The 144,179-nt window shown below is 44.1% G+C and overlaps 1 protein-coding gene across 3 annotated transcripts; it reads right to left on the bottom strand.

Moving 5' to 3' along the window:
- Positions 1–39,453: 39,453 nt before the first annotated feature.
- Positions 39,454–117,508, bottom strand: VPS54 (VPS54 subunit of GARP complex). Of its 3 annotated transcripts, none has more exons than XM_044289320.1 (23): positions 116,870–116,978; positions 95,282–95,435; positions 92,651–92,892; positions 91,680–91,755; positions 88,447–88,484; positions 85,925–86,056; positions 83,672–84,057; positions 80,017–80,143; positions 79,789–79,896; positions 75,775–75,830; positions 69,165–69,261; positions 67,250–67,593; positions 63,796–63,925; positions 59,719–59,900; positions 56,319–56,431; positions 54,955–55,018; positions 54,771–54,876; positions 51,080–51,167; positions 47,460–47,581; positions 46,947–47,027; positions 44,886–44,993; positions 41,062–41,156; positions 39,454–40,545 (listed from the first exon to the last, which is right to left on the bottom strand). In XM_044289320.1, the coding sequence occupies exons 2-23, from the start codon at positions 95,424–95,426 to the stop codon at positions 40,440–40,442; spliced, it is 2,946 nt and encodes a 981-aa protein (XP_044145255.1). In that variant the 5' UTR covers positions 95,427–95,435; positions 116,870–116,978; the 3' UTR covers positions 39,454–40,439. The 3 variants fall into 3 exon arrangements, with proteins under 3 accessions (XP_044145255.1, XP_044145254.1, XP_044145252.1); XM_044289319.1 differs by having other exon boundaries at positions 116,810–116,940; XM_044289317.1 differs by lacking the exon at positions 116,870–116,978 and adding an exon at positions 117,024–117,508 and having other exon boundaries at positions 39,455–40,545.
- Between the last annotated feature and the right edge of the window lie 26,671 nt (positions 117,509–144,179).

Below are 144,179 nucleotides of genomic sequence, written 5' to 3'. Positions count from 1 at the left end.
GGTTTGGCTCACAATAACTGATCGAAATAACTGAATTATGAACTCAGCTGTAGACAGTTTTACTTTTGTAGTTGCATTTACTACTGAAATTGCGCCTGCTTTGGGGGCTTTTGTGCCTTATTCAACAATTTAGATTTTTTTTGACTAATTCTGAAGTCTTCTAACTTTTGAGCCTTTTTTCCAACCTATTTAAGTAGGTGTGCCTTTATTTTGCGCTTCAATTTATACTCCACCCCGGGGCTGGCGTACTTTTCTTCGTCTGTTTTCAGTGATGAAGTGGGACATTTTTTTGCAATAAAAGTCACGCACGCACAAATAAATTAGACAAGTCTAAGTGCATATGAACCTGTCATACTGAATAAACCCCACCAGAGGTCAGACTAATAGCAATATGCCTAGTCCAGGCATGCCCAACCTGTGGCCCTCCAGCTGTTGCAAAACTACAATTCCCAGTATGTCTGGACAGCCTACAGATATCAGGCAGTGTTGGGAGTTGTAGTTTTGCAACAGCTGGAGGGCCGCAGGTTGGGCATCCCTGCATGCCTCCCAACTTTTCAAAAGAAGGAAGAGGGACAGTGCGCACATTTTTTCCGCACTAGGTCACGCCTCTAACTCCACCCAAAACATAACTAAACACCTAATCCCACCCAGTCCTCTAAATGCCCCCACATAGTAATCATACCCCCTTTATGCCACCAGACAGTAGTTATGCCAGCATTGTGCCCCCTTCACAGTAGTTATGACCAGATATGTGCCCCCTCACATTAGAGATGCCCAGATATGTACCCTCCTCACAGTAGTTATGGAATGATAGGTGCCCCCTCACAGTAGTTATGACTAGATATGTGCCCTTCACAGTAGCGATGCCCAGATATGTGCCCTCTGACAGTAGTTATGCCCAGATATGTGCCGCCTCACAGTAGTTATGCCCAGTTATGTGTCTCCTGATAGTAATATGTCCAGTAAATTGCCCCCTGATAGTAATATGCCCATTAAAGTGCACCCTGACAGAATTCATCATCTTTCCCCCATCTTGCTCAACCCCCCCCAACAGACCTATCTATCATGATCAATGGCTGCACACTCTCCACGGTCAACCAAGTCCGCTGCCTTGGAGTAACCTTGGATTCTGCCCTTTCCTTCCGACCGCACATCCAAGCCCTTTCCACCACCTGCCGCCTCCAACTCAAAAACATCTCCCACATCCGCGCTTTCCTTATCTTTGAATCTGCGAAAATGCTTGTACATGCCCCCATCATCTCCCGCCTAGACTACTGCAACATTCTCCTCTGTGGCCTTCCATCCAGCACTCTCGCACCCCTCCAATCTATCCTCAACTCTGCTGCCCGACTAATCCACCTCTTACCCTATTACTCCTCTGCCTCTCCCCTCTGCCAATCCCTTCACTGGCTCCCCATTGCCCAGCGAATTCAGTTCGAAGTACTTACAAATACATACAAGGCCGTCCATAACCTGTCCCCTCCCTACATCTCTGAGCTACTTTCCCGATACACCCCCACACACACTCTCCGATCCTCACAAGACCTCCTTCTCTCCTCTTATTGCCTCTTCCCACAATCACCTCCAAGATTTCTTCCGTGCATCCCCCATACTCTGGAACTCGCTTCCCCAACGTATCAGACTCTCACCTACAGTGGAATCCTTCAAAAGAAACCTGAAAACCAACCTCTTCAGACAAGCCTACAACCAGTGACCCTGCTGCCTCTATACCGCCATGACCAACTTTACCCTACTGTGTCCTTCTCCCATACCATGTAGATTGTAAGCCTCACGGGCAGGGCCCTCTCTCCTTCTGTACCAGTTTGTAACTCGTCTTGTTTATGATTCGTGCAATTGTCTGTATTATGTATGCGCACCGCTTATCATATGTACAGCGCTATGGAATGAATGGTGCTTTAATAATAAATAATAATAATATACCCAGTAAAGTCCCCCCTTCACAGGCAGTAAAAAAAAATATAAAACTCTGCATACTTACCTCGTTCCCCAGCAGCAGCATGACACACGGAGCTCCCGGCCGGACCCGCAGTTCGGAGCGCCAGCGGGGGGGGAATGATAAAGCAGAGAGCGGACGGACGGCTCTGGCTTTGCCATTACAGGCAACTCTCTCTGCTTCATATGGAAGCAGTGACAGCTGCCAGAAAGGGGGACATACCTCCCCCGTACCAGGACTGCAGGACAGCCACTGAAATCCAGGACTCTCCCGCAGGGTCCCGGATGGTTGGAAGGTATGATCTCTGGCCTAATCTAAATCATCAACTCCTGTGCGATTTTTATAAATACTCAGCAAAACAAAGACAGCCGAATGAAATACAAAGGTCTAGTTTTATGGCCAAAAACAATTGAGCTTGATAAATTTGCCCACCTGTGTCTCTTGTCCTTACTAGTAAGGAGGCACAGCTATTACCAATATAGACAGGAGAAACAGTGAGATTGTAATTAATGTGATGCAGTTGTGGCTAGTACGGTGCATCCCAAGCACGGTGGTATTTGTCCGGCTGATTTTCTGCATATTTGCAGGGTTGCGGCTGGATCTCGGTTGGTCCTCATTATAGTAAATAGGGCCGGATGGCAGCGCTGTGGCTTTCAGTAATGCTAGATTCAGTCACAACGCTGTGAAACTAGCCTTAGGGTACTTTCACACATGCGTCGCCGGAACTGCCTGCCAGATCCAGCAATCTGGACGCAAACGGATGGCATTTGTCAGACGGATCCGGATCCATCTGACAAATGCATTGAAATAACGGATCCTTCTCTCCGGTGTCATTCAGAAAAACTGATCCAGTATTCATTTTTTTTGAATTTTTAAAGATCTGCGCATGCGCAGACTGGAAAGCAGGATCCGTTTTGCCAGAACACTTAATGCCGGATCCAGCACTAATACACTTCAATGTAAATTGATGCCGGATCCGGCAAGTGTTCAGTATTTTTGGCCGGAGAGAAAACGGCAGCATGCTGCGGTATTTTATCCATCCAAAAAACGTAAGAGGGGCTGAACTGATGCATCCTGAACGGAATGCTCTCCCCATTCAGGATGCATTAGGATAAAACTGATCCGTTTTTTTCCGGTATTGAGCTCCTGTGACGGATTTCAATACCGGAAAACAAAAACGCTAGTGTGAAAGTACCCTTATCCTATGCACAAAAAAAAGTACCTTGGAAATCGCTTTAAAATCCCAGCACGTACTTATAAAAATCTCTCTGCTCTCTTGTCAGCAGCAATTTCACTGTGTTTTATCTCACTCTAGGAATACTCAGTCCTCTGCAGCGATTTCACCGGGTTTTATCTCTAGACATTAAATCACTCCAGCAGTACTCACATGGCTGCAGCAATTTGGAAGTGAGTTTCAAGCTACTAAATGCACTCCTTATGGAAAGCAATTGCAGAGCGATTTTTTTGTACTGTTAAAACAAGTTTAGCTCTAGCCTCAGCCTTACCTGTACACGAAATACAGCTGTAATTAGGAAAAACTGTCATTAAGTTTTCCAGGACATGTACTTTTGTACCATTATTTTCAGGTCACTGTGGTCACTAAGGCAAAGTTGGTAGAGGAATCGGTGATTTAACTCCTTCCTGCATTTGGACAGAACTGTACGTCCAGATTGCATGTCATTTAATGCAACTGGGCGTACAGTTACTCCCAAACTGTTAACGGGTGTTGAGGCCGTATAAAGGGTCACATCGGAGCCTCTGCTCTCTGTGAGAACAGAGACACCATAGAAGCAAGCAAGCGACCAATCAGAAATGCTCCTTGCGAACTATCGCTCTGCTTAGCCGTACAGACTAACCGATCAGAGCGTAGTTACTTGAAAAAAACGGTTTCAGGCTCTGATCTCCACCTTTTTATGACGGTGGACATCAGAGCCTAAATAATGGAAGTGCCCCATCAATGCTGCGATTTGTGCCCCCTCAGTGAGCTCTATGAAACTGAACCACCACCATCAGCAACAGGTGTCAGCTGTAACATACAGCTGACACTCTGCTGTAGCAGCTGACTTCGGTGCTGGCACTGACCCCGGACGTTTAGTTGCCGTGGTAAGTAGCTACAGCGGCATCCATGGGGTTAACAGAGGGATGGAGCTGCCTCTCTACCATTGGGCCCCCTTGCCATGTATCTAAGCCTGACAGGCCCTGCAAGAGGCAGGGTCTGATCACATTTAGGTGTACAGGGGAATTCACATCACAGTTATTGTATTTTAAAAAAAAAAGGATCCTGTGCATCAGTTATGCAGATTTGGCATCTGTTTGAGCGATTTCAGTCAAGAGATCCGTTATTGGAGTTGGAAAAAAGTCAGGCATGCAGGACTTTTTTCCGCCTGAAATAACAGATCTCTGATGGAAACTGCTCAAACGGATGAATGTGCATAACTGATGCACAGGATCCATTTTTTTATTTATTTCTTTTTATAGGATCCATTGTTCTGTTCTCCTAACATTACTATGCACTGCAATAGCTGACTATTGCAGTACATTTAACAGCTATCAGACTCAGACCCACTGGCTCTTCAAGAACCTAGTGGGTCTGAGAAAAAAAAAGTGTAAAAAAGTAAAAAGAAAATGAAAAAAATATCAAATATAAAAATGTCAATTAAAAAAATACATCACTTTTTCACATATCCGCTCATATATAATTGGTTAAAAAAATTACGTACCCCACACATAATTGTCATCGCCGCCTCCATAATGACCTGATCTATGAAAGAATCACGTTACTTATCCCACATGGCAAAGGTCATAAAAAACTAAAATAATAATTGACAGAATGGCTGTTTTTGTCATCTCACCTCTGAAAATATGGTTTTAAAAATCGATCAAAAAATAATATGCACCCCAACATGGTACCAATAAGATCTATAGTCCGTTAAACAAAAGAAGAATCCCTCAGACAGCTGTGTTGGAGGAAAAATAAAAATGTTATGGAAGTTAGTATATGGCAATGCAAACTATAACTGATTTATAAAAAAAATGAGGATTTTATGATGCAAAAGTAGTAGAACATTATATATATATATATATATATATATAAAAAGGTTTGGTATCACCATAGCCTTATAGACCCACAGAAAATAAGTATCATGCCATATATACCGCATGCCGAACCCCATAAAAAATAAACACTGACAGGTTTGCCCACCTCACCTCCTAAAATGTTATAAAAAGCAATCAGAAAAGTCTACTGCTTGTCCCGCAACAAACAAGTTCTCACATAGCTAAGTCAATAAAAAATTTTTAAAGTTATGTCCCCTAAAAACAACTTCAGCAAATTCCATGTTAGAAAATCCAGATGCGGCTCCTTTCCCTTCTGAGGTGCCTTTTCTCCTGTTACCCCTTGTGAAAATGAAAAATGGATCTGAAAACTTTTGCAATTTTCATGTCATTAAAAATGTATTATAGCTACTGAGTTATGCCTCATTCACACGTCAGTGTTTTCTATCAGTGATTTTAAACCAAAACCAGGTGCAGATCTTTCTCTTATACCTTATGTCTTTATAGGCTCCAATCCTGGTTTTGGCTCAAAATCACTGATGGAAATCACTGACCGAACACTGACATGTGAATGAGGCTTTAGTCAAGTAAATCTATCTGTATAGTGCCGTCTGCTGTTTGCTCTTTTTCTAAATTCTCTATCCTGTTTACTGAGAAGGACACATGTTTAGTTCCATCCTTCAGCTGCCACCAGCTGCGGCAGGAAGGACACAAAACTGAAAACTTGAAATAAGTCTAGCAGAACAGTTAGAACAATGAATATGGAGAGCTTTGGATTCAGTTCAGTTTTGTCCCCATTGACAGTGAAGCGTTTTTCTCCTGGCATCGAGATTCTATAACTGATCTTAATACCGTAAAGGAAAAACGCTTATGTGAAAGTAGCCTCAGGCCTCTGCGACGTTTTGACACTCATACCAGATTTAAAAAAAAGAGGGCGAGGTGTGGGTGGGAAAGGGGATGGGCCAGCAGGTTATAGGCATAGAAAATGGTGAAAATGTAAGCCAGCTTCCTAGCATTTAGATCGACGCTGGATACGCCAAAGTTATGGAGAGGCCAGCACCTACACATAACTTTGGCAGATCCATCGCCAGCGCAGGGGCTTATTAAGACTGGTGTCTAAAAAGTTGGTCTTAAGAAATGATCCACTTAATTCTATATCTTTTAATGCAAGAATTAACTATGATATTCATATAAACACCTCCTAGTTGTCCGAGGCTCAAAAGATCACCTATGATCATGCAGCCATAATGTAAGATTGGCATCATTCATAGGCAGCATTTTAATGTAAGTAACAAATCAAGTTAGAAAATTAAAGTCAAATACCTTAAACACAAGTTAGCAACTAAGGGCTCTTTCACACGTGCGTTCTTTTCTTCCGGCATAGCGTTCCGTCGTCGGGGCTCTATGCCGGAAGAATCCTGATCAGTTTTATCCTAATGCATTCTGAATGGAGAGAAATCCGTTCAGGATGCATCAGGATGTCTTCAGTTCCGGACCGGAAGGTTTTTTGGCCGGAGAAAATACTGCAGCATGCTGCGCTTTTTGCTCCGGACAAAAATCCTGAAGACTTGCCGCAAGGCCGGATCCGGAATTAATGCCCATTGAAAGGCATTGATCCGGATCCGGCCTTAAGCTAAACGTCGTTTCGGCGCATTGTCGGATCCGACGTTTAGCTTTTTCTGAATGGCTACCATGGCTGCCGGAAAGCTAAAGTCCTGGCAGCCATGGTAAAGTGTAGCGGGGAGTGGGGGAGCAGCATACTTACCGTCCGTGCTGCTCCCGGGGCGCTCCAGAGTGACGTCAGGGCGCCCCACGCGCATGGATCACGTGATCGCATGGGGCGCTCTGACGTCACTCTGGAGCGCCCCGGGAGCCGCGCGGACTGTAAGTATACCGCTCCCCCGCTCCCTGCTCCTACTATGGCAACCAGGACTTTAATAGTGTCCTGGCTGCCATAGTAACACTGAACGCATTTTGAAGACGGATCCGTCTTCAAATGCTTTCAGTTCACTTGCGTTTTTCCGGATCCAGCGTGTAATTCCGGCAAATGGAGTACACGCCGGATCCGGACAACGCAAGTGTGAAAGAGGCCTAAACCAACTGAATAATAATTGAAGAATGTGCTCTGCTTCATTGTCCTCCGAAACACCCACAGAGTGTCTAATTTTATATCTAGGAATCTGTAAATAGCTCCTGAGAACAGACTCTTTAAAGGAGTTGTGTCACGAAACATATTCTACATTTTTCAAACCAGCACCTCGATCTGAATACTTTTGTAATCGCATGTAATAAAAAATGTAGTATAGCCAGTAAAATGTATCTGTATAGCGCCACCTGTTGTATGTTGTTTTCCTTAGCTGCAGCAGAAAGGACACATCCCCTGAGCAGCCAGGCTGAGGATAATCTAGCAGAGCATTTGGAGCAGAGAATGTGGTGCTCTCAGAACCCATGTGTAGTACAGAGTTGGTGGTAACTTAATACCTAGAAACTCTGTGCACTTTCTGCAACTTGCAGGGGTAAAAGTGATCACGCCTGGTCGTGACAACTCCTAAACTCTCACTTCTGCCCCATGTGCTTCAGTATGTGGCACAAGCGCACTACAGAGGGAGTAATGGCAACACCCCCGTTGCTCCTAGAGGATCATTTGCATATATTAAAACATCATTTGTCTAAGCAATGTGAGCAAATATGAACATGGGACCAACACAGATGCCTTCAGCTGCCAAGTGCACATGTAACAGGTCAGCCAGTGCCATAGGTACAAATCAGCTGACAGATGCCTTTTAAAATTGCTCAGGATAGGTCATAATTTATCATCAGCGGGGGTCCTACACACACATCAGCTGTTTTAGAGTTGTTCAAGTACAGATATTCAGAGCTGCCACAAAACAGCGCCATCCACTGTGCAGTGGACAGAACTTGCAAGTGCAGCATTGCTCCCAGTCACATGAATGGGAGGAGCACTGCAGGTACCAGATCCTTCCACTACTACACAATAGTTTTGGCGCAAAAAAACAAAAACAGCCGATCGGTGGTGGTGTGGGGTGTCAGACTCCTGACAATTTGATATTGATGGTTTATCCTAAGAATAGGCCATGAATAGGGATGAGCGAACTCGAACTGTATAGTTCGGGTTCGTACCGAATTTTGGGGTGTCCGTGACACGGACCCGAACCCGGACATTTTCGTAAAAGTCCGGGTTCGGGTTCGGTGTTCGTCGCTTTCTTCGCGCTTTTGTGACGCTTTCTTGGCGCTTTTTGAAAGGCTGCAAAGCAGCCAATCAACAAGCGTCATACTACTTGCCCCAAGAGGCCATCACAGCCATGCCTACTATTGGCATGGCTGTGATTGGCCAGAGCACCATGTGACCCAGCCTCTATTTAAGCTGGAGTCACATAGCGCCGCCCGTCACTCTGCTCTGATTAGCGTAGGGAGAGGTTGCGGCTGCGACAGTAGGGCGAGATTAGGCAGATTAACTCCTCCAAAGGACTTGATTAACTGATCGATCTGCAGCTGTGGATCATTGAGCTGCTGATCCTCAATTGCTCACTGTTTTTAGGCTGCACAGACCGTTTGTCAGTCTCATTTTTCTGGGGTGATCGGCGGCCATTTTGTGTCTTGTGGTGCGCCAGCACAAGCTGCGACCAAGTGCATTTAACCCTCAATGGTGTGGTTGTTTTTTGGCTAAAGCCTACATCAGGGTGAAGCTGTCACACCAAGTGCATTTAACCAGCAATAGTCTGTTCATTTTTTGGCCATATACAAAATCAGGGGCAAGCTGCGCCTGTCACCAAGTGCATTTAACCCTCAATGGTGTGGTTGTTTTTTGGCTAAAGCCTACATCAGGGTGAAGCTGTCACACCAAGTGCATTTAACCAGCAATAGTCTGTTCATTTTTTGGCCATATACAAAATCAGGGGCAAGCTGCGCCTGTCACCAAGTGCATTTAACCCTCAATGGTGTGGTTGTTTTTTGGCTAAAGCCTACATCAGGGTGAAGCTGTCACACCAAGTGCATTTAACCAGCAATAGTCTGTTCATTTTTTGGCCATATACAAAATCAGGGGCAAGCTGCGCCTGTCACCAAGTGCATTTAACCCTCAATGGTGTGGTTGTTTTTTGGCTAAAGCCTACATCAGGGTGAAGCTGTCACACCAAGTGCATTTAACCAGCAATAGTCTGTTCATTTTTTGGCCATATCCCAGTCTAATTCTGTCACTAAATCCATACCGGTCACCCAGCGCCTAAATACTAGGCCTCAAATTTATATCCAGCTAAATCTGTCCCTAGTGCTGTAGCTGGGCGAGTTATTTAGTGTCCGTTCAAGCACATTTCTTGTTCTGGGTTGAAATACAATTCCCAATTTAGCAATTTCATAATTTAGTGGTTCCTGCTATATCAGAGCTCTTTGAAATCTATCCCAAAAAGGGTATATAATATTGAAGGTGCACATAGGGTCATTCAGAGTAACTTCACACACACCCGCTACTGTGTATTTCCAAGTCTAATTCTGTCACTAAATCCATACCGGTGACCCAGCGCCTAAATACTAGGCCTCAAATTTAATTCCCTCTAAATCTCTCGTTACCCACCGCTGTACTGTTGTTGCTGGGCAAGATATTTAGTGTCCGTCAAAGCACATTTTTTGTTCTGGGTTGAAGTACAATTCCCAATTTAGCAATTTCATAATTTAGTGGTTTCTGCTATATCAGAGCTATTTGAAATCTATCCCAAAAAGGGTATATAATATTGAAGGTGCACATAGGGTCATTCAGAATAACTTCACACACACCCGCTACTGTGTATTTCCAAGTCTAATTCTGTCACTAAACCCATACCTGTCACCCAGCGCCTAAATACTAGGCCTCAAATTTAAATCCCTCTAAATCTCTCGTTACCGTTGTCCTGTTGTAGCTGGGAAAGTTATTTAGTGCCCGTCAAAGCACATTTTTTGTTCTGGGTTGAAGTACAATTCCCAATTTAGCAATTTCATAATTTAGTGGTTCCTGCTATATCAGAGCTATTTGAAATCTATCCCAAAAAGGGTATATAATATTGAAGGTGCACATAGGGTCATTCAGAATAACTTCACACACACCCGCTACTGTGTATTTCCAAGTCTAATTCTGTCACTAAATCCATACCGGTGACCCAGCGCCTAAATACTAGGCCTCAAATTTAATTCCCTCTAAATCTCTCGTTACCCACCGCTGTACTGTTGTTGCTGGGCAAGATATTTAGTGTCCGTCAAAGCACATTTTTTGTTCTGGGTTGAAGTACAATTCCCAATTTAGCAATTTCATAATTTAGTGGTTTCTGCTATATCAGAGCTATTTGAAATCTATCCCTAAAAGGGTATATAATATTGAAGGTGCACATAGGGTCATTCAGAATAACTTCACACACACCCGCTACTGTGTATTTCCAAGTCTAATTCTGTCACTAAACCCATACCTGTCACCCAGCGCCTAAATACTAGGCCTCAAATTTAAATCCCTCTAAATCTCTCGTTACCGTTGTCCTGTTGTAGCTGGGAAAGTTATTTAGTGCCCGTCAAAGCACATTTTTTGTTCTGGGTTGAAGTACAATTCCCAATTTAGCAATTTCATAATTTAGTGGTTCCTGCTATATCAGAGCTATTTGAAATCTATCCCAAAAAGGGTATATAATATTGAAGGTGCACATAGGGTCATTCAGAATAACTTCACACACACCCGCTACTGTGTATTTCCAAGTCTAATTCTGTCACTAAATCCATACCGGTGACCCAGCGCCTAAATACTAGGCCTCAAATTTAATTCCCTCTAAATCTCTCGTTACCCACCGCTGTACTGTTGTTGCTGGGCAAGATATTTAGTGTCCGTCAAAGCACATTTTTTGTTCTGGGTTGAAGTACAATTCCCAATTTAGCAATTTCATAATTTAGTGGTTTCTGCTATATCAGAGCTATTTGAAATCTATCCCAAAAAGGGTATATAATATTGAAGGTGCACATAGGGTCATTCAGAATAACTTCACACACACCCGCTACTGTGTATTTCCAAGTCTAATTCTGTCACTAAACCCATACCTGTCACCCAGCGCCTAAATACTAGGCCTCAAATTTATATCCAGCTAAATCTGTCCCTAGTGCTGTAGCTGGGCGAGTTATTTAGTGTCCGTTCAAGCACATTTCTTGTTCTGGGTTGAAATACAATTCCCAATTTAGCAATTTCATAATTTAGTGGTTCCTGCTATATCAGAGCTCTTTGAAATCTATCCCAAAAAGGGTATATAATATTGAAGGTGCACATAGGGTCATTCAGAGTAACTTCACACACACCCGCTACTGTGTATTTCCAAGTCTAATTCTGTCACTAAATCCATACCGGTGACCCAGCGCCTAAATACTAGGCCTCAAATTTAATTCCCTCTAAATCTCTCGTTACCCACCGCTGTACTGTTGTTGCTGGGCAAGATATTTAGTGTCCGTCAAAGCACATTTTTTGTTCTGGGTTGAAGTACAATTCCCAATTTAGCAATTTCATAATTTAGTGGTTTCTGCTATATCAGAGCTATTTGAAATCTATCCCAAAAAGGGTATATAATATTGAAGGTGCACATAGGGTCATTCAGAATAACTTCACACACACCCGCTACTGTGTATTTCCAAGTCTAATTCTGTCACTAAACCCATACCTGTCACCCAGCGCCTAAATACTAGGCCTCAAATTTAAATCCCTCTAAATCTCTCGTTACCGTTGTCCTGTTGTAGCTGGGAAAGTTATTTAGTGCCCGTCAAAGCACATTTTTTGTTCTGGGTTGAAGTACAATTCCCAATTTAGCAATTTCATAATTTAGTGGTTCCTGCTATATCAGAGCTATTTGAAATCTATCCCAAAAAGGGTATATAATATTGAAGGTGCACATAGGGTCATTCAGAATAACTTCACACACACCCGCTACTGTGTATTTCCAAGTCTAATTCTGTCACTAAATCCATACCGGTGACCCAGCGCCTAAATACTAGGCCTCAAATTTAATTCCCTCTAAATCTCTCGTTACCCACCGCTGTACTGTTGTTGCTGGGCAAGATATTTAGTGTCCGTCAAAGCACATTTTTTGTTCTGGGTTGAAGTACAATTCCCAATTTAGCAATTTCATAATTTAGTGGTTTCTGCTATATCAGAGCTATTTGAAATCTATCCCTAAAAGGGTATATAATATTCAAGGTGCACATTGGGTCATTCAGAATAACTTCACACACACACGCTTCTGTGCATTTCCAAGTCTAATTCTGTCACTAAATCCATACCGGTCACCCAGCGCCTAAATACTAGGCCTCAAATTTATATCCCGCTGAATTTGAATACAATACATTGGGCCAAATAATATATTTGTTGTTGTGGTGAACCATAACAATGAGAAAAACATCTAGTAAGGGACGCGGACGTGGACATGGTCGTGGTGGTGTTAGTGGACCCTCTGGTGCTGGGAGAGGACGTGGCCGTTCTGCCACATCCACACGTCCTAGTGTACCAACTACCTCAGGTCCCAGTAGCCGCCAGAATTTACAGCGATATATGGTGGGGCCCAATGCCGTTCTAAGGATGGTAAGGCCTGAGCAGGTACAGGCATTAGTCAATTGGGTGGCCGACAGTGGATCCAGCACGTTCACATTATCTCCCACCCAGTCTTCTGCAGAAAGCGCACAGATGGCGCCTGAAAACCAACCCCATCAGTCTGTCACATCACCCCCATGCATACCAGGGAAACTGTCTCAGCCTCAAGTTATGCAGCAGTCTCTTATGCTGTTTGAAGACTCCGCTGGCAGGGTTTCCCAAGGGCATCCACCTAGCCCTTCCCCAGCGGTGAAAGACATAGAATGCACTGACGCACAACCACTTATGTTTCCTGATGATGAGGACATGGGAATACCACCTCAGCATGTCTCTGATGATGACGAAACACAGGTGCCAACTGCTGCGTCTTTCTGCAGTGTGCAGACTGAACAGGAGGTCAGGGATCAAGACTGGGTGGAAGACGATGCAGGGGACGATGAGGTCCTAGACCCCACATGGAATGAAGGTCGTGCCACTGACTTTCACAGTTCGGAGGAAGAGGCAGTGGTGAGACCGAGCCAACAGCGTAGCAAAAGAGGGAGCAGTGGGCAAAAGCAGAACACCCGCCGCCAAGAGACTCCGCCTGCTACTGACCGCCGCCATCTGGGACCGAGCACCCCAAAGGCAGCTTCAAGGAGTTCCCTGGCATGGCACTTCTTCAAACAATGTGCTGACGACAAGACCCGAGTGGTTTGCACGCTGTGCCATCAGAGCCTGAAGCGAGGCATTAACGTTCTGAACCTGAGCACAACCTGCATGACCAGGCACCTGCATGCAAAGCATGAACTGCAGTGGAGTAAACACCTTAAAACCAAGGAAGTCACTCAGGCTCCCCCTGCTACCTCTTCTGCTGCTGCCGCCTCGGCCTATTCTGCTGCTGCCGCCTCGGCCTCTTCCTCCGCCTCTGGAGGAACGTTGGCACCTGCCGCCCAGCAAACAGGGGATGTACCACCAACACCACCACCACCACCACCTCCGTCACCAAGCGTCTCAACCATGTCACACGCCAGCGTTCAGCTCTCCATCTCACAAACATTTGATAGAAAGCGTAAATTCCCACCTAGCCACCCTCGATCCCTGGCCCTGAATGCCAGCATTTCTAAACTACTGGCCTATGAAATGCTGTCATTTAGGCTGGTGGACACAGACAGCTTCAAACAGCTCATGTCGCTTGCTGTCCCACAGTATGTTGTTCCCAGCCGGCACTACTTCTCCAAGAGAGCCGTGCCTTCCCTGCACAACCAAGTATCCCATAAAATCAAGTGTGCACTGCGCAACGCCATCTGTAGCAAGGTCCACCTAACCACAGATACGTGGACCAGTAAGCACGGCCAGGGACGCTATATCTCCCTAACTGCACACTGGGTAAATGTAGTGGCAGCTGGGCCCCAGGCGGAGAGCTGTTTGGCGCACGTCCTTCCGCCGCCAAGGATCGCAGGGCAACATTCTTTGCCTCCTGTTGCCACCTCCTCCTTCTCGGCTTCCTCCTCCTCTTCTTCCACCTGCTCATCCAGTCAGCCACACACCTTCACCACCAACTTCAGCACAGCCCGGGGTAAACGTCAGCAGGCCATTCTGAAACTCATATGTTTGGGGGACAGGCCCCACACCGCACAGGAGTTGTGGCGGGGTATAGAACAACAGACCGACGAGTGGTTGCTGCCGGTGAGCCTCAAGCCCGGCCTGGTGGTGTGTGATAATGGGCGAAATCTCGTTGCAGCTCTGGGACTAGCCAATTTGACGCACATCCCTTGCTTGGCGCATGTGCTGAATTTGGTGGTGCAGAAGTTCATTCACAACTACCCCGACATGTCAGAGCTGCTGCATAAAGTGCGGGCCGTCTGTTCGCGCTTCCGGCGTTCACATCCTGCTGCTGCTCGCCTGTCTGCGCTACAGCGTAACTTCGGCCTTCCCGCTCACCGCCTCATATGCGACGTGCCCACCAGGTGGAACTCCACCTTGCACATGCTGGACAGACTGTGCGAGCAGCAGCAGGCCATAGTGGAGTTTCAGCTGCAGCACGCACGGGTCAGTCGCACTACAGAACAGCACCACTTCACCACCAATGACTGGGCCTCCATGCGAGACCTGTGTGCCCTGTTGCGCTGTTTCGAGTACTCCACCAACATGGCCAGTGGCGATGACACCGTTATCAGCGTTACAATACCACTTCTATGTCTCCTTGAGAAAACACTTAGGGCGATGATGGAAGAGGAGGTGGCCCAGGAGGAGGAGGAGGAGGAGGAGGAAGAGGGGTCATTTTTAGCACTTTCAGGCCAGTCTCTTCGAAGTGACTCAGAGGGAGGTTTTTGGCAACAGCAGAGGCCAGGTACAAATGTGGCCAGCCAGGGCCCACTACTGGAGGACGAGGAGGACGAGGATGAGGAGGAGGTGGAGGAGGATGAGGATGAAGCATGGTCACAGCGGGGTGGCACCCAACGCAGCTCGGGTCCATCACTGGTGCGTGGCTGGGGGGAAAGGCAGGACGATGACGATACGCCTCCCACAGAGGACAGCTTGTCCTTATCCCTGGGCAGCCTGGCACACATGAGCGACTACATGCTGCAGTGCCTGCGCAACGACAGCAGAGTTGCCCACATTTTAACCTGTGCGGACTACTGGGTTGCCACCCTGCTGGATCCACGCTACAAAGACAATGTGCCCACCTTACTTCCTGCACTGGAGCGTGATAGGAAGATGCGCGAGTACAAGCGCACGTTGGTAGACACGCTACTGAGAGCATTCCCAAATGTCACAGGGGAACAAGTGGAAGCCCAAGGCCAAGGCAGAGGAGGAGCAAGAGGTCGCCAAGGCAGCTGTGTCACGGCCAGCTCCTCTGAGGGCAGGGTTAGCATGGCAGAGATGTGGAAAACTTTTGTCAACACGCCACAGCTAACTGCACCACCACCTGATACGCAACGTGTTAGCAGGAGGCAACATTTCACTAACATGGTGGAACAGTACGTGTGCACACCCCTCCACGTACTGACTGATGGTTCGGCCCCATTCAACTTCTGGGTCTCTAAATTGTCCACGTGGCCAGAGCTAGCCTTTTATGCCTTGGAGGTGCTGGCCTGCCCGGCGGCCAGCGTTTTGTCTGAACGTGTATTCAGCACGGCAGGGGGCGTCATTACAGACAAACGCAGCCGCCTGTCTACAGCCAATGTGGACAAGCTGACGTTCATAAAAATGAACCAGGCATGGATCCCACAGGACCTGTCCGTCCCTTGTCCAGATTAGACATTAACTACCTCCCCATAACCATATATTATTGGACTCCAGGGCACTTCCTCATTCAATCCTATTTTTATTTTCATTTTACCATTATATTGCGAGGCTACCCAAAGTTGAATGAACCTCTCCTCTGCCTGTGTGCTAGGCCTAAATATATGCCAATGGACTGTTGCAGTGGTGGGTGACGTGAAGCCTCATTCTCTGCTATGACATGCAGACTGATTCTCTGCTGACATGAAGCCAGATCCTCTGTTACGGGAGCTCTCTCCTCTGCCTGGGTGCTGGGCCTAAATTTATGACAATTGACTGTTGCAGTGGTGGGTGACGTGAAGCCTGATTCTCTGCTATGATATGAAGACTGATTCTCTGCTGACATGAAGCCAGATTGTCTGTTACGGGACCTTTCTCCTCTGCCTGGGTTCTGGGCCTAAATTTATGAAAATTGACTGTTGCAGTGGTGGGTGACGTGAAGCCTGATTCTCTGCTATGATATGAAGACTGATTCTCTGCTGACATGAAGCCAGATTGTCTGTTACGGGACCTTTCTCCTCTGCCTGGGTTCTGGGCCTAAATTTATGAAAATTGACTCTTACAGTGGTGGGTGACGTGAAGCCTGATTCTCTGCTATGATATGAAGACTGATTCTCTGCTGACATGAAGCCAGATTGTCTGTTACGGGACCTCTCTCCTCTGCCTGGGTGCTGGGCCTAAATTTATGACAATGGACTGTTGCAGTGGTGGCTGACGTGAAGCCTGATTCTCTGCTATGACATGCAGACTGATTCTCTGCTGTCATGAAGCCAGATTGTCTGTTACGGGACCTCTCTGCTCTGCCTGTGTGCTAGGCCTAAATATATGCCAATGGACTGTTGCAGTGGTGGCTGACGTGAAGCCTCATTCTCTGCTATGACATGCAGACTAATTCTCTGCTGACATGAAGCCAGATTGTCTGTTACGGGACCTCTCTCCTCTGCCTGGGTGCTGGGCCTAAATTTATGACAATGGACTGTTGCAGTGGTGGCTGACGTGAAGCCTGATTCTCTGCTATGATATGAAGACTGATTCTCTGCTGACATGAAGCCAGATTGTCTGTTACGGGACCTTTCTCCTCTGCCTGGGTTCTGGGCCTAAATTTATGAAAATTGACTCTTACAGTGGTGGGTGACGTGAAGCCTGATTCTCTGCTATGATATGAAGACTGATTCTCTGCTGACATGAAGCCAGATTGTCTGTTACGGGACCTCTCTCCTCTGCCTGGGTGCTGGGTAGTGTTGAGCGCGAATATTCGAAAAGCAAATTTTTTTCGCGAATATCGCAACTTCGCGATTTCGCGAATATTTCGAATATAGTGCTATATATTCGTAAAAACGAATATTCGTTTTTTGTTTCCCCCCCCCCCCACAAAATTACAGTACACATATAATTGATTGTTTCCCAAAGGTCCAACAGCTCAGATCTTACTCACATTGCCTAGAAAGTGATTGAGGCGCGAATCTTCGTAAGGCGATTTTATTAGCGCACATGCGAATATCGGCACGTCCCAGAACAGAGGCAAAGGGCTTTGCATTCATACATTAGTGAATTGAGTTGCGAATCTTCGTAAGGCGATTTTATTAGCGCACATGCGAATATCTACACTTGTCCCAGAACAGAGGCAAAGGGCTTTGCATTCATACATTAGTGATTGAATTGAGCTGCGAATCTTCGTAAGGCGATTTTATTAACGCAAATGCAAATATCTACACTTGTCCCCAGAACAGAGAGGCAAAGGCCTGTGCATTCATATAGTATAGCACCATATTCGCGAATACGTAGAACTTCGTAAAATTCGATTTACGAATATTCGTATTTTTTATTTTACTTTCCACCTTACAGATTACATTGATCTGTACTCTGTCAACTACTGTCATCACCCCCCACTGTATCTCGATTGATTCCCAAAAGTCTCACATTCCCTAGAAAGTGATTGAGGTGCGAATCTTCGTAAGGCGATTTTATTAGCGCACATGCGAATATCTACACTTGTCCCAGAACAGAGGCAAAGGGCATTGCATTCATACATTAGTGATTGAATTGAGTTGCGAATCTTCGTAAGGCGATTTCATTAGCGCACATGTGAATTTTGCATAGCATATGTATTATGCGATAATTCGAATTATCGCATATGCGAAATAATAACGAATTTGAATAATCGCGAATATTTTACGAATATTCTTTCGAATATTCACAAAATTTCGCGAATTCGAATATGGGACATGCCGCTCAACACTAGTGCTGGGCCTAAATTTATGACAATGGACTGTTGCAGTGGTGGGTGACGTGAAGCCTGATTCTCTGCTATGACATGCAGACTGATTCTCTGCTGACATGAAGCCAGATTGTCTGTTACGGGACCTCTCTCCTCTGCCTGGGTGCTGGGCCTAAATATATGCCAATGGACTGTTGCAGTGGTGGCTGACGTGAAGCCTCATTCTCTGCTATGACATGCAGACTAATTCTCTGCTGACATGAAGACAGATTCTCTGTTACGGGACCTCTCTCCTCTGCCTGGGTGCCGGGGCCTAAATATCTGAGAATGGACTGTTCCAGTGGTGGCTGACGTGAAGCCTCATTCTCTGCTATGACATGCAGACTAATTCTCTGCTGACATGAAGACAGATTCTCTGTTACGGGACCTCCCTCCTCTGCCTGGGTGCTGGGCCTAAATATATGCCAATGGACTGTTGCAGTGGTGGCTGACGTGAAGCCTCATTCTCTGCTATGACATGCAGACTAATTCTCTGCTGACATGAAGACAGATTCTCTGTTACGGGACCTCCCTCCTCTGCCTGGGTGCTGGGCCTAAATATATGCCAATGGACTGTTGCAGTGGTGGCTGACGTGAAGCCTCATTCTCTGCTATGACATGCAGACTGATTCTCTGCTGACATGAAGCCAGATTCTCTGTTACGGGACCTCTCTCCTCTGCCTGTGTGTGTGCTGGGCCTAAATATATGCCAATGGACTGTTGCAGTGGTGGCTGACGTGAAGCCTCATTCTCTGCTATGACATGCAGACTGATTCTCTGCTGACATGAAGCCAGATTCTCTGTTACGGGACCTCTCTCCTCTGCCTGTGTGTGTGCTGGGCCTAAATATATGCCAATGGACTGTTGCAGTGGTGGCTGACGTGAAGCCTCATTCTCTGCTATGACATGCAGACTAATTCTCTGCTGACATGAAGACAGATTCTCTGTTACGGGACCTCCCTCCTCTGCCTGGGTGCTGGGCCTAAATATATGCCAATGGACTGTTGCAGTGGTGGCTGACGTGAAGCCTCATTCTCTGCTATGACATGCAGACTGATTCTCTGCTGACATGAAGCCAGATTCTCTGTTACGGGACCTCTCTCCTCTGCCTGTGTGTGTGCTGGGCCTAAATATATGCCAATGGACTGTTGCAGTGGTGGCTGACGTGAAGCCTCATTCTCTGCTATGACATGCAGACTGATTCTCTGCTGACATGAAGCCAGATTCTCTGTTACGGGACCTCTCTCCTCTGCCTGTGTGTGTGCTGGGCCTAAATATATGCCAATGGACTGTTGCAGTGGTGGCTGACGTGAAGCCTGATTCTCTGCTATGACATGCAGACTAATTCTCTGCTGACATGAAGACAGATTCTCTGTTACGGGACCTCCCTCCTCTGCCTGGGTGCTGGGCCTAAATATATGCCAATGGACTGTTGCAGTGGTGGCTGACGTGAAGCCTCATTCTCTGCTATGACATGCAGACTAATTCTCTGCTGACATGAAGACAGATTCTCTGTTACGGGACCTCTCTCCTCTGCCTGGGTGCCGGGGCCTAAATATCTGAGAATGGACTGTTCCAGTGGTGGGTGACGGGAAGCCAGATTCTCTGCTATGGAACCTCTCTCCAATTGATTTTGGTTAATTTTTATTTATTTAATTTTTATTTTAATTCATTTCCCTATCCACATTTGTTTGCAGGGGATTTACCTACATGTTGCTGCCTTTTGCAGCCCTCTAGCTCTTTCCTGGGCTGTTTTACAGCCTTTTTAGTGCCGAAAAGTTCGGGTCCCCATTGACTTCAATGGGGTTCGGGTTCGGGACGAAGTTCGGATCGGGTTCGGATCCCGAACCCGAACATTTCCGGGATGTTCGGCCGAACTTCTCGAACCCGAACATCCAGGTGTTCGCTCAACTCTAGCCATGAATATTAAAATCCTTGACAACCACTTTAAGTCAGTGTAAAGTATCACTCAAGAAGGAATAAGAAATTTTAGGACTTGACTCCTGCATTATTTAACTGGAGATACAGTCATCTCCCAAGGTTACTTTAGAGCGAAATATTGACCTACTAAAGGAGCCATTTTCCTCCTTCTGGAAGACAACTACATATTTTTTTTTTTTAATTGAGTGCAGGGAAATGATTGTTAGAAATGTAACGTTTCAATCAACCGTTTATATGAAATATAGTTAATAATATAATTTAGTGATTTGTTTCATTTTCCATGTCAATATCTATATGAAATTCTGCAATTTTCACTCTGGTCACTGAGCCTCTGAATGGGCAGACACTTCCTGTTCTGTAGAGATCCCTTCTCAGCAGTCACATCATTATCATCACAGGAAGGTTTACAATAAAATGCCCCTTTTATAAAGCTAGAGACAGATAACGTAGAATCAGAAATTAAAAAGCAGGTTAGAAAAAGAAAAATGTTTTATTACAGAGTTTTATAAAGAAGGTTGTACATTCCCTTGAAAATATCTGTCTTTGGCCTCATGCACACGACCGTTTTGTGCATCCGTGGCCGTTGTGCCGTTTTTTTTTTTCGCGAACCCATTGACTTTCAATGGGTCCGTGGAAAAATTGGAAAATGCACCGTTTTGCAGCCGAGACCGTGATCCGTGTATCCTGTCCGTCAAAAAAATAAGACCTGTCCTATTTTTTTGACGGACAACGGTTCACGGACCCATTCAAGTCAATGGGTCCGTGAAAGAACACGGATGCACACAAGATTGGCATCCGTGTCCGTGATCCGTGGCCGTAGGTTACTTTCATACAGACGGATTCAAAGATCCGTCTGCATAAAAGCTTTTTCAGATCTAAGTTTTCACTTCATGAAAACTCATATCCGACAGTATATTCTAACACAGAGGCGTTCCCATGGTGATGGGGACGCTTCTAGTTAGAATACACTACAAACTGTGTACAAGACTGCCCCCTGCTGCCTGGCAGCCCTGATCTCTTACAGTGGTCCGTGATCAGCACAATTAACCCCTTCAGGTGCGGCACCTGAAGGGGTTCATTGTACCATCATATCCCCCTGTAAGAGATCAGGGCTGCCAGGCAGCAGTGGGCAGACCCCTCCCCCCTCCCCAGTTTGAATATCATTGGTGGCCAGTGCGGCCCCCCCCTCCCTCTATTGTAATAATTCGTTGGTGGCACAGTGTGCGCCCCCCCCTTCCTCCCTGTATTGTAATAATTCGTAGGTGGCACAGTGTGCGCCCCCCCATGGCCCCCCCCTTCCTCCCTGTATTGTAATAATTATTCGTTGGTGGCACAGTGTGCGCCCCCCATCGGCCCCCCCTCCCTCTATAGCATTAACAACATTGGTGGCCAGTGTGCGGCCTCCCATTTCCCCCCCCCCCCCCGATCATTGGTGGCAGCGGAGTACCGATCGGCAACCAGGGCTGCAGTAGCGTCCTGGTTGCCATGGTTACCGATCGGAGCCCCAGCGATTAAACTGGGACTCTGATCGGAACTCCGCTGCCACCAATGATGGGGGGGGGGGGGGAAATGGGAGGCCGCACACTGGCCACCAATGTTGTTACTGCTATAGAGGGAGGGGGGGGCCGATGGGGGGCGCACACTGTGCCACCAACGATTTATTAAAATAGAGGGAGGAAGGTGGGGGGGGGGCGATGGGGGGCGCACACTGTGCCACCAACAAATTATTACAATAGAGGGAGGGAGGGGGGGGCAGCACTGGCCACCAATGATATTCAAAACGGGGAGGGGGGGCCACCAACGAATAATTATTACAATACAGGGAGGAGGGGGGGCCGATGGGGGGCGCACACTGTGCCACCAACGAATAATTATTACAATACAGGGAGGAAGGGGGGGCCGATGGGGGGGCGCACACTGTGCCACCAACGAATAATTATTACAAAACAGGGAGGAAGGGGGGGCCGATGGGGGGCATACACTGTGCCACCAACAAATTATTACAATAGAGGGAGGGAGGGGGGGGCCGCACTGGCCACCAATGATATTCAAAATGGGGAGGGGGGGGTCTGCCCCCTGCTGCCTGGCAGCCCTGATCTCTTACAGGGGGATATGATAGTACAATTAACCCCTTCAGGTTCGGCACCTGAGGGGTTAATTGTGCTGATCACGGCCCCCTGTAAGAGATCGGGTGCTGCCAGGCAGCAGGGGGCAGTCATGTACACAGTTTGCAGTATACTCTAACTAGAAGCGTCCCCATCACCATGGGAACGCCTCTGTGTTAGAATATACTGTCGGAAATGAGTTTTCATGATCTAACTCATATCCGACAGTATATTCTAACATAGAGGCGTTCCCATGGTGATGGGGACGCTTCAAGTTAAAATATACCATCGGATTGGAGAAAACTCCGATCAGATGGTATAAAAGAGACTCCAGACTTTACATTGAAAGTCAATGGGGACGGATCCGTTTGAAATGGCACCATATTGTGTCAACGTCAAACGGATCCGTCCCCATTGACTTGCATTGTAATTCAGGACGGATCCGTTTGGCTCCGCACGGCCAGGCGGACACCAAAACGACTTTTTTTTCATGTCCGTGGATCCTCCAAAAATCAAGGAAGACCCACGGACGAAAAAACGGTCACGGATCACGGACCTACGGACCCCGTTTTTGCGGACCGTGAAAAAATACTGTCGTGTGCATGAGGCCTTTTTCTTCTTGGTTTTCCAGTCCTTCAGATGGGAATACTGAAGCAGCAATCAACACGATTTTAGATACAGAAATGGCGTCACACAGAGAAACTACTGAAATCTTGTTGTATCTATTACATCAGTGACACATTGCTCTGCTACTGAAGTTCGGCTTCAATTTTTTTTTATTAACTAAGGCCTCTTTCACACTTGCGTTGTCCGGATCCGGCGTGTACTCCACTTGCCGGAATTACACGCCGGATCCGGAAAAACGCAAGTGTACTGAAAGCATTTGAAGACGGATCCGTCTTCAAAATGCTTTCAGTGTTACTATGGCAGCCAGGACGCTATTAAAGTCCTGGTTGCCATAGTAGGAGCGGGGAGCAGTATACTTACAGTCCGTGCGGCTCCCGGGGCGCTCCAGAATGACGTCAGAGGGCCCCATGCGCATGGATGACGTGCCATGCGATCACGTCATCCATGCGCGTGGGACGCCCTGACGTCACTCTGGAGCGCCCCGGGAGCCGCACGGATGGTAAGTATGCTGCTCCCCCGCTCCCCACTACACTTTACCATGGCTGCCAGGACTTTAGCGTCCCGGCAGCCATGGTAACCATTCAGAAAAAGCTAAACGTCGGATCCGGCAATGCGCCGAAACGACGTTTAGCTGAGGGCCGGATCCGGATCAATGCCTTTCAATGGGCAATAATTCCGGATCCGGCCTTGCGGCAAGTCTTCAGTATTTTTGGCCGGAGCAAAAAGCGCAGCATGCTGCGGTATTTTCTCTGGCCAAAAAACGTTCCGGTCCGGAACTGAAGACATCCTGATGCATCCTGAACGGATTTCTCTCCATTCAGAATGCATTAGGATAAAACTGATCAGGATTCTTCCGGCATAGAGCCCCGACGACGGAACTCTATGCCGGAAGAAAAGAACGCAAGTGTGAAAGAGCCCTCCCCACTACATTCATAATAAATAAAACCAGTTCATAAACACAATTAAAACATCAATGGTTAAAGCACATATAAGATGGTTGAATAGGTATAACAACAGTTCACCCTCCTGTCAGTTTGGCAATGGTGCTCTGTCAAGGTGACTCACCGCTTCCAATATGGCAATTAGCTATATATACGGTAGCTGGGGGCAAACGATCTGAATGTGAAACCAACCCATAAAGGGTATCTCTTTATATAGACATTTATTATGACACAATTTCATTATCTATTTTCATAAAATCTCTTTAGAGAAAATATTAAAAACAAAAATAAAAAGCCATAAAAATAGAAAATAGAGGAAAAATTAAAAACAAATGAAAATTAGCACAATCAATGGCAATACCCCGCAATAGGTTGTGTGTGCAATAGATCTGCTGATCATTAATTGAGCAGCAGAAATTCATACAGCAGCCGTCCAGTACATATGTGATTAGCATCTATTGCACGTACAGCCACAGTTGCATCCCATGACGAATATCACATTTGCATATTGCTACAGTAAGGTATAAATGGTACCTTTATTTCTTTCCGTTTGTTCATATAAGCAAGCGAAGATTCCGTTTTTAAACAATGTGCAGGAATTCTGTTTTTAAAGATGATTAGTCCGCGCTACTTGCACTTAGTAAGGCTGTTACTATAATGAGTCTATTGGTTTGTTCAATGCAGCAAAAATAGTAAAGCGATACACTCAAATGTTTCTTATTTATATTGTTTTAACCTTTCATTTATAGTTCCATTTGGCCTGTATTAGCGCTAATTATTTATATCAATGTCTCCAACAGTGGTCAGTAATGGATACTCACTGTTAGCGGCTGATGTATGGCCCCCGTGGTATCTCACGTGGTGATTTACAAACTCACCTCCGCCTCTGCGTTTCTCGTTGCCACTGAGGAAGGAGTTAGTCTAAACTCCGAAACACGTCTGGCGTGAATTGGCATACACTTAGGATCCAGGATCCACCTACTAAATATCTATGGAGATGTAAAAAAATATACTGTTTCATCAAAAGAGTCGTGGAGCAATCCACAGATACAGTCTCTTAACTTGAAAAGAAGCGGGCAACTTAAGGTTGGCGTGGTCAGACACGTGGGACGCCAAGCATCGCATCAGCTACAGAGGCTGTAATAAAAAACCACCGTGAGTAAGGTAACAATACCCCCACTCAACACATAAAGATACCTTTATTGGTTGGTTTCAAATGCCGATAGTTTGCCCCAGCTATATATATAGCTAATTGCCATATTGGAAGCGGTGAGTCAACTTGACAGAGCACCATTGCCAAACTGACAAGAGGGTGAACTGTTATACTTATTCAAGCATCTAATATATACTTTAACCATTGATGTTTTAATTGTGTTTATGAACTGGTTTTATTTATGAATGTAGTGGGGAATTATTATGTATTTAGGATATAATCCCTTCTGAATGGTTTCAGATGTATAGTGCCTGTCTTGGGTATATTTAGTTAATTGAATATTTTGACGGGAGCATCATATCCAGAGCAACAAGAGGGTGAGCCGCTGTTCTTATTTCGGTTTAAGTCATTCATGTTTTTTTACTTCCTAAATTATTGCTCGGAAGTGCGGAAGAATTCATTGGTAAAATCTGCTGGTCTACAATCATCAGCCTCATCTGTCAGTGTAAAGGGGCCTTAAAGCACACACCTAATAAGAACAAACAGCTGCTAATCTCATTAGACATATGTATTGAAGGTAGCTCAGTGGTTAGCAGGGTGGTCAGCAGGGTGGTCAGCCCTGCTATCAGCCCCACGTGTCACCACCAATACATTTAAAACAGGGACAACTGTTCTAGTGATTGTTGGGGTCCTCAAGCGGTATGTGACCCAGCAGTTTTGTGCCACTTGAGGAAAAGTCACCGCTGAGGCCAGTCACTGGCTGCAGTGACACACGTGACCCAGTCCATGCTGGAAGTTTCCATGCAGAAACCAAAGTGCAGTGAAGACCGCAATGGACCCATGGAGTTGGAACCAAGCAGTGGGGAGCAGGTAAGTATTTTACCATTTACAGGTCTGGCAGGGTGAAAGTGGTATTTTAAAAAAATGCCGGTGTTGGCCACCCCTTTAAAAATATCTTGCCGACTACCTGCAACTTGAGAGAGCTTACTACACGCCGTTTTATTATTGAGTGTATAAGCAGTATGCAGTAGTAGTCTTGAGCGAATCGACCTTTGGATTGTAGCATTGAAATGCATTGGCTCCGTGGAGCCAAACTTCGTATAACCCAAAGTCGCGCAAAACTTTGGTGAATTACTACTGTATTTATACCTGCGCATTTAAAAACATTTTAAAATAGGAATTCAAAGTCGGGTTTGGTACTGGCTGGCACCTCGCTACCAAAGCCCACTTCGGATTCCTATTTAAAATGTTTTTAAATGCGCAGATAGGAATGCCGTTGTAATTCACTAAAGTCTTGTGAGATGAAGTTTGTCTCCATGTAGCCAATACTTTTTAATGCTGTACAGAAACAGCATTAAAGGGGTTATCCAATACTATAAAAATGTCACCTCACAGTGAATATACTCACCCCGGCGCCGCTCCTGGTCCCCGCACTGCCGCTACTCCCTAGGTGGAGCAGCCAATGGCAGGCACATATGGGGACGATGCCTCCTTAGTGTCACCTGCGATGCTAGGAAGGTTCGTCCCAGCCTTCCCTTCCATGATGCCTATAGCTTTGCGGAGAGCGAGAGACGGAGACTCGTGACATTAAGGGCAGCCAGTGATGGCTCAATGACACAGTGGAGTCAGGAACGATTTCTAACTCTCCTGCTAGTCATTGTATGGACTCCCCTATTATTTCACTGCCCTCCTAATAGGGTAAGGGTCAGAGAGCTGCCAGGAGGGGTTTAATATAATCCTGTAGTTCATAGGAAGTCAGTCACACAGGAGAGCATGCTCTGGACTGGTAGTCCTGGTACCCATAATGAAACCGTTCAAAACATATAGATGCAACTGAGCTAGGATGTAATAAAATATATTTCCAGGACATTGGCGGTGAGTTAGCATTTTGTGTTAAAACATGCAGGAGATTTAAGGCTCTGTGTATTAGAAAATTAGAGTTTGGAGCACAACAGTGGTCCCTCAGGTTACAATATCAATTGGTTCTGAGACGACCTTAGTATGTTGAAACCATTGTAACGTGAGACCACAACGGAAAACTGTAAACTCGTTCCAAAGTCCCAAATGTCATCCAAATATAAGGGAAAATTAAGGTTTAAGAAAAAATAAGCAGTTAAGGGGCTGTTCACGTCATTTTTGTTGTACATTAAGCACATACATTTGCAAACATAAAAAAACTGTATGGCTTGCTGTGCCCATAGAGCAGAAATGGCCAACCTGCGGCTCTCCAGCTGTTGTAAAACTACAATTCCCACCATGCCCTGCTGTAGGCTGATAATTGTAGACAGTCTGGTCATGGTGGGAGTTGTAGTTTTTCAACAGCTGGAGAGCTGCAGGTTGGCCATCCCTGCCATAGACTGTAATTAGGCAACCATAGTTCCAAAGGACATACTTTTGACTCCATTTGTTAGTTTTTACATTTCTGTAATTTTTTTTTTTTTTTCAGGACTGAATAAAGTAACATACCACACTTTTCTGTTGTATATTTTTTTACATTGCAGTGAATGGGAGATGGATGGAAACACAACATGATATGTTTCCATCTGTTTAAAGTATCTATTTTTTTCAGATAATGGCTTCAAATCTTTATTTAAAAAAATAAATGTTTCAAAAAATGTATGTTTTTTGTTAGAAAAAACAGACAAATGTATTGGAACATATGCACATCTGTCAAACATATACAGGTGAAAGTCGAAAAATTAGAATATTGTGCAAAAGTTCATTTATTTCAGTAATGCAAATTAAAAGGTGAAACTAACATATGAGACTCATTACATGCAAAGCGAGATATTTCAAGCCTTTATTTGTTATAATTTGGATGATTATGGCTTACAGCTTTTGAAAACCCCAAAGTCACAATCTCAGACAATTAGAATATTACATGAAATCAATAAAAAAAAAGGATGTTAAATAGAAAAATGTAGGACCTCAGAAAATAATAATCATGCATATGTACTCAGTATTTGGTTTGGGCCCCTTTTGCATCAATTACTGCCTCAATGCGGCGTGGCATGGATGCTATCAACCTATGGCACTGCTGAGGTGTTATGGAAGACCACAATGCTTCAATAGCAGCCTTCAGCTCTTCTGCATTGTTCCGTCTCATGTCTCATCTTTATCTTGGCAATGCCCCATAGATTCTCAATGGGGTTCAGGTCAGGCGAGTTTGCTAGCCAATCAAGCACAGTAATCCCATGGTCAATGAAACAAGTTTTGGTACTTTTGGCAGTGCGGGCAGGTGCCAAGTCCTGCTGGAAAATGAAGTCACCATCTCCATAAAGATCATCTGTGGAGGAAGCATGAAGTGCTCCAAAATCTCCTGGTAGACTGTTTTGTTGACTCTGGACTTAATGAAGCACAGTGGGCTCCCCAAATCAACACAGACTCAGGAAACTTCACAGTGGACGTCAAGCATCTTGCATTGTGTGCCTCTCCATTCTTCCTCCAGACTCTGGGTCCTAGTTTTCCATAGGAGATGCAAAAGTTGCGCTCATCAGAAAAGAGGAATTTGGACCACTAAGGAACAGACCAGTTCATTTTTTCTTTAGCCCAGGTAAGACGCTTCTAACGTTTGTTGTTCCGGAGAGGCTTGACAAGAGGTATATGACATTTGAAGCCCATGTCCAGGATCTGTCTGTGTGTGGTGGCTCTTGATGCACTAACTCCAGCCTCAGGCCACTCCTTGTGAAAGTCCTCAACACTTTTGAATGGCCTTTTCCTGACAATCCTCTCCAGGCTGCGGTCATCCCTGCTGCTTGTGCACCCTTTTCTTCCACACTTGTCCCGTCCACGTAACTTTCTATTAATGTGCTTTGATACAGCACTTTGGGAACATCCAACTTCTTTTGCAATTACCTTTTGAGGCTTTCCTTCCTTATGGAGGGTGTCAATGATGGTTTTCTGCACAACTGTCAGGCCAGCAGTCTTTTCCATGATTGTGATACCTACTGAACCAGACAGAGACAATTTAAAGGCTCAGGTCCCCTTTGCTCAGGGGGTACGGACTAATTAGCTGATGAGAGTGTGACACTTTAAGCCTAGAATATTGAACCTTTTCACAATATTCACATTTTCTGAGATAGTGAATTTGGGGTTTTCATAAACTAAGCCATAATCATCCAAATGATGACAAAGGCTTGAAATATCTCACTTTGCATGTAATGAGTCACTCATATATCAGTTTCACCTTTTAAGTTGCATTACTGAAATAAATGAACTTTGCACGATATTCTAAGTTTTCAAGTTTCACCTGTATGCAAAAAAAAAAAACTAGATAACCACAAAATTACGTTTGTATACTTTTTTTTTTTTATGTATGTCTGAATGTATGATGAGGACAGGAGCTTCTACAGAGTCCTGTATAGCACACAGTGTAACAGAAAATAAAATAGAGCCTCCCGCACCTGAAAACCAAAGAGTCACAGACAGAGGGCAGTACTGGCTGCAGCCCGGGACCGGTCCCTGGATGATTTTCTGCCAGGCCGCGGCTACACAGAAAAGGAGAGAGATAGCGTGTGTGCATGGGTGGCACACACTATGCCCTCTTCTGCAGCCACTGCCACCAATGAAAAGGCTGATGAACATGTTATCAGGGAAGGACTGTAAGGATTTCAGCCACTGCCCCACCAATGAAAATAAAGATGGGGGACCAGGGGAAGTGTCATGGAGGGAGGAAGGAGGAGAAGAACATTGGAGCTCAGTATCTCTTCCTTCCACGTGCGCCATCTGGAGAGTGTCACTGAGCATAGTCAGACATCCAGTCCAGCAGAGTCCAGTGATGCCAGTCCCTTCCCGAAATTACACCAACCAATAGTAGGTTTTCTGAAGCCAATTCAATACAGTTACTATGCCAGCCTGAAATAAAGGCAGGTAGATATGACTATGTAAGGTGTGCTTCACAGAGAACAGCCTGCCAGTGATATCTAGTTCCGGCATTGCCAGGTGTTACCAGAATGCCTGCCACCACATTGACCATAATGCGATCTAGCGGCTACCCAACAAAATATGCTGGGATGTGGCCAGACAAATACCACTGGGTGGTCAGGCGGGAATAACATCCAGCAATGTTGGATCTAAAAAGCTCCAGCAGTCTGTTCTCTCCTAGAACAGTTTGACAGAACTACTGTATGCCGGTAGCGTGAAACAAGCCTTTACAATACATTTCAAATGTAAAAATTATATAGCGTTAGAAATTTTAATATGCACTTTGTGTTTTGTTACAGTATGTGCATCAACCACACCCGCTAGACCCCCCCCCCTCCCCCAATTTGGAAAATTATCTGGTCCTTGGTGCAAAAAAAGGTTGTGGACCACTGCAGTAGAGGATACAGGACATGTTGTACTGTACTGTACAGTAAAGAGGCGCTACTAGACAGCAGGGGTTTTACCAGAGAAATGACCATGTTGATTAAATCTGTAAAGAATAAATCAAGGCAACTGGATGTACTGTAGACCTCCCGAAAAAGCCTCACTCGCTCCCCCAACGAGCCCTCCCAATTCTAAGGAGGGCTCGTTGGGGGAGCGAGTGAGGCGTTTTCGGGAGGTCTACAGTACGTCCAGTTGCCTTGATTTATTCTTTACAGATATACCATGACATGGATAAATGAGAACCTTCACAGACAGACCATGTTGATTGGTTGGGTCTGAGTCTATGGCATTGTATGTTGAGTCTAGATTTAACTTACAAAGGCCCAGGAAAGACCATTGTATGTTCAAACTATTGTATTCTGAGGGACCACTGGATAAATATATATTAATCAAATAATCAGCACAGAATTATTTAGATATAATTACAAATGGTATTCATACGTTGATATTCACTTTAAAGTTTAGTGTCCCTTGAAAGAACGATAAGGTAGAACTCAGTGTTACAATTAACCTTAACTTTTATTATCTGGATGTAAAGGAACAGTAAACAAACTGAAAACATCTCCTCGCCCTTTATTACAATGTAGTGTGCACTGATTTAGAGTGTCAATTATCGGAGACAGATCAGACCTTACCACGTGGTGACTTGAAACATCTCGAGTCAGTCTAATTCAAGATGATCAAATACAAATGAATAATCATGAATTGGTAATAAGTGAGAGGGTACCACTAAGGCAGGCATGTCCAAACTGTGGCCCTCCAGCTGTTGCGAAACTACAACTCCCAGCATGCCTGGATAGCTTACAGCTATTAGTTTGGACATGCCTGCACTAAGGTCTTACAAATGGTGGCACCGGTCTTGAAGGGCACAACTTATTTACTACAGTCTGCTCTATTGCATTGCTCATGAGAAGCCATACTGTATATATCTTCTAGTATATGGTACTGATAAACAGATCGTCATTCTCCAAAAAAAAAAAAAAATTAATGTGAGCATATAAAAGGCTTAGGGTTACAATGCAACCTGGAATTCAATACATTGCCTTTCCCTACCTCTTTCTGTTGTAAACAATTTTCAGATTTTTTTTTTTGGTTTTCATTTTTTTACTCTCTCTACAGAAACTTTGCTGTGGCAGGCGTGGGAGCTTTCAGAAGACTCCCGGGCATAGCCACCGCACTGTTCTCCCAAACTTGTTGGGGGATGGGTATTCAGTTAGAGCCCAGTACCAGTAAATGGCGGATTCCTTTGTAAACCATTTTCACCTGTGGATTCTGGTGTGGTAATTACGTCAAATCCACAAGAAATATTGTTGTTTTTTGACTTCCCCATTGACCTCAATGGGGAAAATCTGTAACAAATCCTGAGTTTGTGTAGTTTTTTTTTAGCTCTGAAGATGCTCAGCTAGGAACTTTAAGAAAATGACTGGGTAAATATATATATATATATGTATAAGGCTTGACAAAGGCTGAGTTTCAGCCGAAACGTTGCTCTTTTTACTTGTCTGGGGGTCGCAATAAAAGTTTGGAAGATGTGAGATGCTGCCGGTGCCATTTTTTCTATATTCACTCTATGGCCTGTTGGATCAAGGGTCAACGGTGAGGCTGTTGCATCCCTTCACACATCGACGAAGAATCGCATAGTGCTGCTTCTATTTATATTTTGTGGGTAAATATAAGAGTGACCCAGCGTTTTCATCCAGGGTCTTGATCACCAGTTTATGCTGTTCACAGATACGGCACGGTCAAACTATTACAGATTTCCCTTTAGATGGGTTTTTACACATCTTGAACTCTGAACAAACCTTTGCTGATATTTTATTGGCTGTTTACACCCAGGAGGATGCATTATTTGTGTGCGAATCTAAACTCCCTCATTAAAAAATAAAATAAAAACACTGAAAATGCACCCAAAAAATAAAAGTATTCAAAGTGCTTCTCCCTTTATGTCCTCCTAATTCCTTTTGATCCTAGTTAGTCTCATATCACAATTAAAACTGAGAAACATATAAAGAAATCTGTGTGTCCCGTCTCCGCATTATCTTGTGTCTTGCTGTAAGACAACTGGCTGCAGCATGAGCCTCTCCTCTCTGCAGTGGTACACAATAACTGTTAAAGGGGTTATCCAAGGCCTATAATGCCACCCATATGCCCAGGCCTCTCACAGAGGTTGTACTTACATAACAAAAAGCCCCTATGGTATGAAAAAATAAAAAAATAATACTAAAAAAAGTCAAAACAAGCTGGGTGGGTTTGATTAGATTTACATTATGGCAGTATTAGTATTTAGTTTAATTTTACATGAATTGGCCATGATACCCTGATACAGCACATACAGGTCCTTCTAAAAAAATTAGCATATTGTGATAAAGTTCATTATTTTCTGTAATTTACTGATAAACATTAGACTTTCATATATTTTAGATTCATTAAACACCAACTGAAGTAGTTCAAGCCTTTTATTGTTTTAATATTGATGATTTTGGCATACAGCTCATGAAAACCCAAAATTCCTATCTCAAAAAATTTGCATATCATGAAAAGGTTCTCTAAACGAGCTATTAACCGAATCATCTGAATCAACTAATTAACTCTAAACACCTGCAAAAGATTCCTGAGGCTCTTAAAAACTCCCAGCCTGGTTCATTACTCAAAACCGCAATCATGGGTAAGACTGCCGACCTGACTGCTGTCCAGAAGGCCATCATCGACACCCTCAAGCAAGAGGGTAAGACACAGAAAGAAATTACTGAACGAATAGGCTGTGGGAAGTCTTTGGGAAGGAAAAAGTGTGGCAGAAAACTCTACACAACGAGAAGAGGTGACCGGACCCTGAGGAAGATTGTGGAGAAGGACCGATTCCAGACCTTGGGGGACCTGCGGAAGCAGTGGACTGAGTCTGGAGTAAAAACATCCAGAGCCACCGTGTACAGGCGTGTGCAGGAAATGGGCTACAGGTGCCGCATTCCCCAGGTCAAGCCACTTTTGAACCAGAAACAGCGGCAGAAGCGCCTGACCTGGGCTACAGAGAAGCAGCACTGGACTGTTGCTCAGTGGTCCAAAGTACTTTGTTCGGATGAAAGCAAATTTTAGATTAATCAAGTTTTATTGAAGTTTTCATTTTAAACTTTACAAAATAACAATGCTCCGGAAGGAGCGTCATGACAAATTCTGACAGTATTGGTATAATAAGGCAAGACAGTGAGCACTAGCAAGTATCGCACAATCCTCTCGTGGTTGTTCCGTCTTGTCATAATTCGTTGATCAGATTGTCAACAGAGAGTGATTGACAAAAGGATGAAAGCAAATTTTGCATGTCATTCGGAAATAAAGGTGCCAGAGTCTGGAGGAAGACTGGGGAGAGGGAAATGCCAAAATGCCTGAAGTCCAGTGTCAAGTACCCACAGTCAGTGATGGTCTGGGGTGCCATGTCAGCTGCTGGTGTTGGTCCACTGTGTTTTATCAAGGGCAGGGTCAATGCAGCTAGCTATCAGGAGATTTTGGAGCACTTCATGCTTCCATCTGCTGAAAAGCTTTATGGAGATGAAGATTTCATTTTTCAGCACGACCTGGCACCTGCTCACAGTGCCAAAACCACTGGTAAATGGTTTACTGACCATGGTATTACTGTGCTCAATTGGCCTGCCAAGTCTCCTGACCTGAACCCCATAGAGAATCTGTGGGATATTGGGAAGAGAAAGTTGAGAGCCGCAAGACCCAACACTCTGGATGAGCTTAAGGCCGCTATCGAAGCATCCTGGGCCTCCATAACACCTCAGCAGTGCCACAGGCTGATTGCCTCCATGCCACGCCGCATTGAAGCAGTCATTTCTGCAAAAGGATTCCCGACCAAGTATTGAGTGCATAACTGAACATAATTATTTGAAGGTTGACTTTTTTGTATTAAAAACACTTTTCTTTTATTGGTCGGATGAAATATGCTAATTTTTTTAGATAGGAAATTTGGGTTTTCATGAGCTGTATGCCAAAATCATCAATATTAAAACAATAAAAGGCGTGAACTACTTCAGTTGGGGTGTAATGAATCTAAAATATATGAAAGTCTAATGTTTATCAGTACATTACAGAAAATAATTAACTTTATCACAATATGCTAATTTTTTTAGAAGGACCTGTATAATACCAGAACAATGGCCATGACGTTTCTTTGAAATTCAGACATTAAAAGAATGGGATCTACATTAGGAACTTTGCTGAATTGTACCCCATGGTTCTGTACACAAACCCGATTTGGACTATGAAAGGATAAAAAAAATAAAAAAAAATAAAAAAAATATTTCAGAGCAACCTTCAACCCTTAGGATACCAGCACCATACATGTACGGCGCAGTAATGCGGGACAGAAATCCCAGCGCAGTACAGGAACGGTGCGCTGATCAGGCGGGTGCAGGAGCTGTGCCCGCCCAATCAGAGGCAGGGGTCCGGCTGTCACTGATAGCCGAACCCCTGCTGTATGCGCCGGCATAGGTGAAATCCCTGATGCCGGTGCATTAACCCTTGCACGGCCGCTGTCAGTGCTGACCGCGGCTTGTGCAGTATCCTCTCGGGTGCCGGTGTCCATGGGGTCCCTGCGCTACTGTGACGGAGACTCCATGGCAAGGAAGGCAGCTCAATGCCTTCCTTAGGCATCGTGGCTGCCTTCCGGGAGAGCCTGTGAGATCCAGCCCCCTGGATCTCACAGGCAAGCAGGCTGTAAGTGTATTACAGTGGTAATACACTTACAGCCAATGCATTACAATACAGAAGTATTGTAATGCATTGTAAAGGGGATTAGACCCCCAAAAGTTGAAGTCCCAGAGTGGGACAAAAAATAAAGTTTAAAAAAAAATTATGTTTTCCCCTAAAAAATAAAAAAATGTAGGTAAAAAAAAAAGCATCCTTTTCCAAAAATGTAAAAAAAAAAAAAAAAAAAGTCCCTACTTAAGACAATTGCCCAAAAAACTATGGCTCTCAGACTATGGCGACACTAAAACATTATTTTTTGGGTTTCAAATATGCTTTTATTGTGTTAAATGTAAAAATTAAAATTACAGCTATTAAGTATCGCCGCGTCCGTAACAACCTGCACTATAAAAATATAACATGACCTAACCCCTAAGTGTCAAAAGTCATTTTTTGTCACCTTACATCATTAAAAGTGCAACACCAAGCGATCAAAAAGGCATATGCCCGCCAAAATAGTACCAATCTAACAGTCACCTCATCCCGCAAAAAATGAGCCCCTACTTAAGACAATCGCCCAAAAAATAAAAAAAACTATGCAGACATTAAAAAAAGTGTTTTGTTTCAAATATGCTTTTATTGTGTTAAATGTAAAGAATAAATTAAAAAAGTAGAAATATTAAGTATCGCCGTGTCCATAACAACCAGCTCTATAAAAATATAACATGACCTAACCCCTCAGATGAAAACCGTAAAAAAAAAAAAAAAAATGGTGTAAAAAAATGTCATTTTTTTGTCACCTTACATCACAAAAAGTGTAATAGCAAGCGATCAGAAAGTAATATGCACGCCAAAATAGTGCCAAGCAAACAGTCATGTCATCCCTCAAAAATTATACCCTACCTAAGACAATTGCCCAAAAAATAAAAAATAAACTATGGCTCTCAGACTATGGAGACACTAAAACATTATTTTTTTTCTTTCAAAAATGATATGTGTAAAAAACTTACAGCAGTTTATGACCACATATAGGGTGTTTCTGAAAACAACAGAATCAGGGCAAAAAATACTGAGTTTTGTTTGGCTGTTAACCCTTGCTTTGTTAGCAGAATTTTTTTTTACATTAAAATTGAAAATCTGCCAAAAAAGTAAAATTCTAAAATTACCTCTCCATTTTCCATTAATTCTTGTGGAACACAAAGGGTTAAAGTTTGTAAAATCAGCAGTTTTGAATACCTTGAGGGTGTAGTCTCTAAAATAGGGTCATTTTTGGGTGGTTTCTATTATGTAAGCCTCACAAAGTGACCTGAACTGGTCCTTAAAAAGCGGGTTTTGGAAACTTCTAAGCCTTCTAACGTCCCCAAAAAATAAAACGGCATTCACAAAATGTAGACATATGGGGAATGTAAAGTAATAACTATTTTTGGAGTTATTGCTATATATTTCTATTATAAAAGTAGAGAAATTGAATTTTTTTTTTTTTTTGTATACGGTATTTAGTATTTTTTATAAATAAAAATGAAATTTTTTGACTCAATTGTACCACTGTAGTACAATATGTGACAAGAAAAATCACAGAATGCCCTGGATAAGTAAAAGTGTTTTAAAGTTATTACCACATAAAGTGACATGTTAGATTAGCAAAAATCGGCTTAGGATTTAAGGTGAAAAGTGGCTCTGTAGTGAAGAGGTTAAGCTACATCCTCATTTGACTGAACAGCTGCAGATTTGCCATCAAGGATTTTCATGTGGCAAATCTGTGCGTTGTACAGCATCAGCAAAATGGCTGAGATTTTAAGAAATCTTCACATGCTGCGTACAAAAACTGCAGCGCCAACTGACCTGTGGTGGATTTCACCCTTTGCAATGGAGCATATTATACATGTGGTTTTTGTTGAGGTCTTTGCAGCAGAACAGTGGAAAAAAATGCTGCAAAATTTTCTGCTGTAGTTTCAGGCATGTGTGGAGGCCCCCTAATATTTTTTTACATCCTTCATTTCTTATTGTTTGACTATGTCAATATCTCTTATGAACAAACACTTATAAGACCCTATGTACTATACACAGGCACTACATATAAACATTGAGACTTGGGGTGTTCCCTGCCAAATTACTAAAAACCCCATTTAAGACAGAAGAGTAGGCACTCATATAACTTTGTCTGGTGAAGAATCACATTCAGGCACTTAAATGAGTTGTCTGGTTCTGTGGGGGGTGTCTCCTGTTCAGTATCCTTATAGATTAGCCACGGCTGTACATTACATAGCATACGTATTTTAATGGGAACTTTTTTAATGCATCATTTTACCATAGAAATGGAACACTTGTCACCTGGTTCCCACAAAGATTACAGCTGATGACTGGGGCTCCCAGTAGCAGAAATCTCTGTGATCGGGTGATAGCCAGAGGACACTCCTAATAAAAAGGGATTACCCAATATCAAGTTTTCTGGGATATAGGTAGATTTTAATGACCTCTCCTTATCTCATATCTCTAGCTGCTATACATGCTGAGATAGAGCCATTAGTAGATAGGACAAATCTCATACATCCACCAAGGATTTATGAGATATATCCTAGGCAGGGAAAGAGTTAAATGTAGGAGTGCTAATACAACGCCAGTGTCCTCATAAACAGTGGTTATAAAAAGTCTACACCCCCCTGTTAAAATGTCAGGTTTCTGTGCTGTAAAAAAATGAGACAAAGATAAATCATTTCAGAACTTTTTCCACCTTTAATGTGACCTATAAACTGTACCACTCGATTGAAAAACAAACTGAAATCTTTTAGGTGGAGGGAAGTAAAAAAAAAAAAAAAACTAAAAACTAAAATAATGTGGTTGCATAAGTATACACACCATGTTATAACTGGGGATGTAGCTGTGTTCAGAATTAAGCAATCACATTCAAAATCATGTTAAATAGGAGTCAGCATACACCGGCCATCATTTAAAGTGCCTCTGATTAACCCCAAATAAAGTTCAGCTGCTCTAGTTGGTCTTTCCTGAAATTTTCTTAGTCGCGTCCCACAGCAAAAGCCATGGTCCACAGAGAGCTTCCAAAGCATCAGAGGGATCTCATTGTTAAAAGGTATCAGTCAGGAGAAGGGGACAAAAGGATTTCCAAGGCATTAGATATACCATGGAACACAGTGGAGACGGTCATCATCAAGTGGAGAAAATATGGCACAACAGTGACATTACCAAGACCTGGACGTCCCTCTAAAATTGATGAAAAGATAAGAAGAAAACTGGTCTGGGAGGCTACTAAAAGGCCTACAGCAACATTAAAGAAGCTGCAGGAATATCTGGCAAGTAATGGCTGTGTGGTACATGTGACAATAATCTCCTGTATTCTTCATATGTCTGGGCTATGGGGTAGAGTGGCAAGACGAAAGCCTTTTCTTACGAAGAAAAACATCCAAGCCAGGCTACATTTTGCAAAAACACATCCGAAGTCTCCCAAAAGCATGTGGGAAAAGGTGTTATGGTCTTTTTGGCCATAATTCCAAAAGATATGTTTGGCGAAAAAACAACACTGCACATCACCAAAAGAACACCACACCCACAGTGATGCATGGTGGTGGCAGAATCATGCTTCAGGGCAGTTTTTTCTTCAGCTGGAACTGGGGCCTTAGTTAAGCTAGAGGGAATTATGAACAGTTCCAAATACCAATTAATATTGGCACAAAACCTTCAGGCTTCTGCTAGAAAGCTGAACATGAAGAGGAACTTCATCTTTCAGCATGACAACGACCCAAAGCATACATCCAAATCAACAAAGGAATGGCTTCACCAGAAGAAGAAGATTAAAGTTTTGGAATGGCCCAGCCAGAGCCCAGACCTGAATCCGATTGAAAATCTGTGGGGTGATCTGAAGAGGGCTGTACACAGGAGATGCCCCCGCAATCTGACAGATTTGGAGTGTTTTTGCAATGAAGAGTGGGCAAATCTTGCCAAGTCAAAATGTGCCATGCTGATAGACTCATACCCAAAAAGACTGAGTGCTGTAATAAAATCAAAAGGTGCTTCAACAAAGTATTAGTTTAAGGGTGTGAACACTTATGCACCCATATTATTTTATTTTTATATTTTTTTCTTCCTTTCACCTAAAAGATTTCAGTTTGTTTTTTAAGTTGAGTTGTACAGTTTATAGGTCACATTAAAAGGTGGAAAAAGTTCTGAAAGGATTTATCTTTTTTTCATAGAAACCTGACATTCTAACAGGGGTGTGTAGACTTTTTATATCCACTGTAAATAAGCCCTAGCATCAATGCTAAAATCATACTCTGGACATAGGACTACGTGTACTGTTTAAAACAACAAAGTCCAACAATACTTTTACCTGGCAGATAGGCATGTTGAAGTTTTATATCAGACTCTCAGGGCTCGCATGTGTAATATTTACTGGTGAACATAACTCTGAATACACACTCCTGTCCTGTCTATCTTAACAAGAAAAAAAAACAAGAACAAAAAACGAGCATAATTCTTAATTGATTGAAATTTACTTAAAAATGCAATCAGAAAATATCCACATCAATAGCAGATACTGCAAATAAATACTTTCGCCCCTCACCAAGTAAGGGAAGAGCAAAAATACCTTAATTAAAAAAAAAAAAAATATATTGTACAAAAATACTGATTGAAAATACCAGCAATTTATAGCATTGTCCCCCAAGCTATCCAAAGGTTACCGGCTAATCAAAGCACCATTGCTACGGAGTTATTTTACTGGAGCAGTGCAAGATATCGGGGAGATCTGGCAACCCGTGGCTCCTCAGCTCCACACCATCCCTCTTGCTTGAGCTTGATCAAGAGTCTTGCACAGAGAAGCCTGCCCTGTACATCTAGGATCAATTACTCCATTGTGCTTAGCAGGCATGTAATAGGGGCTCTGAAATAGGAAACTCAGTATCCAGTTCGAGGACAAATAATGAACCAAGGTGAAGAAAGGACTTTCACCTACTCCCGCAGCCAAACACCATTAAAGCTTATTCCATCTGATTTCTTCACTGCTAAAATGCTCAGCTTTTCTATATACACGGCCAACGTGGTATTAAATAGAGAAACCATAAATTACAGTGACTGTTCTTTCGATTCATAGTGTTCTGAATTTGTGACAGGGAATCTGTACCATTATTATACATGACAAGAAAAGAATCCCAAAGTCTTCTGCAGAAAGGGGATCCTGTTTCTTATTAATGCAGGGAAGCCGAGTTACAGCCATGCACTTGTTTGGATTTGGTCCCAAAAAGAAAAAAACAAAAAAGAAAAAAACCTGAGGCCACTTCCAATGAAAAATAAAAAATTCTTGTGAAGAGTTCATCAGTTGTTTGGGGTAATCCCTGACAGCCAGGCTGGATCCAGTTTCCGGAAACCAACACCCCGGGCCCCTGACTTGCACTTAGGAATTTAACATTTAACTTCCAGTCGTACACATATAAGTTACTCAGGAGATCAGATCAGTGTCTCTTTTTTCTCTCCTTTGGTTTGGCATCACCTTTTCTGCTCCCAAATTTCACCCATATTGAGGTCCAAATCTTTAAGACCCTTTAGAGCTTGGACATTTCCAGTGTAAAAAGCAATATCTGCCGCCACCATCCTGCAGAGAGAAAGCAATTCAATGTCAGGCTGTACACCCACCAGAACATAAGTTATAAATAATATAATATTAATAGAACTCCCCTCCTTAATAAGTGAGAGAGTGTTATGATAAAAATGTCAGATGTCTCATAACTTTGTACTGTATATATATATATATATATATATATATATATATATATCTATCTATCTATCTATCTATCTATCTAGAGAAAGATAGGACTGCACTCCGGATAAAAGTGAAATTCTGGGAGGCTTTATTCACCCATAGTATGGCAACTTTGCGATGTTTCGGCTCACAAGAGCCTTCTTCCAACTTTCTCTAGTTATAATATTGGGTCTCTGCCGCCGCCCTTGTGGATTTTGCACCCATATTGAAGGTGGTGCTCCCTCAGGATTTTTCTTCTATATATATATATATATATATATATATATATATATATATATATATATATATATATATATATATATTTATATATATATTAGTGCTCGTGTGCATTACAGAGAGAATACTCACCCATGCTGTGGGCCTCCGTCATTTATGACATTTAGGAGACACAGCTGACTTTTTAGGTGACGTCTGCAGCTTGTATTTATTCGGAGGAAAAGACTCTGCACAAAGGCAACAAAATAACATCAATATCCTGCTGAAGAAACTAAATGAGCAGATTAGAACAAGCAAGAGCATTTTCGAAAACTTTTAATTATTACATTAGATCCTTAATTAGAAACTGCTCAGATAAAACTTAAACTAAACATGGTAGCATAATAAATATATGGGGTAAATGAACGAATCTGCAATGAACTGTAAAGGGAAACTAGAGCTGCTGCCCATAATAACCAAGCAGATCTGTTCCCTTTAAGGGTTATGGACAACTTTAGGGATTTTTTTAAAATTATTATTGCACTCTACTTATCTTGGAATAAACGTTTGCCTTCTGGTTTTCATGCAGATTATTCTTTCTGCTTCTCCCTGAAATCCAACAAAGCTGCTCTGAAGGTTCAATCTGTAGCTCTTTTCTCTAGTTGTCTGACTGATCATAAAAAGTCAATCAACCCTTTTCCTGCTCAGGACGATCTCATACACCATTACATAGTGCTATTCAGTAGCCAAGGATGTATCTCATACGTCCTTGCTACTGAAAGTTGGATCTGAGACTGTTTAACGGCTAGAGATTCAAGTCAGGTGGTCTTGTGTTAAAGCTGATAAAGTTTTGAAACAAGACCAGGATCGCGACACTAGTCATGAGAATTCGCGAGTTACAGCCCTTAGAAGGGGGTCTCATTGAAAGCTGCATATACTCGACCCTATTTCTAAGGGCTCTTTCACACTTGCGTTCTTTTCTTCCGGCATAGAGTTCCGTCGTCGGGGCTCTATGCCGGAAGAATCCTGGATCAGTTTTATCCTAATGCATTCTGAATGGAGAGAAATCCGTTCCGGATGCATCAGGATGTCTTCAGTTCAGGACCGGAAACGTTTTTTGGATGGAGAAAATACCGCAGCATGCTGCGCTTTTTGCTCCGGCCAAAAATCCTGAACACTTGCCGCAAGGCCGGATCCGGAATTAATGCGACGTTTAGCTTTTTCTGAATGGTTACCATGGCTGCCGGGACGCTAAAGTCCTGGCAGCCATGGTAAAGTGTAGTGGGGAGCGGGGGAGCAGTATACTTACCGTCCGTGCAGCTCCCGGGGCGCTTCAGAGTGACGTCAGGGCGCCCCACGCGAATGGATGACGTGATCGCATGGCACATCATCCATGCGCATGGGGCGCTCTGACGTCATTCTGGAGCGCCCCGGGAGCCGCACGGACTAAGTATACCGCTCCCCCGCTCCTCACTACTACTATGGCAACCAGGACTTTAATAGCGTCCTGGTTGCCATAGTAACACTGAAAGCATTTTGAAGACGGATCCGTCTTCAAATGCTTTCAGTTCACTTGCGTTTTTCCGGATCCGGCGTGTAATTCCGGCAAATGGAGTACACGCCGGATCCGGACAAAGCAAGTGTGAAAGAGCCGTAAGTGCTTTAACTGAACTGTTGTAAGCCCTGGCGGGCAGGGCCCTCTCTCCTTCTGTACCAGTTTGTAACGCGTCGTGTTAATGCTTATTGCAATTGGCTGTATTATGTATGCTCCCCACTTATCATATGGAATGAATGGCGCTTAAATAATACTGTCAGCCAGTGTGGAGGAGGAGAATTGGGGCAAGTGAGGGAGGTGCTGACAGGGGAGAGACAAAGAATCTGCCTCCCTGTGTAACTGTACATGTCTCCAGGAGGAGTGTACCATGGACTTCTGTGCATGTTATGAATCCCCCTTTCCCCATATCATGCTCTCTGACTAACATACGAGAGTCTTTTTCCCCCAGAAATGGAGTGAGAAGGTGACCAGTCATCTCTTTCTCTCTTTGCACCTAATTAGGCCATTTATTGACGCATGCAATTTACTAGCGTCCAGATCACATATCGCCAAATAAGTTGCACCAAACACACAGGTATCAAATAAGTTTACATTTTACACTGTCCCTATACTTTCCATACCAGATCTAGCGAGTAAAATATACAGACTGCTTCTCTAGTGATACTCGTTACGCGCTATAGTAATAGCAACAATTATTACTAGAGAGGAATATCTAATATATTACGGAAAGATTCTCATCAGTTAGAAAATAAGTGTGTGTAATGACTAACGCCAAAAATGATCAATTTTCAATTACTATAGTAAAAAAAAAAAAAAAGAAGTATTCAGATGCTTTTTTGTGCCCATATGATGCATCCAACACCCAGACCTTCACTACGTTAATCGAAACCAGAGTCACAGTGCATGAACTCATTTTCTGATGAACTGCAGGAGGTTCAGGTGTTTGGTCCATAATACGGGAGTAATAAAGCATCCATATTATACCTGTCTAAAAGCGGCTTTGGTTAATGCATTATATTAGGTTTAGCAGTTTGCTACTGGTAATTAGGATTACAATTACTATATAATTGTATTTTATACAGTAAGTAGAATCGTCCAGTGACTTAAAATTAGTCAACTGGAAGCTAACACTAGAGGCAGATAACATATCTATTAAAGAAAATGTGACCGCTAAAACCAGATATTTTCTGATTACAGATTAATCCTATTTTCTGAACAGGATTATGGGACGGCCATCTTGCCTGAGTTGTTCTTAACAGCATTTACACAGCATTAAGAAAACTGCTTTATGGCAGACACATGGGCCTGATCTGACATTAGGCATGGAGAGATGCACGCTGGGTGGTACAGGACCACCAATTCTTTAACACTAATTCCCAAAATGCTAATTTACTAAGCTGCAGCATGTTACCAGGCTGCCAAAATGAGGGTTGCTACTCTGATGTCACTTCATGCCCCTCAGCATTTACTTTGTGCATTAGGCCTCATGCACATGACCGTTGTTTCATTCCGTGTCCGTTGTTCTGTTTTTCTGCGGACCCATTGACTTTCAATGGGTCAGTTGAAAACTCTGCTAATGCACCGTTTATCATCTGCGTCCGTGATCCGTGGTTTCAGTCCGTCAAAAAAAATTAAACCTGTCCTATTTTTTTTTCAAGGAAAACAGTTCACGGACCCATTCAAGTCAATGGGTCCGTGAAAAAACACGGAGGCACACAAGATTGTCATCCGCACGTCCGTTTTTTTTCCTATCATTTGCATGGCAAACTTGACTTAGACTTTTTTTTTTTACTTTCCTTCATGTCTGGTGATCCTCCAAAAATAAAGGAAGACACACGGAAACAAAAACTGAAACGGATCACGGAACAACGGAACCCCATTTTGCGGAACAGAACACAACGGTCGTGTGCATGAGGCCTTACACTGTTAATACTCAGAGCTTTATTCTCAGTGTTAGCTGATTTTTCCTACAGTTGAGGCTGAATACTCTGGAAGGAAGCAGAGGCAGTATTTTGTGACTGCAGGGGGGCGGGCGCGGCAGGAAGTCAGTGAGGTACAGCTTCAGCCAATGGCGGCAGAGTCATGTCAGAGAAAGGGGCATCATTTTGAAAACTCTGCCGTACAGCCCTGTAACACACAGTTTTTATTTTCTTGTCCAAAACACCTTGGACCAGTGTGAAATAATGAACAGTCTTGGTAGGTGACTGACCCTAGCAGCTCCATTTTGCTCAGATTTTCATCACTGCCTTCACAGTAGTGAAACATATCATTGCATCTATTCAGCAATTTTGAAGGAAGGCAAGAAGTTCCCATATGCTTCGTCATCTCTTATTTTAGGTGGTATTAGGTAACACACTTTTAGTTTCAGTTGTTTTTTTTTTATTACTACTTATGGGATTGGGAAAGCTAAAAAAAAACCTACTTGTGTTTGTTCCTCCGGGAGAAGATCATAAATAGCTTCATGCATTTTAGCCATTTGTTTGCAGATATTTCTAAAGCACATTGAAGGGACGGGGGCTTTGACCTCATACTGCAAGAAAGAAACAAATGTCAAAACATTATACGCAAAGCAGCACGTACTAGAATACAAATTATCACATTGGTGAAGAATGGGGAGACGCAACACTCGCTGGAGCACTACGGTCACATTAATCAGCTGACTGGCATGAGGGACGCAGAGAAGGACCCCCACCTAATAAATTCATATTCTACGGATAGCCTATACATTTTAAAGAGCTAGAGACCCCCTTTAAAAGTTGTCAGCGATTCCTGCCAATAAGAAACAGCGTACGGGAAGTAATTGCTTCCTACCAGCACTGGACACACAAGGTGGACATTTTGAGAAGAGAATTAAAAGAACAGCAGGGGGCACCATAACAAGTATGTAACAGCAGTATCTAGACACCGGAGCTGTAATTTTAGTTACTCCAAAAAATTGTCATGTTTTGCATATTCATTGAGAGACTATCCCTTCAAGTAGGCAGACTCTGTGGGCCCTTGGGATGACTTGTTTTGCCTCGTCTGAAAATGTCCAATTTATCTTTATGTATCTTATGGTGTGTTATGTCAAAAAGTCACAATGGAGGGCTTGCATCCCAACTCGTTAGGCAAAAAAGGGGCAACAGAGCTCTATAGCTTTGGTATCATTTGGGAATGTCCATAATCAAACGCCCCTGAGACAAGAGTTGTAAAGTCTCCTTGCTGCACTGGGTTGAAAGTCTAGAATGTGAAACTGAAAGTTTCCAGTAATGGAAGAGTCTGGAGTAAGTTAAACAATATAACTGCTTTAATGACTACAGGCACCTGAGGGATTTTTTTTTTTTACTTGAATACATGTATTTGATGAAAAGCATTTTTGCAATAGGGTTTAATTATAAACGTTGCACCATTTTGCTTTTGAAGCATGTATCACAGTACATAGCAGGCTGCATGATGCCATTCACAGTGAAACCCATCAGACAACTAAGGCTACTTTCACACTTGCGTTCGGGACTCCGCTTGTTAGTTTCGTTTGAAGGCTCTCACAAGCGGCCCCGAACGGATCCGTCCAGCCCTAATGCATTCTGAGTGGATGCGGATCCGCTCAGAATGCATCAGTCTGGCAGCGTTTGGCCTCCGTTCCGCTCAGCAGGCGGACACCTGAACGCTGCTTGCAGCGTTCAGGTGTCTGCCTGGCCGCGCGGAGGCAGACGGATCCGTCCAGACTTACAATGTAAGTCAATGGGGACGGATCAGTTTGAAGTTGACACAGTATGGCTCAATTTTCAAACGGATCCGTCCCCCATTGACTTTCAATGTAAAGTCAAAACGGATCCGTTTGCACTACCATGAACAAAAAAAATAAATCCGTTCATGGTAATGCAAACGGATCCGTTCTGAACGGATCTAAGCATTTGCATTATAGGTGCGGATCCGTCTGTGCAGACACTAGACGGATCCGCCCTGAACGCAAGTGTGAAAGTAGCCTAAGCTGATAGATTTCAGAAGATCGAAGTTAAGAACCATCAAACAAGCTCTCAGGATTTCACTGTGAAAGTCATTCTGCAGCCTGCTATGTACAGTGATACAAAGAAGTTGCAGACGCCAAATGGTGAAAAGTTTTAACTAAACCCGATCATAACAATGATTTTCAGCCATAATACAAGCCTTTAAGTAAAACAATGCCCCTCCCACCAAACTATGAAAACCATGTTTCCCATGGTGAACAATCAACATGGTCTGCAAATGCTGGCATAGCTAGGCAAATAGTTTACGAGACAACCTAACAACCTGCAAAGGTGACCACTCTGGTTCTGCAGAGTATTGCGCAGATCCAGTGTGGTCATCGTCTGTTTTGTGGAAGTGCAGATAACACTCGTGCCAACAGCATTTCCTGACCCACACTCTGACGGAGAAGATGGCCATGGGTTCACTGAGCTGTTATGGGTGGTGTGTGGTGAAAAAGCTTCCAAAACAGATGGTTATTTTTATCATCTTCAGGTACCTTTGACAGAAGTTTCTCAAATAAAGAATCCATTATGGAAACCAGTTTGGCAGAAATTTCCGCTATGTGATCATTATAGTCCTGTTAAAGAAAAAGATACATATCTGTACATGTTGCAGGTTGGTAATAGGTCTACAAAAAAAATCACAATCCCTCCTTAGGCAGCAGCAGATATTTACTGGATATCGGGTGGCCAGATATTGGGTGCTAACCTGAGTTTACCTTGTTCTTTTTTTCTGCTTCCTGCTACAGCTCTGACCACTATGAGCCAATCAGATGTCTCCCCACGTGTATTCCCCTCCCCTCTCACAGCATACACTCTCAGAGACAGACTGAGACAAACTGCAGTTGCATCCCCCTCCTCCCCGTCAACTATTTACCATAATAAGGTTTTTTGAGACAAAGAGGGTTCATAGATTTATAGACAAAAAAAATAGGGATCTACATGCTGTTGGAAGAAGGGACTATAGCTATGGAGCAACTTTTCTGTGGACTGTATCTGGTAACAATTACCTTAGTGATGTGGTCAAACTGCCGAAGCATGCTGTACTGCTTGGGCTGCATTCGAGCCTCAAAATGTGCCCTTATTACAGGAATGTAGTGTACAATGAGCTGCAGGCACCGGGAGGATAATGCTGTAAAACAAATAGAAAATGATTGTAGTTATCAATGCTTGCTTCCATTCTACATAAAAAGTAGTACATTATAAAGCTCACACATTGCTAAAGGGTCAAGCGAGTAACTGGTAAATATATACAACACATAAGTTGATCCAGTTTCAGCACTATGTGGAGTCTGAAAATACCTTTTTTGGGCAGTGATGGTCAGTTTGCAGTGTTCGCCAGCGAACACATGCGGGCTGCCATCTTTAGTAAGGTAGACTCACCCGTCCGGCGATGCACAGGTAAGCCCTTACCTGTGCCTGTGTCACGAGCCGGTCTGAAATCAAACGCAGTCACATGGAGCAGGCAGTTCCGAGAACAGCCGCCGGGGGCCTTCATCGGGCTGTTCTTGGAACTGCCTGCTCCGGGTGACTGCGTTTGATTTCAAACCAGCTCCCGACACAGGTAAGGGCTTACCTGTGCATCTCCGGACGGGTGAGTCTACCTTACTAAAGATGGCAGCCCGCATGTTTTCGCTGGTGAACACTGAACGGACCATCACTGCTCTTGGGTAATGGCTTATGGGTTTGCTGCCATCTTGGATCAAATCTACTTATTTACCTTCCCTGGTGGTTAACCTTAGTGTGCCATCTGCTGACCATTGTAGCAAATCGCAATGGCACATATGTGGTCACTTCATCATTTTTTTTTAACTCTCTATGATCATGATATACATACACAGCTGTACAGTGCCTACACACAGCTCTGCAATGCAGACATTATACACACGCACAGCCCTACACTTTTAAAAATTGGAGTGAGTGGTGTAGAAGTAAAGTAAATTAAGACAATGGGGGGGGGGGGGAAGAGAGGGAATTTATCAAAATTGGCATATCTATCCACAATGAAGTGAGATTGCCTAATTTACTAAGGGGAGCAAGTCCATCTCTGGCCATCTATGCACCGACTCTCAGTGGGTTTATATTTGAGTTATACATTTCTGTCAGTTTTTCACATAAATTAAAATTTGCCTTGCCGCAGGAGGTCCCACCCCTTCCACTAAGTCCCAATGACCTACAGTTGTTTAGATGTTACATGTCCATCAAGTTCAACCATAGAAGGTGTTCACGCTAGTTTCAGATTTCTCAACTGAGACTTTAAATTTCAAAAAAGTCACAAACTCACTCTAGTAGCTGAGTGGAATAGGAAAACCGAAGTAGCATTTCTAGACGAAAGTAAGGCTTAAATATGCAGAAAGTTTAACAAACAACATACTGAAAAGTACTCTAACGCAGACTAATGCAAAACTGACTTCAGATATAACCCTCATGATAAATTCCCCGTCGGTGTGTGTTCTAGGAATTTTCCCACTATACAATTCAAATACAGAGCTCAAACGTGATCTGAAAATTCACTTTTACATCAATAAAATCTACAATTTACACTTAGTCTTCTGAATCAAAGACTGGTCAAAGAACTAAAGAGGTATCAGTGCTAAACATAATTTTTAACATGGAAGATAATGCAATAGGTTTATCTGCAGCCCCATGTAAAACCACAGTAGATTACTCTGTACATATTTGAATATTGCAAGGTTCTATGATGCAGGAGAACCTAGTGCTTTTTGTATCTGCAAGCCGGCATATTGTATTTACACACAGTCGAGTCACATTAATATGACCACTTCCTACCTTCGATATTGCTGTCATGGGTAAAAGGGGCAATTTATCACATTGGAAAAAAGGATGATTACTGGCTTTTGGCCCAAGAGTGGCAGTACTTCTGAAAGGGTGCAGTTTGTGTGTGAAATGTTCCTGTGCTGCTGTGGTCAACGTACGCCCCACTGCAAATAAGCAACGCGTGTTAGCCCAGCTCCCCTTACCTGCGATTCTGTCCCGGGCTTCTTCACTCCTCCCCACTGCTGCACGCCATGCTGACAGGTGCGGGCAGCGGGGTTCTTGGTTGTGGTCTGCATACCTGCCACCTGCGTTTCCCTCCTGGCTCTGAGCAGAGCTTGCACTCTGGCTCAGAGATCTTTGTGTGTATTTAGTGTATGTGCGGGCGTGTCTCTCCTCTGTTTGTGAGGCAGCCTGCGCATGCCCTCTATCTTCCCCTGCCTATAGCTGGTCTGCAGGAGGTATTTAAAGGCATCTCCTTCTACAGGAAGGCACCTGAGCAGCTTAGGTTCCTGGCTAGTCTAGTTTCCTGTTTGTGCTAAGGTGTTATGTTGGTTCTAGTTATTCTGTGTACCGGACTTTGGATTAAGTTTTACGGACTTTGCCTCATTGCCGCCTGCCCTTACTCTGGTCTACGTTTACGGACATTGCCTGATTGCCGCCTGCCCCAACTTCTTTCTTTGTACCCTAACTACGCTTTCATCTGATCAGCCTCTGGCCTCCCAGCAACCACTGGATGTATTGTGTCACCTGGAGGTCAGTCCAGTGGATTCACACTCTGGTCCCAATTCCCTCGTGTTCCAAATCCCCTCTGAGGTTGCACCTGGTACTCTCCTGGAGAAAGTCTCTCCTCACCATCAGAGGTATTGTGTGAAGAACAAGAGGTGTGCTCAGACATTGTCCTCAGAGGGAGCTGGTCAAGTGGGGCAGCGGGTTCTCACCCGCTGGTCATCACAACGTGGACACTGCAGAGCACCATGTGCCATCTATGTGAGAGGTGAACGTCAGCTATGAAGGTACGCAAGGGCGGACCAACAAGCAACAGTGGAGCAGCTCATCGCCAAAATAAACCAGGGGGCTACCAGACGTGTGTCTAAAACAACAGTTCAGTAAACCCTATTATGTATGCTGCTCCGAAGCAGACGGCTGGTCATTGCATCTCTGCTAACTAAGCTGCAAAGGCTTCAATTTCTGCGGCAGTTTCATAATTATACCTTTACTGATTGGCAAAGGGTTGCCTTCTCCGATGAGTCACGTTTTCTGCTTCATTGAATGGATGGACGTTGGCGTGTCATGTGAGAAACCATCGCTGGAAGAACACAAGCTGGTGGCAGTGTTATGGTCTGGGGTATGTTTTTCATAGCATTCTCTGGGCCTACTCATCCATGTGGAAGGCACTCTCAACCGATTAGGGTATGAATCCATCCTTGCAGATCACATACACCCGTACATGCTGACCGTCTTCTCTGGGGCAGATGGGATCTTCCAGCAAGACAATGCGACAAGTCACACAGCTAGAAATGTCCGACACTGGTTGGAAGACCATGACCAAGACCTCCAAGTACTACCCTGGCCCCCTTATTCCACAGACTTGAACCCAACTGAGCATCTGTGGGACCACCTCGGTCATCGCACTCAATCTCTGGATCTCCCCCCCCCCCCCCCACAGCAGCTGTGGGATGCATAGCAGTCGGCATGGCTCCAGATACGTGTGACAACCTACCAGGACATTACTGAAACACTCCAAGCCCGTCTAGCAGCTGTCTGTGCTGCACATGGTGGTTACTCTGGATATTAGCTGCTGGTCATAATAATGTGACTTGACTGTCTACATTGGATTTCAATAACAACTTACCAAGGTTTTTTGTGGTTATTGTCTTCAATCCAACAACTTGTAAAGCCCCAGCTCCCAGAACCAGTTGACAACTACGGGAGTTGAAGTACTAAACAAAAAAAAACAAAAATCAAAGATCATCAGCTCAACAATCATCATAGACACAGGCAAGATCTTGAAGATTATTTGCTTTTTTTCTGAATTCAATATAAGAAAACACGCTATGGAGGATTTGTGGACCAAACAGGCAAAAATAACCCACACAAAAGGGTCACAGAGGTTGAAAGGTTGACTGGTTACATTAACCCCTTCAGGACCAAGCCATTTTTCACCTTAAGGACCAGGCCAAATTTTGGAAATCTGACATGTGTCACTTTATGTGGAACACTTTTACTTATCCAAGCTATTCTGAGATTGTTTTCTCATGACACATTGTACAGTCGTGGCCAAAAGTTTTGAGAATGACACAAATATTAGTTTTCACAAAGTTTGATGCTAAACTGCTTTTAGATCTTTGTTTCAGTTGTTTCTGTGATGTAGTGAAATATAATTACATGCACTTCATACGTTTCAAAGGCTTTTACCGACAATTACATGACATTTATGCAAAGAGTCAGTATTTGCAGTGTTGGCCCTTCTTTTTCAGGACCTCTGCAATTCTCTGGGCATGCTCTCAATCAACTTCTGGGCCAATACCTGACTGATAGCAACCCATTCTTTCATAATCACTTCTTGGAGTTTGTCAGAATTAGTGGGTTTTTGTTTGTCCACCCGCCTCTTGAGGATTGACCACAAGTTCTCAATGGGATTAAGATCTGGGGAGTTTCCAGGCCATGGACCCAAAATGTCAATGTTTTGGTCCCCGAGCCACTTAGTTATCACTTTTGCCTCATGGCACGGTGCTCCATCGTGCTGGAAAATGCATTGTTCTTCACCAAACTGTTGTTGGATTGTTGGAAGAAGTTGCTGTTGGAGGGTGTTTTGGTACCATTCTTTATTCATGGCTGTGTTTTTGGGCAAAATTGTGAGTGAGCCCACTCCCTTGGATGAGAAGCAACCCCACACATGAATGGTCTCAGGATGCTTTACTGTTGGCATGACACAGGACTGATGGTAGCGCTCCCCTTTTCTTCTCCGGACAAGCCTTTTTCCTGATGCCCCAAACAATCGGAAAGAGGCTTCATCGGAGAATATGACTTTGCCCCAGTCCTCAGCAGTCCATTCACCATATTTTCTGCAGAAGATCAATCTGTCCCTGATGTTTTTTTGGAGAGAAGTGGCTTCTTTGCTGCCCTTCTTGACACCAGGCCATCTTCCAAAAGTCTTCGCCTCACTGTGCGTGCAGATGCGCTCACACCTGCCTGCTGCCATTCCTGAGCAAGCTCTGCACTGGTGGCACTCCGATCCCGCAGCTGAATCCTCTTTAGGAGACGATCCTGGCGCTTGCTGGACTTTCTTGGACGCCCTGAAGCCTTCTTAGCAAGAATTGAACCTCTTTCCTTGAAGTTCTTGATGATCCTATAAATTGTTGAGGTGCAATCTTAGTAGCCACAATATCCTTGCCTGTGAAGCCATTTTTATGCAACGCAATGATGGCTGCACGCGTTTTTTTGCAGGTCATCATGGTTAACAATGGAAGAACAATGATTTAAAGCATCGCCCTCCTTTTAACAGGTCAAGTCTGCCATTTTAACCCAATCAGCCTGACATAATGATCTCCAGCCTTGTGCTCGTCAACATTCTCACCCGAGTTAACAAGACGATTACTGAAATGATCTCAGCAGGTCCTTTAATGACAGCAATGAAATGCAGAGGAAAGGTTTTTTTGGGATTAAGTTAATTTTCATGGCAAAGAAGGACTATGCAATTCATCTGATCACTCTTCATAACATTCTGGAGTATATGCAAATTGCTATTATAAAAACTTAAGCAGCAACTTTTCCAATATTTATGTAATTCTCAAAACTTTTGGCCACGACTGTACTTCATGACAATGGTAAATTTGAGTGTATATATATATATATATATATATATATATATATATATATATATATATATCCTTTTAAAAAATTTCCAAAACCCGCTTTTTAAAGGACCAATTCAGTTATGAAATCACTTTGTGGGACTTACATAATAGAATCCACCCCTTGTGGAAACTACACCCCTCAAGTCATTCAAATATGATTTTACAAACATCATTAACCCTTTACGTGTTCCACAAGAATTAAAGGAAAATAGAGGCGGAATTTAAAAATTTCACTTCTTTTTGCAGATTTTCCATTTGAATCAATTTTTTTCTGTAAGGCAGCAAGGGTTAACAGCAAAGCAAAACTCATCGTTTATTACCCTGATTCTGCAGTTTACAGAAACCCCCCTGTATGGGGAAATGGCAGGGGGCAGATGGGAAGGAGCAACATTTGGAGTTTGGAGGGCAGATTTCACTGGGATAATTTTAAGCTGCCATGTCACATTTGAATACACTTTTATTGATGCTATTTTGGGCTACATATGATTTTTGATCGCTCGATATTACGCTTTGTGAGGCAAGGTAACTAAAAAATGGCTGTTCTGGCACCATTTTTATTTTTGTTTTTTTACAGCGTTCCCCTGACAGGATAGCTCATCTTTTTTTGGGATTCAGTTTTACATAATAAAGCATATTTTTTTTTATAATGTTTTTGAGTCTCCACTTTTTGAAAACCATACGTTTTATTTTTCTGATAGTCTTGTGTAGTCTTTTTTTTGCGGGAAGAGTTGATGTTTTTTATTGGTACCATTCTTGGGTACATAAGGCTTTTTGATCGTTCGATATTATACTTTTTTGTGTCAATGTGACAAAAAAAATATGGCGGTTTTGGCACAGTTTTTATTTTATATTTTTTACGGTGTTCACCTGAGGGGGTAGTATTTTTTACAGCTGCTTGTTACGGACGCGGCTATATCTATTATGTCTATTTTTATTTTAAAAAAATCGCTTGATGAAGGGAAGGGGGCACTTTTTTTTTTTTTACTGTAAACTTTAATCGATCCTGTCATATGCCGCAATCAACGTTGATCGTTGCATATAAAAGGGTTAATCCGCCAGCATGATGTAATAGTACGTCCATTTGGGCGAAGTCACTTCCTGCTGTGACGTACTATTATGTTAATAAAAATGACCATCATGTAATGTAAACAATGATGACTCATCTTTACAATAAGTCATCAATATCAGATTGGTGGGGGTGCCCGGGAGTCAGACCCCTACCAATCAGCTGTGCGGCACCGGAACCAGGCTTGTTACTGCAGCGCTGCTCCTATTTACTTGAACTACAAGGGCCGCAGTGAGCGCTGAACTGGCAGGAGCACACATCACTGCCCTCGTCTGTGCCCACCCCCTAAACCTGGCACATGTCAGTGGTTTACTGGAGTACAGATTCCAAAGCGCTTATAGACACCCTGAAGTTTGACAATTTAGAATTATTATTTTTTTTCTCGCGTTGTGTCCAAATTTTGGGACCGGTGCTCATATCTTTCCAATATTTGTAATAGTACCTGTATAGTCGGCTATGTTTATTTCATAAAAGGTACATGGTATGATAGGTTCAGTGGTGATAGGTTTTACTTTAAGAGAGGCAGCATTATATATATATATATATATATATATATATATATACACACACACACACACACACACACACACACACACATACAAATGGTATGAGATAACTACCTTCAATAGCTCAGACAGACGAGTGAGCATGTCTGTGGTTATGGAAGGGATGTCGTCCACACAACTGCAATATTCCAGAATTATTCGGATTAAAATCAGCACAGTGCTGTAAGAAAACAAGCGTTTATGAAGATATGTAAAATATCACAAAATCTCATAAAGATGAATGGAATAAGCAGCTTACCCTACTACAGCATACTTCTGGCCGTCAACTGTGAGGAAGTCAGAGGGTTTCCGCTCTTCTACACCTGAAAATGAAATAAGAGAATTTTAAACAAATGATGCAAATTTTCCCTCCCCTAAAAAATAAGCATCTAGCTTATGGACTCCTATATTGAAATGTCCCGATGTCTCTCCTATCATCTTATGTGTTTCATACCCTCCTGACACACAAGTTGCTCATCAATATCTAAGGTTCACGTTTTCCAAGCCTCAGCGTTCCCTTCTCTCAGCAGGATTAGATATCCACCCCAGCAGATACTATCAGTCCAAGAAGGACTGAGCTGCCTGGCCGCCTCCAACAGGGCGAACTTGCAGTCAAAAAAAGCAACAGAGGAAGCAGCAGGAGAAAGGGTGCACAGAGTGACTTGAGCTTGGCCTCGTTGCACTTAAGTGGTCATTTGCATATGGATTTAAAGTACTTTTTCTCCAGGAAGATGCTACAGATCTCTAAGTGAAAGGCATCATTACATTCAGATAAGTTAGTCCTACAAGGCACTGCACCTGTTTTATCATAGAATTTTCTGGGGACAGACTCCCTTTAAAGGGGTTGTCTCACGTCAGCAAATGGCATTTATCATGCAGAGAGCGTTAATACCTTCCTAATGTATTGTGATTGTCCATATTGCCTCCTTTGCTGGCTTGATTCATTTTTCCATCACATTATACACTAGTTGTTTCCATGGTTACGACCACCCTGGAATACTGCTGCGGTGGGCGCACTTGCACGCAATAGAAAAAAAAATCACTAACCTATGTGCACGCCCACGGTTCTGGCCACCAGAGAGGCCGAGGCTTTTTTTCCTACAGTGTGCAAGCACGACCACCACTGATAGATTGTGGTGTGGTCGTAACCATGGAAACAAGCAATGTACAATGTGATGTAAACATGTATCAAGCCAGCAAAGGAGGCAATATGGAGAATCACAATAGATTAGTAAGTGCCTTGTATTAACTTTCTCTACATGATAAATGCCATTTGCTGAAGTGAGACAACCCCTTTGACAGAGCTTTGATAAAAAAAAAAAAAAAACATATAAGAATAATTTGCACAGAATTTTGGAACTATTCAGACAAAAAAAAAATGGCATTCAAGGATAAAAGTTCACTTAAAGCAAAAGCACAACCTACACATTTTCCAGAGTTTTAGAAACTCTGGTTTATGCAACATGGTGTCTGATGATAGTCTATAGATATGGGAAATAAGAGCTCATTACAAATCTCATCTAAATACCGGTAATCTACGCGCTGCCGCAGCTGCTCCTAAACAAATATTAACAGCTCGGACGCTAATTGCATGACACGCTGAATTATTGAATACCAACTCACATCCAGACTTCCTCTCAGGTAAAATGATTTTGCCATCTGTTATGGAATCAACCAAGTCCTGAAATTCAGCTGGGACATCGGCTTGCTTCCAGCGCTCATTATCTAGCAGAAGGCTGCAGAGAAGAAAATGGATTTCAGGAGGTGTTATCCGGTGGACCACTCACCAATCCAACTGTATGCGCTCCATCAGCAATACAATGTCATTTCCCTCTGATACATCAGTGTGACGTAAAATAACCAAATGGCTTCCACATACAGCATCAAATATGGCAATGTACAGCCCTAAGTTTGGCATATACACTGGGAACAGCTCTGGGCACATAGGCCAAATGTAAGAATAGACCTCCACAAGAGAGTGTCCTTTTGGTTGGTGTCGGCATACATTTACTTTTGCCACCGCAAAAGTAAATGTATACAACGTGGTATACTTTTGTATAAGGCATAAGTTAGGAAATCTTCACTTCAAGGAAACCTGTCACCAGGATTTTGTGCATAGAGCTGGGGACATGGGCTGCTAGATGGCCGCTAGCACATCTGCAGTACCCAGGTCCCATAGCTCTCTGCGCTTTTATTGTGTTAAAAAAACGTTTTGAGTGATATGCAAATTACCTGATATGTGTCCTGTATCCGGAGATGAGTCCAGCGGAAAGGAGCCCAGCACCGCCCCGCGTCCTCCGAATCTCCTCCTTGCTGGCTGACGTCACAGAGCTGGAGCGCCGAAATCTCGCGATGCGCGAGCTTGCGCACGCGTAGGTCGTTCCCTGTGCTGATGCCAGCACAGGGAATGAACATGATGCCGACACTGCGCATGCGCTAGCTTGCGCATGGCGAGATTTCGGCGCTCCAGCTCTGTGACGTCAGCCAGCAAGGAGGAGATTCGGAGGATGCGGGGCGGTGCTGGGCTCCTTTCCGCTTGACTCATCTCAGGTCATTTGCATATCAATCAAAACGATTTTTTAACACAATAAAAGCGCAGAGAGCTATGGGACCTGGGTACTGCACATGTGCTAGTGGCCATCTAGCAGCCCATGTCCCCAGCTCTATGCGCAAAATCATGGTGACAGGTTTCCTTTAAAGGGTTTCTGTCACCAGAATTAACCCTCTTAAACTGTCTGACATTAGCAATGTGCTAATGTCAGCAGAATCCAACTCTGTTATTTTTAGGTTTACTGATGCCCCCCTTACAGCACAATTCTTACTTTTGTAATATGTAAATTAGCCTATAGGAGCAGGGGGGGTTGCTCCTGCTCCTAGAGGCTCCGTTCTCCCACCTTATTCCACGCCCTGCCGTCCTTGATTGACAGGCCAGCGTTCGTCTTCTCCTGGCCGCCCTTTGTGCTGGGTAAGTCTTGTGCCTGCGCAGTGCTGTTTAACCAGCACACAGGGCCGGCAGAAGAAGACAAACACTGGCTTGTCAATCAAGGACGGCAGGGCGTGGAATGAGGTGGGAGAACAGAGCCTCTAGGAGCAGGAGCAACCCCCCTCCCCCCCCCGCTCCTAGAGCAGGGATGGCCAACCTGCAGTTCTCCAGCTGTTGTAAAACTACAATTCCCACCGTGCCCTGCTGTAGGCTAATAGCACTTTCCCTACAGTGCGATTGCATTGCACCTCTCCTGTTGCGCACGTCCTTCTACCTTCCTCCAGCGGCACCAGTTTGAAAAAGGCCGTATGTGGCCGAAACGCCACACTTGATCTGTACAGCTGCGTTCCTTAATAAAACTCAACAAGTTTACCACTTCATTGGTGGAGTTTTTGCTTTCACGGCTAATAGCTGTAGGCAGTCTGGGCATGCTGGGAGTTGTAGTTTTGCAACAGCTGGAGAGCCGCAGGTTACCTCTCCTGACATGTCTGTTTTAGTAACTACTTGCATTGCCCATGTAATACCAATTCTGGAGCATCTTTTCTTATGACTCTATGATTGCCATTTCTTTATTATTCCTGGTAGAGCTTATGAATTAATTACTAGCAGTTTTCAATGAAGGTCCAGATGGGTGTTACCAGTTGGGCATGTGGCCCTGCACAGTCAGACACTGACTGGATAGTGTCAGGCTGTGCAGGGACACTCCCCCGGCTGGATATTCACTGCAAACTGCTAGTAACTGATTCATAACTTCTAGCAGGAATAATACAGGAATGGCACATCATAGGAGTCATGTGAACAAATGCTCCAGAATTGTTATTACATGAGAAATGCAAGTAGTTACTAAAGTAAATCACAGTGGAATTTATAGGGTTACGAAAAGTTTCAATAGAGACATCACAGAGAAAAATGACTTTTCATATAAAACATAACTTTTACTGTTAGTTAAAATAATACCCCTTCTTAGTATATATATATATATATATATATATATATATATATATATATTTATATATTTATTAGGCTAAGTCAAATAATTAGACAAGGCCTTACTTGGACGTATCAGGATAATGTAGTCCGATGTATAGAAAAATTTGCGGCAACTTACAGTTAGATGACTGTGGACCTGGCCAAACGGTAGAAAGAGAGGTGGTGGATAAGGGGAAGGGAACAATATCCCTAATACAACCCTCAATGTACCCCTGCCTACAGGCGGAGCACCCGCCCCGAAAGGGGCGACCCCACCTCTCGGTGGCTAAACCCTCACTGTCGCCTATTGATACCCTGCCTAAACGGATCAATGATGTTCGTCCCTTCTTTGGCAATATGTCCCGACGCGTTTCCCCAGACGTAGTCAAGGCTGGTTCATCAGGGGACTCAGGATAGTTGGTAAATTCTTGCAGGTTTCAATAGATAGATGCCCAACTGATAATAGTGGGCAAAGCTCTGATAGTTGCATAGCAGACCTCCTGGTGTAGTAAGGTGTCCTGCATTTACCAACTATCCTGAGTCCCCTGATGAACCAGCCTTGACTACGTCTGGGGAAACGCGTCGGGACATATTGACAAAGAAGGGACGAACATCATTGATTCGTTTAGGCAGGGTATCAATAGGCGACAGTGAGGGTTTAGCCACCGAGAGGTGGGGTCGCCCCTTTCGGGGCAGGTGCTCCACCTGTAGGCAGGGGTACATTGAGGGTTGTATTAGGGATATTGTTCCCTTCCCCTTATCCACCACCTCTCTTTCTACCGTTTGGCCAGGTCCACAGTCATCTAACTGTAAGTTGCCGCAAATTTTTCTATACATCGGACTACATTATCCCGATACGTCCAAGTAAGGCCTTGTCTAATTATTTGACTTAGCCTAATATATATACTAAGAAGGGGTATTATTTTAACTAACAACAGTAAAAGTTATGTTTTATATGAAAAGTCATTTTTCTCTGTGATGTCTTTAGTTACTAAAGTAGATACATCAGGAGAGGTGACAGGGGCTCTAACAGTGATGTGACATCAGCATCTCACAGATTTTATCCTGTACCTGAGCTTAGTTTTCCTTTCATCATGGAAGCGGTTTACAAACTTATTGGCCTGGCTCTGGAGAGCCCCTCGGAGAGACATGCTTTTTCTACCACAGATTTTCTCAGTATCCTGGACAAACACCTCAACTGATCGGGACAAGGACACAAACTCTGAAGAGTTTAGTTTCTCCAGAAAGTTGTCCTAGAAAAAAGGCGAAACACAATATAAATTATTTTTAATAAAATATAAAAAAAGAAAATGAATGGTTTACCTACGCTGCTGCTGAAAAGAAATGTTCTCATTCTGAAATCACATTCATCTACAGAGCAGTTGGCATGATGGTAACCGAAAGACATTTCATCCCAACGCTAAGAACCCTCATCTGTTTAGTTGAACATCAGAAGTCACAGATCAGACTACACCGTGTCAGTAAACTGTGAATTATACTACAAGAATAGGTTTAAGAGATGCTTCCATCAAAAAATATTTAATTACAGTATACATTAACCATACTATATTAACCTGTACAAAACATGCAAATTGTTTTCATTTAGTGAAGTCACCTTATGTTCTTTATTTTCATCCCTGTCTGGATTTTTAGCGCAGCTCACTTAACACTGTCAGACCATCAGTCAGACCAGGGAGGAGTGAGGGGCAGCAACTCATTTAAAGCACCACTATGTTAATACAGTAGAGTGGATGGTAAGGGCTTCCCATATTACATCAATCAATCAATTCTCTGATGCTTGCATGTTTATCTAGACTTATCAAGAAGCCAGGGGCTGTCATTCTATCACGCTAGTCCTCCACCTGCTATCATAATGAAGATTACCTTGCAGATAAACCTTTCCCTGTGCAGCACACAGTCATAAAATGAGACCATTTTGCTCTCTCATTGAGAAGTTTCATCCCTCTGTGCTGACTGGTACAGAAAGAAAATATTAAATACTACTTCCGGAAAAAAAAAAAAAAAGAGCCATAAATTTGACAAAAGAAAAAATAAATAAAAATATTCTGAGATATGAATGAGCCCCCCCATAGCAGCAGCTGCAGGCAGACAGACATCATTACCTCTTGCGCTTTATCAGAAAACAACAGTCAATTTAAAAGATACCGTATTTTTCACTATTTTTTATAAGGCTACTTTCACACCCACGTTTTGGCTTTCCGTTTGAGAGATCCGTTCAGGGCTCTCAAGTGGTCCAAAACGGATTAGTTTTGCCCTAATGCATTCTGAATGAAGGATCTGCTCAGAACGCATCAGTTTGCCTCCGATCAGCCACCATTCCGCTCTGGAGGCGGACACCAAAACGCTACCTGCATGGGGACAGATCCGTTTTCTGACAGAATCTGGCACAATAGAAAACAGATCCGTCCCCCATTGACTTTTAAAGGAGTTCATGACGGATCTGTCTTGGCTATGTTACAGATAATAAAAATGGATCTGTTCATGACAGATGCATGCGGTTGTAGTATTGTAACAGATCCGTTTTTGCAGATCAATGACGGATCCGCCCAAAACGCGAGTGTGAAAGTAGCCCAAAAGTAGGGGGGGAAATGGCTCCGCGTCTTATAAAGCAAATACTAGTGAGTGCTTCCCATTATGGAAGCACTCACTAGTATGCATTAGGTGCTGGGAGCGGGGAAGAAGCACTGCAAGCGCTTCCGGCACTCACCCTCCCTGGTCTTCTTGCTAGGGCCCGCACCTCCACTGTCCTGACCCCGTACAGCGTCAGGATGGAGTGCGCAAACTATGACCTGATACTGCACGCAGTCAGGTGACAGTGTAGCGCGGGCCGGAGAAGACAGGGGAGCGTAACGCCGGTCCGTAGCGGATCCGCGGCGCAGGAGAGGTAAGGAAGTTTTTTTTTATTTTAGTCTGATGGGGGTCTGAAAGAAAAGGGCTGATCTGAGGTCTGATGGGGGTCTAAAAAAAAGGGCTGATATGAATTGTGATGGGGGTCTAAAACAAAAGGTCTGACATGAAGTCCTGATATTTATGGGGGTCTGAGCTGCGGATCTGATATGAGGTCTGATGAAAAATATTTTTTTTCTTATTATCCTCCTCTAAAATCTGGGGTGCGTCTTATCATCGGGTGCGTCTTATAAAACGAAAAATACTGTATATCATAAAATGTATTAGCACTACATTTTGGACCTATTTGCTTAAAAAAAATGTTAAATCTGCCCCAGGGAGAGAGCAATTTCTGGTACTGCTGTGCTTACATCCTACACGCCGACATGAAAAGCTGCTAGAGAATGCAATAATGGTTTAAAGGTGACTGACAAATCACAAGTGAGTCGGACACTGGTTACACCGCGGGTTGTTCCTGAGCAGTGCCCACAAGTCACACAGCAGCAGCTCTGACTGCTCCACGTGAGCTTAGCTGGGCAAACGCCTTCCTCAGTACCACTTTTACTTTAACTCCTTCATACACAGAACTAAATGGACGAATGCACTGTAATATTGCCACCATTCAAAGCAAAGGCTCTCTAGACTCATGACTTATTTTTTGGTAATGTCAACCATACATTTAAGGGCTCATGCACACATCCTTGTCCATTTATGCCGTTGCAAATAACTGAGACACAAAATCCGGACTGCATGCAGGTGGCCAGCCAACTCTTACCACCCCATGCCCACTTTTTTACAGAAGTGGCGAACGTGTCAGAAACCTTAATATATGTTCCCCTTTGTCTTTACTTTAAATGTGTCCTTCATTTATGATCATTCCTGGATTTGGCTTTAAAAAAAACGCATAAAAAAAACCTGAGGATGGAAACCTCGTCTGAAACCGGTGACAGATGAAGCAATTAACATTAATTATTTTCTAAGAATGGCATCTCTAGAGGCGTAGGATATATCAGGCAGCAAGTGAACAGTCAGTTCTTGAAGTTCATGTGTTGGGAGCAGGAAAAATAGGCATGCATATGAATCTGGACAAGTCTGACATGGACAAATTGCAATGGCTAGATGACTGCGTCCCCAAAATGACAGGTCTTGAGTGGTGTTCCTGGTAAGCAGTGGTTAACACCTACCAAAAGTGGTCCATGGAAGGAAAACCAGTGAACAGAAGACAGGGTTATGGGTTCCCAAGGATCACTGATACATGTAGGGAATGAAGGCTAGTCTGCCTGGTGTGATCCTACAAAAGAGCTACTGTAGCACAAACTGCTCAAAAAGTTACCGCTAGTAACGATAGAAGGGTGTTGAAAGACCCAGTGCATCATTGCTTGCCGTCTATGGAATTTTGTAGCTACAGACCGGTCAGGGATCCCATGGTCATCTACGTCAATCATGTGAGTACTAGAACTGGACCATGAGGCAATGGAAGAAGGAATCATGTGGATGGTCGGTGTGTGCATGAATTACCTGGAAAAGAGATGCCACCAGGATGCACTATAAGAAGAGTGGATGTTACTTTGCCTAAACATAATGGCAGTGTCCTCTTTCAGCTAGACAATGCTTCCCGTAAAAAAAAAAATGAAAAAAACATGAGTTCAAGGTGTAGACTTTGCCTTTAAGTTCTCCAGATTCCAATTTAATGGAGCTTCTTTGAGATGTGCAGGAAACAGACTGATTCCTAGAGGTCCCACCTAAATACTTAGAGGTCTTAGAGGATCTAAAGCTCATGTTTTGGTGACAGGTACTATAGGACACCTTTGAGAGGTCTTGTGGAGTCCATGCCTCGAAGGGTCAGAGCTGTTTTGACAGAATAAGGGGGATCTACACAATAATTTTAATCTTATGGATGACTGGTGTATTTCATAGCTTCGGTTGTGTTGATGTCTAAAACATTCAGTCCTCATTTCCACTGGCATCTGCTTCATACACATCACATGTCGAAAAAGATCCACCATCACCGATCTAATGTGTATGTGGAATTTCAAAGTCCGAATACAGTTCATCCTCAGGGCTCGCTTACACATATGCAGTTATGGGCCATCAGAAACTCTCTGACAAATAATGAGATTGGATTTTTAGCAGACTGGATTGCAGCCATAGAAACAAGTCTGAACGCTGTAATTTAGATACATCTACCCTGTTATCTTAATACAAGGTCATTCACATACCAACTGGAAATATGTCCTGTACCTTGGCTCTTGAAAGCAGGAACTTGACGCAGCGGTCGTGACACATGTCAGAGGCGTTGTAGAGAAGCTCCTGAATATTGTTTGCAATTTTACCAAGTTCCAGGTCTGTTAATTTTATATCCTCGGTCATTCTTAAAAAAAAAAAAATTGACAAGGGTTAATTCAGTTCTCGGCCTTTACAGCCGAGGAGAGGTAAATTCACAATATTACACAATGGCATCAACGCAACCATCTTTAATAATAAATGAGCACGATATTGTGCAGAAAACAGCAGGGGGATAGACATTTAGTGCAGTTAGAAATGACCCCATTAATGATTTATTAATTCTGAACCGATGCGCCGTGTACACTGTAAGGGTCATTCTGGAAAACGGATGCCTGCTGTGAAAGGTTTTTGGTATGAAACTGAGGAGCGATGGTTTACAAGAACACATAGCGGTAAATGAGGAGGACTGCCGGATCCACACAGAGCAGGAATAGCGCAGCACAGTTTTTGCTTTGATGGAGATCTGCACACGGACCTGAGAAGTGGTGGCTAGGCTGAATATACACTCACTGACAACAACAACAAAACTGCACCAACGGGGAGCTGTAGGAACTGAATGTGTGTGAATGTAATGAAGACATATGGAAGGGATTACAATATTAGAGCATTTCATCGGAAAAACTGTACAATTGTAAGGAGGCTCTAGGACCCCTCTAGCCTAGATACAAGATGAGATATGGTTGGCAAGGAGGTTCTGAATGCTATTCCGCAGCACATTTGCCCAGAGATGTTATTGCTGGGCCTGTAGATCCTGCACACTTGTATGTTGCTGAAGCTGGCGTCCCAGCTGGTCCTAGAAATCTGGTGACTGGGCAGACAAGGAAGTGCTGTAAACTGGTGGAGACATTCCTGGGAAACCCTTGCTGTGTGTGGGCGAGCATTATCCTACGGAAAACCCCATTTGGAAGCCCTACCATGAGAGGAACACATATGGTCGGGGGATGCTGTTACTGTCCCCCGTATCACTACTAGGGGTTACCGACTGTCGTATGTGATGGCTCCGCAGATCATCACACCAGTAGCTGCTAAGCACCTGGAAATAGTCCAGACAGAGACAACAGTGTGTAATGAAGGTGCCACCTGCATGTGGATGGTGGACAATGAAACTGTAGATGTTGCTCAAATGATCCTCTCTACTGTAGGCCGGTCTGAACTGTCCAGAGCCTGTTTGCTGAGTGCGCGTGCCCTCACATAACCACTGCTCCCAACACCTCCTAACAGCTAGGTCAAAACGGGTTAGATTGCGGGAATTTGTTGAAATGACCACCCTGCTTCTCACAGTTTAATGATGTGCCCCCTCTCACCAAGACTTACACCACCCAAAAGTAGCCTCTATCCTCTTGTGGAAAAAGAGCCAGGGGTCATTTATCAAGCCCAGCGTTTAAGACGCCAGTCTTAAAACCCTGTGATCTGGCGGTGAATCCAACGAAGTTATGAAAAGTTGCTGAAGAGTTATGAAGAGGTTCGGAGAATCCACCGCTGGTCTAAATTTGAGCTAGCTTCCTTGCTGGCTTAAATTTAGACCACTTTCTATGCCTAAAACATCCCTGTCTCCGCCCACTCCGCTCCCTGTTTTTTAGACCTGGCATGAGCAAGGAAAAGTTGCCGATTGCGGCGCAAATAACCTGCGACAGATATACGTAAAAAAACTGATGTATATCTGATAGTGCCTAATCAGACCAGACCTGTAATTTTTTACATATCTGCCTGACACAGAAATGCATGCCACATTTTGCAGCAAGCCATCATTTCTATCAGGTTGCATTGAGTGTATAATGTACAGTACAATCATGTGGCTGTATTTTAAAACTAACCAGTGCCATCAGAAAGTCACTCACATACCAGCAGGCTTTAATATTTTCTTTGTCTAATAACCACAATAAATCGGAGCGATATTCTAGCACCGTCGTTACCATTGCAATGCTCAGTTTTGTTGCTCATGCAGGACCCAATTTCATGGAAATGATGTAATTCCACCTTCAGGCCTCAAGATGGCACAATACTACATGAAAGTATTGGATTGACTGAAAATGCTTTCAAAATCGCTCCAGTCAAGTCATTTCTCTGAGATTTTTTTAAATCACTACTTGATGGGATGTCGCTTGGAAATCTCTTGAAAAAAAATGGTCATTAAAGTTTTGCCTACTCTGTCAAAAAAAAAGGCTCGCTGTGCACGGTCTCTGCTCTGTTGCTTCTTACATATGGAGTCTGACGGAGCATGCCACGACTTATTTTCTGTTAGCTTTGTACTCTGTACGGTATTAGAAGCGTATGAAGGCTCTCTGTGCCTTTATAGCAGACATATCACAGCTCCATACAAACTAGAGCTGCAAAATGTGCCATGTGCAAGAGCCAGAGAGGTTGGTCCAGCTCAGGGAGATTCTGCTGGAATTGCAGCTAACTATAGTGAATGTGGTCACGCTGACCCCCCAGCAGATTTGGACTTCTGCCCAATGTCGTATCATGGCCATGTTAACTTGTGGGTTGCAATGTGACCACATTCACTATCATTAGTTGCAATGTAGTCCTAGCCTTATTGCTACACGCCAAAGGAGAATTTGGGATCTGTGCAGTTTATATCAAAAGCTAATACTAGGGCTAGATCTAAACATTCTGTGGTGTGATCCTAAGCCATCACATGACAATCATTATCAATAGGCTTGAGTGAGACTGCCCGCAAATCGCTATAAGGTATATTGAAAAGCTGTATAACTGTTCAATATACAACGAGTACGCTTTATTGGCAGAAAGCATAATAAACGTTTAAAAAATGCAATGAGCTTTCAGCAAATACATGAGAGGTTCTACAGCACAATGCAATACACACTTATGTATTACGGTGAAGATGTTATATCTGCCACGTCAGCCCTAGTCCACTTTCACACTCGAGTTTTGGCTTTCCGTTTGTGAGATCCGTTCAGGGGTCTCACAAGCGGTCCAAAACTGATCAGTTTACATTCTAATGCATTCTGAATGGAAAAGGATCCGCTCAGAATGCATCAGTCTCCACTCCGCTTTGGAGACGGACACCAAAATGCTGCTTGCAGCGTTTTGGTGTCCGTCTGACGAAACTGAGCCAAACGGATCCGTTCTGACACACAATGTAAGTCAATGGGGACGGATCCATTTTCACTGACAATAGAAAACGGATCCGTTCTCCATTCACTTTCAATTGTGTTCAAGACGGAGCCGTCTTGGCTATGTTAAAGATAATACAAACTGATCCGTTCTATCTGATCGTATATCTGAACGGATCCGTTCATGACTGATCTGCACAAAACGCGAGTGTGAAAGTAGCCTTAGATGACCGGCAGCATACAAACACAGGTCAGCCATTTTGAACGACATGCTCATGATCATCAATTCTGGTTTCACAAGGCAAATTTCTACAAAGTCTAATTTTACTCACATTATTTCTACTCCCCCTGGGGTAACTGAAGGCAGTGTGTGATCTTTGCTGGAGGATGAGTCAGTAGTGCATTCAGGATCAGATACAGAATCGCTGCCAGACGGGTCACTACTGCTGGGTGATGCATTCCTCTGAAAGTTAGTGTTGGTAGCAGCAGGAGGGTGCTCACCTTCGCTGAATGCATCACTTATAAACAAGCCTTCATGAGTCAAGTAAGCCAGCTCGTTGTCCACTTTGCCTTCTCTGGCTAGGTCTTTCTGAGCTGCCATTACCTCCAGTTCTCTGATCCGCTGGTTTTTATCCAAGACCATGAGCACAACACTGCGGATAACGTTTATTGTGGCCTACGTGGAAATAGAATGAAAAATAAAAGTATAGTTAGACCTGCATAATATATTTCCAGAAACAGGAAAGCACAGAGTCTTTAGCTTTCCAGTACAGTTAAAGAGTCACTGCACTTTAATACAATTTCATTTAATTTAATAGAGAATGGTATAACTTTCATTTAAAAGATAAAAGTTATGGCCACTACGAATCTCACTTCCACCTAAGTTGCATTCTACTGCCTATTGTCAGGCAAGATCCATCTCTGGTAACAGAGATTCAGAAGATGGCAGAGAGGAAGTGGGGACGTGCCTGAGCCTGATAAACCAACTGATTCTACACTGCCTTTCTGCAAGTGTGATTTCCCTCTCCTTATCTGTTCTGTGAGCTCCAGAGCTGAAAAAAAAACAGTCGGAAGTAAGGTAAATGATGTCACAACAAGTACAGTGCTGGCAGGTTTTACAGAGGGATACACCTCCTGCTTCTGAGTGAACTGCATCTAGCTGTGCAGCTGAAACACAGAATAATATAACTAAAATAAACATTATGGAAGCCCAATAAAGAACTGCTCCTTCACAGTTATAATTGTACAAAGAAGCACAGATATTATGCATATTAAACCCAAAGCATATCGAAAGGACACTCAGTAACACACAAATCTACAGTATACATTTAAAGGTGTTATCCAAGACTCTAAAAAGCTCCCCCATATACAGGGCCCCTCACAATAAATATACTTACCTTGCTGCACTACGCTCTTGGTCCCGGCACCGCCGCTGCAGCTTCTCCCCAAGCGCGGATTAAAACATCTGGTGCCGGGGGGAGCAGCCAATGGGAGACAGGGACGGGGACGAGCCTCCCTAGTTTCACCCGCGATGCTATGGAAGCTGGTCCCAGTCATCGCCTGCCATTGGCTCCTCTCCCCCCCCCCCCTCCCCAACACAGATATTTTCATCCGCACACGGGGAGGAGCAGCAGCGGTGTGGGGACCAGGAGCAGCTCAGGGGGCGGGGAGCCAGGTAAGTATATTCATTGTGAGGGGCCCGGCGTATAGGGGGAGCTTTTTATAGTCCTGGATAACCCCTTTAAAGGCTGATGAGGAATTGCTTTTGTGAGACAACCCTTGCTTGTCTGAGCTCTGACAATGGTGGAGATTTGGTTACTGTGACCCCTGCTGATCACTAGAATGAATTGGCAGCAGAACTTGGAAAGCACTGTGCCTCTGACTTCATTCGGAGTATAGTGGAGAATGCAATTTCCTGCTTTATTAGATTCTCTATCTAATAGTGGTAATATTCCATGGTTATAAAAGAAGGAGGCTTTTCATTTCTTTTTACTGGCTCGTCATGTATTCATGATCACACTATTAATGAATTATCTGTACTGGCATACAGACAGCTTTCACATTGGAAGTGATGAATCTGATAAGAACCTTACCCAGATGACACATTGGAAGTGATGAATCTGATAAGAACCTTACCCAGATGACATCAATATATCTCAGTATTTACCTCGCCTAACTGCACTGTTCCCCATATTTCAAAGCATTTTTATTAAAAATCCAAGGACACTGTTCATTCAGACTTCTCACCTTGACTCTCTGAAGGAAAACTGTAAACTTGGAAAAAATGTTTTGCAGCAAATCGAACCAGTGGGAAAAATTCATCATCCGCATCTGATCGGCAAGCCTAGGGCAGCAAAACTTCAATTAATATGCATCCCACAATACAGATATTCCAGAAGCTAAATATGGGTATGGTTATTGGAAATATCATTCACTATGCAAAATAATAAAGTTACCCAAAACCAGAAAATTCAGGTCTGAAAAGCGGAGATCTACAGTGTTGCTTGCAGGGCACAACTGAACAGATTTTGCATACTGCTCCACAAATAAGCGCAGTCACACTGTATAGGCCTGTACACGTCGGTCATCGTCAACTACGATTCTGCCATATTCTTTCTTATCAACTGTTATTCAAAAGGCACAATATTTTTTTCCATTTGGTGTAACATCATGTCATGTCAGGACATCAAATTGTAATGATAGATCTGCTTTAGTGAAAATTTTGCAATGTTGTTTCATCTATCCCTACTTATCTGGTCTCTGGTGCCTGGTTCAGGCTCCTGGGCTGCCTTCACTGAACTTCCTGTCCTGGTCTGTCAACGTCCACATGAGCAGGGTCACCTGAGTCACTGCAGCCAATGACTGGCCTCAGCGGCGACGTGTACCCAAGTGGCACATCACTGTTGGGTCAGGTGAAGACAGTCAGGGAGTCACAATCCAGCTACAGGGACCACATGAGTATGGATTTCTCAACAAGTCCCACTGGGTAGGGAGGCCAATAAATGGCAGCAGCGGTCACGTGTTGTCAACATGACGTCACTGCTGCAGCCAGGTAAACAAAGGCCGGCCGGGAAAACCAGAACGGCAGCATATGATCTGTCAGGTAAGAAACGCTCATTTCTTTTTTGCAGGAGAATCCCATGTGTGGCTCAGTGTCCTCCTAAAACCGGACAACCCCTTTAATGCTAGGGATACAGAGCGACTATAGTAAAATGGTACTTTGATATTTGGCTGATGCCGCATCACTGTGTAGCCCCAGTATTATGGAGAACGTGCATGGCTAAATATCATCACTGTTATAGTCTGCACACATTAAGAAATGTCCTATGCAGAAATCAGTATCACTGCAGGAGTTACACTGGCAATATGGAAGTATTGCAAAACACCAAACGGATCTCCATTGGATATATTCTATGGAGAAGTACTTACAGTTTACAGCAGCTACAGTGGGGCAAAAAAGTATTTAGTCAGCCACCAATTGTTAAAAATGTTCTCCCACTTAAAAAGAGAGAGGCGCCTGCAATTTTCATCATAGGTATACCTCAACTATGAGAGACAGAATGGGGAGAAAGAATACAGGAAATCACATTGTAGGATTTCTAATGAATTAATCGGTAAAATAAGTATTTGGTCACCTGCAAACAAGCAAGATTTCTGTCTCTCACAGACCTGTAACTTCTTCTTTAAGAGGCGCCGCTGTCCTCCACTCGTTACCTGTGATAATGGCACCTGTTTGATCTTGTTATCAGTATAAAAGACACCTGTCCACAACCTCAAACAAACAGTCTCACTCCAAACTCCACCATGGCCAAGACCAAACAGCTGTCGAAGGACACCAGAAACAAAATTGTAGACCTGCACCAGGCTGGGAAGACTGAATCTGCAATAGGCAAGCAGCTTGGTGTGAAGAAATTAAATGTGGGAGCAATTATTAGAAAATGGAAGACCTACAAGACCACTGATAATCTCCCTCGATCTGGGGCTCCACGCAAGATCTCACCCCGTGGGGTCAAAATGATCACAAGAACGGTGAGCAAAAATCCCAGAACCACAAGGGGGGACCTAGTAAATGACTGGCAGAGAGCTGGGACCAAAGTAACAAAGGCTACCATCAGTAACACACTACACTGCCAAGGACGCACATCCTGTAGTGCCAGACGTGTCCCCCTGCTTAAGCCAGTACATGTCCGGGCCCGTCTGAAGTTTGCTAGAGAGCATTTGGATGATCCAGAAGAGGATTGGCAGAATGCCATATGGTCAGATGAAACCAAAGTAGAACTTTTTTGTAAAAACTCAACTCGTCGTGTTTGGAGGAGAAAGAATGCTGCGTTGCATCCAAAGAACACCATACCCACTGTGAAGAATGGGGTGGAAACATCATGCTTTGGGGCTGTTTTTCTGCAAAGAGACAGGACCACTGATCCGTGTAAAGCAAAGAATGAATGGGGCCATGTATCGTGATATTTTGAGTGAAAACCTCCTTCCATCATCAAGGGCATTGAAGATGAAACGTGGCTGGGTCTTTCAGCATGACAATGATCCCAAACAACCACCCGGGCAATGAAGGAGTGGCTTCGTAAGAAGCATTTCAAGGTCCTGGAGTGGCCTAGCCAGTCTCCAGATCTCAACCCCATAGAAAACCTTTGGAGGGAGTTAAAAGTCCGTGTTGCCCAGCGACAGCCCCAAAACATCACTGCTCTGGAGAAGATCTGCACGGAGGAATGGGCCAAAATACCAGCAACAGTGTGTGAAAACCTTGTGAAGACTTACAGAAAACGTTTGACCTCTGTCATTGCCAACAAAGGGTATATAACAAAGTATTGACATGAACTTTTGTTATTGACCAAATTCTTATTTTCCACCATAATTTGCAAATAAATTATTTAAAAAAAATAATAATCAGACAATGTGATTTTTGGGATTTTTTTCTCTCATTATTATCTCTCATAGTTGAGGTATACCTATGATGAAAATTACAGGCTTCTCATCTTTTTAAGTAGGAGAACTTGCACAATTGGTGGCTGACTAAATACTTTTTGGCCCCACTGTATAAGGGTTATCCTGTGACAAACGTATCACACATCTATTAAGGCTACATGCACATAACCATATGCATTTTGTGGTCCGCAAACCACGGATCTGCAAAATATGGATACCGACCATGTGCATGCTGTAACTTCTTAGTAGAAATGTCTATTCTTGTCCCCAAAACAGACAAGAAAAGGATATGATTAAGAACACGTTTGTTTGAAAAGCGTAGACTATTATTTGGAACACTGACGTGATGCTGTCACTGTATGGATCTGTGCTATTTTGAATGAAGGAACCTACAACGTTGTTTAACTTCGATGCTGGATTCATCTCTTTATTCCTGCAAGAATAGGATATGTTTGATCATTTGTGAAGCGGCTGCATGGAAGTGGACAGCACACAGATGACATTCATGTGCTGTCTGCATTTTTGGTGGCCCTATGGAAATGAATGGCTCCGCGTGCAATTATGCAAAAAACTCAGACACGGCCTGAAAATACAGTCGTGTGCATGAGGCCTTAGGGTACTTTCACACTAGCGTTAAAGTTTTCCGGTATTGAGTTCCGTCTTATGGGCTCAATACCGGAAAAAAACACTTCAGTTTTATCCTAATGTATTCTGAATGGAGAGCAATCCGTTCCATATGCATCGGTTCAGTCCCCCTTACGGCATTTGGCCGGAATGACTGATCCGGCATTAATTTCCATTGAAATGTATTAATGCCGTACCAAATGTTTCGGAAAACCGGATCCGGTTTCATGGTCTGCGCATGACGGTCTTTCAATGCATTTGTAAGCCGGATCCGCATCCGGAAATAAATGCTATCTGTTTGCAAACGGATTTCCGGATCCGGAAGGCAGTTTCGGCAACGGAATTGCCTGCCGGAATCCTCTAACGCTAGTGTGAAAGTACCCGTAGATAGGTGACCAATGTATGACTGTCCCCACTGATCCCTAAAAGAAGGGTCCAGAGCCCCAAGTTCTGGAAGGGTTTGAATAGAGTGGTGGTAAGGCATGCCTGTGAACGCTCCAGTCAAAGTCTATGGGACTTATGGAGATTGCCAATCTCTGTACTACCTACCTGGAGATGGCACAATATAGTTTTCTTCCTTCTTTGATGAGAAGGCAAAGTGGACAATAATTACTGGGGAGTGTACATGAGAAGGCGAGCAGAGAATTATCTGAACGTCTTAAAAACTGTAGGATAATAGACTTTTTCCTTGGCACTGAGGGTACATTCACACGACCGTGTGTAATCCTTTCCGATTTGCGGTCTGCAAATAACGGAACCGTGTGTGTGCATTTTGCGGACAAATGACTTCCGTATGTCATCTGCAATTTGCGGATCCATTGACTTGAATGCTGCTGTGGACCGATCTGTACGGACAAGCTTCATATTTTAGCGGAATAGAAATGCGGACACACAGATGCGGACAACATACTGAATGTTGTCCGCACATTTTATTCACTCATAGGAATGAATGGGTCCGCTTCTATTCCGCAAAATGTGGAACGGATGCGGATCGGATGCAGAAAAAAAATAATACGGTCGTGTAAATGTACCCTAATTGTTCAAACAACTTCTTCCCAAAGTTTACTTTAAGTGAACCTGAACATATCTAAATCATTTTGATTACACATTCTCATGTTATCCACCCTAAAAACACTTCTGAAATCTCTGCTACTAGGGGTCTCCCTTCTAGCAGTTTTGCTGTCCTCTCACTTTTAGGGCCCTTGCACGCGACCATATGCCCTCCGGGACATGAGCGGGCCATATATCCCAGAGCGGCATTGATCGTGTGCAGGGAAGCACACAGCATCATAGGTTACTGTGCACTTCGGGTCACCTGCGGGACTATTGTCCTGCACTCATATGATCTTCTGAGTGTGGGACAATAGCCCCGCGGGCGGCCCGATGTGCACAGCATCACTGTAATCTATGATGCTGTGTGCTCCTGTGCGCACGATCAATGCCGCTCCGGGACATATGGCCCGGTCACGGACCGTATGTTTCAGAGGGCATAAGGTTGTTTGAAAGGTCTCTTAGGCCTCTTTCACACGGGTGTCATGTTTTTTGCCCGGATAAGAGGCGGGTGGGTTGCGGGAAAATGCGTAATTTTCCGCGCAAGTGCAAAACATTGTAATGCGTTTTGCACGCGCGAGAGAAAAATCGGCATGTTTGGTACCCAAACCCGAACTTCTTCACAGAAGTTCGGGCTTGGGATCGGTGTTCTGTAGATTGTATTATTTTCCCTTATAACATGGTTATAAGGGAAAATAATAGCATTCTGAATACAGAATGCATAGTAAAATAGCGCTGGAGGGGTTAAAATAAAAAATTATTTAACTCACCTTAATCCACATGATCGTGCAGCCAGCATCTCTTCTGGCTTCTTTCTTTGCTGTGTGCAGGAAAAGGACCTGTGGTGACGTCACTCCGGTCATCACATGGTCCATCACATGATCTTTTACCATGGTGATGGATCATGTAATGACCGGAGTGATGTCACCAAAGGTCCTTTTCCTGCACACAGCAAAGAAAGAAGACAGAAGAGATGCCGGCTGCGCGATCAAGTGGATTAAGGCGAGTTAAATTTTTTTTATTTTTTTTTATTTTTTTTTTTTTAACCCCTCCAGCGCTATTTTACTATGCATTCTGTATTCAGAATGCTATTATTTTCCCTTATAACCATGTTATAAGGGAAAATAATAATGATCGGGTCTCCATCCCGATAGTCTTCTAGCAACCGTGCGTGAAAATCGCACCGCATCCGCACTTGCTTGCGGATGCTTGCGATTTTCATGCCTGTGTTGCGTGGAAAACGCACAAAGAGGAGCATGCTGCGATTTTCACGCAACGCACAAGTGATGCGTGAAAATCACCGCTCGTGTGCACAGCCCCAAAGAAATGAATGGGTCCGGATTCAGTGCGGGTGCAATGCTTTCACATCACGCATTGCACCCGCGCGGAATACTCGCCCATGTGAAAGGGGCCTTACTAGGCTTGAGAAGAACTGCTGGATGCAGGAGCAGCACATTGGGGCAGCTAGAAGTCAATATGAAGCAGCAGACCAGAGCATTGGGGGAAGCTGAAATGGATCCTTACAATGTCCCCAGCAACGGCAGAAGTTAACTTGCGAGAAACTCTAAAACTCAGTTGCACTTTAAACTCCGGTAAAGGTCCCAATTATGAATTGTGTGTGCCTTCATTTTTCATGTGCAATGCTATTGTAAACACCTGGATAAGCTGTGCCAAAGATATACAGCAGCCACTGATTTACCCCATTATTACACAGTAGCATGTCTAAAAGAGCTTCAGGCTGACAATTACCAATATTCACTGGAAGGATTGCATAATGAAGTCATAAGAACCTCATGGTGGCACCGGCCCCTGCAGTTCTTCAGTGTCATACTGTGCCTGTCAAGTGTTTTTGTACACTCTGTCCCTACAAGGCGCAGTGAATTAATGTTCACGTTACCATTGCTGATCTACAGTACAGTTAGAAGAAGAAAAATTATATATATATATATATATATATATATATATATATATATATATATATCTATCTATCTATCTATCTATAGGACTGCGGTGGTCTGGCCGTTTTTCTTCTTATTCCAAGCCATTACCAGAAACTCACTAACTTAATTGCAGTAAGAAATCTGCGACTGCAGAACAGCCTGCTCCTCAGGACCTCTGGTCAAACTTAGTCTACAAATAATAATAATACACAGGGATAAATGCTGGAAGGAACAGTATACAGCAGCTATAATTCCTCAGGAGGATATACCTGCGGTGTCTGCTAGCACTGGCAACACATACTTACTTAGTGACAAGCTCAGCGTCTATCTCGTCAATTTGGGAGACTGTGCTGACCACACACTGAGAAGAAAACAAACAAAAAAGAATAGAAAATTATAAATTGAGCGATACAAGGAGCCAAGCAGATCAGACAGACGTGAAGGACTCAAAACGCTTGACATATTCGTAATACGTAAATGAGAACAGATAGGCGACATTCAGACGAGGATCTGTCACAGAAAATATAAAATTGTGTACAGTACATGACGTGAATGGGGTTTTCAAAGTCTTATTTACACGTTTACAGATTTGTCTTCAGCAAATTTGAGGGCAGGTTGCAATTCGAAGAGTAAAATTTGTGGCAAAATTACTTAAAGAGGACCTTTCACCTCTCCTGACATGTCTGTTTTAGCCACTACTTGCATTCCCCATGTAATAACAATTCTGGAGCATCTATTCTTAGGAGTCTATGTTGTTCCCTTTCTTTAGTATTCCTACTAGAAGTTATGAATGAATTGCTAGAAGTCTGCAGTAAAGGTCCAGCTGGGTGTTACCAGTTGGACGGGTGTCTCTCTGCAAAGTCGGACCCTGGCAGCACTGATTGGACAGTCTCAGTTTGTGCTGGGACACACCCCAAATAGTAACACCCATCTGGACTTTTATTGCAAACTGCTAGCAATTTATTCATAACTTCTAGCAGGAATAATATAGAAGGGACACAACATAAGAGTCATAGGAATAAATGCTCCAGAATTGTTATTGCATGGGGGATACAAGCAATTACTAAAAGAGTCATGTCTGGAGAGGGGACAGGCTCCTCTTTAAAACAGGTTGGTTTTGCCGTGGACAAGCCGATTTCTTCCGTCATGTCTAAAACACTTAGGGGGAACACGTACTGTAGGATAAATAGTAACATCTAGTATCTAAAGGTGAGAGCAAACTGTGTGGCTGGCAGTACACAATCGAAACAGGTATGAGAGAAAAAGATAGAGGGTTAATCACAAGAAGTACACAATCAAGCCATGACCACCTATGGTTGCCAACAGGAGCTCAATTTTATGGCACAATCATGGGGGCAATGAATTATCAATGGGCATGGCTTGCCCGAAAATAAAATAATTGAACATGTAGAAATCCAACAACCTAAATCGTTATCTCCCCAACATCTGCCACTGGGGGTGAGTTTTCAGGGCTTCATACACATGGTTGACATCTATCTAATGTGTATGGCCAGCTTGAGATGCAAATGATTTGTTTCTTTTGCCCATCGTGTTAACTTGGAGAATGAAGGGAACTGGTCAATTTTACTGCATAGGGAATGCCATAAAAAGTAAACCTATAAAACTGTGTCGGAATTGTGTTAGTTTTTTTTCAATTCCACCCCTTTTGGAATTTTTTCCAACTTCCCACTACATCTTATGCAATATTAAAATACGGTAATATTAAAGTAATTTAAGCATTCCACTAGTAACCTTGTGCATGTCTCTTTTTCTAGACACTTTTTGAAAACTATAGATTAAAAAGAGGGTCGGCACTCCTATTTCAGAATCACTCCAAGAATCTATTTATGCTGAAGACATCAATAAATTAAAAACCAAAATATGAAAGAGTATATCAATACAGTTAATAAAAATCTGTACTATACCATATGTAGTGTTATAACCATAAAATAGTCAGAACAATACGGTTTGCATGACTTCATCCAATTTACATAACGTCCACATTATATTTTATATATCTCTTTATACAGCACAGACTGGAGTTTTACTGCAATTAAAATGACCTAATGTCACCTATTCTAATAAATGTCCAGCATATAAATTGGTTGCTACAGAAAGCAGTTAGTGATGTAGTTGCTGAAGAAAAAGATGTTAGTAATATATTTTCTATTGCGACAGTGTCATACTTCCTTGGAGTTTAAAAGCCACTTGTCGTATTTTTCAGGCATCCTTCCCATGTATAATCCCATTTGTATTGTTCTAAAATGTCAGCTGCATTTTAACCACTGAGAAAGGAACAGTGTATATGTTCCGAAACGTGTCTGTTGTACCACTACCCCATAGGCATGAACTTTAAAATGGACCACCAGCTTTAACTTTTTTTAAAAGGACTACTCCAGGATCATACTTTGTCCAAAGTGAAAAGCGGGCAGCTGATTTTCCCACGTGACAGGCCCACAGCTTCGCTCGACTAAACCAACAGCCGTCCATGCGCAAGAGCGGCGCTGGAGCGGAGAGACTTACAAGCAGGAGGAAGCATCGGAGGTAAGACAGGAGTGCCGATAACCACGTGGGACGCCACGCCAGGCACCGAGACCTCGTTCTACATAACCGTGAGTAAGCTGACCAAACTAACTCAGACATGAATGTGTGGAGGTACTAATCAATTGACCAACACAGCTGAGAACAAGCATCTCCAACAAGTGCAATATTTATTACCTTTTTACTGGCTGACATTTTAGAACAATACAAATGGGATTATACATGGGAAGGATGCCTGAAAAATGCGACAAGTGGCTTTTAAACTCCGTGGAAGTATGACACTGTCGCAATAGAAAATATATTACTAACATCTTTTTCTTCAGCAACTACATCACTAACTGCTTTCTGTAGCAACCAATTTATATGCTGGACATTTATTAGAATAGGTGACATTAGGTCATTTTAATTGCAGTAAAACTCCAGTCTGTGCTGTATAAAGAGATATATAAAATATAATGTGGACGTTATGTAAATTGGATAAAGTCATGCCAACCGTATTGTTCTGACTATTTTATGGTTATAACACTACATATGGTATAGTACTGATTTTTATTAACTGTATTGATATACTCTTTCATGTTTTAATTGTTTTTATATTTAATTAATTGATGTATTCAGCATAAATAAATTGATTCTTGGAGTGATTCTGAAATAGGAGTGCCAACCCCCCTTTGTAATCTATATTTTTCAATTTTCGTATTTTGTGACAGGGTGAATCACAGAGGTCAGTGCACCCTTTCCATATAGTATTAGGAGAGCCACCCGTTTTTACATTTTATACTTTTTTTTTAAACTGTCAAGATAGGGGTAACAGAGTGCCCAAAACACATATTTGACACAAAGCATGTACTCCATTCTGGTGCACTTGCGCAATAAATCTCTCCCATGTCCATAGTTGCCAACAGTCCCGAATTTGAACAGACTGTCCTTAATTTTGAGAGACAGCCCCTGCAAATTTGGGCTTTCCCAGGCCAAACATACCGTAGGTGGCTTTTATGTAAGCGCTGCCCATAAATGGGCAATCCCACAAACAAAAGCAAAAATTTGACTAGACTATAAAAACCTTTGACAAAGCAAAAAAGAGCTTCACATATGTTAGTGGTTATCTTCAGTTGAAAGGTTGCACTACATTTAAGGATGCAAGCTCATTTATTTTCAGACCCCCTGATATTTAACTTGCAACCTATTCCTAGTTTCAGACTTGGTTCATGTGTATGTGTCCCTCCCAGTAATACATGCTGGACGTTAGGATGCTTCACTAGCCCTTATGTACACGCATTCCTGAACTGATTTCCCCTTGTACAGCTCATGAGGGATCTGTTGTCTCTGTGCTGACAGAGTCACTGGTGATGAAGAGTGTGATTTCCCTCCTCCTGCAGAGTTTGGGTTCCCCGCTTTCTCTCTACACTTGTGCACAGCCTTCAGACTCCCTCGTGTGTGCATTCCTCCCTCTCCACACTCTGATCTGCTGTGTACAGCCTCCTGCTGCTGTCTCTACCACTAAGAGAAAGGAAGGGGAGATCAAAGAGAACTGTCAAAACAGGAGCAGACCTCTGCCACTGTCATTTCCCTCACTTTTAGAATAGATTTTAATAGAGTGTATTTGAAGGTTTAGGTACAGCAAATAAGGCCAAAAAGTCGCAAAGCCATATTTTGCAACTTTTTGATGCCAGAATTTCAGAGCGTAGGGTTTAAAAAATTGTCCCCTAAGATTCTCAGTATAGGGATCAGATCACCAATATCTGACGGGCTCAGCCACAGGAATCAGTGGTCAGTACCTGCTTAATGATGTTTTTTGCAGTTGCCATCATTTCATCTGCGTAGATTTCGAAAAAGTCCAGCTTCCTCTGCTTTAATAACCCAAAAACCAACGACACCAGTCTCTCCTGCGGACAAAAAATAAATAAATGGAGGAGTTATCAGGAAAACTGCAGAAACTTAACGGACATTGAACTAAAACTTGTCTCGTTACAATAACATGGCTGTATACAAAGCTATTCCCACACCTCCTCTATCACTTGCCATTCCTCCTCCAAAGATCTGTTCAGGTCAGTGCGAGCATAGGATGTGAACTCTGCGATGATCATTTTATCAATGAGCTTTTCCAGTTCACAAAGTTGGGACCCAAGATGTCTGTGGAGACAAAACAAACAAAATAAGAAAACCATCATCTTTCAACGTCCACCATGAAATCAGGATTCACAATAGTGACGTGACTATTTTTCATAATATTTTAATATATCCCTATTGTGCCTCCTTGCCAGTATTGCCAACCATCTTTAAAGAACTCTGTAACCTTTCTTGACATGTCTGTTTTAGTAAATACTTAGATTCCTCATAAAATGACTCTGGAGCATCTTTTCTTAGTACTAGGCATTGCCGATGCAGGATCAGGGTCCTGGCAGTCAGCTTCCCACCTATCGTAGGGATATGCCGCCTTCACTTTTTGCGATAGGGAAAACCTCTTTCACAGAAAAGACTGTACCGCTGGCAGCCACAGTAATAACAGCAGGTAGCAGACGGTAAGATAATCACAATGTAGCGGTCTTATTGTACACTCGAGACACACATTCTGAATATTCCTGTCCTATTCTCTCAAAATACTCTTCAATGTACTGAAATTACAGACAGCAGACACGATGAGAGCAAGGGGAAGCTTTCACATAAATCACGCACTACAACGTCTGCTGGGATTTATGTGCGCGCCTCGATATTCAAGATCGGCGGATTACCGAGGAGCGGCTCTTAACAAGAAGTGATGTTACTTGTAGGGAATAATAAGGAACGCTTCTTCACAGAGCGAGGGTAAAAAGCGACTACACATTAGTCTAACACTGCATTAGTAGCAATGGAGGGCTGCGGTACATACGGATATTACAGCATGTCATCCAAGTTGTACACTGATCAAGATCGCTTTTCACACCGACAGCACGATGACAGACCTCCGGCTCACATCTCTATCACAAACAAACGTCAACTTTTCCAACTAGTTTGTGACTTTTGCCTTTTTGTCTCCCAAAGTAAAATGCAGCAGCTTAGATGTAGGTTTCAGACTGTAAGGCAAGCTGCGGCCATCATCACAGTAGCAGAAGCAGCCAGCGCTGAAGAAAATATAGCCTGTTCAATGCCATACACACACTTCAAGGAGGACCTGTCATCATCTTTTCTTATAACTGTAAGTTGTTCCATTCCTCAGTTATTGCTACTTGAAGTTTAATAATACAGGTACAACTGTTACCAGTTGGGGGTATGTCCCTACACTAACCAATCAGTACTGCCAGAGTCAGACTGTACAGGGACACCCACCCCCAACTAATAACACCCAGTTTTACCTTTATTCATAAACTTGTAGAAGCAATAACTGAGGAACAGAACAAAGTCCAGTTAGAAGAATAGATGACCCAGAATGACTATTAGCGTAAATGGGGAATAGAAATGAGCGAATCAATTTGTACGAATCAAATTAGTTCAAAAGTCAGATATCCTAAGCAGCTAGAGGCTGGGCAAGATGTCTGTCCCTATGAATCAAGGGGAAGTCTCTTGAGCAGTAGAGCAGCTCCTTGCAAAATCGACTCAATGAATTAGACAGATATGAAATGATTCGTTCACCGCTAACGGGAAATAAAATGCTTTAGTACAGGGATGCCCAACCTGAGGCCCCCCCGCTGTTGCAAAACTACAACTCCCAGCATGGCCGGACATCCTACAGCTATCAGCCTACAGCCGGGCATGATGGGAATTACAACAGCTAGAGGGCCGCAGGTGGAGCATCCTTGCTTTAGTAGAACAGAAGAGGTGACAGGTCCTCTTAATTAAAGGAAGTCTGTCACCTAATCTGAGCCTTTTAGACCGCTCAGATCAGGTTATAGACTCCTTTGCCCTCATTACAATGGTACCTTTATTGGTGCTGTCCCTCGCCGAGATCTTATAAAAAAAAAAATGACTTTTTGAACTCATGCCAATGAGCTTCGGCAAGTGCCCAGGGGTGGCGTTACTGCCTCTGTATTCTCTATTCCTTTTTATAATTTGCAAATTAGCAAGAAAAAGCCCCTTCTGCCGCAGCCTTTATTATTTAACAGCATCATACACTGACCATCCTATTTATTGTATAGGTCGTTATGTTCATGAAGGGGTTATACAAGTAATTATTCTTTTAATCTACTGCCACTTACATTTAATGTCTATTTAGGGTACTTTCACATTTGCGTTTTTCTTTTCCGGCACCGAGTTCCATCAAAAGGGCTCAATGCCGGAAAAGAACTGATCAGGTAGATCCCCATGCATTCTGAATGGAGAGTAATCCGTTCAGGATGTCTTGAAGGCAATTTTTTCCATAGGAATGTATTAGTGCCGGATCCGGCATTCAAAATACTGAAATGCATGCGCAGACAGAAATAAAAAGGTGAAAAAAATAAATGCCGGATCCGTTTTGCCAGATGACACCGGAAAGACGGATCCGGCATTTCAATGCATTTTTCTAACTGATCAGGATCCTGTGAAAGTAGACTTAACCTATATACTAATGGTATACAGGCAGTTATTAGGGTCATCACAATGCCCTAATAACAGGAAATATGGTCAGACAGCCCAGGGCACAGGTTCCTGTGATCTCCGCGAGCGAGACTCTGTGTATTACAGCCGCTGCCCCCTCCTGACTGTACAGGCACAGTGGCGGTGTCCACACAAACAGTATGATGAGTATGCAGGTCATGATATGGCAGCTTGGGAAGACATTACTAAACCCTTTTTTTTGGTTTCTGGGTCCCTTCCTGGAAACCAATCCAGTTCTTGGCTATATAGGATGTTGATGTGAACGAGCCTCAGATCACCGATGTTTAAAGAACCTGCCTATTTTTATAGCCTTACTTTTCCAGTGAAGTGTAAAAAACATATTGTGAAGTCAGTTTGCTGTTTTTTGGTTGAAATGCATAAGGTTTACCTTCATGCGCTGTTTGAATGATGATCAAATACGCTAAAAGATTTACTGAGGAATGAGGCTGTGACTACTGAGAGGGGAGTGGGCTTAGGAAGAGGTGTGGCTGTGACTACTGAGAGGGGAGTGGGCTTAGGAAGAGGTGTGGCTGTGACTACTGAGAGGGCCAGCTGTCTTGACTGTGGAAGCTGGGGTCTTCTCAAGGGTGGGTGCGCCGGATATTTACATAGGTAATAGTATTAACAAATTGCACATTATTTCACCATGAACTATGAGGCACATTTATTAAGAGTTATAAACCCCTACATAACTTTTGTGGATCCTCCACCACCTCTAAATGTAAGACAGCTTCCGAGCTGTCTTACATTTTCTAAGCCTAAAACAGGCGTAGAAAATGGTAAATTAGACGGGCCTACAGGCCAGTCCCCTTCTCCCCTCACTTTTTTAGATCTGGCGTGAGTGGGGAGAAGTCACAGATTGCGGCACAAAAGGACCTTTGCGCCGCAATCTGCTCCAGAAATACTGCTAATTTAGGCGTATTTGATAAATGACCACCTATTTTAAGGTCGTGGTGATGTAATGGCGCGACTCGGCTGTATCACCGCTGCCTTATGCGAATGTGGCCTTAGTACTAGGCAGGCAGACAGGAGGGACAGTGGGCATCACTGTAACTATCAAGAGGAGTGCCTTGTAAAACAGAACAAATAGTGTTATTATAAGTCACTTACCGAAAACTGTGAATGCCCTGAAGTTCCTGCTGCAAAACTTCTTGAGTTGTTGCTATTAGGTCCAGGGCCCCAACATATTCAGAGGTGGAAAGCAGGAGCTGAACTGTAGGCTGAGTCTGGTGCACTGTAGCCATTAATTTCAGCTTATTGTACACTTTAATACAGTTATTTCTCGTCATGGCCTGCCGTAGGATTCGTAGAGATCCCTCACACATTACTCTGTCTATCTGAGAGATCTTGTCCCGCAGCATCTTTACAGCCTGGGAAGTCTTCCTGAGGTAGTCCTGCAGCTCGTGCTGGGAGGTCATTGCGTGAAAAAAGGCTTCAGAGCGTAAGGAAATCTGATGGGCGATGTTCACCTCGATAATGTCCAAATAGTGGCTCAGCTGGAACAAGAGAGAAACATGTGCAGGTGGTGACCATCTAGAACAGTGCGGACCTCAGCTAACATCCATGTACATATCCACTCAGTGATAAGTGGACCAATCAGATTTTTGCTTTTGGAGGGACACACAAAAACAGTCAGGAGACCCTGAAAATATTGCTGGACACCACAGTGTAGGGTGTTATCTACCACATGCAGGTCATTTAAAGAACCCCAAATCCTCAGCTTTCTTCCCACAGTCATAGAGTTAGTGCTCATGCCCATGAGCGTAAGGGCCCCATGCTGCGGACCCCAAATAGAGGTCTGCAATGCATGGGCACTGGCTGTGTGAACTCTGTTTGCATACCAATTGACTTGAATGGGTCCGAGATCTGCAACATCCAGCATGGACCCGAAAGCCCTCGGAAAAAATACCTTCTCATATGTTAGATAATGGAAATAAAAATCTATACAATATAGAATGAAAACTTCTTAATGGTTTATATGATAAATTCCTACTTATGATGAGTACACATGTAGCAGTGCTTTCTCTTGATATGAATGGAGTCCGAGTGCACATTTTTTTCATGCATGTACAGAACATAGAATCCTTGTACAGGTCTGCCATATATGTCTTGTGCACGGTCAAGCAGAAAGTAAGGGTATGGCAACATATGGTGGAGATGCTATGGACTTTCTGCAGTGGAAAATCCATATCCTATCTGGCCAAAATCCACAGCCGCAAAACCTGCAACAAATAATGCAGATTTTGCAGATGTGCCGTATATTTACACTTTGCATTGCAAAGGGTGAAATCTGCAATATAAATTGACATGCTTTGTACTTAAAGAGAACCTGTCACCGGGATTTTGTGTATAGAGCTGAGGACATGGGCTGCTAGATGGCCGCTAGCACATCCGCAATACCCAGTCCCCATAGCTCTGTGTGCTTTTATCGTGTCAAAAAACCGATTTGATACATATGCAAATTAACCTGAGATGAGTCCTGTACGTGAGATGAGTCAGGGACAGGACTCATCTCAGGTTAATTTGCATATGTATCAAATCGGTTTTTTGACACGATAAAAGCACACAGAGCTATGGGGACTGGGTATTGCGGATGTGCTAGCGGCCATCTAGCAACCCATGTCCTCAGCTCTATACCCAAAAGCCCGGTGACAGGTTCCCTTTAAAATCCGGACCCTGCATCAAGTTATGTGCAGATTGCATTATTGACAAAATGACCGCAGCATGTGGATGGGATTTCAAACAATCTCATCTGCTGTGCTGCTACAGTAATATCTACAGCTTTATCGCACACAATTCTGCACCTTTTATGGTACGTGTGGCGGTACTCTAAGGCTGCAGATAGAAACATAGAATGTGTCGGCAGATAAGAACCATTTGGCCCATCTAGTCTGCCCAATATACTAAATACTATGGATAGCCCCTGGCCCTATCTTATATGAAGGATGGCCTTATGCCTATCCCATGCATGCTTAAACTCCCTCACTGTATTTGCAGCTACCACTTCTGCAGGAGGCTATTCCATGCATCCACTACTCTCTCAGTAAAGTAATACTTCCTGATTTTACTTTTAAACCTTTGGCCCTCTAATTTAGTGAAGTTCATTCCCCGAGAGCCATGCAACTGAGTGAGGAGCAGTCAAGTAGCCTCGAGCTTGTAGTAGGGCGGCTGCTGCTGTCAGTTATGTGTGTAAGAACTCACCCAATTTAACAGCCAGGGAGAAGAAGTAACAAGGACCGTCTGGGCTTTACAACAGGTATTTAGACACAATGATTTTCAATGAATGCTTTTTTTATGCTTATTATGGCATTTAGTGGGAAACTGCTGTAAATAAGAAGCACGGCCGTTATACATATCAGTTACCTTTTCCTGCAGCAGTTTGGCCGATGCAGCATCTCTGCTCCCTTTACCACTTGCACTACTGAAATGGGACCATGGCAAAACTGCATTAAATGTTAAGGAGTCATCCAAAGCAAAGTCTGGTTTCATGAAGATCTGGAAAGTAATAAGAATTTAATTTTTTCATGTAATTCTGACTCCTTTTACTTATGCAACACACTCCCACTTTAGCCAACATTTCATTGCTAGAAGTTCCACCATTGTGTGTGTGTGTATTCCGACCATCTGCTAATTTTTGTGACCGCTGTGAGACAGTTTTCCACTGAAAGTACACAATATGGTTACAGTTACATCCACATGCCTTCCTCTGAACCAACTTTGCCAGATAATAGTCTAAACTAGATGGTTGTATGTCCTTTTTCAGACAAACTATATTACTGTCCTAATAGAGCATCTGGGCATATGTTGTCCCATGGGTATTTCTCAAGAAGTCCGGCAGCAGTGTAATGCAACAGAAATCAAACTAAATGCTCCTTTTATTTCTTAATTAAACTCACTGCCTGTCCAACTAAGATTTAACTAAGCAAATAGTTCTGAGCCTCCTATTGGATAATTACTGCAGGGGCGATTATGTTTTAGCTGGCAACAAGTTATTTAACCCCAACTGGTGCAATGAGTTGCTTCTCATTTCTTAAACAGCTATGTCGAAAGACACATCTCATGGTCGTGGAAAAGATGTTAGTCTGTTTGAGAAGGGTCAAATCATTGGCATGCATCAATCAGAGACAACATCTAAGGAGATTGCAGAAACTACTAATGTCCAGCGCATTATTAAAAACTGGAAGGATAGTGGGGACCCATCGTATTCGAGGAAAAATGTGGTGGGGAAAAAAATCCTGAATGATCGTGATCAGCGATCACTTAAACGTTTGGTGAAATCAAATCAAAGAAAACCAGTGGAACTCAGGGCTATGTTTAATAGTGAAAGTAATTGCATTTCCACACGCACAATGCGAAGGGAACTCAAGGGATTGGGACTGAACAGCTGTGTAGCCATAAGAAAACCACTAATCAGTGAGGCAAACCAGAAAAAAAGGCTTCAATTTGCTAGGGAGCATAAAGATTGGACTCTGGAGCAATGGAAGAAGGTCATGTGGTCTGAGGAGTCCAGATTTACCCTGTTCCAGAGTGATGGGCGCATCAGGGTAAGAAGAGAGGCAGATGAAGTGATGCACCCATCATGCCTAGTGCCTACTGTACAAGCCTGTGGGGGCAGTGCTATGATCTGGGGTTGCTGCAGTTGGTCAGGTCTAGGTTCAGCAACAGTATGTGCTCCAAGAATGAGGTCAGCGACTACCTGAACATACTGAATGACCAGATTAATCCATCAATGGATTTGTTCTTCCCTGATGGCACGGGCATATTCCAAGATGACAATGCCAGGATTCATCGGGCTCAAATTGTGACAGAATGGTTCAGGGAGCATGAGACAATTTTCACACATGGATTGGCCACCACAGAGTCCAGACCTTAACCCCATTGAGAATCTTTTTTTTTTTTTTTGTACAGGCAGTGTATGATGCTGTGAGCGCCTACATGATCGCAGGTCTGCTGTACTGTACTCGAATAATGCTGCATATCTGGTACAGTAGGTCCACGGCCAGGCGGGAACTTGCAGTATCAAAAGTCATTGTTAATTGAGGCTGTCAAACAGAGCTGTTTCCCAGGCCGAACACGCTCATGTGAAATAAGCCTTAAAAAGGTAGAAAGGATTTACATTAAAAACAAAAAAATGAAGCCTGATGTTAAACTTACATCTTCTGATTTGTTATATTTCTGTGTACGGAATTGACCATTGTATGTACTGTACAACTTTTTGTACAACTTTGCCTAATGCCTGATCTGAATAAAAATGTTGTTATAAAAAAAAAAAAAATGAAGCCGCCAGATACAAACAAAAAGCTGCAGTCTTGTAAAAGTAACTTCAGGACACATCAACATTATTGGTATATACCGTTATATATTTTTTTAAAAAGTGGAAATAAAAAGACTTGTCTAGTAAGATAAACCGACAGGAGACATGTGAGGCCTGGTTCACACTTCAGTGAAACACAGACGTGTGTTGTCCGCATTCTCCATGGACATCACACCGCTCCATTGATTTTTATTTTTTTTAAGTGTTTTATTCACACTTCAGTGGTTTTCCACTGATGTGAGTCAGTGAAAAAACAATGGAGATAGACACTACTGCAACATGTGAACAGGCTATTGAAGTCTATGGGTCTGTGAAAAAACACAGAAACCGGATGACATCCATGTTCAACCATTGATTTTTCTCAAACCATTGGTAGGAGATGTTCTGGAAACCAATTGTCAGCCTAGCGGTGCATGTGGAATATGGAGGAAACACGGAGGGCAAAAAATGGACACATGGTCATCTTCACGGACGAAACACCAGCTTCTCAAGGATCTCATTATGGACACGGAAATGTGAATGAGGCCTAAATGTGCAGACATTTCAGTTTCGCTAACATCACTTGATTTACCTTAGGTACTTGATCCAGATCTGCCCTTGATTTACTACCTAGAAATATATAAAGTAAAATTCTGAGAATTTGGTGAGAAGACAAAGCAATTCAGTACATATCAACAACAAGCACATTCTCAAGGATCACTGACTGCTGTCACTTCTTGTGTAAGATCTACGTCACACTTCATGGAGTGCCACTGCAGAGAACAGATGTTATACAACAGTAAACAGGAGATTATTAAAATGCCGGGGAAAGTGCTGACAAAAATATGATACCCTCATTTTTTGTGAAATAATGGATTATCTCACTTTAACCTTCTGCTCCTCCAGATTTAAAGAGACTGTCAGCATGATCAGCCCTAAAGCAAGCATACTGACTGACAGGGTTGATTATGCTGATTCAAATGATGTCTTTCTTTTGTCTGTATGTTAAACAGCTGCAGAAATGTGTGTGCTTTTATGTATGTGCAAATGAGCAAGATCGAGCACCAGGGGGCCAGCACCTTGCCACTCTAAGGCCCCATTCACACGTCCGCAATTTCGTTCTGCATTTTGCGGAATGGAATTGCGCACCCATTCATTTCTATGGGGCCACACGAAGTGCGGCCTGGCTCCGGAAATGCGGACAAGAATAGGCATATTCTATTAGTGCTGGTGATGTGCGGTCCGCAAAATGCGGAACGCACATTGGTGGATCCGCAAAACACGGACACGGCAAACACGTTACGGACGTGTGAATGGAGTCTAATAGGGGGGGAATTTAGAGTGAGGGAAGCCCTCCACTGAACTGTTTGGGCCAATGGACATGTGCCATGATAATATTATGCACTTCATGCAAAAACATTATTATATTCCTTCAGAGAAAAGCATGGAAGCTTTAGGCTCCATTCACACGTCCGCAAAATGGGTCCGCATCCTTTCCGCAATTTTGCGGAAAGGGTGCGGACCCATTCATTCTCTATGGGGATGGAATGTGCTGTCCGCATCCACATTTGCGGATCCGCACTTCCGCATCCGTGCTTCCGTTTCCGCAAAAAAATAGAACATGTCCTATTCTTGTCCGCAATTGCGGACAAGAACAGGCATATTCTATTATGTCGGCAATGTGCGGTCCGCAAAATGCGGAAAGCACATTGCCGCTTTCCGTGTTTTGCGGATCCGTGTCTCCGTGTATCCGCAAAACACATTGCGGACGTGTGAATACAGCCTTACCCATCTCATTTTTCCACAGCAAGGAAATAAAAGCAGAGATCTTGTTGGTTGATGTATGCAAATCAGTTCTTTTACATAGTTCTTATAAGGGTTCATTCACATGTCCGTATGACTGGGTCCACATCTGTTCTGCAATTTTGCAGAACTGGAGCGGACCCATTCATTTCAATGGGGCCACAAAAGATGTGGACAGCGCACTGTGTGCTGGCCACATCCATAGTTCCATTTCGCAGCCTGCAAATAAGATAAAGCATGTCCTATTCTAGTCCGCAGCCATGGACAAGAATAGGCATTTCTATCACAGGGCCGGCCATGTGCGGTCCGCAAAATGTGGAACGCACATGGCCAGTGTCAGTGTTTTGCGGCTCTGCAATTTGGGAACCGCAAAACACTTGCGAATGTGTGAATGGACCCTAAATGGGGAGGGGGGAAATGTATTATTACTGGACAGTATGAACCACCATATGCATCAGGGCAAAATACTATGGGAGCTTAAAGGGAACCAGACATCAACTTTATGCTGACCGTACTGAGGGCAATATAAAGTAGTGACAGAAATGCTGATTTCAGCGGAGTGTCACTCATGAGCTAATAGTAAGTGGTTGCCAAGAGCCAGCATCATAATCATTGCAGCCCAGGCCTTGAAAAGAGTCAAATCTACCTGAGAAGAGTCCTGGTTATTATAATCTCCTGCTCTCTCGCCCATCTGCTGATGATTGGCAGTTCTCTCCTAGAGAGAAAGGGAGAAAACTAGGTAGAAGACTGTCAGCCATCAGCAGGTGGGCGGGAGAGCAGGAGTTCATGAATAACCAGGACTCTTCTCAGGTGGCTGTGACTCTTTTCCAGGCCCAGTCAGCAACGATTGTGATGTTGGTTCTCGGCAACCACTTACTTTTAGCTGATGAGCGACACACCGCTGAGATCAGCATTTCTGTCACTACTTTATACTGTCTTCAGTACGGTCAGCATAAAGTTGATGACAGGTTCCCTTTAAATAACCCCAGGTTTGAAAAGCTTGCATCGTGTGACTGCAGCACCCAAAATGTGATGACTGTCTTTGTTAAGAAGCTTTTGTAACCATCATATCTTCTCGTATTATAAGTGGATCTCTCCTGCATTCTGTGCTCTGTTGGCCTTTTACAGTAAATAAAAAAGAAGTTCAAAAAGAGAAAGAAAAAATTAAAAAGAGATTAAATCTTATTAACTGTGAGGTCTCCGGGTCATTGTTACGAGCACAAAACTGCTGCTCTCGAGCGTTTCACTTCCTGCACTACGCAGAACTGAACCACTAAATGACGGAACTAGAAACTGAAATCTATGAAGCAAAATCCTTTCAGAACTTAAAAGGAAAAAAATAAAACATAACATTGTACAATCTGTAAGAAATGTCTGACTGTACACCTCCATGAGCTATAGTGTGCTGCAAGGAAGGGAGTATGGCGCTATGAGGCCTTACATAACTAAGTAACAAGGCGTAGCAGTACGTTACACAAATGGATCCAAGTCTTTCACTGCAATGAATGTTTACTTATGCTGAGCGTATTAAAGGGGTATTCTCATCGTGGCATACTGTAAGGATATGCCATCATTTGATGATGAGCGGTGAGGCTCTGATCTCTGGACCCCCCACCAGATTTAGAGCTGCTTTCTCTGCATAGGGCTGGTAGCAGTTCCCTGTACAACTGGATGGATGGGAGCTCCGCTGTGCAGGGAAAACATAGGAGAGGGTGCAGAGTTAAAGCCATCAGAGATGGTATGGTCAAAGAGGTTGGACCCCCCAGGCGATGTAATGGCAAACCCTAGCGATATGGGAATAACCGTTTAATTCTATAGGGATGCAAAAGATGAGAGACTAAGTCCCCTATGGTGGAAAAACTACTGAAAAGCAAAAGTACAACTTGTGGAATCGCTCCCCCACCCCAAATCACCAGGATCTGCTGACAAATATCACAGTTAAAAAAATGAATGAAAGGAATGCGTAATACGAATATAGAGGCGTATATAATAACCAGTCCAACGTTCTTAATAAGGACATACCATGTGAAAATGCTATCCTACTACAGTCATCTTTTGGAGGACATATCGACTTCCACCGTTCGTGATTTTTTTCTCTCTGAAGAAAAAATTGAGCAGGAAACACATTCATTAAGCATCTCTGGGTGTTGTGGAGAAGCCAAAAATGTTTTGTAGCATTATGTTAAAAGGTTGTCCCATCTCATACATTGGTGGAATGTTGCTAGGATATGCCCTCAATGTCCGAGAGGTGAGCAACGGAGCGTGCAAACTGAAGGAGGGCGCACCATGCATGCACGGCTGCTGTGCATTCATTTCTATGGGAGTGCCCGATATGTGGTTGCACTGCACTTTGATTGACAGGGCCAGGTATTGTGAACGTCATAGCACCTGGCCCTTACTTCTCAAAGTCTTTCATCTGCTCCGTGTGGTTCAGTAACCAATGCAGGTGCACTACAGAAGAGAACTGCCAGCGAGCCTCTTTTCTATACTATGCCTGCGTCAGTTGCTGAACCACACCGATCAGCAGGAGACTTTAGGAGAAGTCACGACCAGCTGTGATGACATTCACAATGCTTGGCCTAGTCAATCAAAATACAGGGGTCGCAGAAGGAGGGAGAACTGAGCCTCTAGGAGTAACAGCAATGCCCCCATTGCACCTAGAGGCTCATTTGCATATATTAAAACTGTTTGTTTTTTTTCACCAAAATGCGACCACCTATCAGGATGGGACCAAGACAGATCAATTCTGCTGACCAGCGCACAGGTCTAAGGTCAGCCTCTTCCAATGCTAGGAAACTGGTGACAGAAGCCATTGAAAACGAGCCCAGTTCAGGTGGCAGATCAAAGTAGAGATCGACTGGCTATTTGTGATTTTGACTGTCATCCAGCATGACGTTTACAGGTCTACCATGAACAGCAACAGAAGATGGCCGCCTGAAATCTTTAGTGTATGGCCAGCTTATGAAAACCTTAGAAGAGATGGTTTGTCTTACTAGGCTGGTTTGCTGGATATAAGATGAAAAGTTTTCCTTATTGATAGGTGGGAGGTAGGGTGAGGGCAAGACATCCATTTCCACAAAGTCCTGACCCCATGTCTTCGTAAAGAAGTCCGATTCCCGCTTTGCGAGCCGGGGGTCATTTAATGCTGCTGGGAGGTTCACTTTGGAATGATAAATAGTCCATTTGTGCTGATCGGCGACCACAGACGGCTCATTACTCAAACTGTTAGAATCACCTACATGAAAGAGAAGAAGGATTAAGTAAGTCACGTTACCTACAACACGTTCCTCCAGTAAATGACAACGAACCGCTGCACACTTTATATTCAATGTAGAATAGATATAGCATATTTATGGTTCATTACTAATCAATGCCTTTTTTTTTTTTTTACAATCTTATATATCATACTCGTGCCTGAATAAATCAGTAATACATGTGAATTCCTAAAATTTGGAAATATATCTCATCAGAGAAAGGTGACATCTTCCAGCAGACTGTAGGTCCCCTCTTCCAGCCTGCAGGCTCTCAGTGTATGTTCAGTTATGTCCTGTCACCATTAAAATCTGTCTAGTGTGAAATAGTACATGTAAGGGTCCATTCACACTACCGTGTTGCGACCCATTCCTTTCAATGGGGCCGCAAAAGGTTCATGTCAGTTCCGCGGCCCCACAAAAAAAAAAAAAAAAGATAGAACATGTTCGTTTTGTGGACAAGAATAGGCATTTCTGTCAAATGGCAGGACGTTCTGATCCACAAAATGCGTAACGCAGACGGCATGTTTCCATGTCTTGCGGATCTGGAATTTGTGGTCTGCAAAAATGTATATACTGTCATGTAAATGCACCCCAAGAAGAATGCAGTTGTCGTTTTTAATTAATGGTATGAAGGAAACAGGAGAGACAGCTGGCTAAGACACATAGTGCAGCTCTAGTATTCTGGAAACAAAATTTGAATGCTGACCTACTCTCAGACAGGTGGGGGTCTGACTCTCAGCACCCCATCAATCAACTGTTTGAAGGTGCCTCTGCATAGTATACCAAACACTGCCCCACACATTATATAGCTGATGTGCTTGACTCACTTGAATACATCTGAGGCAATGAGGCTGATGGACGTGACGTCACAGGCCAAGGAAAAGGCAACATCAATCATCCCAGTGCTGCAGTCCCTTTAAACAGCTGATCGGCAGTGGTGCTGGGACAGGACATCATTATTTAAGCCTGAAGAGCCCCTTCAAAATGTGTGCATTTTGAATAATTAACATCTTACTTGAAGTTGCAAATATAAAGCTACAATAATATATACTGGAAGTCAGGCTCTAAATCCTGTTGTTAAATAGACAGTGCACTCTCAACCAACTCTGCATAAAAAGTGCCAAGAAATCTAAGGAACCTAAGGAAAAGGAAAAAAGTCTCTTTCTCCACTTATGAGCCACTTCTCTTTCCTTGCTACCCACAGTAGTACGTGTGTAGAAGGTGCGAGTTGCTGAGTAAGGCCTCTTGCACATGACCGTATGTATTTTGCGGTCCGCAAAAAATGCGGATGACATCCGTGTGCATTCCGTATTTTGTGGTCCTATCCTTGTCCGTAATGCAGACAATAATAGGACATGTTCTATTCTTTTGCAAAACGGAAATACAGAAACGGAATGCACACGGAGTACCTACCGGTTTTTATTTTTTGCGGACCCATTGAAATAAATAGTTCCGTATACTGTGCGCAAAAAAACGGAACGGACACGGAATGAAAATACGTTAGTGTGCAAGAGGCCTTAGAGAGAGGAAGAGGCCCCAAGATGCTGCTTCTACTGGCTCTAGTTAATTTTCTATCTCACCACAGCACTGGATTCACAACTACGCTGCTAGTTACCGCTGTATAATATACTCCATGCTGCTGCTTCGGAGACTGTACGACAGAGATAAGGGAGCAGGATGTCCTCATCTGTGTATAGGAGACATCATAGCAGCTAGTAATTTATAGCCTTCCTGTACACTGAGCAACAGGCTTGGAAGAGACGTTTTGTACAACACAATTAGAGACGAGTGAAGTTTTCAAAACTCGATTCGGCAGTTTCACTGACCTTAGTCAAGAAATTCAATTTATTACGAATTAATTCGTCACAAATTGTTTTTCACTGTATGGAGTGGGTGCAATAATGGGAAACGGCGATCGCAATGACCCCCGTCATTTAACCCCAAAGATGCTGCGTTCAATACTGATCACGGCATCTGAGACTCACATTCAAGTGCTCAGGGGATTAATCCGGGGTTAAAGAAAATATATATTACATTCACCTCATCCACTTGATCACGGAGAAGCCGTCCGCTCCCGTCTTGATTTAAGAAAACCCACTAAAGAACCAGTAGAAGCGGATGGCCTCTCTGCGATCAAGTGGATGAGGAAAGTATATATTTTTTTATTTTCAGCCACCATTTTAGGAAAAATTGATTCGTTACCCTGAAGCACAATGAAATTCGGCTTCCCAGCAAATTTAATTTTTTCTAAATTTCGGATAAAATTCATTTTTTGATGCTTCGATTTGCTCAACAATAAACACAGTATTTGTCCTTACAATATAATGCAGTGAAAAAAAATGAAAACAATTTGTGACTTAGGACACTTACCTGTAGGCTCTTTGGGGCAAACATCAGGAAGTGAGCGTACCAGTCCTAACTGCTGTGAAGGATCCAGTCCTTTTCTATACAAAGGTTTGCTGCTGTTTGACTGAGGCACTATCGAAGAGCTGTGGCTGGATGCCATTGTATACATCTAGAGAAGCTGTGCAAACAAAAAAATAGATTTGGACTGGGTTCAACATATTACTATTTAGAGCTAGATTGGTTTAGAGAGACCTCTGTGCATCTGTGATTCCATCATGCAAAACCTATATACATTTGCAATATCAGTGTGACACATATCATCTGAGCCTTCAAATTGTAAATGCTAAGTGTTCTATAAAGGACTGTACATAGACATGGATCCTGGAGAGAATGCATGTATATTATATGTAGCCTAATGCAATGGACAATGAAGTCATCACTAGGCAGCATGTAACCGTACACCAGGAGCTGAATAATTCATGTGCCAGGGCCACAGAACACACCAAGGAAGCTTCATTTTCCACTCACAGAAAGCAGGCACGGGCTGTGAACAGTGTGTGTAATTATATATATATATATATATATATACACACACACACACATACACCCCTGGTCAAAATTACTGCTACTGTGAAATGTTTAGAAAGTTGAAGATGAGTTTGTAAACGCTTTTTGCAGCCAGTCTTTCAATTCTCGTTTGAGGGATTTTTATCCATTCTTCCTTGGAAAAGTCTTCCAGTTCTGTAAGATTCCTGGGCCGTCTTGCATGCACTGCTTTCATGAGGTCTAGCCACAGATTTTCATACATGTTCAGATCAGGGGACTGGCAGGGCCTTGTTAAAAACTTTAGCTTGCGCCTTTTGAGGTAGTCTATTGTGGATTTTGAGGTGTGTTTAGGATCACTGCCGTCTCCCTTCTCTCTTCCTGTTTACTGCTGCTGTATATGGCAAAGACCAAAGACAGCAGCAGTGGACAGGAAGAGAGAAAGGAGACATTACGTTTGCACTGCGTGCGCCGTATCCTGATACAGCTGATCGCCAGGGATGCTAGGTGTCGGACCACCGCTGATCTGATATTGATGACCTATCCTGAGGATAGGTCATCAATATTAAAAGCCCAAACAATCTCTTTAAAGGGCATCTGTCAGCAGTTTTGTACCTATGACACCGGCTGACCTGTTACATGTGCGCTTGGCAGCTGAAGACATCTGTGTTGGTCCCATGTTCATATGTGGCCTCATTGCTGAGAAAAATGATGCTTTAATATATGCAAATAAGCCTCTAGGAGCAACGGGGGCGTTACCGTTACACCTAGAGGCTCCTCTCTCTGCACTCTCATTGACAGGGCCAGGTGCAGAGGACACGGCAGTTGCAGAGAGAGCTGACCTTTAAGGTGTAACAGTAACGCCCCCGTTGCTCCTAGAGGCTTATTTGCATATATTAAAATCTCATTTTTCTCAGCAATGTGGGCACATATGAACATGAATATAATTAGGACCTGACCTGGGTAAGGTAATGTTACTAGTTTATTTACAAATGCCTATCCAGGCAATAGAACCCGTCTTGTCCCAGGTATAAATTAATACTTCACTTTTATTTGAATACAAGTAAAACCTAAATGCTAAGTGTGTGCGAGGTGCACTCTTTAACCACCTCCGGACCGCCTAACGCAGATGTGCTGTCCGGAGGTGGCAGCCCTGCGCACGACGACGCATATACGCGTCATCTCGCGAGGGCCGGGATTTCCTGTGAACGCGCGCACACAGGCGTGCGCGCTCACAGGAACGGAAGGTAAGCGAGTGGATCTCCAGCCTGCCAGCGGCGATCGCTCGCTGGCAGGCTGGAGATCCGAATTTTTTAACCCCTAACAGGTATATTAGACGCTGTTTTCATAACAGCGTCTAATATACCTCCTACCTGGTCCTCTGGTGGTCCCTTTTGTTAGGATCGACCACCAGAGGACTCAGGTAGGTCAGTACAGTCGCACCAAACACCACACTACACTACACTACACCCCCCCCGGTCACTTATTAACCCCTTATAAACCCCTGATCACCCCATATAAACTCCCTGATCACCCCCCTGTCATTGATCACCGCCCTGTCATTGATCACCCCCCTGTCATTGATCACCCCCCTGTCATTGATCACCCCCCTGTCAGGCTCCGTTCAGACGTCCGTATGATTTTTACGGATCCACGGATACATGGATCGGATCCGCAAAAAGCATACGGACGTCTGAATGGAGCCTTACAGGGGGGTGATCAATGACAGGCGGGTGATCACCCATATACACTCCCTGATCACCCCCTGTCATTGATCACCCCCCTGTAAGGCACCATTCAGACGTCCGCATGATTTTTACGGATCCATGGATACATGGATCGGATCCGCAAAACACATGCGGACGTCTGAATGGGGCCTTACAGGGGGTGATCAATGACAGGCGGGTGATCACCCATATACACTCCCTGATCACCCCCCTGTCATTGATAACCCCCCTGTAAGGCTCCATTCAGACGTCCGCATGCGTTTTGTGGATCCGATCCATGTATCCATGGATCCGTAAAAAATCATGCGGATGTCTGAATGGAGCCTTACAGGGGGGGTGATCAGTGACAGGGGGGTGATCACCCTGATTACCCTGATCACCCCCTGTCATTGATAACCCCCCTGTAAGGCTCCATTCAGACGTCCGCATGCATTTTGTGGATCCGATCCATGTATCCATGGATCCGTAAAAAATCATGCGGATGTCTGAATGGAGCCTTACGGGGGGGTGATCAGTGACAGGGGGGTGATTACCCTGATCACCACCTGTCATTGATAACCCCCCTGTAAGGCTCCATTCAGACGTCCGCATGCGTTCTGTGGATCCGATCCATGTATCCATGGATCCGTAAAAAATCATGCGGATGTCCGAATGGAGCCTTACAGGGGGGGTGATCAGTGACAGGGGGGTGATCAGTGACAGGGGGGTGATCACCCTGATTACCCTGATCACCCCCTGTCATTGATAACCCCCCTGTAAGGCTCCATTCAGACGTCCGCATGCGTTCTGTGGATCCGATCCATGGATCCATGGATCCGTAAAAAATCATGCGGGTGTCTGAATGGAGCCTTACAGGGGGGGTGATCAATGACAGGGGGGTGATCAGGGAGTCTATATGGGTGATCACCCCCCTGTCATTGATCACCCCCCTGTCATTGATCACTCCCCCCCTGGTGAGGCTCCATTCAGCCATTTTTTTTTGGCACAAGTTAGCGGAAATTTTTTGTTTGTTTTTGTTTTTTCTTACAAAGTCTCATATTCCACTAACTTGTGTCAAAAAATAAAATCTCACATGGACGCACCATACCCCTCACGGAATCCAAATGCGTAAACATTTTTAGACATTTATATTCCAGACTTCTTCTCACGCTTTAGGGCCCCTAAAAAGCCAGGGCAGTATAAATACCCCACATGTGACCCCATTTCGGAAAGAAGACACCCCAAGGTATTTCGTGAGGGGCATATTGAGTCCATGAAAGATTGAAATTTTTGTCCTAAGTTAGCGGAAAGTGAGACTTTGTGAGAAAAAAAACAAAAAAAAAAAATCAATATCCGCTAACTTATGCAAAAAAAAAAAAAATTCTAGGAACTCGCCAGGCCCCTCATTGAATACCTTGGGGTGTCTTCTTTCCAAAGTGGGGTTACATGTGGGGTATTTATACTGCCCTGGATTTTTAGGGGCCCTAAAGCGTGAGAAGAAGTCTGGGATCCAAATGTCTAAAAATGCCCTCCTAAAAGGAATTTGGGCCCCTTTGCGCATCTAGGCTGCAAAAAAGTGTCACACATGTGGTATCGCCGTACTCAGGAGAAGTTGGGGAATGTGTTTTGGGGTGTCATTTTACATATACCCATGCTGGGTGAGAGAAATATCTTGGTCAAATGCCAACTTTGTATAAAAAAATGGGAAAAGTTGTCTTTTGCCAAGATATTTCTCTCACCCAGCATGGGTATATGTAAAATGACCCCCCAAAACACATTGCCCAACTTCTCCTGAGTACGGCGATACCACATGTGTGACACTTTTTTGCAGCCAAGGTGGGCAAAGGGGCACCTTTCGGATTTCGCAGGCCATTTTTTACACATTTTGATTGCAAGGTACTTCTTACACATTTGGGCCCCTAAATTGCCAGGGCAGTATAACTACGCCACAAGTGACCCCATTTTGGAAAGAAGACACCCCAAGGTATTCCGTGGGGGGCACGGCAAGTTCCTAGAATTTTTTATTTTTTGTCACAATTTAGCGGAAAATGATGATTTTTCTTTTTTTTTCTTTTTTCCTTACAAAGTCTCATATTCCACTAACTTGCGACAAAAAATTAAAAATTCTAGGAACTCGCCATGCCCCTCACGGAATACCTTGGGGTGTCTTCTTTCCAAAATGGGGTCACTTGTGGCGTAGTTATACTGCCCTGGCAATTTAGGGGCCCAAATGTGTGAGAAGAACTTTGCAATCAAAATGTGTAAAAAATGCCCTGCAAAATCCGAAAGGTGCACTTTGGAATATGTGCCCCTTTGCCCACCTTGGCAGCAAAAAAGTGTGACACATCTGGTATCGCCGTACTCAGGAGAAGTTGGGCAATGTGTTTTGGGGTGTCATTTTACATATACCCATGCTGGGTGAGAAAAATATCTTGGTCAAATGCCAACTTTGTATAAAAAAATGGGAAAAGTTGTCTTTTGCAAAGATATTTCTCACCCAGCATGGGTATATGTAAAATGACACCCCAAAACACATTCCCCAACTTCTCCTGAGTACGGCGATACCAGATGTGTGACACTTTTTTGATGCCAAGGTGGGCAAAGGGGCACATATTCCAAAGTGCACCTTTCGGATTTCACCGGTCATTTTTTACAGATTTTGATTGCAAAGTACTTCTCACACATTTGGGCCCCTAAATTGCCAGGGCAGTATAACTACGCCACAAGTGACCCCATTTTGGAAAGAAGACACCCCAAGGTATTCCGTGAGGGGCACGGCGAGTTCCTCGAATTTTTTATTTTTTGTCGCAAGTTAGTGGAATATGAGACTTTGTAAGGAAAAAAGAGAAAAAAAAAAAAATCATCATTTTCCGCTAACTTGTGACAAAAAATAAAAAGTTCTATGAACTCACTATGCCCATCAGCGAATACCTTAGGGTGTCTACTTTCCGAAATGGGGTCATTTGTGGGGTTTTTCTACTGTTTGGGCATTGTAGAACCTCAGGAAACATGACAGGTGCTCAGAAAGTCAGAGCTGTTTCAAAAAGCGGAAATTCACATTTTTGTACCATAGTTTGTAAATGCTATAACTTTTACCCAAACCATTTTTTTTTTTGCCCAAACATTTTTTTTTATCAAAGACATGTAGAACAATAAATTTGGTGAAAAATTTATATATGGATGTCGTTTTTTTTGCAAAATTTTACAGCTGAAAGTGAAAAATGTCATTTTTTTGCAAAAAAATCATTACATTTTGATTAATAACAAAAAAAGTAAAAATGCCAGCAGCAATGAAATACCACCAAATGAAAGCTCCATTAGTGAGAAGAAAAGGAGGTAAAATTCATTTGGGTGGTAAGTTGCATGACCGAGCGATAAACGGTGAAAGTAGTGTAGTGCCGAAGTGTAAAAAGTGCTCTGGTCATGAAGGGGGTTTCACCTAGCGGGGCTGAAGTGGTTAATTGAACTTAAACAGAACCAAAAAATTAAGGGGTGTTAAAAACACAGTACACCACTTCACTGGTAGGTGTATTGCTTTGACAATTTAGCAGGGTGAAGAGATGTGCACTCTCTCTCACCCTTACCACTGTAAGGGCAGAACACTACCGTACCACCGTCCGCCGTGACTCTGCCAGCTGAGAATGGTTGTAATAACAGCCATATAGAGTGGTGGGAGAAATGGAATTTTCTACCCACTATGTGAATGGCGCATAAAGCGTCTCAGTTGATCTCAGACTGGGATTAGTGGCAACTAACACCGCAACACGGACTCAGTGCACAGTAGCCAAAACCACAACTAACTTGATTGCTAAACCAAACCCAGCAAAGTCGGCCAGCCTGACCAAAAGTTGCTGGTTAACAGTGGAGTGGTGCACAGCGATTAAAAACAAACACTGCCCATTAACCCCTGAAGAAGCCAGAATACTGGCGAAACATGTCAGGGGGCAGTGTTAGTTTTTAATCGCTGTGCACCACTCCACTGACAGGTTCTATTGCCTGGATAGGCATTTGTAAATAAACCACATATGAACATGGAACCAACACAGATGTCTTCAGCTGCCAAGTGCACATGTAACAGGTCAGCCAGTGCCATAGGGACAAAACTGCTGACAGATGCCCCCACACACACAACCAGATTTGTTTTGCAGTAGTTACGGCACCAGAGCTACACAGCTCCACCTACCGTGCTGTATAGTGGATGGAGCTGAGAAATGCAGCGCTGCTACCATTCACTTAAAGGGTTATACCAATCTTGGCATGTTGCTAGAATACTCTAAAAATGTCAGATAGGAGCAGGTCCCAGAGGGGGTAACCAGCACCTATCTCCAGAATGTGTAGTGTGCTCTCCATTCACTGCTCTAGGACAGGTATGCTCAACCTGCGGCCCTCCAGCTGTTGTAAAACTACTACTCCCACAATGCCCTGCTGTAGGCTGTTCGGACATGCTGGGAGTTGTAGTTTTGCAACAGCTGGAGGGCCGCAGGTTGAGCATGCCTGCTCTAGGAGATGCAAAAAAATTAGCTGAGCGAGCACACCCAACTATTTCCAGATCTGCCATAGTGATGAATGGAGGGTGGCCACACTTGTGTGGTATGCTCTCCTTCACTTTGGGAATCCGCACCAATCTGACATTAATAGAACATCCTAACGATGTGCCATTAACGTCTGGGATGGGACCATGGGAGTAATGTGGCAGCAACCAACTGAGTCAACCTGTGCAGTTCCAGCGCCAGAAACAGCTGACTGGGGGAGTAGTGTGAGGTGTTGGACCCGCTCTGCTCCGATACTGATGTGTCCTAGGGACACGACATCAATGGCTAAACCCCAGAGAACCCCTTCAATACCAATGTCTGTATGATTTCCCTAAAACGTAAAAGCAAAAAAATAGTCTTTAAAGGAAACCTGTCATCACTTTCTAAGCCTATTTATCTACTAACTTTTCTATAAATACTTTTTAATACATTAATAATGATATTAAAATCAATTCTGAACAATCTATCAGTTCAGAGAAAAGCTAAAATAAATGTTCCCTCCATATATGTAAATGCACCTTAGAGGAGTCCTGTCTCCTCCACGCTTCAGAGATGAGTCCAGCGTTCTCTGACTCTCGGAGTGCAGCCACGCCCACAAACGGATAAGACACACCCTCTACGATTGCTCATCCCCACCCCTTCTCTGCCAAGTCTCACAGCTGCGCAGTATACATTATATGATCAGTAGTGGTGTTGATCGTGAATATTCTAACCGCAAATTTTTATCGCGAATATCAGCACTTCGAGAATTCACAAAGATCTAGAATATAGTGCTATATCTTTTTTAATGGCGAATATTCTAGATTTTTTTTCCATCAGGGAGTGAGGTGACTGGTTCTACACATGCGCGGGATTTGGGACGCGAGTTCGGAGGGGGGATTCTGTCACTCTTATAATGGGAGGTGAGGTTAGGAATGGGAAGTGATGAGGTAAGCATTAAATTTACATAACTTGAAAAAAGCGAAAATGGACTTTAAAAGAAGAACTTGGAGGTGTTTAAAAAGAAAAAGAAAAGAAAACCCTATGCTGTTTAGGGTGGGGGAGAACTATCTCAGCATGCCGATGAGTCTGATGGTTAAAAACCGGTGACAGGTTCCCTTTAAAGTGAATATCTGCAAAAGTCTGAAATGTCAGAGCTAAAGACAGCAGAAAGGTCAGGAATCGCAGTGATGAATACAAAGGTCCTTCTGTGTACAGAAAACTGCTCTGCGCAGAGACGCCTATGGAGCAGAAAATGATCCAATATACATATAATCATGATGCAGACGTGGCCTGTATGACTGCGGGGACAGCTGTAATATCGAAAATGTTAAAGGAGTTGTGCAGGTTTTTTATTTTATTGATGACCTATCAGCTGTTTGAGAGGAGATGGGCTCATGTGAGTGCTGCTTCCTCTTCTCGCTGACAGCGGAGGCGCAGTGTAATCACAAGTACTCATCCTATTGATTTGAATGGGACGAGCACTGGATGTGCACCGAGACTAGAGTGACTATGCGCAGTGTACGTCTGAACAGGAAGCAGCACTCACATGAGCGCAGCCTCCTCTTTAAACAGCTGATCAGCAGAGGTGTCAGGATAAACCCCCCCCCCCCCCCCCACCGATCTGATATTGATGGTAGGTCATCAATATATAAACCCTGCTCAACCCCTTTAAAGGGTTATTCCCACTGTAAAGAAGATACACCATAAATGTTTGATGACCCGCACCCTTGTTGAGGATGGAACTCGTCTGATGAGGTGGCTGTCACATCGAATACGGCAGGGGTCAGCGGAACTAAGATTTTTACATAGGTGAGGGTCTTACTTCTGGGAGCCAAACATATCAGACATTTATGGCGTACCCTGTGAATACATCTCATGTCCTCTAGAGGGCTGTCAGACACTGGAGAGCAGGGTCCACTCTCAGCGCCACTCTGGTATTAGAGCTCAGCCCCATTTATTCTCCGATCCCAGACACCACCAGTAGGAGCTGGTGTCCTCACAAATCAGTCATACAGGTCACTTCTTAGTAACAGCAAGATGTAAATCAGATCACGCGGCTCTCCCCAAGGCCTCATGCACACAACTGTATCCGTGCAGTGCACAAAACACAGATGACGTCCATGTTGTATCCATTTTTTTGTAGACACATTGACTTCAATGGGTTCATGGTCTCCATTTGGTGGCCAAGAAGAGGACATGTTTTATCTTTTGTCATAACGGACAGACGGATGCAGACAGCATGCGGATGACATACAATTGTAGTTCCATTTTGTTTTTTACGTTTTTTGCTGACCCATTGAAATGAACACATTTGTGTGCAATCCACACAAAAATGAGGATGGTACACGGATGCAAAATACGATTGTGCTCAGAAGGCCTAACTAGGGTCTGGGTGAATCAGGTATTAATGGTATATCTTGAGGATATGTTATTACTGAAGCTGCCAATACTCTGTTAAAGGGGTTAGCCCATGATTGATGTAAAAAAATTGAAAATCTGACATCATATAGTACATGACAATCTCCAACAAAGCTAGATCCAACCCTGTACCTCCCATGGAACCAGCGATTGCTCCATTCATTGCGCCAACTACTCAGCTAGATTTAGTTCAGACTCAGGGGCGTGTCCTTTCTTCTGTAGCTCTCTCCCTATCACAGCTCCGTGAGGAGTGTCCTTTCTGCTGTAGCTCTCTCCCCATCACAGCTCAGTGGGGAGTGTCCTTTATGCTGTAGGTCTTTCCCTTTAAGGCCTCATGCACACGACCGTAGTTCTGGTCCGCATCCGAGACGCAGTTTTTGCGGCTCCGGTGCGGACCCATTCACTTCAATGGGGCCGCAAAAGATGCGGACAGCACTCCGTGTGCTGTCCGCATCCGTTGCTCCGTTCCGTGGCCCCCCAAAAAAAAAATATATAGAACATGTCCTATTCTTGTCCATTTTGCGGACAAGAATAAGCATTTCTACAATGGGCTGCCCGTTCTTTTCCGCAAATGGTTGTGTGCATGAGGCCTAACTGCGATAGCTTTTATCAAAAGATATGGCTGGTCACAGTTGAAGATTTTAACTGAGCATGTGCGACCACCTTTGTGAGGTGGATGGAGAGAGAAGGAAAAAAACAAGCTGCAGATGGCGCTACACAGATACATTTTATTGAATAACTCTGCGGCTATACTAAATCTTTAATTACGTGAAATTACAAAAATGTTTAGGTCCAGGTGCTGGTTTTAAAATGTAGAATGCTTTCATGGGACAACCCCTTTAACTTCCTGCCTGGGTGACCACCATTTGAGTACATGTAACTACAGAAAAGCCTATCTGCAATAACATTGTCTCCATGCTACATGGCCAAAAGCAAGGAAGTATGAGATTCTATTAAATAACGTCAGCAAGAGAGCCTGAATGACAAGGGGGCGACGTGCAGGAAGACTTTCTATGGCTTTTAACCATAACAAAAACACTACAGGTGGCCATCACATTACATAGCCAGCTACCCAACTAAAGTGTATGGTGGAGGGTCAGGCCTACTGGATATCAACATGTCCAATCTTATGGTCATCACGGGAGATAATCCTGCCCCAGAGGGGTCTGGTAGTGGCTTATTCTTAGCCTCCCTACTGAGAACATATGCAGGCTCAGCTGAGCTGGGCATGCATGTGTATGGGGTTGTTGGGAGGAATGTTTGGCTGGCTGCTCCCTAAAGTGTATGGTCATGTGTGAACTTGGCCTAACAGGGAAGCTGTCGCACAGGGAGGGAAGATTCCTGTAATTGTAATTTGTTATAAATCAGTGTGAGAAATTTTGCAATGTGCTCAACTAATTAAAGTGATGAGTGTATTGAAAATGGGAATGTAGAACAAAACGTAAGCACGTGGCCCACAGGGTGACTTGGCAGACGTGTCACTGCCATTTACTAACATATTTAATAGAGGAGGCATCAGTAAAATAGTAACCAACAGATCTGATTAAAACACCTCAAGGGCTCATCCACATGAACGCACCGGGTGCGGACTTCACTTCAATAGGGACGCAAAACACGCAGACAGAACAATGTGTGCTGTCCGCATCTGTATGTCTATTCCGTGGCATCAGCAAAAACATAGAACATTTCCTATTGTTGTCCGCATTACAGACAAGGAGAGGACTGTTCTATTAAGGCCTGGATGTTCTGTTCCGCAAAATGCGTAACGCACACGGCTGTGTTTTGCGGACCACAAAAGGATTGTGTACATGAGCCCTAAAGAGGAGCCATCCCCTCAATAAAAAATTGCATTCCCCATGAGATAATTCTGGAGTATTTTTTCTGATAATTGCCGTTCCTCTGTTATTCCTCCTAAACTAGATAGTGCCACCTGGGGGGGGGGGGGTGTCCCTACACAGCCTGGCACTGTCCAATCAATACTGCCAGTGCCAGATTTTGTAAGGATACACCAGTTGTCGATTTATTCATAAACTGGAACAGCATGATACAGATTCATAAGAATAGATGCTGGGGATGCAGTTTCATGAGACTTTCACCCCAGGCATTATAACAGGTATAGCTGGTATAAATTTTAGACTCTGGCACACGGACATTCCCAGATGTGCCAAAATTAGTACGAGGTGTGCTTAGCCGCTTTGTTCTATCGACCGATATAAGCTCAGGACAGGTCATCAATATCTGATTGCTGGGATCCGACTCCCGGCACCCCTGTCAATCAGCTGCTGGAGGCGGTCCTGGTGCTCAGGCAAGCACTGCAGCCACGTCCTCGACCTGTGACATCACAGCCATTGGTCACATGACCTCTGCGTAGCTCAGTCCCATTCAACTGAATGGGGCCGGGCTACAATACCGAGAAAAGCCTGCATATAACGTACAGTGCTGCGCTTGGACGACTAAGAAGCTGGAGCGCTGTAATCTGCGTCCCCCGATTGGCAGGAGTCCCAGGAGTCGAACCCCCTCCAATCGATATTGCTCAGCTATCTTGAGGATAGGCCATCAATATTTAAAGAGTCCCAAACATTTTGAAAAACTTTTGATAAGTCATAGAGACATATCAAACATTTACATTGGTGGGAGTCTGAGCGCTGAGACCATCACGATCTCTAAAACGAGGGGAGAGAAGAGCACGCATATTGCGCTCCCTCTCCTGGCTGCACGAGACAGGCTCCATACAAGTCTTTGGGCCGCGGTGGATCAGCCGAAGTTATGAAGAGGCTGGCGCCTCTACATGACTCCAGCAGATCCGCTGCCAGCGCAGGGCCTTATTAAGACCGGCATCTAAAACTCTGGTCTTAACAAATGTGCCCCATAATTTCTGGGTAGAAAATCATACTCTCTAAACGGTGATCTGCTGCCCAGAAACAATGCAGCTGTATGAGGACGAGCGATCGCTTCACCTCCATTGAGCCAGCAGCTGACTGTCAGGAAGGAACTCTGCTGTTCACCTGTGCATGTAAATGCATCTTCAGATCTCTGCTTGCAGTCATTCAATAGGAGCCCCTATTGTTTACTTTCAGATGTGAAGTCAGCCAAGGCGCCTGTACCGCAACAAGCTGTGCACCTTTGTGTCCATCACATGACCAGGAAAGACTTCTACTGTCTGCTATGAACAATGAAGGCTCTTACTCCATGACTGCAAACAGAGATCTTGAAAACTGCAAGTAAGGGCTCGTTTACACGAACGTGTGCTGCCCGTTGCGGAATTGTGGACCACATTTGCGGATCCGCTATACACAGGCACGTTCCGTGGCCATTCCGCATCACGGATGCGGATCCACCCATTTCAATGGGTCTGCAAATCCTGAGATGCGGAACGGAAGAGCGGAACACAACGGAGTGCTTTCTGGGGTTCCGTTCCGTGCTTCCGCACTCAAAAAGATAGAACTTGCTCTATCTTTTTGCGGAACAGAAGGATCACGGACCCATTCAAGTGAATGGGTCTGCGATCCCCATGCGCCTGCCCCATGGATGATGCCTGTGCATTGCAGACCGCAATTTGCGGTCCACAGCACGTGCTTTACACGATTGTGTGAATGAGCCCTAAGGCTGTTTCACACCAGCGACTTCTACAGGATGATACTGACATAAAGCTGTTGGTATGATTCTGCAGCAATAAGGTCATGCAGAGACACACAGCATTATAAATCAGTATAATGCCCTGCGCTCCTGCAAGTCCAGAACGGAGGTTCACGCTCACACACCGAGTGTGATTCCCGCAAAAGGACTCGCTGGTGTAAAACAACCCCAAATGATATAGAAAATATATAACTTCTCTGCATACAAAGAATAACTGCTTTTGCGGTGTCACCCTTGACGACAGACACAGCAAAACGGGGCAATTTTCAATAATTTGCTAATTAACTGTCACTTTATTATGCCCCACAAGATCCTGTATAAACTTATGATAATTATCAGAATCTTATTAGCAGCTTAGGCTGTTCATGCAAAGACTTATCAGAAGCGTTAAAAAGCCGGGGATAATTATTAAAGAGACCACTTAAGAATCTGCAAAGTAACAAGCTAAGTGATTTCATGTTTAATGAATTAGCGGGGAGGTCACTGAGACGTAGGAGAATACACAAGAGGCTGCTTACAGGACCTGCCACCTCTGACATGTCTGTCGTACTAAATTACTGTATTCCCCATAATAGAACAGAAGTCTGCATTGTGCTGTTCTTCTGTTATTCCTACAAGAAATGTAAGGATAAATTCTAAAATGGGCGTTACCAGGTGGGGATGGGTTCCTACATAACTCTGACACTGTCCAATCAGTGCTGACCGTGCAGGAACACACCCTTGGACAAAGGGAATGGTAACATCCAGTTGTCAACTTACTGGTGAATTTCTAAGAGGAATAGCGGAGGACTGGTGCAATGCAGAGTTCTAGGAAAAGATGCTACAGAATTGTTATATTATGGAGAATAAGATTACATGTCAGGAGAGAGGACAGGTCCATTCTAGATATTTTATGGAGGCAAGTGCGTCTTCTTGTACATCTCAGCGATGACTTCCCTCTGGGATTTTGACGGCCTGTCCTCCGGATAGGTCATCAGTATCAGATCGGTGGGGGTCCAACTCAGCTGTACAAAGAGATCAGGGCGCTCTGAGGGTGCTTAGGCCTCATCCTAGGCCAGTGACGTCACGTTCATTGGTCACCCGGCCTAATCAAGCTCTATGGGCTTTAGCAGGATTAGCAAGCAATTTACTTATATCTCGGTCAAAGAGAAACATAAAGGAAGTAAAAGCAGAAAGACGTGTAACCTGCTCACAGGCTGAGCAAACAAGCGGCCTGCCTGAGGTGTGTGATCTCCAGGCAGACGTGTCCCTGGGCCCAGCGCATGCAGATTATCTCTACTGCTCACACCACTATTGAATGAGGGTAAATGACGCCTCGTTGACCTAAAAAATGAACAAAAAAAAGCTTCCAAATATGTTTATTTCTATACGGCATCGTCACTCCGGCCAAACATAACCTAATAGACACAGGTTCAGACGAGAGCTGGAGACGGACTGCAAAAAACTTCTCATGGTTTACAAAAACATATAAATAGCAATTCTGTAGGAGGGGCCCGATGAAATCCGTAACGCAACGCTGATCGAAGAGCCCTCACAAAGAGATCATCCGGGCCATGTTCAGATGGGGCAGATTTGTTGCAGATTTTTGGTGTGGATTCTGCATTGACGTTACCCAAACCAAATACAGTACAAGAGAGAGGTATGGGCTGTCAAACCGCCAGTCACATCTAGCTGATTTTTTTCTCTGGATTTTAGGGCATTCTGCAGATTCTGAATAGGATGAGAGCTGGGGAAAAATCTACTCAGTTTGTCATGAATTTGCAGCAAAACACAGGGCACTCCCCCTCCCCATCTGTATTCACACACACACAAAAAAACTATAATTGAATAAAGAAAAAACATTATGGAGCCTATAAACGCAGAGGTCACAGCGTCAGCGTGAGTCGTAAGGGGTTCGGCTTGCTCAAATAAAACAAAAGGCGATGGCTACATGTGGCGTAAATGAGAATTTGGTAGAAAAAATATGCAGCATCTACGGGAGTTGGATGTAGGAGATTCTAGAAATCTCCTGCAGAGAAATAAACTCTGACCTGATGGATTTTGTGTCGCAGGTTGCACGTGACTTTTACTCCAATGACTTTAATGTAAAAAGTCACTTGTAACATGCGACCGGCGACTTGGCTGTGTTTTTACTGCCTGTTACTCACATGCACACGACCGTATGTGTTTTGTGGTCCGCAAAAAAAACAAAAAACGGATGACATCCGTATGCCATCCGTTTTTTTTTTTTGCGGATCCATTGTAACAATGCCTAAAACGGACAAGAATAGGACATATTACATTTTTTTTTGCGGGGCTACGGAACGGACATACTGATGCAGACAGCACACGGTGTGCTGTCCGCATTTTTTGCGGACCCATTGAAATTAATGGGTCCGCATCCTATCCGGGAAAAGAAAAACGGAACGGACACGGAAACAACACCGTTCATGTGCATGTAGCCTAAGTCTGTTCCACAGCCCCGCAAAAAAAAAGTAGAACATGTCCTCTTTTTGTCCGTTTTGAGGACAAGGGCAGGACATTCCGTTCCGCAAAAGGCATGATCCCTAAATCTGGGCCATTGTATTATTTATTTATTTTTTTTATAACTTTTTATTTATTGGGATGCGGACCCGTTCATTTCAATGGGTCCGCAAAAAATGCAGACAGCAAACTGTGTGCTGTCCGCATCAGTATGTCCGTTCCATAGCCCCGCAAAAAAAATAGAACATGTCCTATTTTTGTCCATTCTAGGCATTGTTACAATGGATCCGCAAAAAAAAAAAAGGATTTTTTTTAATTTTTTTGCCGGACCGCAAAACACATACGGTCGTGTGCATGTAGCCTTACTCACATGATGTGCTGACTGCATCTTTTGTGGCCCCATTGGAGTGAATGGTCCGCATCTGAGCTGCAAAATATGCAGACCGGATTCAGACAAAAACCATGGTAGTGTGCATGAACCCTAAGGCTGGGTTCACACCTGAGCGTTTTACAGCGCGTTCCTAGGTGCTGTAAAACGCGCAACAAGGAGAAACCAATGATTCCCTATGGGAATGGTTCTCACCTGGGCGTTTTACAGCGCGTATGATCGCGCTGTAAAACGCCCGACGCCCCAAGAAGTACATGAGCTTCTTTGGGGCGGCTTGTCACGCGTTTCCGTACATAGACTTTCGGGAACGCGCGACAATGGGCGTTCGCTTGTCTCTGTAGGCGCGATTGCAAACGCCGGTACAATCGCGCATACAGAGCGCTCTATCGCGAACGCTCAGGTGTGAACCCAGGGTAAGTCCTCTTTCACACGAGTGTGGCGGATTAGGTCCAGATGCGCTCACGGTGTGTTCAGGGAAACTCGCACCATTTTTCAAGTTCAGTCAGTTTTGTCTGCAATTGCGTTTAGTTGTTCAGTTTATTCTGCGCGGGTGCAATGCGTTTTGATGGTCATGATGAAAAACTAAAGGTTTACAAACAACATCTCTTAGCAACCATCAGTGAAAAACGTATTGCATCCAGACTTGCTTCCGGATGCAATGCGTTTTTCACTGAGGCCCCATTCACTTCTAAGGGGCCAGGGCTACGTAAAAAACACAGAATATACAACATGCTGCGTTTTTAACGCAATGCAGAACTGATGCATGAAAAAAAAAAGCTCATGTACACAGACCCATTGAAATGAATGGGTCCATATTCAGTGCGGGTGCTATGCGTTCACGTCACACATTGCACCTGCGCAGAAAATTTACTTGTGTGAAAGGGGCCTAAGGGCTCATGCACACAGCCGTTGCTCGGCTGTGGCCGTATTGCGGGCCACATACAGTGGGTCCGCAATAGACGTGCACTGGCCGTGTGCACCCAGCATCACAGATGCAGACCCATTCATTTGAATAGTTCACAATTCGGAAGATGTGGTGTGGTGTGGAATGGAGGCACGGATGGGAAGCCCACAGAAGCACTACAGAGTGCTTCCATGGATTTTATGTCAATGCCTCCGCACCGCAAAAAAGTGTGGACAGTTGGATGCAGATTGTGGACCCCATCCAATTGAATGGGTCCGCGATCCGCATGCGGCGGCCCCGCAGTCGGTGCCCATGCATTGTGGACCACAATTTGCAGTCCGCAGCATGGGCCCGGCCAGCACACGATCGTGTGCTTGAGGCCTTAGGCTGAGTTCACACTTCAGTTATTTGATCAGTTATTTCCACCAGTCATTATGAGCCTAAGGCCTCATGCACATGGCCGTTCCGTGCATTGAGGACCGCAATTGCAGTCCCCAATGCACGGGCAACATCCGTTCAGCGGGCTGGACCCATTCAACTTGAATGGGTCCGTGGTATGTCCACACCGCAAAAAAATATGACGTCATTTTTTTGCAGTGCGGAACCACGGAAAGAAACACAGCAGAAGCACTACGTAGTGCTTTCGGTGTTCCGTTCCGTGACTCCGTTCCGCATCACCAGAATTGTGGACCCATTCAAGTGCATGGGTCCACATCCGTGATGCGGGGTGCACACGGCCGGCGGCCGTGGATTGCCGACCCGCCGTTTGCGGCCAACAGTCGTGTGCATGAGGCCTAAACCAGTAGTGAAGCTGATTCAGAGGTATAAAGGAAAGATGGTGCCTGTAAGGCCATTTCCCTTTAAGCCCTGCCCCTTTGTCAAGCATGTCGGAAAAGTGTAGAAACCGCAGTTTTCTCCCTCCCATCTCTAGAAATAACCATTCTCGTTTGCAATATGGACAAGAATAGGACATGTTGACATGTTCTATAATTTGCAGAGCGGACATACAGATGAGGATGCAATCCGTGTGGTGTGCTGACGTCTTTTTTTTTTTTGCAGACTCAGAAATTTGCTGCGTGAGCAATCTGCAACAAAAAAAAGCGGAGCGGACAAGGATGCAAAATACAGTCGTGTGCATGAGCCCCAAGGCCTCTTTCACACAAGCGATTTTTCCCGTCTAGGTGTGATGCGTGAAGCAAATGCATCAGTTCTGCGCTCAGGAAGAACTGCAGCATGTTCTATATTCTGTGTTTTTCACGCAGCTCTGGTTCCATAGAAGTGAATGGGGCTGAGTGAAAAATGCATTACATGGGGACACAGCGTCTCTTTCACGGATGTTTGCCAGTAGATTTTTTATTCTTGTTTTTTTTTCACGTGCGTGAAAAACACATCAAAACTGATTTAAAAAAATAAATAAAAAATTAATCGAACACTCAACGCAATTGCAGACAAAACTGACTGAACTTGCTCGCAAAACCATCAGTTTTTTCCTAAACAGATCCTGACACAATCCGTATCGTTCGGGTGAAAGAGGAGGCCTTAAGCTGCTCTCACACGAGCGAGTTGTAGACTCAGTATAACACCGCCCCCGTTCTAGCACTGCCGGGGTCTCACGCAACGCAGAAATGATGCGTGGAAATTTTTTTTAAACAGACCCATTGAAAGCGCAGGTGCTATGAGTTCACGTCACGCATCGCACCCACGTGAAAAACTCGCTTGTGTGAAAGGGGCCTTAGACTGTTAGAAAGTTAACTTCTTGATGCTCACTCATAACTCCAGCAGGTCCTACAGATTTTTGCCGTGAGAACCAGTCTAAATTGCTAATAAATGGATGATTAAAAGGAGCCTTCAACGTAAGATTTCAAATGCAAAAACTATGGTATTTTAGGCTTTAAAAATATTATGTCATCTATCGATCCACCTCCAGAATATGTGGTCTACAGAGACCTGTGGTAAACCACGTTGGGTTCCTCTTCCCTTTGTCATCATATTAAAAAGGTGCCTAAAGAGAAATATTCTAGTGACGATACAACTTTGATAACCTTACAGCAAAAGTCCCTTTAGACCCTAGGACCCGGCAGCCCTCTCCAGGATCCAGTGACCATTTATTAGACTTTCCATAAGCATCAACAGAAAAAATGGCAACAGGTTTCTAGGCTCACTAGTCCCCCCTAGAGAAGACAGGGCCGGTATTTTACCCTTCCCCATCACCGTGTACACAGCACTCAATGAGCATAGTCTATACCAGAGATGCTCAACCTGTGGTCCTCCAGCTGTTGTTAAACTACAACTCCCACCATGCCCTGCTGTAGGTTGTCCAGGCATGCTGGGAGTTTTAGTTTTGCTACAACTGAAGGGCCCAGGTTGGGCATCTCTGGTCTAAACAGATCAGACAGGGACAATGTTGTTTCCTGCTGCGGTCCTTGCAATCGTGTAATCGCCAGAGTAGTGGGCCAGGTGTGTGCATGAGTTGCTGGGTCTTTGCAGACCCAAATCCACTCTGCAGTGTGGCCCGGGAGGCTGTGCTCCCCATGCAACTGGGGCTATGTCAGGCTCCTATTACGGGAAAAATCAACAACACAAAATGTAATGTTAAATGCCCCCCAAAGTTTTTGTATGCAGAAAGTGTAAAAAAATAAATAAAAAATAATAAACGTCAGCACTGCGCTGTCTGAGAGTGAGCTGCAGCAACTGACCGAGGCTTCTCTCACCCCCAGTCAGTCACTAGAGCCGCAGACATGGCTCCCTGAGGGGGAGAGTAGCACCCAGGGTGCCCCCAGCTCACCTTCCATTCACAAACTTCTTCCCTCTCCTCCCCCTGTTTGTTCCCTGGCCGGCGGTGTGGGTGTGGTTCCACGGAGGCGGGCATGGTTTATCGGTTTGGAGGCGTGGCCGTTGAGTTCAGGCTTTCTGGGGTGAAGCCAGTGCCCACCCTACATAAACCCCATTAAGAAGTTTTCCTTAAAGAGGTTGTCTCCCCTCAGGAAATGGCATTTATCGTGCAGAGGAAGCTAATGTATTGTGATTGTCCATATTGCTCACTTTGCTGACTGGATTAATTTTTCCATCACATTATACCACTGCTCATATCCAGGGGTTACGACCACCCTGCAGTCCATCATTGGTGGTCGTGCTAGCACACTATAGGAAAAGGTGCAGACCCCTCTGGTGGCCGGGACTGTGGGAGTGCACATAGGCACACATGCGCAGCAGTGGTGGTGGTTGTAATCCCAGGAGTAAAACACTGGTATATACATCCAATATGGCCCCCTAGACACGCCGCAAACACAGCAATACCCAGACTGCAAACAACCAGACACAGAGTAGAAAATGGCGCCAGCCCGTGCACCAGATTTAGAAAAGCACACGGCCCACATTTGTCTGCGGTCCCATATGCAGCAAATAGGCACCGGATCTGTCGACGCCACGACACCTCAGACCTGACAACCATCACACAGGCCACGGGAGACGAGACATCCACCGCTGAACACAACGCAGACGGTGCAGAAAACCTCTGCTGATTCAAACATTTTTGAAAGTTACCGAGTATTTCCTCCTAAAAATCCCCAGTAATCAGCAGTCCCTGCGTCGTCCTTGAGGTGTTAAAGGGTTTCTACCACCAGATTTGGTCCTGTTTAGCTGACTGACACTAGCGATGCGCTACTGTCAGCAGTCCATAACAGTGTTCTTATCATCTGTCTGCTGCCGTTCACCTTAAAAACGTACTTTTATAGATATGCTAATGAGCCTCTAGGTGCTATGTGGGCGTCATTAGCACCTAGAGGGCTCCGTCCACTAACCATTTCAGCCGCCCATCGCATCCCTCCAGCCCGCCCCGCTCCTGTTGATTGACGTGAAACTTCTCAGTATCTCGTACCAATTCCCACGCCTGCGCCGTGCGCTTCTGTATTCGGCGCAGGCGCAGTGAGTGAATGCCGCGCTCCTGGTGCTGGCTTCCTCACTGTAACGTAGTAGGCGCAGTGAGGAAGCCGGCGCCGGGAGAATACAGAAGCGCACGGCGTAGGAATTGGTACGAGATACTGAGAAGTTTCACGTCAATCAACAGGAGCGGGGCGGGCTGGAGGGATGCGATGGGCGGCTGAAATGGTTAGTGGACGGAGCCCTCTAGGTGCTAATGACGCCCACATAGCACCTAGAGGCTCATTAGCATATCTATAAAAGTACGTTTTTAAGGTGAACGGCAGCAGACAGATGATAAGTAAGAACACTGTTATGGACTGCTGACAGTAGCGCATCGCTGGTGTCAGTCAGCTAAATAGGACCAAATCTGGTGGTAGAAACCCTTGAAATATATCTACGTTGCCATGTCCTGATTGGACAACCAGTATGGCCCCCGTGACAGGCGTTGTCATTCAGGGCTCTAGAAAAGCTGGGTGACAAGTTGGGGATTTACCATTGGGTCTGGTAAAGCTGGGTGACCGCCCTGTCAGGACTATGCCGCCATATTGTGTGCACCCAGCTTTCCCAGGAACTGATATTGTTAAAAAAACTAGCCTTTTATTACAACTTGACAGGAATCTTGTGGCAACAGGAAGGTTTATGGTCTGCAACAGATCAGCCCTTCATATGAGGTACATGGGGGGACGATGGAAATATCTGGGGACGTGCAGGTGGCTAGGACCTTATACTAATTATATAGTATCAGTAAATAGTACAGTGTAAGCATACAAGGTGTATATATATATATATATATATATATATATATATATATAGTATAAGTATATAGCATAAAGTATAGTATAATATATCAGTAAATAGTACAGTGTAAGCATACAAGGTATATATATATATATATATAAAGTATATAGCATAAAGTATAGTATATATCTCATTAAATAGTACAGTGTAAGCATTATATATTATACAGTAGAAGTCTAGTCTATATTATCTATGTTTAGTATAGGCATACAGCATAGTGTACAGTACAGTGTATATAGTGACAGATATATACATACACACCCTGCAGTCACTAGCAGCCATTGCTCCACTGCAGGTAACGTAAACCTGTGTCACTCGCACCTGATCCTGGTGTAGGCCTCATCCGGAGCCGGGAGCTCTCCCAGCCAAGTGCCCGCCCTGCCCCTCTCCCCGCCTGGCCTGAGTTCCCCTCAGAGTCCGGCCTCCGGTACCGTCACTCGCACTTCCCGCCTCCCTCTCCCCAGTCTCCCGGTACCTGCAGCGGGTGTGTGGGTCTCGGCGCCGCCGCTCGTCCAGCAGCATCTCCCGGGCGGCCAGAGCCCCGAGCACCGGCATGCAACGCGTCAGACACCGGGGGAGGGAGGGCAGAGCCGCTGAATGGCTGCCAGGCCGATCCTGAGAAGGAGGAAGAAGCCGGCACTGGGGCTGCGGCGACAGGGCAGGGTTCACACACAGCAGCCAGGACGCTGCGACAATACTAACAGACTATTACATTAGGAGACGCTAGCGTCACACCTGTGAACACGGAGGGGATTTGCCTTTGCAGATTTTTGGGCACCAAATCCACAGCCTTTTACAGAACCAGCAACGTACATAAGGTTTAACCCCTTGGATACTGGAGTTTTTTTTTTTTTTTTTTTTCTTCCTTGTCTTCTTGGAGCCATAACTTTTTCTGTTTCCATTCACATAGCCCTATGAGGGGCAAGTTGTACTTTCTGATGCCGCCATGTAATGTGTCATACAAAGTAGTGGGAAGCTGGGAAAACCGCAGTTCTGCCACAGTTTTATGGATTTTGGCCCTATGTGGCAAGACTGACCTGTACCTTTCATTCTCTGAAAAAAAACGCTGTATTATGACCTTGATAAAAAAAAAAAATGTTATAGTCATGTCTGCTGACCTGTGCGGGGCTCATGTTTTGCATAACGATATGTCGTTTTTATTTAAACCATTTTGGAGTGCGTGAGAAGCAATGAAAAAAATGGCGAATCAGCCATTTAGATTTTTATTTTTTTTACTGTTAAGCTGTTCACTATATGCCATGGGATAGATATTTTTATATTTTAATAGTATGGGTGTTTTTAGACATGGCGATACCCATGATGTATATATTTTTTATTGTATATGTATTTATTTTTTATTCTAGGGAAAGGGGGGTGATTTAAAAAAAAAAAATATATATATATATATATATATATATATATATTATATATTTTTTTACTTTTAACCCTTTTTGTAGCCCCTTCTAGGAGGCAATAATATTCACTAGTCAGATATTTTTATTTTTGCTTATACTGCGGTTACATAGAACTACAGTCTAAGCTGAATTTGGTATTATCCTATGTTGGCCTACCACCTGCAGGCCAACATGGGAACTGCAGCAACTTCATAGAGACTCAGCATATTGGATTGAAGGCCAGGCTTCCCCAATAGCCGCATGGGGGAGCCGGTCTTTACCCAGAAGCCCGCTCTTCCAGGTTTATCACTTGACCGCAGCATCTAAAGGCTTAAATGCCTGCGATCAGCATTATTGCCGATCGCAGACATGAGCCGCGGGCCTCTGCTGTTTGAAACAGCAGAGACGCACCAGCTATGGCTCCCACTGCCCACGCGAGCGGGTGCCATGTTTAAAGATTCACAGCATAAATTGACCAGTGGTGCGGGTTTGAATTCTGCAACTTGTCAGTTTCTGCTGCGGATCTCCCCCACAGATTTTATCCTTTGCAATAGAAAGGATGGACTGCACCGCCGCAAAGCTTCGTTCACATCTCCGTTCTGAGATCCGGCAGGCTGTTTCGGCACACGGCAGCCTGCCGGATCCTCTACTTCACAGCCAGATCCCCACTGACTGCATTGAGGTCCGGCGGTGACCTGGCCGATTTCTGGCATAAATGCCAGGTTTCGGCCGGACAAAAAACGTTGTGTGCAACTTTTTTTGTCTGGCTAACAGCTGGTACTTGCACCGGATCTCCAAAACGGAGATGTGAACGTAGTCCTACTGGTGCAAAAACCACATGTACTTCATGCAGGCAGTGGACCTTCCTTTCTGTCTGGATGCACCCTAAGATCTAAGGCCTCATTCACACATCCATGATGACATCCGTGACAAGATGGTCAGTGGTTCACAAAGAATCCACTTTTGGTCCACATGTCCTTTTTTTTGCTCTCCGTGTGACTTCCTTATTCCATGGACGCTGCTAGGCTGAAAATTAATTTACAGAACATCTATCCATGGTCCATGAAAAATCACTGACAGAACACTGATCTGTTTTGAGTCAGTGGTTTTTACAGACCCATAGACTTCACAGGGCACGTCAGCAGGTCCAGGCGAACCAGGAGGTACCTGCAAAGGTACCGACTGTACAGGCATGGTTAGACAGGAACTGAAGAATGAGACAGAGACGTAGTCGAGACAAGCAATGGGTCAGGGCAGGCGGCACAGGAACAAAGTCGGACAATCCGGGTCAGCAACAGGAGGAGCGATGCAAGCAGGCAGGGATCAGACAAAGAGCGTAGTCTAGGAACGAGGCACGTAGTCAGGAACACAAGTGGTAACAAGCTCAATTGCACAGGATAGGACCTTGACTCAGAGGCGCTTTAGATGCGGTGCGGAAGCACAAATCAGAACCCCACGGAAGCACTACTAGTGAATGGGTTCGCAATACGAATGCGCCTGCCCCACGGTCAGTGCCCGTGCATTGCGGACCGCAGCACGGGCACGGAGCCCTTGCGTTCGTGGGCATGAGCCCTTATACTGAGGTTTTTCCACACGAAAATCTGCATAGAAAAACCTTGTGTAATCCACATTGTGTAAGCGGCCTAAGGCTACACGGGTGCAGGTCTACTAATGCATAATCAGCACAGATTTATGTGCTTCCGCGCCAAAACTGCACCGGAAACCATGTGTTACTTATGTTTTTTGAGGCGAGTTTAATGCAGTTTTTCCGCAGGTCTCCCCTTTTCATTGAAAAGGGTGAAATCAGCACGAAAACAGTTAAATAGATGAGATGTTTAAGATGTCTTGCATACATTTTCCATGCGTAAATTGACCTGTGGTGTAGATTTTTAAATTTGAAGCAATTATTTGTTCAGATTTTGCCCTATGTGCAGTGAGCCCCTGTGGGAGCCGGTGTAGACGGTGGGGCTGGTGGTGCCCTGATGTAGTGTAGTTGTGTCATGGTGTCCTACCGCAGGCAATCGCACCCTGGGGTCCATTGCAGTGAACGTTGTAGCATTGAAGAATGAGTTGAACATTCTGGGTCTTTCCAAATGCAACATCTTTCAAATGCAACTCTTTAAGTGCACATACTGAATTATACCAGAATGTAATATTATGGATATGGAATCCACTTTGTCATCACTGCCTACTATTACCTAATTCTCTCCTCTCCAGGTGCTGCACCCAGCTTTTCCAGAGTCTGATATTGTCCACACCCCTCATCTTTCCTTCTCATTCCCTGGTATGTCTCCATTGAACTTTAATGTCTCTTTCCCTGCTGGATTTATTGAGTATTTGTTTACATTGACTATTTCACCCCTGTATCTGGTCCTCCCTTGATTAGGCCAAATGTAGCCCCTTCCCCTCTTGGTCACACCTGATTGAACACTTAGTGGTATAAATCTAAGTTCCTAGGTCTTCCAGACCTTGGTCTTTCCAAATGCAACATCTTTCAAGTTCAACTCTTTAAGTGCACATACAGAATGGAACCAAAAGGGGACTAAAGGTAATAACAGAAATAGTGAAACATTGTTTGCATTAAATCTTTCATCTTACTTTTCCCATTTTTCCAAAACCTCCTGAAATACCCCCACATCCATTCACCCAGCAAGGAACTATTCATCTCTTCCTCCATCTTACCTTCTCACCTGACTGCTTGCACAAACCTGTTTGGCAATGTAAAACACTTCCTTCCCAAACACACACAGATACCTCATGACCTCTCTTATTCTCATCTATTAACACTTTCTCTGCTTCTCCTTATTGCTGGTGATATCTCTGCAAATCCAGGCCCTCCTCAGCAAATCCCCACTATCACCTCTACATCCCACTACAAATCTCCTTCTACAAATTTCTGCAACCCCTTGAACCTAATGACCATATCTCTGACCCCTGCTTCTTTGGTTCCTCTTGCAGGAGCATTATGGAATGCATGCTCTGTCTGTAACAAACTGTCCTACATTCATGATCTTTTCATCTTTTGAAAACTTTCCTTTCTGTGTCTCACAGAAACATGGCTGACACCCTTTGACACCTCCTCCCCTGCTGCACTCTCATATAGTGGATTTAATTTCACTCACACCCCCACCCCGGCTGCAAACATGGTGGAGGAGTTGGTCTTCTCCTATCAGACACCTGCTCCTACAGCCCAACTCCACAGCCACCCTCCATTACGCTCACTTCATTTGAAGTACACTCTGTTCGCATTTACTCTCCCTCCAACCTCCAAGTAGCTGTCATTTACCGCCCCCAGGCCCAGCCACCATCTTTCTTGACCACTTTAACATCTGGCTCCTACACTTCCTTTCTGCCGACATCCCCACTATTATCATGGGTGACATCAACATCCCTATTGACACCTGCCACTCAGCCGCCTCTAAACTCCTATCACTATCTTCCTCCTTGGGCCTCTCACAGTAGTCTTCCGCTCCCACCCACAGAGATTGTCACACTCTGGATCTTATCTTTACCTGCCTCTGCTCCCTATCTACCTAACCTTTCTAATTCGCCTCTCCCTCTATCCGACCACAACCTACTCACCTTCTCTTCATTGGTCTCTTCTGCTGCTGCCCGGGTCCACACACTAGCACCCCCCCGCAGGAACCTTAAATATTTCGACTTTCGCTTGCTTTCTGACTCTCTTCTGCCACTCTCTACTATTTGTTCTCTCCAAGACCCAGATGCTGCCACCACAATAAGTACAGCTCTGGACACTGTTGCCCCCCTCACACACAACAAAACCCGAAAAATCAACAGACAATCCTGGCACAGCAACCTGACCAAAAAACTCAGACATGCTTCCAGGGCTGCTGAGCAGTGATGGAAGAAATCCCATTCTAATGTTGAAGGTACCGGACCCCCCACACCAGTGGAAATACATACAGTAGCAGCAGGCTTTAGTGCAATTCGTCTCTGGCACCAACAAGGATATTGAGGCAAATTGGTTGGTGGAAATCCACTTTTTTCCTTTGCACTAGTTTTGATAAATCAGTTTTCAGTCTTTGTGGTTAATATAAATTCCCTGGAAAGGGGTTTGTGGGGCAAGATGACTACATAAATTAACGGACCAATGGAAGAGATTTTCATTAGGCTGGTATCACACAGTTTTCTTTATTTAAACGCAAAAACACAAAATGCAATCGCACTCTGCAACCAGCACTCTGCCCTGCCTCTATGCTGGATGTTGAATGAGGCATTGGTGTACATTTTGGCCAAAGCGTAATAAGCCACTCACCACGTCAAGGTCGCCTTAATGAGTGGTCCCTAACATTAGTTCCTACCTTTTATGGGCCATGACAGCCACACAAAGTCCAGGGAGCGCAGGTACAGCATGCACGCCAAGCACACTCTGCTTTTAACCCCGTCCGGTGCCATTACAGCTTTCATCGGATCCAGGGATGCAAGTACCAACATGCATGCTGAGCCCACTATATACTTCTCCTGGAGCCAAAATGGCTACTGGTAGGTGCTATATAAGCAGACTCAGTTTTATACGTCAGGCAAACAGGAATTTTTCACCTTTGAGGTGTATTTTTTGGGTCAATGATTTTTTCTTTAAATTGCAGCAAGTTCTGGAGTGTTTTCCCTCATTGCCTGGTATTTTTCTCCCATACACCTCCACTGGTTTCATTTACAGCTTAAAAAAATGCATGTGTGATGGTGTTTTAAATGGTGTTTTTTCCCCCAATACAATTCTAAAGACGAAGTGACACAATGGGGTGGCACATACTTTATAAAAAATAATAAAATTTATATATATACAGTACAGACCAAAAGTTTGGACACACCTTCTCATTCAAAGAGTTTTCTTTATTTTCATGACTATGAAAATTGTACATTCACAAACTATGAATTAACACATGTGGAATTATATACATAACAAAAAAGGGTGAAACAACTGAAAATATGTCATATTCTAGGTTCTTCAAAGTAGCCACCTTTTGCTTTGATAACTGCTTTGCACACTCTTGGCATTCTCTTGATGAGCTTCAAGAGGTAGTCACCTGAAATGGTTTTCACTTCACAGGTGTGCCCTGTCAGGTTTAATAAGTGTGATTTCTTGCCTTATAAATGGGGTTGGGACCATCAGTTGCGTTGAGGAGAAGTCAGGTGGATACACAGCTGATAGTCCTACTGAATAGATTGTTAGAATGTGTATTATGGCAAGAAAAAACAGCTAAGTAAAGAAAAACGAGTGGCCATCATTACTTTAAGAAATGAAGGTCAGTCAGTCTGAAAAATTGGGAAAACTTTGAAAGTGTCCCCAAGTGCAGTCACAAAAACCATCAAGCGCTACAAAGAAACTGGCTCACATGCGGACCGCCCCAGGAAAGGAAGACCAAGAGTCACCTCTGCTGCGGAGGATAAGTTCATCCGAGTCACCAGCCTCAGAAATCGCAGGTTAACAGCAGCTCAGATTAGAGACCAAGTCAATGCCACACAGAGTTCTAGCAGCAGACACATCACTAGAACAACTGTTAAGAGGAGACTGTGTGAATCAGGCCTTCATGGTAGAATATCTGCTAGGAGACCATTGCTAAGGACCGGCAACAAGCAGAAGAGACTTGTTTGGGCTAAAGAACACAAGGAATGGACATTAGACCAGTGGAAATCTGTGCTTTGGTCTGATGAGTCCAAATTTGAGATCTTTGGTTCCAACTACTGTGTCTTTGTGCGATGCAGAAAAGGTGAACAGATGGACTCTACATGCCTGGTTCCCACCGTGAAGCATGGAGGAGGAGGTGTGATGGTGTGGGGGTGCTTTGCTGGTGACACTGTTGGGGATTTATTCAAAATTGAAGGCATACTGAACCAGCATGGCTACCACAGCATCTTGCAGCGGCATGCTATTCCATCCGGTTTGCGTTTAGTTGGACCATCATTTATTTTTCAACAGGACAATGACCCCAAACACACCTCCAGGCTGTGTAAGGGCTATTTGACCATAAAGGAGAGTGATGGGGTGCTGCGCCAGATGACCTGGCTTCCACAGTCACCGGACATGAACCCAATCGAGATGGTTTGGGGTGAGCTGGACCGCAGAGTGAAGGCAAAAGGGCCATCAAGTGCTAAGCATCTCTGGGAACTCCTTCAAGACTGTTGGAAGACCATTTCAGGTGACTACCTCTTGAAGCTCATCAAGAGAATGCCAAGAGTGTGCAAAGCAGTAATCAAAGCAAAAGGTGGCTACTTTGAAGAACCTAGAATATGACATATTTTCAGTTGTTTCACACTTTTTTGTTATGTATATAATTCCACATGTGTTAATTCATAGTTTTGATGCCTTCAGTGTGAATCTACAATTTTCATAGTCATGAAAATAAAGAAAACTTTTTGAATGAGAAGGTGTGTCCAAACTTTTGGTCTGTACTGTAATATATATATATATATATATATATATATATATATATATGTATGTATATGTCAGACATACAAAAACACCAGGTGTTAAAACACACTATATGGGCAAAAACTCCTCAAATATGTCTAAAAAAAAACACTACAAAATACGCTGATCAAGTAAAGGTTTTTTTTACCACCAAAAACAAAATTGTGTGCGAAGAAACTTATGAAGGGGTTGTCCAGTAAAAAAAATGTATCCCCTATCCACAGGATAGAGGATAAGCACTCTGTAAGGGGACGAGCTTTGGTATTAGCAATCACTCCTCCCCATGCTATGTAAGAGATCGCTGCATGTAAATACATCTTTCTCCACTGAGTTGCAGGCAATTGCCGGGAAGGAACGTGTAAAGGGGCCTTTAGTGATGGGTTACTCATGAGATAAGAGATCTTAGGTCTTTTGAAGCAGTTCCATAATGATCTACTGTAGGGAAATCCACCGTACAAGTTTGTCTAAAGTATACAGCTCCTCTATGGTGAAGTCTTAATAAAAGAATGGAAACACTGCACTATAAAGAATACATTTTTTGGGATTCTAAAAATAATTTTTTTGTTCTTTAAAAAAAGAAAAAACATTATGAGCGTTACAGGCTTGGTTTGTGTTGATTACTAACACATCCATTACAGAAGAAGTTGTTATAACATGAAAAAATAAATAAAAATTCCCATGGAATTAATCATTCACAGAACATTCAACCATGAAATGTCGGAGAAAGGCAGAAAGGCAGAAGAACAGAGAGAGAAGGAATAAAGGATAAGAAATAAGGAAGTGATGCCATCAAGAGGAGTCCAGGCAAGAGGAAACATCTGTATGGAAACTAAAGGAAAACCGCTGTCCAAATGTCTGCTCCCTTCTTACTACTAATAGCCAAAAACATACTTATTTCCCCCTTAGTTGTTTTAAGTGGTCAGCCATACATATCAGCTACCCAGTGTAAATCCGGAGGTCCCTGCCCACTTCTCTCAATGGACACAGCTGCTGGAATGCTGACCTGTGCCCTCTTCTCTGTTTCTCTGGCATTCTTTGCCTTCTGGCATCTCTCTGCCCTTTCACAGTGGACACAGCCACCAGATTAGTGTGTGGCCTTTATCTTTCACACACTGTCTTCTCTGCCTGTAGACCAGCTCTTAAAGGGCTAGTGTGTGTCCTAATTTGTTCCAACCTATGGCTATCCTTCCGAGGGTACTTTAGGCACTTTCTCTCGTGGGAGGATTCCTAAGCAAAAAGGTTCCATAGCTTGCTAGTCCTTGCAAAGGTCTTGTTGCCATCTGCTCTTCCATGCTTGACTTCTACCCATGTACGGTTTTGCACGTGTTCCACCTTCCCTGACCTCCGCCTTTTTATCCTACTGACCATATGCTGCCTGCCCCAACAATTGGCCTGTTTAACTGATTGAACAAACTCTACCTGCCTTGACCTCAGCTTGTCCACTGACTTTGATTCTACCCATCCCTTTTGGTGCCATGCCCTGATGTCTTTTGGTCCACCTGGGTCAGCGTTCACTGAATGTAGACTACTCCAAGAGGTAGTGGACTGGTGGCTTCCCTGCAGCGGAGACAAGATCCCTATATAGGGGTTGTGAGATAGTGACAGGTCTCACGCAGGTTAGAGGCAAGGAAGGGGTGGATAGTGCGGTCCACGCCCCTATTCCACCACAGGCGAGACCAGCTGGAGGTACTCAGCCTGGCAGAAAGCACCTCCCAGAGTGTCAGCAAGGGGGGAGTGTGTTATCTGTGGACAGAGGCCTGGAGGCTCTGTCTGTGTGGTCTCAGCTGGGCAAGGCTGAGGGACCACAAGGCTGGGAGATAGCCTGGAGTTGGGTGACGAAGCAACACCTGGGAGGGTTGCAGGGCTATAGTCAGGCGGACTACTAAGCCCCAATCCCCCACAATAAACACTGAACTGGAGACAGTGGGCGTACTGGACTCTACAGCCAGGAGGCCGTGGGACATTGGCTGACAAAGTCGCATGGGTTCACAGGGTGTGAACTGTGACTTAGGTGAGTCCGGAACTTCATGTTTAGTTAGAGCCCAGCCGGGCAGGTGTTTATTTATTTATGTTTGGTTTGCTGAGGCACAATAAATGCACTGTGTGGACCTGAAACCTGGTGTCCTGAAGATGAGTCTTGTGAGAATGACCCCCCAAGTACAGCGATCCCTTACAGGGTGAAAGAATGAAGACCAGGAGGGGCACTTAGATAACACCCTTAGGAGTAGTCCCAAGTCATATCTGTTCAGTGACACAGTGGGTCCAACCCCCTGCATTACAGCCAGGCATTGTCATTCATCAATAAATCCAAATAGGGTGTAGATTTTTTTTATCCAAAAGTGGTGTAATACGTGGTGAGATTTATTGTGGTGGTCATTCAGCTAAAGGATACCCAAATATTAGATGAAAGTTGGTCGAATCTGCCATCTTATGTGTTTTGGAATGTCCAACTTTCCTCAACAGCCGATAATGGTTTAAATATGGATCGACCATGTGGATTTCTGGCAGCAGAATATTCCCACCCCATTGACACATGCATATTGAGTTGGAAGGAATAGCTATAGGACAAGTGATCCTCTAAAGGGTATGGGAAGCTTTAGAATCAGACAGGTAACAAGAGCTTCTTACGGTCACAATCACTATTTCAACAACAAAAAAAAGTAATATTTCTACAAGGAAAATGAAGGTTGTTAGTTATTACTCAGAAATTCCAAAGATGCAAATGTTGCTGTTACTACCATAGATGTTAAAAGCTATGGACTCCTTCAGGACACTTTTTCTTTATGATTCCATTTTACTCATTTTGGGCTTAAATTATTATTATTATTTGTCTTTAATAAAAAAAGAAAATTCTGTCATTTTTGATATACAGGGGTTAAAAAAAGTATCACTTCAAAGTCCCGTCAGCTGACGTTTTTGTGAAGCCTTATCTCTGATCATCTGACCCCATAAACACCCATTTAAAGAGGACCTTTCACTACTCCTGACATGCCTATTTTAATAGCTTCCTGCATCCCTCACGTACTACCAATTCTGGAGCATCTATTCTTATGGCTCTGTGTTGTGCCATTCCTTTATTATTTGCACTAGAAGTTATGAATGAATTGCTATTAGCCTTCAGTAGGGGGACAGAGGCGAGGTAACCAGTTGGGGGGGTGTACCTGCACAGACTGAAAATGGCAGCACTGATTGGATAGAGTCAGTCTGTGCAGGTACACCCCCCAACTGGTTACCTCCCCTCTGTACCCTTACTGAAGGCTAATAGCAATTCAGGTAGACCGGGATCAGTGAAGACTTGTGGCAGAAGGCAGACATGGCTGGTTGTAGTGACACAAAATGCAAGGCGTATTAGGGCTCTTTCACACTTGCGTTGTTCTGTTCCGGCATAGAGTTTCATCCATTCTGAATGGAGAGAAATCTGGATGCATCAGGATGTCTTCAGTTCCGGACCGGAACATTTTTTGGCCAGAGAAAATACCGCAGCATGCTGCGCTTTTTGCTCCGGCCAAAAATCCTGAACACTTGCCGCAAGGCCGTATCCGGAATTAATGCCCATTGAAAGGCATTGATCCGGATCCGGCCTTAAGCTAAACGTCGTTTCGGCGCATTGCCGGATCCGACGTTTAGCTTTTTTAGAGTGGTTACCATGGCTGCCAGGACGCTAAAGTCCTGACAGCCATGGTAAAGTGTAGTGGGGAGCGGGGGAGCAGTATACTTACCGTCTGTGCGGCTCCCCGGGCGCTCCAGAGTGACGTCAGGGCGCCCCAAGCGCATGGATCACCTGATCGCATGGACACTTCATCCATGCGCATGGGGCGCTCTGACGTCACTCTGGAGCGCCCCGAGAGCCGCACGGACGGTAAGTATACCGCTCCCCGCTCCCCACTACTACTATGGCAACAAGGACTTTGATAGCGTCCTGGGTGCCATAGTAACACTGAACGCATTTTGAAGACTGATCCGTCTTCAAATGCTTTCAGTTCACTTGCGTTTTTCCAGATCCGGCGTGTAATTCCGGCAAATGGAGTACACGCCGGATCCGGACAACACAAGTGTGAAAGAGGCCTTAGCGACAGCATGGCCTGGCAGCTGTGGCTGGCACTCTGGAGTGGCACTCATGGACTTCAGAGGCATAGAAAGAGTAAAGTTCAGTGATGAGCAAGACTAGCTTCAACCTAGGTCAGTAACAGGGAATCAGTCAGAAAAATTAATAAAAGCCAGGAGCACATCACCATGGGACGAATGAGAAATGTGTTTTTATTGTGGGACAAGCTGCACTTTTTAGGCTACTTTCACACTAGCGTTATTCTTTTCTGGTATTGAAATCCGGTAAAGGGTCTCAATACCGGAAAAAAACACATCAGTTTTGTTCTAATGCATTCTGAATGGAAAGCAATCCGTGCAGTATGCATCACGATGTCTTCCGTTCCGTCCCTTGTACGGTATTTGACCGGACAAAATACTGCAGCTTGCTGCTGTAGTTTTTCCGGCCAAAATCCAGGAATAATACCACACTTGCCGGATCCGGCATTAATTTCCATAAAGATGTATTAATTCCGGATCTGGTACCAAGTGTTCCGGAAATTTCATCATTGCCGGATCCGGTTTTCCGGTCTGCGCATGCTCCGGGACATAGGAGGAGCTATTTTCCCTTTTGATATTTGAAAAAAAATTAAATACCGGATCAGTTATTCCGGATGATACCAAATGAGAAGGATCCGGTATATCAATGGATCCGGAAAAAAAGGATTTCCGTTTGTATACGGTTTGCCGGATAAGAACAACGCTAGTGTGAAAGTACCTTTAGTAGTACCATTTAATATTCCATAAGATATACTGAACAGCTTGAATACCAAATTTATGTTATTTTTGTTCTAATACTTAAAAAAAAAAATAGAAAAAAAAAGTTTTCTTTGCATCGACATATTCTGACACCCATAACTTTTTTTTACATTTCCATCTATGGAGCTGTGTGAGGACTATTTTCTTGCTTGGCAAGCTGTATTTTCTATTGGTACCGTTGTCGGTTGTTTATGACTTTTTGATCACTTTCTATAAAAAATTTTGGGGAAGTGAAGAAACAAAAAATAAAATAAAATCAGCAATGTTCTCAAAAATGTTTATGCACGTTATTACATACAACTTCTGTACAGTTTTTATATGTGTTATATGTATTGTAGGGAATTGTTGTATTGTACGCATAAGCATCCCAAGCTTCCCGGATCTGGTGGCACAGTCCTGGATTTCGGCCGCTGATAGATTTCAGGTCAACTGATTTTCTATGCAGTGCGTGGATGAGAGCCATCAGCTTCCTGCTCCACCATTCCCCAGCTGGAGTTATCCCTAGCAGAAAGCGTGATGACGTCACCGCATCGACTGCTGAGGAGAGCATGATGTGCCCCGTTCAACAGGGGAACGGGGCTGAGCGAGTATTCCTTTTTTAATTTGATTAACACTATAGGGTCTTCACTTTTGTAAGAGGGGCACTAAGAGGGTATAACTACTGTAAGGGGGCACTAACAGGGCATTATATAAGTTATACTATCTGTCCCTTGTAGGGGGCAATAGTAAGAATCCTAGGTCCACTAGCATTTAGTACTGGAACTTGGAGTAATACTACTTTCTTCCTTCGTCTCCCGCCTGCGGTGTATATTTTACATTTGCTGTTTTTAGCTTAGAGGTTCCACAATGAAAACATTGGTTTAGGATGCCCTCTACTGTCCTAACCTGGCAGTGCATGGAAGCCTAGATTTGGAGAACTCGTACAGAATGAATAAGGTTGCAACATCTGAAAAATAAACTAATTCTGGTTGCTATTACGCTTAACTGTCTGCTGGCCCCAGCTTTGTCCCAATTTACTTTATCTACACGGCTACCCATATTTTGCAGAAATTCCTTAGACGGCAAATCTTTCCCGTGCATCTCAATCGGGATAATTATGTAGCATGTGTTTGGGTTCCTGCAAGTATTAAATTAGGGCTCATGCACACGACCGTCCGTGTGCTTTCCGCATTATGCGGAACAGCTGGCCCATAATAGAAAAGTCCTATTCTTGTCCGTAAAAGGATATGTTATATTTTTTGGCGGAACAGACATAAAATGTACACAGAGTAATTTCCTTTTTTTTTTTTTTTTTTTTTTTTTTGCGGCCCCATTGAGGGTTTTTTTCATCACAGACAATGGGGGCATATCGCTAGGATATGCCCCTATTGTCTAATAGGTGCGGTTCCCACCTACAATGAGAACGGAGCTGGGAAATTAACGGAGGGCGCACTGCGCATGTGCAGCTGCCCTCCATTAATTTCTATGGGGCCGCCGAAAATAGCCGAGCGCTGACTCGACTATTGCCGTCTGCCCCATAGAAATTAATGGGAGCATGGGCCGCGCATGCGCAGTGTGCTCCTATTCACTTCTATAGGAGAAGTGCTTGGTGGTGGACGGACCCTGGGAAATCCGGGGTCCTCCTGCCACAGTGCTCCCCCCTTCGTTCTCGTTGTAGGTGCGGGTCCCAGCGGTGGCACCCACACCTATCAGGTGTTGGATCCACTCTGCCTTTTTCCATTTTTTTGTGCCAAAATGGCCTCCATTGCAAGGGATGCAGGTATCAACATGCATGCTGAGCCCACTCTATACCCTTCCTGGTGCTAGACAGCTTCCAATGAATGTAGTGAGAGCAGGCTACAGCTTTATACTTAAAGTAATTAAAATCAGCCTATGGGGCAGACAGGCTAATCAGGAGTGCAGATTTACAATGCTGGAGATGTGGCACTCCAGCAAGTCGTGCACTCCTGGCAGCGTGCCATGGCAGCGTGCACCTGCGCACTGGGCGGTGCTGACTGACCCCCTTTTTTTTGCAAACCCACACCTATCAGACAATGGGGGCATATCCTAGCGATATGCCCCCATTGTCTGAGATGGGAATACACCTTTAATCTGTCTGCAACAAACCTTCACCTTAGGATTCTCACACATGACTATAGTTCTGGTCCTCATCCAATCCGCATTTTTTGCGGTTCAGATGCAGACCCATTAATTTCAATGGGGCCACAAAAGATGCGGACAGCACATGTCCGCACTGCGGCACTGCAAAAAAGATAGAACATGTCCTATTCTTGTCTGTTTTGCTGACAATAGGCATTTGAAGCACACTGCAGGACCTGCGGAAGGGAAAATGCGGAATGCACATGGACATTATCCGTGTTTTGTGGATCTGCAATTTGCAGACCGAAAAAAACGGATACAGTTGTGTGCAGGAGGCCTTATGGGCATTGGAAGAGAAATACAGCTGGGACCCGCACCTATATCGAGAACAGAGCCACGCAAGGTGGTGGCTGGAGGACTCCGATCCGGCCACCACCAAGCCGGCTCCCCATTGAAGTGAATGGGAGCATACTGCGGCCCCCGCTCCAATTCATTTCTATGGAGCCAACGTAAATAGCCGAACAGCGCTCGGCTATTTTTGCCGGCCCCATAGAAAATGGAAGGTGGCTGCGCAGTGCTTCCTCCTTCACTTGCGGGGCTCTGTTCTTGATATAGGTGCGGGTCCCAGCTGTGGGACCCGCACCTATAAGACAATGGGGGCATATCCTAGCAATATGCCCCCATTGTCCACGATGAGACAAACCCTTTAAGGGACTTTTCACATGACCATATCCCCAAAGTCACGGATCCACAGTACCCCTTGTGACAATGGCTATTGTCTGCAAAAAGGACAAGAATAGGGCAAATTCTATAATTTTTGCAGCGCTGTGGAACGGACATACAGATGCGGACAGTACATGGTGTGTGGCCCACATTTTTTGCAGCCACATTGAAATAAATGGGTCTGCAAATTGGATGCGGACTGAAAATATAGTCAAGAGAATGGCCCCTTAAGGCAATAGACACTTTTGGGGCAAATGTGTTTTTATTGCAATGACTGTAATATGGGCTGGAAAACACATTTACAATTGGGTTTTGCTTCATTTGTCTTCTACAGCGTGCATGTATTCTCATACAATGCAGGCTGCTCGGCACTGTTCAGTGTGAAATCCATCAGACGAGCTCTCTGACTGACCAATCTGTAGCCCCCTCAACCAGGTGTTCTCACTGCCAAGATTTAATTTATGACCATAGGACCAAGGGTTCCGTTCTGCTGGCCATACACTTGTATTATGATGGCATGCAAACGGAATGCCTCTAAAGGCCGGCATTGAATTATGTCATGGATTCAACAGAATCCATTATGTAATTCACGTAAACCCCGAACTTGAACCTGCCAATAGACAGGTTCGCTCAACCCTAGTCCAAATAACCATAAGTAAAAATAGACTGCTGCACTCCAGAAGTATACAAAAATGAAAAAGTGATTTATTCACCTATGTTCATAGCAACAACGTTTCAGTCCTGTCACAGGACCTTTAAATACAAATATATAAAGTAAATCATCAGTGTATATATATATATATATATATAAAGTATATACAGTTGAAACCAGAAGTTTACATACACTATATAAAAAGACACATATGCATGTTTTTCTCAATATCTGACATGAATATCCTGTTTTTGGTCAATTAGGATTACCATAATTATTATTATTTGCCAAATGCCAGAATAATAGGACAGAGAGAGAGAGAGAGAGAGAGAGAGAGAGAATGTTATAAGGCATTTTTTATTACTTTCTGCAAAATCAAAAGTTTACATACATTTCATTACTCTTTGGTACTATTGTCTTGGGTCAAACCTTTTGGATATCCTTCCACAACCTTCTCACAATAGTTGGTCGGAATTTGGGCCCATTGCCCCTGACAAAACTGGTGTAACTGAGCCATGTTTGTTGGTCGCCTTGCTCGCACCTGCCTTTTTAGCTTTGCCCATAATTTTTCAATAGGATTGAGATCAGGGCTTTGTGATGGCCGCTCCAAAACATTGACTTAGTTATCCTTAAAGGGAACCTGTCACCTCAAAAACGCATATAAAACTGCCAGCATTACCTTATAGTAGCATCCAGTCTGTTCATAATCATATGTTTGATCCAGTAGTCTGATGCTCAATAGCTTAAAAAAACTATTTTTATCTTGTCGGTCAGCTTCAAGTCAAGGAGGCAGCGGCTTCCTTGCTTCAAGTCAAGGTAAGCACGCCTACTAACCGTCCCCTCTTGTTTGATTGACTGCCTGAAGTGCGGCCGGCATCGCAGAAGTCTCACGTATGCGTGGTGCGCCGTTGAAAGCCGGCTAACAGCGGCAGCCGGAGACAGGATTGCGCCTTACCAAGGAGCGCACTGCGCATGCGCCAGACTTCAGGCAGTCAATCAAACAAGAGAGGGGACAGTTAGGGGCTTGCTTACCTTGACTTGAAGCAAGGAAGCCGCGGCCCCCTTGACTTCAAGCTGACCGACAAGATAGCGCTGATTGCGCTTAAAATATAGTTTTTTTTAAGCTATTGAGCATCAGACTACCGGATCAAACATATGATTATGAACAGACTGGGGGCTACTATAAGGTAATGCTGGCAGTTTTATATGCGTTTTTGAGGTGACAGGTTCTCGCTAAGCCACTTTGTAACCAGTTTGGCAGTATGCTTCAGGTCATTGTCCATTTGGAAGACCCATTTCCGCCCAAGCTTTAGCTTCCTGGCTGATGTCTTGAGATGTTGCTTCAGTATTTCCACGTAATCTTTCCTCATGACGCCATCTATTTTGTGAAGTGCACCAATCCCTCCTGCAGCAAAACAACCCCACAACATGATGCTGCCCAGGGCTGGTGTTGGGGGGGGGGGGGGGGGGTAAACTGGGCAATTGCCTTAGGCCCCCATTATCTAAGGGGCCCCCTGCTTCAGTGCTGCTGTTCAGCTAAACGTCTGAAGAAGCAAACGGGCGGACAGCTGCACTTTACAATGCAGTGTACGGTCTCCTCCCTCACATATAAGAGAAATCATTACCACAGGACCTGCGATAATGTCATAGGCAGGAGGCGGGGCTCAGCACAGAAGAGGGGATGAAGGACCTGCGATAACCTCACCATCATGTGACCAGAACAGGAGGCGGAGCTCAGCAGTGCAGTAAAGTAATGAAGAAGAAGACCAGCCATGCATGTGAAGAAGTATGGATTCAATATAAGTGCCAGGGAAATGCTGGGAGTTGTAGTTCTCTCCTATTAACGCCTGTTATGTAATACCAGAGTACATTACAAGAGGAGGTATGAGGAGAGGACTAATACTCCCAGCATGTCCAGGCCATTATTATATAATATCAGGGTACATTACAACACCCTGGATATGCTGGGAGTTGTATACCTCCTCTTATAATGTACTCTGATATTACATAACTGCTTGGATATGCTGGGAGTTTTAGTTTTCTCTTATACCTCCTCTTGTAATGTACTCTAACATTATATAATAACAGCTTGGACATGCTGGGAGTTGTAGTACCATCCTCTTATACATCCCCCTGTAATGTTCTCTAATATTAAATAATAATGGCTTAGACATGTTGGGAGCAGTGGCCGACTGCCAATATAGGCAGACCACGCTGTTGCTATGGGACCCACGGCACAGGGGGGCCCGGAATGCATGGAAGGCCCCGCCCCCTACGCCTTCTTTGTACAAGACCGTTTTTATTCATAGTTAATTGAGGCACTCAGGCAGCCGTGACCCGCCAACATGTGTTATTCCCCCCCCCCCCCACCTTGGTTCATGCACCCGCTCCCTATCTGACCTGGTACAGGCTCTCGTCACTGCGTCTGCTGCATTTCACACTGGCCAATCAGCATTTAGCAGCGCAAAGATCCTGCTGCTGATTGGCCAGTGTATCACAGCGGGAGCAGGCTCAACAACCACACACAGAGTGCACTCGGCGTTGTAGTTGTCCTACGCTCTACCCGCCATCTGCCCATCAGCCAGTGAGTGCAGCTCATCCACAACACGGAGGAACAGAAGTCTCTAAAGGCCTAGAAGAAGGGAAAAGGGAAGCCCATACACAGCTAGAGGATCAGCAGGTAAGAACAAGACAACTCACTTACCTGCCGAAGCCTCCACAACTGGAACCCATGCATCAGTACAGGAGCCCGAACACACAGCAGGTCACAGTACAAACAACCCACACAGGAATCCAGCATACCAACTCTGCCAGAGCCCCCCCATGCTCACACAGTGCATGGCAGCCCCAAGCAGCGCTGCCAACAGGCTACAACATCAGTGGCGCACCTACAGGGGGGGTCCAGTGGGTCTGGACCCCCCCTAGAACAACCAGCCCAAATTTTTATTTTATTTTTATCCTTCAGGGCCGCACCGCCGATCACCACAGGCGGTGCTGCCCTGGATGTAATGCGGGCATTTGCGGCGGCGGGTGTGGGGGGGGGCGGGATGCAGTAGGAGATGAGCGCTTCCATTGTGGAAGCGCTCATCTCCATATCTAATCCATCTGTATCGCTTATCCTTAGGACAGTGATACAGATGCCTGTATCACTTCTTACTGGCGCATTATGGGAGGGAACCATGGGGGAGAGGAGCACTTTGGGGGCTCTAAAGGGGCTTATTTATTTTTTTACACGTTATGGGGGGCACTATAGGGGAGAACGGCACTAGGGGGCATCTGGTTGCACTATAGGGGCATTATTTGGGGGGCACCATGGGGTAGAGGAGCACTATGGGGGCTCTAAAGGGGCTTTTTTTTACACATTATGGGGGGCACTATAGGGGAGAACGGCACTATGGGACATCTGGTCGCACTATAGGGGCATTATTTGGGGGCACTATGGGGAAGTGGGGGTTCTAAAGGGGCCTTTTTTCTTATTGACACATGGGGGCATTATGGCATCTGGTGGCACTAAGGGGGCATTTTTTACTGGTACATTATGGGAGGCACTATAGGGGAGGGCGGCACTATGGAGGAGTGGAGCACTATTGGGGCATATGGTGGCACTTTGAAGGGGCATTTTTAACTGGCACATTATGGGGCGGCACCATGGGGGAGAGGAGCACTATGGGGGCATCTGGGGGGTTTAAAGTTGTTTTTTTTTAATTGACACATTATGGGGGCACTATAGGGGAGAATGGCACTATGGGGCATCTGGTGGCACTATAGGGGCATTATTTGGGGGCACTAAGGGGAAGTGGGGGCTCTAAAGGGGCCTTTATTCTTATTGGCACATTATGGGGGCATTATGGAAAGAGAACGTCTACAACAAAGGTGACATCACTGGAAGTAAGAGGTATGGGGCGCTATGTAGGAGAGGAGATGCTCTGGCTCCTCCCCCTGCCATTTGCAGAAGGAGGATTCAGAGCTGGGTGAGGATGGTCAAGGGGGGCAGCAGGCCATGGGCGGGTGGCAGATGGTGGGGGGAACCACAGGCCTTGAGCAGGACCTGGGGAGGGAGCAGAGCGGAGGAGCTTCCTGGCTGTAGCTTGCTGTTTATTGTATGATGTGAAGAAGGCAGTGCAGCCAGGACAGGCCTCCCCTCTCGCCGTATGATGTGTAGAGACAGGCCGCAACTATAGAATGTCAGCTGTACAGTGTTTGTTGGGAGTGGCCTATTATATGTAGGAGGGGCTTTTAATAATGGGCGGGGCCCAAAAAATTGCGGCGCGCCACATTGTTATTTTCCTACACATGCCACATTTTTTTGCCTTTCGGACCCCGCCTAGACAAAATTCCTGGGTGCTCCCCTGTACAACATACAGGGCAAACGGCAAACATAAATGTAGGGACAAACACCAACAACAGCCCAGACATGTAACAACCATGAGGACGTACAACACACCCTTAACATAAACCCACACATAACAAATAACAAGTGAGGTAGGAAACCGAGAGCAAACATAAGGAAAGACAATTTATGTCCAATAAGGAGGCCCCCAAGGACTGGGCAGAATCACCCAGATAAGGAGCAGAGCTCCATCACCAAACAAGGCTGTAGAACCACTGCCCCCAGCCTGCAAGCCATAGGTATATAACAAGCTTGCGGCCACACCCAGGACACACCATAATCCCCACTAGCTAGAAGATTAACCTCTAGCTCACCAAACAGCAGGGAGGAACACCTTGAAGGGGAATTGCACGTGCAAACCAAAAACTACACGTGGCCACCTGCACAGAAACCGCGTCACGGTCAAACAACAATAAGACCGTGACAGGAGGCTAATTATCTATATGCAGTGCCTGGGCATAATAGGGGTTAGATAGCGCCTTTAACCCTTAGGATACCGGAGGTTTTTTTTTTTCTTTTTTTTCTTTTTTTTCTTTTTTCTTCCCCATCTTCCTTGAGCCATAACGTTTTTTTATTTTTCCATTCACATAGTATGAGGGCTTAATTTTTGCGGGAGAAGTTGTACTTTAATATGGCATACAATGTAGTTGGAAGCGAACAAAAATAATCCAAATGGGGTGGATTTTGCAAAAATTTCTCCACCGTTTTATGGGTTTTGTTTCTACGGTGTTCCCTTTGCGGCAAAACTGACCTGTGCCCTTCATTCTCTGGGTCATTACGATTACAATGATACCACCATGTATAGGTTTTTTATACCTCCTCTTATAATGTACTCTGATATTACATAACTGCTTGGATAAGCTGGGAGTTTTAGTCTTTTCTTATACCTCCTCTTGTAATGTACTCTAACATTACATAATAACAGCTTAAACATGCTGGGAGTTGTAGTTCCATCCTCTTATACGTCCCCCTGTAATGTTCTCTAATATTAAATAATAATGGCTTAGACATTAGTGGCGTACTGCCAATTTAGGCAGACCACGCTGTTGCTATGGGACCCACGACACAGGGGGGCCCGGAGTGCATGGAAGGCCCCCCCCCTAAGTCTACTCTGCACAAGACCGTTGTTATTCATAGTTAATTGAGGCACTCAGGCGGCCGTGACCCACCAACATGTGTTATCCCCCCCCCCCACCTTGGTTCATGCGCCCGCTCCCTATCTGACCTGGTACAGGCTCCAGCTGTAGGCTCCCGTCACTGCGTCTGCTGCATTTCACACTGGCCAATCAGCATTTAGCAGCGCAAAGATCCTGCTGATGATTGGCCAGTGTATCGCAGCAGGAGCAGGCTCAACAACCACACACAGAGTGAACTCGGCGTTGTAGTTGTCCTACGCTCTACCCGCCATCTGCCCATCACCCAGTAAGTGCAGCCCCCCCCCCCTCTGGCCCAGACTGAAGGACTGCTCATAGTGTGCCTGCTGAAGTAAGAGGAGAGCAGTCAGACTTAATAAAAAGTTGGGGTTGGATGGGTATTCTTGATGGGGGGAGGGCAGCAGCATTTTTTTTTTGTTTAGTTTTTTTTTTTTTTTTTTTTTGGGGGGGGGGGGGGGGGGCTGTAGTTTCATAGAGGACTGAGGAGGACAGTGTGGTTTCCTCCTGATCCTTCCCTTCCCCCGGGGGAGCACACTGTCCTCTATGAGCCTACAAGGCCCCCCTCCCCAGCACATCAGTCATCTTGCAGGGGGTGGAGTATGATTAGTGGCTATGTGCACACTGTGCTATCTATCTGAGAGTTAATAAAAAATAAAGATTTATCCCTAACGGTTTCCGTAGGTCATGTATATATTTCTTTATTGGCAAATGGGGAAACAACGGGTCCGCAATATGCGGGCACTGGCCGTGTGCTCCACGCCTCACGGATGCGGACCCATTCAAATAAATGGGTCTGTGATCTGAATGGGGTCCACAATGGGGTGCGGTGCAGAACGGAGGCACGGAACCCCACGGAAGCACTACGGAGTGCTTCTGTGGTGTTTCTGTCTGTGCCTCCGCACCGCAAAAAATAAAACATGTTATATTTTTTTGCGGTGCAGACGGATCACAGACCCATTCAAATTGAATGGTTCCTGATCTGTCCCAGCCGCCACACAGACGTCCCCAATGCACGGAACGGCCATGTACATGAGGCCTTAGGGCCGGGACGATGAATAGGGGAGGGGAGTCATCTGCCTAGGGTGACACTTCGCTACCCATAAAAGGGGGCGCACTCATAGCGGTCCAACTTCACAAGCCTCAGGCCGCTAGGCCTCAAGTAGGTGAGACATTAGAACAGAGCAAGAGGCCGAAATGCACTGCAACCTCCTGCTCTGGGTCTGGCATGATGATGTCATCACGTGAGACCCGGAGCAGAAGTGGTGATGTCATTGGGACCGCATGCATCAGGATGCAGCAACACAAGCCACAGATAAAAATGTGGTCTGCAACACAGAAAACAGTGGGGGAACGAGAGGGAGGCGTTTTTTTTATTTTTTTTTAAGTTGCATATGTCATTTACTCCCATTCTGTTGATAAGAGTTGACATATTGGACTATTGTTAGATAGATAGGATTATCAGCCAGCAGGTTGTTACTCCCATTGCGGTTACGAATATACACGCCAATATGTCAACTCTTATCAACCGAATGGGAGTCAATAACATATGCAACTTTTTAAGAGTTTTACTTTAGCTATTCATTTATTCTTCCTGCATTTTATCTTTGTATAATAAATGTTTATGTTTTTATGTGATTTTATGTAATTGGGTCATTCATGCAGCACTAGATATTGTGTGCCCTCCAATATATCTTATTTTACATTTATCCTTGGGTGTGTCTTTGGAGTGAGCACCAGTTCTATTGTTCTGGGTAAGTTGAGCCACTGTTCACACCTACCTTTTCTCAATTGCCATTATATATGCTTGGCACTACTGGGGAGGAATGGAGGAGCATTATATACAAACTGGCACTACGGTGGAACATTATATATATATATATATATATATATATATATATTGGCACTATGGGGGGAAGCATTATATATTGGAACCAGTTGGAGGCACTACAGGGGGACATTAGAGCCACTGGGAGCATTATGGTTATATTATTACTACTAGAGTACTGTAGGGGCATTAATATTTGTAGGTCTTGGGGCGTTATTAATGTAGGTCTTTGTTCCTGTGGGCAAACATTAATCTGCCTTTTTTAATGTTTCTTTTGGAGTAATGGCTTCTACCTGGCAGAGTGGCCTTTCAGCCCATGTTGATGCAGTACTTGTTTCACTGTGGATATTGACACAATCTTACCAGCTTCCGCCATCATCTTCACAAGGTCTTTTGTTTTTGTTCTTAGGTTGATATGCACATGGTGGTCCAAAGCACGTTCATCTCTGGGACACAGAACCCGTCTCCTTCCTGAGCGGTATGATGGCTGGACATTCCAATCTTGTTTGTACTTCCATTTAATTGTTTATACAGATGAACGAGGCACTTTCAGGTATCTTGAAATGGCACCCAAGGTTGAGCCAGACTTGTGCAAGTCCACAATTCTCTTCCTGATATTTTGGCTGATTTGTTTAGACTTTCCCATGATGCTACACAAAGAAGCAGTGTGTTTCAGGTGTGCACTTAAATACATCCACAGGTGTGTCTCTAATTAACTCAGATGTTGCCAACAAACCTAACAGAAGCTTCCAAACAGATGACATCCTCATATGAACAGTCCAGAATTGTTTAAAGGCATAGTAATCTTAGTGTATGTAAACTTTTGACATTGTAGAAAGTAATAAAAATGCCTTAAAACATTCTCTCTCCCTCTCATTATTCTGGCATTTGGCAAATAGTAATAATTATGGTAATCCTAACTGACCAAAAACAGGAAAGGTTTATTCTGATTTCATGTCAGATATTGAGAAAAACATGCATAAATGTGTCTTTTTATATAGTGTATGTAAACTTCTGGTTTTAACTGTATGTATATATAGAGTGAAGACAAAAGGGCCAACAAGTGCTAAGCATCTCTGGGAACTCCTTCAAGACTGTTGGAAGACCATTTCAGGTTACTACCTCTTGAAGCTCATCAAGAGAATGCCAAGAGTGTGCAAAGCAGTAATCAAAGCAAAAGGTGGCTACTTTGAAGAACCTAGAATATGACATATTTTCAGTTGTTTCACACTTTTTTGTTATGTATATAATTCCACATGTGTTAATTCATAGTTTTGATGCCCTCAGTGTGAATCTACAATTTTCATAGTCATGAAAATAAAGAAAACTCTTTGAAGGTGTCCAAACTTTTGGTCTGTACTGTGTATATATATATATATATATATATATATATATATATATATAAAATAAATCATCAGCTTATATATAAAGTATATATACAAATATATAAAGTAAATCATCAGCATATTTTCTCTGTCATTTTCTCAGTCAGTGTAAAAAAGTGCAAATGATAAAAACAAACATTCTTGAAGTGCCTGCCTGTAAGTACCAGTGACCTTTACTCTTATGTCTGAGATACGCAGACAGGCGTGACGCACATAAACAATGGAAAACACAAACTTTCCATTTCAAGTATTTTTACAACTTTTAAAACTCGTGTGCGGTGAATTTGTTGATAATACTATGATAATACTAATACTCTGCACAGATGATAAAATGAAGTTTAATCCTTTGGACTTTGATTGCACCATTAGGGCTCATGCACACGACCGTATGGCTTTTTCAGTGTTTTGCGGGCCGTTTTTAACGAATCTGTTTTTCAGTTTTTTCTTTCAGTAGTGTTTCTGGTTCTGTTCCTTTTTTCCGTATGGCATATACAGTAATTACATAGAAAAAATTGGGCTGGTCATAAAACTTCCAAAAGATGGTTCCGCAAAAACGGAACGGAAGACATACAGAGTACATTCCGTATGCGTTTTGTTTTTTTGCGGACCCATTGACTTGAATGGAGCCACGGAACGTGATTTGCGGGCAATAATTGTCATGGTCTTACCCTCTTGCTGTTCTCCTTCGTTTGACATGTGCTGGCGGCCATCTTGGTTTCTGGGTTTCTTGTAGCCTCCCACCCTGCGGCTCTCCTTCCCACTGGGAGGAGCTGGATGCCTAGCTCATATATATAGGAGGTCTGTGGCTTCAGTTCCTTGCTTGGTCCTCCTGTGTTCACATGCTTCTAAGACTGCTGCTGCTTCTGGTTCCTGATCCTGGCTTCGTCTGACTACCCTGCTGGTTCCTGATCCAGGCTTCGTCTGACTACCCTTCTGGCTCCTGATCCAGGCTTCGTCTGACTACCCTGCTGGTTCCTGATCCAGGCTTCGTCTGACTACCCTGCTGGTTCCTGATCCAGGCTTCGTCTGACTACCCTTCTGGTTCCTGACCTCTGGCTTCGCAAGACCCTGCTTCGGTTTAGCCATCCGTTTGGACTTTTGCCTTACAGCTTGATTTTCAATAAAGCCTTCTTATTTCCACTTATCTCTTGTTGTACGTCTGGTTCATGGTTCCATGACAATAATAGGACATGTTGTGCAAAGAATGTGCCTGGGCCCCCTCCCCTCCAAGCCAAGTGCTCAACATAACCAATTCCATCCTAACATTACTTATAGCAATACAAAACATACAGGTTAAGGCTACTTTCAGAGCTGCAGCACTACGCTCCGGCCACCTGATCCGGCAAAGAATGCAAGGCATGCAGCGGTTTGTGACCCGCTGATTCTCTGCATTTTTGCCAGATTGTGGCTGGATCTTTCCAGACCCCATTATAGTTATGTGGCCGGCGGACATTCTGTCTGCATTCAGCAGTGCTGGAGCATTCCGGCAGGCTGTTCTCTGCTGGAAGAGCCTGCCAGAATCACTAAATCAGATGTGAAGGTAGCCTAATACAGGTCCACATACCTCTTACACCCAGTGACGTCTTCTTTGATGTTCTCTGTCCTCATCTTCTCCTTTCAGACCACACCGCCATGATGATTTTTTTCAATCTCTTCTCTATGCAGCGTTTGACGTTGCCATATGCAACCTATGAGAGGACTGGGGAAGGGAGACACTTGCATCCATTTGTATCGCCGTCCTAAGGACAGCGATACAGATGAATAGAGATTAGCGCTTCCACAATGGAAGCGTTCATCTCCCCCTGCCGCCGGTGAGAGGGGGCACACTCCTGCTCTGGGCCCCTGTGCAACCAAACCGGCTGCACATGCGGTATGTCCGCCCCTGCTTTGAACTAAACGGAAAAACAGATATACGGAAACGGAATGCACACAGCGACACTTCAGTTTATTCTGCTGACCCATTGAAATGAATGGTTCAGTATAAGTAACGCATACTGAACTAAAAAAACGGCCAGTATACTGAATGCAATTTTCGTGTGCATGAGCCCTTAAAGTGATGGACTTGTCACAGTATACCCTTCAGTACCATTTTCTGGTAGTCAAATGTATACCCTCAACAGAAAGCCCAGAGGGGGCTAAAACATGGTGTGAACACATTAGTTGTGATGAGACTGACCCGTTACATGTGCACTTGGCAGCTGAAGGCATCTGTGTTGGTCCCATGTTCATATATGTCCACATTGCTGAGAAAAGTGATGGATCCTGTGCATCAGTTATGCACATTTGGCATTCATTTTAGCCATGTTCATCTGAGATCCGTTTTTTTAGATGAAGTACTGCATGCAAATGGCTCAAACAGATGCAAAATGTGCATAACTGATACTCAAGATCCCTTTTTTTTTATATTCTGATTGATCAGAAGAATGGAAAAATAATGGTTATTTGAACTCTCCCTTCCATGGTTTATTCACAAAACAGCGCCACATCCGTCAATGGGTTGGGCCTGGTATTGCAGCTTAGAGACATTAGCATAAAGCCCGTCAATGCAGACTGCAGCAAAACTGACTTCAGATATTCTCCTTATGATAAATTTCAGAGGTGCTTTCCTGGAGTATCTCAAGGAAAATAAGCGTATAACACTGTACCTACAGTATATGTAACTGGCTCAGTGATAGGGTGGTTATTAACGGTACACTCTCAGATTGGGTCACTGTCACTAGTGGACAGGGGCGGAGCTAGAACTGACGGGGGAATTTT

This window comes from Bufo gargarizans, chromosome 4 (genome assembly GCF_014858855.1).
Source record: "Bufo gargarizans isolate SCDJY-AF-19 chromosome 4, ASM1485885v1, whole genome shotgun sequence".
Classification (NCBI taxonomy): domain Eukaryota; kingdom Metazoa; phylum Chordata; class Amphibia; order Anura; family Bufonidae; genus Bufo; species Bufo gargarizans.
The sequence above is the reverse complement of the archived record's forward strand: the minus strand, read 5'-3'. Positions and strand labels throughout refer to the sequence as shown.

Coding starts and splice junctions, on each gene's coding strand:
- VPS54 (XM_044289317.1), bottom strand. CDS start 95,426: ATGTATACAATGGCATCCAGCCACAGCTCTTCGATAGTGCCTCAGTCA. Junction 91,756..92,650: donor ATATCCAGCAAACCAGCCTA/GTAAGACAAACC, acceptor TTTTTTCTTCAG/AGAGAAAAAAATCACGAACG. Junction 54,877..54,954: donor CAGAAGTATGCTGTAGTAGG/GTAAGCTGCTTA, acceptor GTTTTCTTACAG/CACTGTGCTGATTTTAATCC.